Raw genomic sequence first — 144179 nt, forward strand, 5'->3', positions numbered from 1 at the left:
AAAATGAATGATTATTATGTGAGTGTTTACATAAATGGGTCTCTCTCTCTTTCTCTCTTTCTCTCTCTCTCTCTCTCTCTCTTTCTCTCTTTCTCTCTCTCTCTCTCTCTCTCACACACACACACACACACACACACACACACACACACACACACACACACACACTAACACAATTGCGCATTCTTTAGCTGTCTTCGAATTTGACAGTTATGACATAAATGAAAAATTGTTGGAGTTATTGTTTGTGCAAATGTAAAAAAAAAAAAAAAAAAGTTCTCAGAAAGACTTCAGACTGTTTTTCTTTGTTAGGTTGTTCTCACATTGAGCACTTACCATGTATAATATTGAGAATGTTGGTACAGTAAGGGGCCACACGGTGGCACAGTGGTCAGCGCTGCTGTCTCACGGTTGCTTCAGATGTTTGAGGTTAATTGACCAATTGCTGATTTCCTTATTCAAATATCTTTTGTGATCTTATATGTTTTAAAGGAGGCTCTATACTTTTTCCTGTATTTCCCTTACAGCAATGCTTGCTCTATTCTTAATGTCTTCAGCCCAATTATTTTTCATGTGAATTGAGTTTTACGCAAAATCTGACCCTAAATATCCAAACTTTTTCAAAGTTTGTCCTCAACATGACTCAAACGGAAACGTGAATCAAATAACACTTTACACACTGCTGAAACCTTGCAATTGATGTGAATTGGCCAAAACACTGGCTACATGACCTCTGACCCCAACACCTTGTGGACATTATTCACCTTGTAGGACACAAGATCAGTTGATCATTTTGTTTTTGCTTTTGCTTCCTCATGTTGGTGTTTCTAACCCCTATTTTACACCAGAAGCATCTGCAGAGCGTGAGCAGAGCGACCGCGTAGACGCTCCGCTTCGCTCCAGCACCCTCTCCCACAGGACGCGTTTTATGAGCAGAGCGTCTCGCGCAGCGGCTCGATCGGTTCACGCGAGGATTGCAAGATCGCGCGACAACCCAGGTAGTTTTTTAAAGAAAACAACAATGCAACAAAACATTGATACTTCGAGACACTGTTGGGACAGTGTCTCGAAGTATCAATGTGTGTAAAAAAAGAAAAATAATAATAAACCGAACTGCTGGCATCATACACAATGCAGGTATTTAAAGTATAGATGCATTTTGTTCATCTTAGTTTGAGATTCAAAGTGAAATCTGTTTTTGTTTGACGGCCGACCTGAACAGCGTTGAAGCCGATGCGTCACGTTGATGTTTCACAGTAAAGTACAGCACATATAAATACAAAATTGACTTTAGTGGCCGCGTTTTACTGCGTCGACGCAGACGCTCTGCAGCCGCTTCTGGTGTAAAATAGGGGTAAGTTGTAGCTGACTAGTATTTCAGCGGGTATGGCCTTTGCATTGTCTCTTTCCATTCAAGCTATTTCAACACCTTCTGACTCACTGATGGAAAACAACCTACGTACAGCACTACAGACCGAAAGTGTATCATGGCCCCGTGGCTCACAAACTCTGCAACACGTTTCTCCTACCAGCCCACACAGCATTCATGACTGCTCACGCACTTCATTACGCGCTGAAGGACCCTTGTCAGATTTGTACTCCACTGGAAGCCGGATGAGGTTCGCCAACGTCCCCAGGAGACATTGAATTTTCCTTGTTTTCTCAAAAGTCTCTCCACAGTCACGTCTAACCAGAGCTTTTACTTACCTTAAAAAAAAATTATCTGTCATTAAGCAGACGCTAACATACTGGGTTATTTGCGTTTATTTCCAATAAACAATGGAAATACTGCATATGGCAGTGCTAACTTGCGCCTGGTAAGATGGTCACCCAGGATATTACAGCACCCCCTGCTGCCAAAGAGAGATAAAACTGCAAATGGATTTTACCGTAGTGTTTAAAGGGATGGCTAACCCTCCTTGCCTCCGCAAGCCTGTCTTGCACATTTCCGTGTAAATGCGACTTCCAGGCCAACTGATGTTGTCAACCTCTTCCAGGCCAACTGACGTTGTCAAGCTCTTCTCAAGCGTTTGCAACATTTATATAACAGTGGCATCATATTTAATGCAATTGAGTCCATTTCCTACAAATCTTTTAATTTGATATATCTATTATCATATCATTCCAGTAAGTCTCCCGCTCTGGGGGGTGGGCTGGGGTGGGTTGCAGGGGGTGGGGGCTGAGCGTGTTGGCACAGTCTGGACAGCTTCAGTCAACCACACGGCTGACCCGTACTAACAGACACCAGCTGCTTGTTTACTGACCAAGCCTAACAGGGTGCAATGATGTGGCGCTGTCATGCTAAGAGAGCTGAGGTGTAAAGAGAAGAAGGGTTAACAATTCCTGTGTGTGGCCCAGTTTCCCTTTTGAAGGGCTTGATAAGGAGGCTATGCGCTTCAAAAATATCCCGTGTCAAACTTTTAAATGGCTTTTTACATTTTTTACATTCAATTGTATATGAACTTTACTGCTGGGGTTTGAAGATGGAAAGCAGAAGGTGTCAGATTACTGATTAAACGTCAACCTCGTACCTCTGGTTTGGTTTGGAGTCCACTTAGGAACAGACGTGTGGGCACTTTCCCCAGGCAATGCCTCACCACAGGCGGCACTGGTTGATGATATGAAGACTGTCATAATGGGCATCCTGGTTGTCCCTAATGTTCTCCCTCATACAACTCATAGAGCTGCTGCAGAGATGTGTCATTGATGAGCTGTTCGGATGGCAAGAAAGCTCAGAGTTTAGATGGCGCTGGTTGGGTGCAACTTTGACACTAGATTTTTGTTGCAGTTATTTTTGAGTCTAGTTTTGTACTTGCACAGTCGTAAATGTGAGGGTATAGTCGGAATCTGAGACGGCGAGCCGGTTTGTTTAAACTGCAGTGACATACTGTCGTCATGCTGTCTCATTTGTTTGCGAGTTGCTGTGTTTTCCACAGCGAGGGGGAGGGGAAGGTCAGAGTTAGTTATGGCTGAGGCGCAAAGAGTCAAGGTTCTTGGGCACCAAATGTTTTCATTTGTTCGGGGTTTCCTTTTCTCCCGTGTGATGAGGTGGCACTCATTTCTGTTTATATGTCACCTGTAGCCCTGGTAATGCAACTTTCACCTTGTGTTTTTCCTTATGTTCAGTTTTACCAAACGTTTCGCGTCCCACCACTGAAAACCATTATTGTTGCCTTTTCATAATCAAAGCATTAAAAATAATGGCATACATTAGTAGTTTCCCAGCCCCCACGGCTGCGTGATTATAGGGAGAGGCTACGAAGAGAAAGACTTAAATGACAACGAACAGAGAAAAATACATTTATCACAACAATAGTGTACAGTCAGTTCCTCTTGTTCCAGCAGGGGTGAGCATCAGCACCACGTCATCCGCAAGCTGAAATCACTGTCTGTGGCCTCCCATCTCCTCCTGCTGCTCGACAAAAGTATCATCCAATCCATCTTAATGTACTGCTCTCCTAATGTACTCCTCTCTTTCTTCACCCTGCTCACTGTAAGCAACACAATTAAACTTCGGAAAATATCACACAGCATCAAAAATAATCAACCTCCCCACCCCCTGTCTGTCACATGCAAATAAACGTGCCACCATACACCTGGCACGAACAATGATAAACAGCCCTGACCATCCCCTCCACCCATTCTTCACACTCCTCCCTTGCCAAAGACACAGGACACTTAACTGGAAAAAAAAAATCCCATTTCAAAAAAAGCTTTGTTCCATCAGCCTTCACAGCACTGAATAACACTATGCTAGATCATCGCATACCTGTCTTTTTGTGTATGTGTGAGTCAAATGTATGGGAAAGGGTTTTTTATATGTTTGGCAGAGGGCTACATGTTTATTGTTATTCGAAACTGAGGTGACTGACATGGGAAAAACGTTTATCCCTATGGGACAATAAAGACCTGACTAACTAACTAACTAACTAATGCACCGTAGCTTCATTTTCTTGACACATTTTAACCAGACTACAACTGTAACAAAGAAGCAATCAATGTTTACAATTATCATAAAAAAATATAGGGAACCCAAAGTAACAGAGCATATTTGTGCGACTATAACACAACATCCAGCCAAGCCCAGCGCTCCCACATGCTGACTGTCCGTGCAGCTACTGTGTCCATTCGGCTCGGGAGCGTGAAACCTGATGCATGAAAAAAAAAAACTGCGGGTGGATGAAGAAGGAGAGCAGGGCGATGGAATGGAATGTGGGCTGCAGCTGTGACCCACAACCGCTTCATGGGACTTTTTAATAATGCAGCACACTGAGAAGACAGATGTTTCATGGTGGACGCATGGCAGGGAACTGACTGTATGTTTGACACCATTAGCAGGGCTGAGGTCCACAGCAGAGTTCATGCAACTTTGATGATGCGACACCAGACCATCGAGCAGCGTCACTTCCCTTCACATGTACATGTTGGTTTTTTTTATTTCTGTAGATTTGGTCAGAGTATAACAGCGTGCTAAAACCCTAGTGGCTAAGGTTTCCAACTCCAACTGGCTCTTCCAGTCGTTCGCCCTCCACTGACCCACATCAGCAACGCCCCATGTCACAGGAGCCTGGGGTCGGCGGAGCCGGCTTCTCTCAGCACCACCTTTTTCTTTTAATCCCCAGAAATTCTTGACCTTTTTTTTCTCTTGACTCAAGGTCCTGATGCATGAAGTTTTAGACAAACAGGGACAGAGCCGACGAGAACAGGAGCCTGTTTTACACGCTGAGCTTTGGGAAGCTCTGTTGCTCCCTCTAAAGGTCCATTTTGTAAAATTTGGCCTGATTTATGACTATTACAATGGTAAAAGCTTAATATACTGCCTGTAAATATATTAATAAATATTTATAGCTACTCACTGTACAATAAAAGTAATATGCTTTTCCTACCGATACATGGGTTCTTATTTATAAATTGGAATATACATTAGTTGCCATATTTCTAAGGAAGCCTTGAGGACAATCCAGCTGTCTGACAGCGCATTTCGTATTTAGGGTGAACGCTTGTGTCCTCAAATAAACCAGCAAGGAAGAGGGTAGACGAGGTCTCCAGGTTTCTGTGTGTGGGCCACAGTAGTTCACTAGCAAGCTTGGGAGAGGGAGGGTGAGCGAATGAGCGTTGCAAATCTAAAATCTGACCACTAGATGGCAGAATTTTACAAACTGTACCTTCAAATACGTGGTACAAAAGATAAACATAGGAAAACATATAACTCTCACTAAAGACAAAAAAATTATAATCTGACTAGATTGTCGGTATTACTAAAAAAGCCTTGCAAATTGTGATTTTTTATTTTATTTTTTTATTTTTTGTTCAATGCTCTCAATCAAACTAAACCGCAACGTTAGCTTCCAGAATTTTAGTTTTTTATTGGCAAATTCACTTTCTAAATGCAGCGATGCAATTGAAATTCACCCACCAAACTGCAACAACTCTCTCAGCTCCGCCTGGCCTCACTGAGTGGGTCGGTACCAGGCACAGATGGTGTGATGAGAGGCCTCCTTTGTAAACCGGGTTCCATTGCCTCAAACACAGCAAATACAGGCCTTTTTTCTGAGTAAATTGATTACACACTGCCACATTATGGAGTGTCAACAATTTTTCTTTCATGGGCCGTGATTTGTTGATGTTAAATGACTGGCCAGCCCCAATAATAAACGCCACAAGAATTTGTGATAAATTTGTTGGACTTATCCCATGACTGTCTGATCAAGAGCTCATAGAAAATCCAGAGGAGCGAAATGTAGAAATCTTCGATCTGTCACATTTGAGTTAACTAATCAGATTTTTTAAATTAAATTTTTACTGCCCGTTAAAGCAGGTATCAACAGCTCAAGGCTTCATATTTGCTGCAGCTACTGCTGTAATACCCGTGCTTATCTCTTTAGCATCAGCTAGGCAAGCAGCCACCTCCTCCTTGTCTTCTTCCACGATTCTTGAGGTAAATTCAGCTGTTGCTGCTGCTCCTGCTGCTGCTGCTGCTGCTTCCTGATTTGCTGATGACTAAAACATAAAGCTGATTGACACACAGAAAAACGTTCCCGACTGGATCCTGGCTGGATGGATGCAGAAAACCTCCGTAATGAAATCTCTGTGATCCGGCTGCCCTCTTGAGGTCAAGGTCTGTCTCCCCTCCGAGCCTGTGACTGGTTGACATCCCCGGCCGTTGTCACCGTTATAAACCAGGGCAGCAAAAAGCCCCTAAAGTTCAGATCCCTGGATCCTGTTTATAAACCGGTTATTTTCGCCATAAATCAGATTGGGGGGGATTTAATCTGCGAGTCTGGTGCTTTCAGGGAGGCAGAAGGCACGTTATCTCTTAAAAAAAAAAACACACACACACACACACTTCTACAGATGTCCCTCAGCCTTTCTTGGCTGTATTAGGTGGTCGGGGGGAGAAAATTAAAAAAGGGCTTAGGGGAAAAACTGCCGGCCGCTACTTGCACAGCATCCGTCAAGGCAGTCGCAGCAGCAGCAGGTTCGAGAGGCTCCTCTGTGGTGAAGGATGGGTGTAGAGGGGGCACTGAGGGAAGGGCGAGACTCTAAACAGGAGGGTGCCGAGGAGAAGACAACGTCCACCCTCCCCTGGACCACCCCCCTTCACTGCCGTAGGAGGGAGGGAGGGAGAAATTGGGGGAGCTGTCAGCCAAACGAGGGTAATGTAATGAGCCGGGTCCCGACGCAGCTCCGGCACGTCTCCCCTGCCTCACCGGTCATCAGCACATCCCACCGAGAGGCCAGAGTGTTTACTTTTATCTGCGCCGGCCTCCCCCGCTCCCATCATCCTCCTCACCCAGGCCGTCGCCATGACAACAGCGGAGCTCCACCCAGGAAATAGATGTGTATGTGCTTGTAGAAAGAGGATTATTGGGGTCAGCGGTCCTTTGCGTGCCTGTCTCTCTCTCTCTCTCTCTCTCTCTCTCTCTCTCTCTCTCTCCCTCACTCGCTCTCTCTCACGGGCGCATCGCCCAGTGTCGTGGTTTTCTCACGACACATGATTATGCAGGGAAAACACGACAATACAGTAGCTGATGTGTGTCAGCATGAATGGATGATCAGAGGCGATGGTGTTTCTGCTGCTGTATTGTTTTCACAAACATATTTTTTGTTCCCACACATTTGGAGGATTTGCATAAAAAAAGGACAGCTACTGACTTTTTTTTTTTTTTTCAAAGAAAGTATCCTGACATTCTGTGGATGAAAATTTATCATGCTACAATTTATCAGTTTTAGTACTTGTCTCATCCTCAGACCTTGTCCTGTTCCTGGACAAGTTAGTTGCCTGAACCATTGGAACTTTTGTAGGGGCGTGTACCACACGGTACACCACACTTCACTACACACTACACGAGTATGTGCGCGTACACACACACACACACACACACACACACACATACACACCTGTATTTACTGACGCATTATTTCCTTTTTTGCCAACTTGATCAGCAACTGCAGGCATCATCAGATTCTCCTCCAAAGCGTAGCTGGCAGCCTGATAAAAGCTGCCGTTGTTTTGACAGTCGGTCAACAGTCAAGAGGCCGTAGAGTCGTCAAAGCTCGAGTTAGTTGTTGGTGTGTCATGCTGGCACGTTGGCCAGAGAGACGGACGTGTTGTGTCTGTACGGTGAGGGGGGCAGCGGGTTGGGAGCCATCAGGCAAACCGAGGGACAGTTATGAGGAAGTTGTGGACAGCTGATGAACTGCTGATTGGGGCCTCCAGCAGGTCGGGAGGTTCATCGATAACACACCAGAGTGGCTTTAACAAGAGTTCATTGTCACTGTGGGTGTGTCTAATGTTACCCTGGGAACCAAAAAAAAGCCTTGTCTGGCATTTCCCAAATATTTTCCAAATCCCAAATTCCCTAATTTCTTTACTCTTTACCAGGTAGACATGAAGTAACCGAAGAATTGGGGAAATGTTTAATTTGGTAACCGTAACCACTTCATTTATTTATGTAACACAGAACATCATCCAGTTTAGGTCGATTCTGTGAACAGTCCATTGATTTCTTTTTAGAAAAAAACCTTTGGAAAACTGTTTTTCTGTTTAAGCGGCACACAAGATATATCACAAAGTAATCAGACAAAGTGAGACGGACTTCCTAAACTCGGAGTGACTCAGCATTGTTAGCAGAGAAGCGCCGGCGCGCGCTCATTGTCCGCCTAATGATTGTTGCTCGCTCTGAATGAGCACTGTCAGTTCAGCAGCGAGCGCAGCCTGCTGTTCTCCACACGACATGGAGACGTGGGATTTATCTCGACATTCCTCTGCTGAGAGACTCGCTTGACTGAGAAACATCGGCTCACTAAATGCAACGTGACAAAAAAACAAACAATAAAAACAACAGCAACAACAGCGTGTCTTTATGGAGGCTAAATGTTTGAAAGGGCACACTCGGAGCTGTGTTGGGCATGGGGGTAAATGTCAGCAGTTGAGAATATTAGCCAGAGGAGATTCCAGTTTGCCCTCTCCCTCAGTAAGGAGAACCCGCTCGGAGAAAACAGACGGAAGCTCGGCGGTGAATTGATTGTGGTATTGCCAAAGTTGAAGAAAACAAAAAGCCGGTTTAAACATAAAATAATCAACAACTTTGTCCAACACACCAGGCTGCATTGTTTCATGTTTTATGTGTTTTATGTGAAATACATATAAATAGAAAATGTTGTTAGCAAAAACTGCCTCGTGGTGCCGTGCATCATAATAGTGTAAACAGTTACACTATAGTTACACTATAACTGAACTCATGGTAAAGCCAGCCAGAAGCAAAACTTTGTTTTGTTTTGTTTTTTTAACTGTAAGCCTTCTGTGTTGCTCTTTGTTCTTTTTGGTTCTTCTTCTCTTTGTTAATATGAAAAAAACCACCCCCTAGTGGGGAAAGTGCCACCACCGCAGCTTCCACGCTGTCACTCACTTTTTATTTGGTTTTAATTGGTAGTGTTGGTGGTAGTTGGTGTTCTTGTCACAACTAAAAGGAAGTTGACTGGATACGTGAGACAAAGGCCAGCTGACGCTGCTCCTTCCTGGGACCTTTGAAAGATGGATTAAGTTGACCGTTTGATTGAGTGTGTTGACAGAACAGTGCACTGCGGTTGATGAAATCCGTATCATCCCAACGTCAAACACTTTTCTAAGTGCTAAGCGCATGTACTTGTATGAACTTATTTGCTAGCCAAGCTTTTGCACAGGTACTGAGAGCTGATTTTAGTTGTTCTCGCACAGACCAAAGCAACAACTCCTCAGTCGATTATGCTTATTGACAAGAACCTCATGTGACCCTACTTCAAAAATATTCCCCTCTGGGCCTGACGGGACAGCAGCGGTGTCCAACCGTCGCAGAGCTGTGCTATGGTGACACACAGAGCTTCCTCTCTAACACACACTCGTACGCTTTAATTCCATGCAGACGTGTTTAAACAAGGTACTCACGAACAACCTCCCTCCGCTGTTGGTGTTTCGCTCTGTTTGATTTGACACGACTCGTCAGGTGATTTTGACGTGGGACGCATTTCTGTGCCAGAGTCACAGTGTGATGGTAGGACGGAACTCTAACATCATGAGGTACGTTGGTGGCATTCAGGGCAGACAACAAACAGTGAGTTTGTGTTTACATGCAGCGACTCGTCCAGGTTTTCAGGGCGACTGTTCCATGAAGTGTCTGATCTGTATTTTGTGATCACAACCAGAAGACAAGAAGTGCTGAAGAGTGTAGCGCTGCACTCGCCTTGGTGAATTGTCATCTACAGCCACCTTGTGGTGGTACCCCAGCATTACAGGCCTTCCCCCCGTCGGGGCCTTAATGAGCAAAAGTCACGAAGCAGAACGCCTCCGTATCCATGAGAGCCGCGTTCCTGCTTCCCTAACATGAATAATGCATCATTTGGTATAAACCGTTCTTTTCTGATTTGGAAAGAAAACACACACACACACACACACACACACACACACACACACACACACCTGGTGCCGTTCACCATTAATTGGATCCATCAAGCGTGAGATTAGGCAGGGTGAGCGTTTTGAAAAGTGCTGTGATCAACAAGCGCAGCAGGAGACTGGAGACTTTTCTCCAGGAATGAAGCCTCTGTCTCTGGTCCGCCCGAGAGAGAAGCTCCGCTCCTGGAAACCTTCTTTCATCAGCGATCAGGTTGCTCAGGTGATCGACGAGCTCAGAGACGAGCAGCGCCGTCTGACCTTCTTCCACGTCTGAAGTGATGCGGCGCTTGTGGCTCGCCACACTAATTAGAAAAAAAGAAAAAAAACGTGGGGTAAATGAATGTTGACAGTGTGAGCTTTGAGCTCGCTCACACTCTCTAATGAGGCCTTATAAAGGGTTTATATAACAACAAGTTGTGTGTTTTGGTGTGTGAATCATCCTTAGAAAGTTTGCGGAGGCAAGTAAACTGGGCTAACTAGGCTGTGAAAAAACAAATTGACTCTTTTTTTTAAACCCTCAGCTTCAACAGTAGCAGGAACAGGTTAAAATGTAGCACCAATTATTTAAAATGTACAAGACAAAAGCAAGTGATTAGAAAAGTGTGAAACTGATGGTCATATAGAGTGTATCAATGTACTTCAGATTTACTTACAATATGTGACATGACACTGCTATAAAGTGGAACCCTCGGACTCTAACGTCATGGATGTCGTGTCTTGTGAGACCCATGGAGCTGATCTCTTGCTCGGCGAGAGAGAGAGAAAGCCTAACCACGCAGTTTTTCACTCCGACTCGGGGCGCAAGGCCAAACAGTTTCAACACTCATGAAAATTCATCACTGCCAGGGGTGAGTTTTTACTGAGGCCAGATCTGTCAGGTTCAATTTGGAGGATGTGAGCGCAGCAATAGAAGAAGAAAACTGGAGTATTTGGATTTGGATTATGACTACTTGTGAGGCCTGCGTCATGGAAGAAGAAGAAGAAGAAGAAGAAGAAGAAGAAGAAGAAGAAGAAGAAGAAGAAGAAATAAAAAACTTCAATAACTGCAGGGAACCAAAGGAAAAGTGTTAAAAACCATACTGCGCAGCCAAATTTTTTTCCCTCTAAAGTTGAAAATGTTGCTTATGAGGTCAATGACCTCTGGGTTGCTGGCACCGGGCTGACAGCTTGACACCAACCTGTTACTGGCCGCCGATGGCTCGACAGTTAGCTGCAGCACTCTGCCGACCCGTCACAGAACTGGATGGACAGTGAACTTTGACACCCACAATCCTCGGCCGTCACTTCTGGGAAGCCTACTGCAGTCGCAGCACATCTCTGCTGAGTCTCTAATGGTGACGTGTCCTGTCATATTGTCTGCTGGGGAGCGGCGGGGCTCTCGCAGCCAAGTCCAACTAGTCAACAAGGCACAAGATCCATAGCAGCAACACTGTTTGTTTTTTAAAGGGTATTTAAGCTCATTAACTGATAAAACACTAGGACATCCCTACGTCACTGTTACGCGCAGCCCGACCACTCCTTCCCTGTTCGCTCCTCCCCAGTCCCAGTGAGCACCAGCGTGCAATTGATGCTCAGGACGGAACTATAAAAGGAGCGAGAGCAGGGCGGGCTCGCTCTCTCTTGCGCTCCCATTCAGGAACGCATCTCATCATTCGGTCGGGCGCACGCCGCGACCATCGGAGACGTCCAGGTCGCACGTATTTTGTTCTGTTAATTTAATCCTTTTCCCCTCTTCTCCCCACCGACAGGTGATCACACACTTGGGTTAATGGGACCCATGTGTTCTTTTTTGTGTTAGTTTGGGTTGTGGCTGACCGGTAGTCCTGTTTTCGGATTTTGTTTAACTTTGTTGCAGGTTTTGAGATTCTTCAGGTTAAACTGAATAGTCGGGACTCGGACGTGGTCCTACGGCCCTGTGTGGGCTGGCCTTGTCCGTTTTCCCTCTTTTGTTTCGTTTGGCCGGCGCCCACAGCCCTTTTTGGGTTTCTGAGTTGACACTTTTCACTTGTCCAGGGGGTTGGGGGTTTTAAATAAAAATTAAATACTTTGCGTAAACAAATTGCGGTCTGGTCTGTCTCCTTATATGCAACGGGTCCCCCCAAGCTATTTCTTGGGGCCCGTAACAGTCACGTTGATGTGAGTCATTCTTCTGCATTGCCTTGTCCGGCATCCAATGGATTAACAGAATAAAGTAAAAGTAAAATGTAATAAAAATGTTGTCAATTATTCACACACAGAAAAAATACTGAATGTGGAAAAGAAGACAAGTGCTGGAGTCACACAATAATATTGGCCTGCTAGCTAACATTAGTATGAGAAAACATTTTAATGATATACATTATTTATTATTTAATTATATATATATATATTTATAGTGATAAACCTCAGTTACTGATGACTTGACATTATAGTCAGTCTGAGGTTATAATTTTAAATCAAGACTAACTGATAATCAACCAGGCTTGTAATGAGTGTTTGCTGCAGTTATCAAACAAAATTCAGACACTTGTCAAGGTGGTATTATTTGTGATGCATTCACAGGTCATCCAACATGTATTCTTTGCACCAAACCCTTTGCAAAAGCTAGTTTTTGTTCCTTTCAAAATGTTGAAAACTGTGAAATAAGAGACTGCAGACAGATGCTTTATTTTTTAGGAATAATTTATTGCCTGTAGGAAAGCGTGAGCTTGTGGCAGTATTCAATAAAAACCTTAACAAGACCGTAGCATTGCTCACACACACAGACACCTGAAAAAGTCACGTGTCCATGGATAACTCTGCACTATAAATATACTGGGTCCCATTTTCTCGGTGGAAAAATAAAGAGGTTCCAAAGGCAAAATTTACAAACAAAGAAATAATAATAAAAAAAAACAAACAAGAATATGCAGTCGTTCATTGAAGACCCTTTTTTGAAATGAGCAGGAGACGAGTACACTGTGTCGGGAAAAAGCCACGCTCTTTTCTCTTTTCTTCTCTTTTTCTTAGACGTTACTTAGTGAATGTAAGCACAGTAAGGCTGATAATGTCACACCATTTAATTCTTTTTTTTATAATTGAAAATAAAAGCTCACAATATCTACAAAACCTAGTAAACTTTGAAATCAAAACTGTACATTTAAATTTACAAGGAAAATGAGCACTTGTATAAAAAAAACACGTTGCTTGCTTTTTTTTTTTCTCGACAGAAACAAAGACAATGTGACGATGATAAGTCTTCTCTCTTTTTTGTTTGTCATGATTCTTTTCCTGTTGTTACATCCAATAATGATCCTCCAGCTGGTCCACACACAGTGAATGATGGCGGTCACTGACGACGATGAAGGGGCCGGACTGAGCTGGATGAACCGCAGTCTGTCGTAGCGTCATGAGATCTCCTTTCTCAACCCCACGACTGTTGAGACTCCATTTATCGTGCATGTAGTGTGTGTGTGTGTGTGTGTGTGTATGTCAGAGAGAGTGTGTGTGTGTGTGTGTGAGAGTGCGAGTGTGTGTGCAGTGTTGCCAAATGAGTTTTGACGTGTTCAAAATCCACCCACAGTGATAAAAAAATTTGTATTTTACCGTTAAAGTCAATCCATAAATAGTAGCAACAATACTTTTAAATGACAAAAAAAAAAAAAAAAAATCAAGTGTTTATAAGTCAGTTAGAGAGTTATTTGAACTTCAAAAATCTGTTATTTTTTCCGTGTCTGCTTTGAGGGAACATAAAATAAAAATGTTGACATTTGCCAGAATTTCAATTACAGGTTTGCACAAATGAGGTGGCTGCTAGTAACGTGTGTACAGGTGTGTGGTCCTGACGGCAACGCAGATCGCTCAGCAGACTGAACAGAAAGAAAAAATGATCTCATATCAAAATATTGCTGAGTGAGTGACTGCATGTGTTTGCATAAGGACTCATTTTTCATACTGTAACCTTGATTATTAAGCAGCTCAAAAAACCAGCTGAATGCAAAAACCAAAGTTCAAACCCCCCCACTGCCCCCCCTCCCCCCTTCCGAATCTGACAACACTGTGTGTGTGTGCGCGCGCGCGCATGTGTGTTGTGTAGTGTAGTGTAGTGTAGTGTATCGTGTGGTGCGAAGGACTAAAATCAGGTGTGTTTTTTTTTCAGGCACTTTTGTTTGGATCCAGTGTCAGACTTCAGTGTGCTGTTGGGAGTCCAGGCCGGGGATGACCAGGCGCTCGAAGACGCCCTCGTCACCGCTCTCGTAGTCGCTGATCATCACCTCGGACTCCTCGCAGCACGCCGACATGTCCGAGCACGAGGCTGTGGACGCGTACAGAGACATGGACATGCTGTCCAGGGCGGCCGACGAGTCAAAGTCCCGGCTGCGGCCCAGGGCGAAGCCCCCCCTGTAGGTGGAGGCCGGGGTGGCGGCGGCGGCGGCGGCTGAGGAGGAAGATGGGGAGGGGGAGGAGGCGCCGTGGCTCTCGCCGTCGCCCGCCTCGCTGCCGTATGAGTGCTGCGGCAGGTACTGGTTGAGGCTGTAGAGCTGCGGCAGCGCCGGCCGCTGGCGGATGCTGCCGGGTGAGCTGGCGCCGCTGGCGGCGGCGTGGCGGGCGGGCCGCAGCGTGTCGGCGTAGTCGGGCACCGGCGGTGGCAGCGGTGGCAGGTCGTCGCCAGGCGGGAAGTCGTCGGGCGGTGGCGGGAAGTCGCTCTCGATGTCGAAGCCGCCGGGGTAGTAGTCGGTGTCGATGGCGCTCTGGTCAGCGTAGAGCGGAGCGGGCGACTCCACAACCTCGTACTGAGGGAACTCCTGGATTCCAGGGAGTTGATCACTCGGCATCCAATCAGATGTGTCCCAGTGGTATCCTGTGAGGGGGGGGTCGGTTGGGGAGGGGGATCAAAGGCAGAAATGAATACACACACACACACACACACACACACACACGGTTTTTACCAGCTTCCTCCGAGCGCAGTCGTGTTAACAACCCACACCATGCAGCGACACACAACACAACACAACACGAGACGCCGAGTTGGCCGTTAATCGCCGAAGCAATCTGTGACGTTTCAACACACTGACCATTCAAAGGCACATATATAAATATATATATATATATAGAAAGGAATACATTTTCCAAAACAAAAATGTATTTCTGTGTACCCCCGAGCACTAAACAGGACACCTTGTGTTGAGCAGCTGTAATGACCTCGCTATTTCTCTGTGTTTTGGTAGATGGAGGGTATTTATTGGGTAATATATATTTCATAAATCCTTCCAACTGCAAAGCACCATGTGTAAATCAGGAAGAGCAGTCTGACGTCCTTCAATGGCTTCAACTGATGTGACATCATGACCAGGGCTGTGATGTAATTCATGGGAAGGTCACAATATGATTTCATACCATATTAAATATGACACACTGCGCCTTTAAAGCCACCAGGTGAATCATCGGCCAGACATGGGCTGTTTCTCAGCGCTCTACGAAGATAGTGATGTTATAATATAAGAAAATATAGGTCATCACTCGAACCTCTCTTTCTTTTTTCCTATGGGGTACACACGTTTTGATGCAAGAGCCACAAACAGACAAACACAAAAGTCTGACCACTCGGTAAGAACTCCAGTTAGTCACTGAGCACAACCTCATTGTGTGACGCTCAGATTATTAGAGTTTCTCAAACGCCGTTGCAGCGGCGAAGCCATGCAAGGGGGGCGGGGACTGTTTTTTATTTGGGGGTTTATGAATAATCTGAGAGAGGCCGGCCGAACGCTTCGGGAGCCCAGCGATGCAGAAAGCGTTCGACGGAGGAGCTTTCAGCGCCTCCACCACCAAGCTCTGGGGTTAGTGGTTAAGAGGGGGGGGGGGGCAGAGTGAACGCCAGGCGAGCAAAGGATGTAGGAAAAAAGTGAAGTCACCTCTTGGGTTCTTGAGATCATGAGCCAAAAAAGACTCTTTTGAACGAAGCGAGAAGGAGGAGAGAAAAAGAGAGAGACAGAGAACAAGTTAACAACCTGGGGAGGAAAAGCACAATCGGCCCGACGGTGGGTGGGGGGAGCAGAGGGGCGGGGGGGCGGAGGGGCAATGAAACACTGGGAACGACGATGAAGAAGACGAGTGTGGCAGGTTCATTAAACGGACACCAAGAGTGCCATTCTCTTAAACTGACTCTGTGCAAAGCTTTGGGGAGGTGGGGAGTGGGGAGTGGCAGGGGGGGTGATTTGGGAGGCGTCGCCCGCCGAGACTTCGAGGCAGCAGTGGCTCTGCAGCACTTTTGAGAACTTTGGCACGAGTGCTGCTTTTCAATTAGCCGCCGGGTGTTTAAGTCGGTGTGAGATAATGGCAGCTCCACAACCTACAATTCACTTCCCAACACTGAGGACGTGGACGGGTGGGGGGTGGGGGCTGGGGGCGGGGGTGGCTGGGGATTGGAGGGGTAGAACCACTGGCAGATGGAAGCAACAAACGAGTACCTTCTCCCTCCACCGTGTCAACAGCAGCGTTGACAAGGTGGACTGCTGTCGCTACGGAGGCTTGTGAAGGAGGGGGGTTGGGTGGGTGGGTGGGTGGGGGCGAGAGAGATCCAGCATTAGAACAAGTCAAGTACTCGTCTGCGCCGAGAGAGAGCAGCAGAGACACAAACACAGCAGAGACGTATGGAGCTGGACGGCGGTGGGCGAGACGAGTGACACTTCCTCCGTGGCGGTGGGGTCGTGGGAGTCGGGTGGTCGAGGGGGAAGGGAGGGGGGTCGTGGCAGGGACAAGGCAACGGCGCAGGCCGACACGGTACGGAGGTGGCGTGTGTGTGGGGAGGAGGATGAGGAGGGAGACGGAGGTGGAGAGGGAGCAGGGGACGTCTGGATTTGTATGCGCGAGATGAAACACGACGACACACTGAGATGCTAGCGGGTGCCGCGAACAGTACAGATGGAAGGATCGGTGCAATTCCCCCGAGATAGTGGCGCAACTTCCTAGGCCGACGCAGAGAGGAGGCTTAGTGTTACAGGGTGTGTGTGTGAGTGTGTGAGTGTGTGAGTGTGTGAGTGTGTTTTGACAAAGTGGGGGGAAAGAAAAAACTTTGCCGCGTTTTGCCAATTTGTAATTGGAGTTTGTGATCCGACAGGATTTGGGAGGTGGCGGGTGAAGGGCCTTTGATGACTTATGCAGAGCATGATTCCAAAAGTTTGAATGTGCAGTGATAAATATGAGATGTGGAACAGAGGTGGAGAAAATAAAATATGCACATATACCCCTGTGATGCAATCCTCGATGTTTGGGCTAAACATCCATTTGTAGCTATATTTTGCGGGAGAAAAAAAACAAAACAAAACAATACGAAACAAAGAGAGACAAACAAAGAGGGAAAAAAGAAAAAAAACACAAAAGCATGCTTGTAAATAAAAAGAACAAAACAAAAATTATGCCGACATCTGTTAATGCCCATGACCTGGTGATTGATTTAAATGGGACATAAGTCATCAAACTCCTTTTTGAAGGCAGGTGAACAAAGAGCCGACACAGAGACAAAAAGGACCAGGGTGATTTTGCTCTTTTTTTGTTTTTTGTTTGAAGTGAGCGCAATCCCGGGAGAATTACACGGCACCACTTGTGGTGATTGCTTCCGTCTGTACCGGCACTGATTGAGGACTTACAGGCTGGACCCCCTATTTAAAACCTTGTTCTGGATCTGTGGACTGATTTGATCCATATGGGAGCTGAGGCCCCCGCAGCAATTTAAAAAAAAAAGGGAGAAGAAGAAGAAGAAGAGGAAAAAAACAACAAAAGAAGAAAGAAAGAAAGAGAAGAAGAAGAACATTTGACCCCAGAGTCACCATTCAGGTCATACAATCTGAACATGCACAGTTAGCAGAACTGTAGTCTACACTGGTGAGACAAACAACAACTACCTTTCAAAGTAACAATCAAAGGTGCAAAATGACATTTTGGATCACTGCAAATCGATTCATTTAGTTAGTTCTTCCTGCAAAAAGCGTTGAGAAGTGCGAGGCGGTTGTGTGACTGTGAGCGTACCGTTGTCATCGCAGGACTCGGACTGGAAGGAGCTGAGAGAATGCACCTCAGACATGCTGCCCCGCGTGTTGTAAGGGTGACAGGCACTCTCCTCTACGGGCTTCTTGGTCAGGCACGAGTCCAAATCCACGACTTTAGCTGGGGGAGAAGCGGGGAGGGGGGTGACAACATCTAATTTTAGCATTTTGCCAACGACAACAACAGCGACGGAGCTCTTCCCACACAGGCTAAAGCCACAGTTTCTCTTGGAAGCGCGGCGCAAAAACAACACCGTAACGGCATCTCAGTTGAGGCTTTGTTGAGGTGGCAATTTTCTAGTGGATTTTTTTTTTTTTTTTTTATGGGTACAAAAGAGAAGAAACTGAATTTAGTCCAGCCTCTGAGCTGGTCATCGTGAGCAGAACAAAGACGCCTATTATGTTTCATGATTTGCTTTCAGAAGCAGTGTTTTGTGTGTGTTGGACGGGCTGCTCGCAAGGAGAAACATGTGGTCCGCAGACTGATTAGCCGGTACAATTTCAACAGACAAGCTCCCTGATTTAGCAGCGCCTCTGTTTTCCCTCATAATCGCCATTAAATAAAACATGGGAAACAGCTTCGTCTGCTGTTCTGGTGCTTGTTTTGGTGCCCCGCGCCGGGCGATTCCGGTCAACTTACTATCGTAGTCGTAATCCCAGTTGGGCTTCTGGATGGAGTCGCTGTCGGACACGGAGTTGGAGGGCGGCGGCGGGGGCAGGTTGGGCGCCACGCTGCACACGGCCACCGTCTTGCGGTGTCCGTGCACCGAGTCCGGGTTGAAGGTGCTGAACTCCGGGTGCTCGGGGATGGCCGAGCCCTCGAAGGAGTTCCGGTCCAGGTTGTTCCTGGAGTCGCTGGGGATGCTGGGCGTGTAGGAGATGGGCCTGACGGGGACCTGCGGTGGGATGTCCGAGTAGATGTTCTTGTTGAGCTTGGCGTCAAAGTACGGCCTCTGGAGGAAGGAGTGCGGCACGCCGGGGGAGCCGCCCAGCCGCTTGTCCTCGTCGTCGTCGCTGGAGGAGGAGCGGGACCGGCGGCAGGCCCTCTTGCGGATGACGACGAAGAACAGCACCAGGATTAGGATGCAGGCCACGAAGACCACGATGCCGACGGCCTCCTCGGGGCCGATGTTCCAGGCAGTGGAGACCAGCTCGTTGGGGGCGGTCACGCGGAGCTCGCACAGCTCCCCGCCGTAGCCCGTCGAGCAGCTGCAGTTGAAGGAGCCTAGCGTGTTCTGACACTCGCCGCCTTTGCCACAGGGTTTCTTGGCACACTCGTCCACGTCGATCTGGCACCTGGACACAAAACGGCGGCGGAGTTCGCCCGACGTCAACCTCAAGGAGCCTCGAGCTCAAGCTGAGATATCTTAGACTTTTCAGGGTTTTTTTTGTTTTTTTTTTTAACTAAGGGCACAGTGGCTTTTAGCTTAAAATGTCAGGGGTGCACTCTACATGGACCCGCAAAGTAAATATTCACAATTCATCTGATATATACTTACTAACAATAAATACAGAAAGCGCTCCCATTTAATCTAAGCCTACACTCGACCAGTGTAACATAGTGAATGTCCTCTGGGGTCATTAGTGTGTTATTACTGTTATGATCACGACTTGGCGTACCTGTCTCCCAGGAAGCCTGTCTCACACTCACACACTGGACCGTCCAGGGCGGGGATACAAGTTCCTCTGTTCTTACAGGGGTTGTCTTGACAGTACGGTCCCACCTGGCACCTGAATGACAGAAACATGGAATAGAGGGACTGTGGGAATAAAGGCCATTCACACTCAACACTTGAAAGCGAGAATGGTGCAGTACAGTTGCTAAGGCTTGAGTAAATGAGTATGTCACAGGGTGATGGTCTGGCTCTCGTGTGGTGGCCATACCCCTGACAAATGTGAAAACAATACCTTTGTCCTGAGTACTGCCCTCTGCACTGGCAGTAGAAGTCGTCCGCACGAGGTACACACGTCCCGCCGTACAGGCAGGGGTTGGAGGCGCAGGGGCTCAGAACCACCTCGCAGTGGGAGCCCATGAAAGAGGCAGGACACTTGCAGAAGTAGCCTGTGGGACCCGGGTGGAACGATTGTAAAGGGGAAAAAAGAGATTCAAAAGGGTTAAAGTCATCCGCGAGTCAGAAGGCCAATAAAACCAATTTTCTGTAATACTTTTCCAGCGATGGCGAGGAATTAAGTTGAAGCAATATATTTTTTTTCTGAAAAAAAAGACCCCGACAGCTGATCTCTAAATGAAAAACCTCACCTCTTCACCTCAATAAAATATATTCACATTTGTATTTAACATCAGAGAGGGAATTCTAAAGCATTCATGATCTCCTCAGATCTCCTCAGATCTCCTCAGACCAGTGAAAGAAACGCGGCGTACCTCCGTTGGGCAGTGAGGTGCAGGTCCCTCCGTTGGTGCACGGGTTGCTCGAGCAACTGTCCACGGGCGCGAGCGCGCAGCCCGGGGACACGTCCACCATGTCCTCCAGCACGGCGTGGCCGCGGCGGGCCCCGGTGCTGAGTGGCAGCTCCTGGCCGTTCAGCACGATGGCCTCCATGCAGCCGCGGAGGCCGCTGGCGACGGGCAGGCTGCGGCCGTGGCGGGCCGTGGCGTGCTGGCGCACGTGGCCGCCAAAGTAAATGCTGTTGTCCAGGTTGAGCGTGCGCAGGGTGCCGGGGGCCGTGCCCGAGGCGGCGTGCACACGATCCAGCACCAGCTTGGCGTAGTTGCCGTCCACCTCCAGCGAGACGGTGTGCCACTCGCCGTCGCTCACCTGGGCGCTGTGCACGGACACCAGGCCGGGGCCGCTGCCGCAGTCGAACTTGTACTGCAGCCGGCCGTTCACGATCTGTCGGTCAGGTGACGGAGAGGCAGGACGATGAGAACGCTCGCAACGGTAAACAACAGGAGGCTCTTTATCTCGTCGCTTCTGCCGCTGTTTCCCCTCCTAATCAAAACCCCATTAGATTCAAAGTTGGGCCGAGCAATCTTAATAAAACTGATGGAGCCGCACTTATTAATGAAGGCCTGGCACCATAATGAAGTCATTAACAAATACAGAGCCGCACTGATTTATTTCCACTCAGGAAAATTCATTTATCTTGAAAACAGATATACGCTTATCGTGTTGCACTGGTTGGATGAACGGAATCCTTTAGTTTATTGCACGAGAAACATGCAAGAGTTTTGGTTCAAGGTTCCGTGTTGGGTCAGAAAACAAGAGCTGTTGAGACGGCCAGGTTGTTTGTTCCTGCAGCCTGGCGAGCAAACTGCCTTGCCAGACAGACTATGTTAGGAATGAGTGGAAAACTACTTTCTGTGTCCCTCCCAGCACCAAAATAACTCCAGAATGAGTTTTGTTTTTTAAACCGCTGCCACATTCCCAGAGTCCCTCATGTGAAACTGCCTTTAAAAATGGATTTTTGAACCCGTCAGCAGGGTTGGTGCTCGCTGCTGGAAGCTCTCAAGAGAGGGAGGAAGGGGATTTTTTTTTTTGTTTTGGTTTTGATGCTGCTCTGATATGGAAATATAACAAGCCAGCCACATAAATTTTGAGTGGCCAGATAAATGAGGCTGAGACGCACCTCCAGGATGCTGTAGTCCGTCCCTTTGGCATACATGACGGTGGCGTGAGTGGAGAAGGTCCTTAGCTTCAGCGACAGCCTCATCAGCTCCTTGTTCTCGTTCTCCATCAGGTGGTACTTCACGTAGCCGCTGCCGCTGAAGGTCAGCGAGTGGCCGTCTGGCAAGGGAGCAAAGGACGTTTTCAGAGCGAGACAGAAACAAAAATAAAACTGAAAGAAAATAAAAAAGATGAATCAAAAAGCAGAAGTAGAAGACGGGATGGATGCGGTTAAAATAGATTATAGCTGCTGTGACATAAGAAAAATATAAAAATCTAGTGTGAAAAGGAAACACTGATCACATGATGTAGGTACAAAGTCCTTTTCTTCTGTGGTAATCAGTTCTGGATTCTTTCTTACTGACAAGTTTTAGACGGTGTTTGTAGTGTTGTTGTGCAATGAGCTGTTGTTGTTTTTTTTGTGAATGAGGCCAAGGAACATTTTTCTCTCCTCATCCGTCCTGACGGATCTGCTAACGGCTACGTTTCCCTGCCTGTTACGCAGAAACTGGGGAGAGGCAAACAGCACAGCGCAGCGCAGCTTTTTTGTTTTCTTCAGCTCTGACTCGAAAAAGACAAACAACACCTCAAGCAGCCATACGACTCGGTTGCTAATTACAGGACGTTGTTTGAAATGGTGCTTTTTCTATAGAATGTGTGATGGGAATTTCGTTTTAACGCGCTTCAAAAGGTTTTAACGGAAACTTCAGTCGAGTGGGAGAGGACTGCTGCAACGGCCGAGGGTCCAGGAGGGTTTGAGGCCAGCGCTGCACTTACCGGAACATTTCCCGGCTTTACCCTCAGGACACACGCAGCTGTAGATGGTATCTCTGATATCGGCCACACACTCCATCCCCTCTGGACAGGGGTTGGTTTCGCACACGTTGTTCAGCTCGGGACATCTGTCACCTAGAGAAAAAAAAAGCAAAAAAACAAGTGTTACATCACAGCCTTCGACACGTGCGAGCGCACGTGCGCGCCAGGCGTGACGGTACCTTCACACTGGCAGCTGGCCGTCCTCAGGTGCCTGGGTGTGACGAAGCTGAGGCGGGCGGAGCTGTAGGTGGACATGGCGGCTTTGTCCAGCGAGATGACCTCGTCGCAGAAGTGCAGCGGGCAGTCCAGGCCGGCGCACAACTTCTGCACCACGCGCACGATGCGCACGCCCGTCATCTCCTCGATCACGGCCGCCGAGGAGTTGAGCTTCCGGAAGACGACCTGGCCGGGGTTGGGTGGAGGGAGAAGAACGGATCAGAGGAGAAGCAGGAAGCTGGGATGTTGTTCAATTGCGAAGATTCCCGAGTGTTGTGTCAAAAGCGCCAACTTCACACTTGGTTTGATATCTTTGGCACATCGTAGTGTCATAAAACGGCACCTGTGACTTTCCTCATTTATCAACACCGGATACTTGATAGTAACCACCGTCTCAGTTCATCACCATCCGTTTGCTTCTGTCCATGAAAAAAACCCTTTTCCTGCCAAAACCCTTTTCAGGCAGAATCAATGGTGTTGGTCCTGTGAAAACTCCTCAATCTCCTGTTCTTCCTTGGTGTGCAAAATGTCAGTGAGTCTAACTGAGCGCTCTTAAACATTTTATGTTTTGCTCAAAACTGTACGTCAGTGAGATAATAAACTTACAGATCAATAATAATGTCATAGATTAGTTTCCAGAAACAGATTTTTGGCAAATTAAACCATTTCCTTTGTGGTAAACTTTACACATTTTTGTCTAATTTACTCACAAATGTGATTTCTACCCTGGAACTAAATATTTAAGTGCAAATGCATTCAAGGCATTTTTGGATGTGGGCCATACCTCCTGAGACTGGTAAGGGCTGCCAGATTTCTCCAGCGCCAGCAGCACGTCCAGGTCTCCTTGCTCCGATGGCTGCAGGCTCACCAGCTGCACCTCGCTCCTCCGGACGCCGGCGATGTTCCTCAGCGCGCGCTGGAAGTTGCGCCAGTAGTCCCCGATGAACTCCTCGGGGGCGATGTTGGCGAAGCGCACCGCGATGGAGTTCTCCAGCGCCTGGCGGGCCGCCTGCCGGACGTGCACGTTGACGTCGGCGGCGGCGGTGAAGCGGCCGTCCGTCACCGTCACGTTGAGCGGGTAGTGGCCCACGTCCAGCGGCTTCAGCGCGATGACCTTCCCGTCGGAGGGCGAGACGGAGAACAGAGCGGCGCCCTCGTCCGAGGAAGAGGAGGAGGAGGACGGGGCGAGGCTGTAGGACAGCGTGTCGTAGACGTCCTGGTCGGTGGCGTGGATCTTGCCCAGCACGCCGCCGGGGTACTCGTCGCCGGCGGTTGTCACGTAGACGTCCAGCGGGAGGATGGCGGGCGGGTAGACGCTCTCCTCGATGATGCGCACGCTGACGAAGGCGGTGGAGAAGAGCTGCGGTTTGCCGGAGTCGGACACCTGGATTTGGACAAAGCGGGAGGGGAGGGAGTCAACTTCTATCCCCGTGCGTTATTCTTTCCAACAGCAGAGGGCGATCACGGCCCTCGCTGAGCGCTCTGTCTTCACATGGCAGAGTTGGGGCCAATTTAAAAAAAAAATCCACGGGAATGACATGCATTCACACCTCACCGTGAGTAAAGAAAGAAAGAAAACAAAACAAAAACGGCACAAACTAAACTGAGTGAGTGCACATCATCGCACGACTGTTCACACCCACTCCTTTCCTCCTCTCCACCCCCCGAGGTGACACGGCGTCACGCCGGCCCGAGGCTCGCTGCAGTTCGCTCCCTCGCACGCACCGATTCAAGCGGCGGAAAAAGCAGAGGCAGAGTGAGCGTGGAGTGAAGAGGCAGCGAGTGTGACAGAGTGGGTACCCGGGGGGGAACAGAGGAGGGGATGGTGGGAGGAGGGAGGTGGGAGACAAATAAATCATCTGGCTCCGGGCTGGACGGCTGGATCGATACGACCTCTCAACTCCGCTTTTTTGCACGGCTCACCTGTGCTTGGAGCAGGTAGTGCTCCCTGCTCTTCCTGTCCAGCGCCGCCGCGGCCACCAGCGCTCCCTGCTGATTGATGCGGAAAGCGTCGCCCTCGTTGCCGTCCACGATGGCGAAGGTGAAAGGCGGGCCGTTGTGAGACGCGTCGCGGTCGGTCACGGTGAGCTGGAGAACGCTCGTGCCCGCCGGTCGGTTCTCCTGCAGGGGGCGGAAGCAGAGGGGAGAGTTTTAATGGTGCGAGATCTTCGCTGGTGTGATGTTATAAGAGGCTTCTATCTTTCTTTTTTTCCTTTTATTACGAATGTTGACTTGACAGAAGAAGAAACATCCAAACCTTTATGTTGAGAAGCTGTTTATTGATTATTTCTCGCTTAATTTAGTTATTGTCCACTTTCAGGCAACAAGTTTGTATTATATCGCCTTAAGCCCTTATAAAAGGCACTCATTGAAGTCAACTGAAATGTGTGCACAGACACAACAATGAACAAGATTTTTTTTTGTGGGCTAAATCAGACAAAGGAGTGATTTAGCTCATTTTGAGTTCATTTATGATTTATTTATATAAGTTTTTGATCTACTTTATACATATATGCATCTAATAAAATGTCTGTGTAGTAACTCCTACTCCTAGTTTGGTTGTTGAGGGGGGGATTTTTTTTTTTTCAGAGCTTTCTTGGCAAAAAAGAAAAGAAAAAATGCAGATTACGGCTCAATATGAATTTGAGGGTGTGGGAGTGAGCTGTCACCAGAAAGATTAGAAGCAGAAGCCTGAAATAATGAGCTGAGACATTGCTGATAATTGTCAGAGTTCCTCTGAACGAGTGACACCCACACAGCCGACGGCAGCTGACTTCTTCTTCTACTGTTGCTGCATGCTTGTAATTATTACTGGTTGTTCTTTTCCTTAAACTTGGGTTTTAGCCCGCAGTGTTCTCTTCACATTCCTGGAACTTCATTCTTTTTTCTTGAGTTGACCTTTTATTGTTGGCACTTTTAAGATAATTTCATCTCCACTGTAGTTGCATCAAAGTGTATTTTTTTCATATTTCATAATCCTATTTTTTCCCCCACATATCTGATCTTTTAACACAACGGCGGCTCAAACTTGAGCCGCGTCAACGGAACCTCCCACAGATCTTCTTAGTGGACGGAATCACAAAATGAATTCTTTAGTGCCTTTTTTGATCTCCTGAACTAAAATGCATGAGCACCTCTTCGTGCTCTCTCCCATTTTTTTCTCTCTCACTCCAGTCAACCTTCCTCCAATCAGCTCAGGGCCTTGTGTATTCCCACTCTTCATCAATTCTGCCTTTTATTTCCTCCCGTCTGCCCCTCATCCCTGCGTTCTGTACTTGAGATGCAGCGTCTGCCTCGCGATTTCCTTACGCCCACCTTTTCTCTTCATCTCCGTCCTTACCTCTGTTCTTGCCTCATCCTCCAACCGGCTCCTTGACATTCTAGTCGCACGCGCTCCCATTATTTCCTCGCTGTTAATCCCTCTCTCCGTGTCCGCTGCAATTTCCCCCCCAACGCACCTCCCGCCCGACCATCCACTCGCTTCTGGTCCCCTTTCACAATCAGCCGTCTCCACCGATCTCCGGCCCTCCCTCTCACCTGGATGATGAGGCTGTAGTTGGCCTGAGAGAAAAGTGGCGGGTTGTCGTTGACGTCGGAGATGTCAATGTTGATCACGGCGTTGCTGGAGAGAGCGGGGACGCCGTTGTCTGATGCCACGACCGTCAGAGTGTAGCCCGAAGTCTGAAAAACGAGGAGAGGCAGAATTAGCATAGTGAGACAATGCTGCTTGGGTAAGCAATAATGAAGTGGAGATCGGTAAACAAGCTCCCCCGATGGGAATGACACGACTCTTATTGGATTCAGCAGAGGGTGCGAGCAGTTGCTCGATAGATTAAACTGCATTTGTACACGCAAGCGTCGTATCCGCCTGGGTTCTTACTCTCTCTCTGTCCAGCTGGCGGGCCACTCTCAGCTCTCCTCGGGCCGCATCGATGGTGAAGGGGTTGCCTTGGTTCCCGTCCACGATGGTGTAGCGCACGTGATTGTGGGAGGGTCCGTCAATATCCTCAGCAATCACCTTTGGAATGGAAAAATAAAAATGAAATCAAAAGAGTGAAACGAGCACATGATACACAAGTTCTTGAAAGCAGAGAAAATGATGTTCCCCATTGTTCTACTGGAGGAGTGCGACTGGAACTGGACTCAGGCAACTTCTAAACTCCAGCAGATTTAAAACAGTGCAGCCGAGGGGTTATTTTGACTGTTGAATGTTGCGCAGAATCGTGAACAATGTAATAAAAACCGGAGAAGAAACAAGACTTGGAAAACATAGATTTTTCTCAGTCACAAATCCTCACTAGCCAAATGAAATTAAACTGTTTTTTTGTTGGTCCAGTATTTATAGTTACCCAGACATTGTGTGACACACCAAAACAAACACACACTTTTAATCAGAGCGAGGCACAATTGATTATTTATGCACCTTTGAAATATTTTATAAAAATGCAAAAATATTTTTCGCCCCTTCTCAGACTCATACGGTGTCGGCCTTTCTCTGCTATGACATCACCTTGAAATTTTACTGGGTTCATTGTTATTATTGGTTACTGGTTAGATAAAGTCTCACGATCAAATAGAATGCACCTGAGCTTATTTTTCTCCAATGTGTTAGTGTCTCGAAACACACACACACTCACACCAACACACATGCGCAGTCTTTAAACCAGCCACCCGTCACGCACCGAGGGGCACCCCCAGGGAAATCACCCGTCAGAGAAGATTTACAAGTCAGACACAATGGCAGGTATTAAAATCTAATTTTGTGACAGACGATTTACACGCAGGTGCCTCAGACACTCCGATTAACGGCCATAAGCAGAAGTGCTTGATGGGGTTAGGAGCGGGAGGAGCGCAGACAGAAATAGACCCAGTGTAATGTAATATGCAGACGGGGGTGGAAAAGGCCTTATCTGGTTTTGCCGGCGCTTAATGAGTCAAATGCCTTTCAATTAAACAGTTTGAGCATGTGACCACGGATCACTGTGGAGGAGAAGAGGAGCTCTGAGGACGAAGAGCCCTGCTCCCGATTTAGCTGAGTCAAGGACTGAGTCAAGTTTGGAAAAAACAATGAAAAAAAAAGATGCACCAATACCGATACCAGTATCAGGTATCTACTTATACTGGGGTTGAGCACTCTACTCGTACTGGTGCCAATTCTGCGACACCAATATCAGTTGTGTACGTATGTATACAACAGTTTTGTACTGTTCAGCATGCTGAGGAACGTTGTTCAAACAACAAAAAATCTGTGGAAAAATAAAACAAAATCAAAGTAATTCTATATGGTGTATTAACCTTAATAAGTACTCATTACCACTTTTGGTGAGTACTGAAATGCAAGTACTTGTACTCTACTCGTTCTGTAAAAAAGGTTCTATCAGTGCATCCCTCCTGTTTAGTTTAGTTCTTTTCTAACGCAGACTGCACACGAACGCCTCCTCCACCGCGGGACTAAAGACGCTCACCGTGATCACAGCTTTGCCCAGCTCAGCGTCTTCGCTGACGACGGCCGTGTACACGTCCTGGCTGAAGGCTGGTCTGTTGTCGTTGACATCCGTCAGGTTGATGTTCACGGTGGCCATGTCACTGAGTGGGGGCGAGCCGCCGTCCGTAGCCTCCACGGTGATGTAGTATTCATGGGAGACCTCGTAGTCCAACGGCGCAATCACAAAGATGTCACCTGGTGGTGGAGGAGGAGGAGGAAAAGTTGAGAGAGGCAGAGTCGAGCTGGGAGAGGGCTTTCTGAAAACACTGCCCAAAATATCTGGCAGTAATAGTGTAATGAGTGGCACTAATGAAGCTGACCCAGCGGTGTAGTGGTCCCTGAAGAAGCGGGTATTCTCTCAATTCATGCTCCCTTTTCTAAGCAACCCATTCAGCCAAGGATTAATGCCCTGATGCACATCAGAGGGGATTGAGAAGTGGGTATACCCAATGCTGACTCTGTATACCTGCTTGGTAGTGCAAAAGGTCTCACGGAGCCTGTAGTCTCCGAACCACATGGCAGTGTTAAAGGTCCAGTGTGTAAAATTTTTAAGAAAGTCCGTCTGACTGTGCGTTTTGTATTTAGGTCACTGTCAGGTGGGCTTCCTGAAAAAATGGCGGCGCAAGATAGCAGCTAACTAGTAGCAAGACCATTATTATATCACTACTGTTACTGTACTGCGGGGATACACGTTTATTCATTTATTAATGGGCTGTATATGGAGTTTCAATCAACATCAAAGTCATAAATCAAGACAAAGTTTCCACACTGGACCTTTAAAGTTCTGAATTCAATAACTAACCTCCTTCACGAAGTTTTTCCACCTACCAGTGCGCGGGTCCACTCTGAACCTGCTGTGCTCGTTCCCGCTGACGATGTTGTAGGAAATCTCGCCGCTGGCCTCGGCGTCACGGCTGGCCGCGTGCACCCGAAGCAGCGGCTTCCCCACCGCCGCGTCCTCCGACACGTTGGCGGCGTACTCGCGCTGCTCGAACACCGGCGGGTTGTCGTTGATGTCCAGCACGGAGACGACGAGCGGGCAGACGACAGAGTGGCGCGGTGAGCCAAGGTCGCTGGCGGCGGCCCTCAGCTGGTACGCCGACTGCACCTCGCGGTCCAGTGCCCGCTCCAGGCTGATGACACCCGTGTGCTCGTCGATGGAGAAGAAGCCGTCGGCCGAGTCAGGCAGCGAGTAGACGATGCCGCCGTTGACGCCTGGAAGGAGGAACAGAATTTTGATTTTGTTGTTTTGCTGAAATTTTGAGGCAACCGGACTAATTTTGGTTTCCAAAGACGCTAAGATGATACGCAATATTGCGATCAAATCAATCATCTTATTTGGACAGCACTAAATCACAACCAAAGGCGTCTCAAAGCACTTTGTACTATCAGAGGAAAACCAAATTGGCCCCCAAAGCAAGCAAGGTGCGACAGTAGCAAGGAAAAACTCCCCAGTGGGAATAAACCTGGAGCAGATCCAGACTCCAGAGAGCCGTCATCTGCTTTGACCAGTTGGGTGAAAAGGAAATACAAACAATGTGGAGAGAGAGAGGGAAAGAGAGAGAGAGAGAGACAGAGAGAGAGGGAGAGAGAGACAGAGAGAGAGAGAGAGACAGAGAGAGAGGGAGAGAGAGAGAGAGAGACAGAGAGGGAGAGAGAGAGCGAGAGAGAGACAGACAGACAGAGAGAGAGACAGAGAGAGAGAGAGAGAGAGAGAGACAGACAGAGAGAGAGCGAGAGAGAGAGAGAGAGAGAGAGAGAGAGAGAGAGCGAGACAGAGCTTAAGTGTATGACGTATATAAATATAAACATGGAGTTTGGAGATGCATATATAGATCAATGTATAACTACACAATAACATTTAATTGTTACAAATTGCTGCTTTAGCTGCTGTCCTCACAGAACGTGTATGTCCGTGTTTGGGAGGGCAAGAGTTGGTGACGGCACGTGATGCGACGCCTTTCAGTCGTCCGTCCAGCGACACGCGACACTGCGATCAAGCTGGCGAATAAACTGTCGTCACCACCAGCGAGACTGACGGCCGCCGGCGAAGAAACACCCTTTAAAGTTGGAGAAGGCGAGCGTCCTTTCCATTGACGCATCGATTCCTCGGGAGATTTAAGACGACGCCTTCTATTCCAATTCCGCGGCATACGTCTTTCACACATCCTGTGACAAACCGGGCCTGTTAACGTCGGGATCATCGCCGTTGCCGTCGTAACTTACGGCCTCCCCGCCGGCAACGAGACAGAGACAGATCGCCGCCATAATAATCACGTCGCCTCACTGCAGGTGGCTACTATTTGGAAGAAGCTATTATGTTGGGCTTTTTACTTTCTTTCTTTCTTTTTTTTTTTTTTTTTCAGGTGCGGGCCTCTGTCCTCTGTGGAGCTCATTATTGTGCTGCGCGGAAGCCCTGCCTATAGGGCTTCGCTTCACCTTAATCCGCTCTGATCAGCCTTGAGACCACTGCTTCACAATGAGGAAATCAATTGTAGCTACGCCACAAAAAAAACAAAACAAATCACACACACACACACACACACACACACACACACACACACACACACACACACACACACACACACACAAACGCAGTGATCTCCTAAACACGATGCCGGGGCCCCATTTGTTCCCGCTGTGGTGGAAGAGGGCTATTTGTCCAAACACCCCTACGAGTAATACGAGTGTGGGGTGTAAATGTGACAATTTTCCTGCTCGGATCTGGGTTTGCAAATATTAAATACGATTAATATCTACAGTCACCACACTGGGTTTCCTTTAAAGAAGGTCTCACAGAGCTGGATGGATGTTCCATACACTTCACAAATGCTAAAGCGCCTTCGTGGTCGTCTTGGCTAGCGTCTCACTCACATTTGTTTGGTTTAAAATAACAAAATAATGTATGTTTGCTGCGTTTCGCCAGCACTGGCTACATGGAACTCTGCTCTTTGCCAAAGGTGAAACAATACACCTGGAAGTCTAATGTCTGCAGCTATGGCACTACCAATAGGATAATGCACACGGTCACATGAGCTGAACGTTCACTGAGCCAACCTGTTTTCAAAAAAACATTTTGTTTCTTCTTCTGATTGGAAAAAACCAAAACCACCTCAAGCGAGTGTAAAAACGTTATCGGAAGTTGTTACAAATTGTGCCGTTTCCATTAAATTTCTACTGCGATATATGAAAAATGCTGTCCATGTTTCTGATATCGATCAGTACAAAGATTAAGAACGCCCCAGGAGAAACGCTTACTGGAAAAAAATCAGTTTGGGTCTCCGTTGGTTTTCCTGATTGGCGGACACACGGTGATGATGAGAGCTGCTTCCCGGTGTCTTTATCAGCCAGCTGAACCGAGAGGCAGCAGTCTGGGCCAATCAGCCAGACAGGCATGCAGATGGCATAGAGGCTGTGACACACAGCAGGCACTGCCGAAATCAAGTGGCGGCCGCGATACGCAGTCAAGTATGTGTGGAGGATGAGACGAGGCGACTCTTTTATTTATTTATTTTTGAAGAGGGTTACCCTGGGTTCAGTAGTTGGTGGTTGGGAAAAACGCTGCATTGCTTAGTGGTTTTTTAATGTAGCCTCGGCCTTGCGAGCCTCGAGTGTCGGCCTTCACCTCGATCAAATGACAAAATGGGTACAAAACGCTTCGGTGTGATACCAACACACAGCAGAGCTCGACAAATCAAGGGGCCCCATCGGCTTCCACACTGTGTAAGTCCAAGTAATTATTGCTGCAGGCTAAACCGCAGGAAGCCACTTCCCTCCTCCGACTCTCCTTCAACTGTCTGTCCCCTTTCCTTGATACTTTGGAAACTTAGTGACAGCTAAGCCTCGGGGAACAAATGCTTTATTACCACACCCCCGACCTTTTAGTACCTTATTTAACATAATCCTCTGAAGGAGCCAGTTGTCCAATCTAATGCATTCTCATAATCTATCCTTCCAGCCAAAGCAACGGACAAGAAACAGAAAAAAAGGGGGATTTGCTGATGGTAAAACAGGTTGCAATGCTCCTTTAAGGCCCACTGCTCCTCAGACGAGTGTTGCAGAACAAATTTCACTGTGCAACACAAACGAAGATCAGTGTGGAACTGAAGGGCATCCCGCGAGTCAGCGAAGGCCTTAATGACGGTGCCGCTGCGGGGTCAACTTCTCCATTTCACCCTCACGCCGTCTCCCCTTGGTTTGTGATTTTTTTTTTTTTTTTGCTAAAAGCCGAAGAGGGCTCGGGTAAATACGCATTCCCGTGGCTCCGCACCAGGCAAATGGAAAATCGCGACGAGCCCCTTTGAGGATCGAGCTCGAGGAGGAGAGCAATTTCATTAGAGTGTAATGGAGCTTTTCATTTTCGGAGGCTGATCATTTGTGAAATCCCTCATTTGTTCTCCTTCTTTGGCAGATTAGCATAATGCAGTGGCATGAAGATAACAACCTGTGTATTGATTCAGCATTTAGCCAAGGCGCATACGCATACGCGTAATAAATAGTAGGACGGGCCCGTTTTTGAAGGTTGTGTTTTTTTCCTCTATGATTATCATTATTATTATTATCATTGTTCATTATTATGTTAATGTTTATCTGTGATTTTTTTAAAATATTATTTATCATTTATTCACCGCAGAAATATTAAAACCCTTTGCTCCTGTTTTATAAAGTATAAAAGAAACAAGACGTTCACCAGGGATTCAACCTTCTGGCTGCATTTTGATGGTTTGCCTGCGGTTCCACTGCGGTAGGGTGTTACATTTTTCAAGGACCCTTGCATACTATTCTGACTTCTGATCTGATTGTTAACTTTAATCTCAGGTCATAGAGTTGACTTTTATCACGCCAGCAATTCATTACTTCATAATTCCCCGATGTTCTGACGGGAATCATGGAGATTAATTACATTAATATGACCAAACAATGTGAATCCTCTTTTTTTACTGAATAGTCACAAATGCTCTCTTAACTTTTAACATGTAGCTTTAATAGCCTGAGCATGAAATCAGCGTGGCTGGAGTGTTCCTCGAAAAATTTCCAAACCAAATATTTTAAAACACGTCAACTTAAGAGGCTACTGACGCTGCGCCAGACACATTCCAACTGATGCGTTTCCCACTGAGTGCCGACTTCAAACGGGTCTGCTGAAAACCTTCCATTCACAATTAGCAATTACATGCAATTTTTTTTTTTTGTCGAGAGCTGTTACCCCACCACAACCGAAGAAATGGAAAACTAAATAAGTGCACCTAATTTAATTGTTATTTTAGTGACAGGTTGTTTTCACAATGTAATTACTGCAAGTGCGGAACAAGGGATTACTTTTTTTTCCACAGGCACACTTAACACACAATAATTAACGTTTATTACCGGGCATCCACACGGGTGCATTCACAGCCAAAACTCACCTGTGTCAGCATCTGTTGCGAGCAGTTTGCCCACGTAGGTGCCGATCTCTGTGTTCTCAAAGACGGTGATGGTGTAGGACTCGGAGGAGAAGTGCGGACTGTTGTCGTTCAGGTCCTCCACGGTGATGTGAATGTCGGCCTCGCAGTATCGCCCACCGCCGTCAATGGCACGCACTTTGAAGCTATGCTCGTCCTTTTCCTCTCGGTCCGGGGGCTCCAAAACTTTCAGCTCTCCTGAACACGGGGAGAAAGAATCATTTTGTGAGGAGACAAACGCACATTTTGTTTACGGCTCCCAGTGTGTTAGTGCAGAGGTTTTCTTTTGGAAAACAAAGTGCATCTGCCAGTCTGCTGACCCGTTGTCATAAGATTCCAAATAGCAAGTAATTATCCTTAAAGAGAGAGAGCGCAATCCCATGAAGTGGCAGCTGAAGCGGAGGGGGGAGGTTGAAGGTGGAAGAGACGATGGAACCTGAGTTGGCAACTGAAAACTGAAGGTTTGCTGGGATGTGACGCAGCCAGTGATACCACAACTGTCTGCGACTGTCTTGGCCACCCTCATCTGCAATAATTCCACTTGTCTGGACTGAAAATAGATAAAATCGTTCCCTCTTCACAACAGTCACGCTGCTGCTGGATAACTTTATATTAAGAGCTGCCAACAGACAGCAGGCTAAAACCGATTTAGTGTCAGTGTCGCGGACCTTTCACCCTGAAATGTATGAATTTCAGGGAATTGTCCTTTCATGCCTTTACATCACATCACATTGCAATGATTTATTTTATCATCTCCATCCAATGGTAGTGATTAAACACTGGCCTCACTGGTTTGGTATTTCTTTTTCATCTTCCAAGTAGCCACGTGGAACAAAACACTGTTGATTTTTCAAGGGCTGTCCAGGGAAAAATTAGAGTCAGGCCAAACATGCAGCAGCCATAAATTAATTTTAAGGGCGAGATTCTCTCTTTTTCTGAGCGCGTGGGTCTGTCAGTTGCTCTGCAGGGAGGCGTTCAAGACTCTTTCTTTAAAAATTAAGTACATAATAACCAGGCATTTAGAGACGCACTTCCTCCACTTATCATGACTGAGAATCATTCACATGCGCACAAACACACATAGCCGTACACAGAGACAAGCAGAGGGAGAATATTATGAGGATGTGTGTTATTTGAGTGCCGCGAGTGTCGTGTCACATAACGACGGCCCAGTAGGTATTCTGCAACAATGCCTCAGTGATCCTGCACACGACTGCTAGTAAAATATACTAATATTTTTTACACTGGGCATAAAATGTTAGTGGGTTTTCTTTCATTAATGTGCTATACATAGGCAGTAAATCTGGAAAGATCAACACTTGTATTTACACACCACACACACACTGATGCATACCTGTACTAGCGTCAATAAGGAATAATTCAGATCCAGGGCCTTGGAGCTCGTAAGAGATATGGGCGTTGGAGCGGATGTCTGCATCCGTGGCAGACACCTGCAAGATGAGCCTTCCGGGCTGAGAGTTCTCTGGCACACTCTCACTGTACAGAGACTGTGGAGTGGATGGGTCAAGAGGAGAATTAATTACAACGTCCGCAAAGAAGTAATAAAATGAAATGCTTAAATTCCGTCGGGGGGGGGGGACAGAGGAAATTGCTTTACCTTTTCGCACACAGGGCTGTTGTCGTTGGCGTCCAAAACCTTGACTTCCACAACGGCCTTTGCAGTGAAGATACCGTCACTGGCAGTTATGTTAAGAAGATAATTGTCTTTCTCTTCACGGTCCAGTGGCTTTCTGACAGAGACCTTCCATTCGTTTTGAATGTGCTCGATTGCAAATTGTCCGAGAGGGTCCCCTCCTTGAAAAGGAAATGCATGAAATGGTTATAGGGTGATCAACTCTATTGCAAAAATAAAGGGAAAAGAAATTTGGGTTGTTACAAACAATGTTTTCAAATATGGCTAAAGACATGAGTTCAAGATGTTCAGGGGCTATTGATGAATAAAAATCTGGACTTGTCTTTCTTCCCAATTTGGAGCTCAACAAAAACATTTCTCAATTCTGACAAACTAATGACTGAACAAATATGTGCCTTGAGCTTTGGCAATTTTGGTGACATTGGTAAACGATAAGGTGGTTGTGTAAAGTTTCCAATAGGAGAAAAAAAATAATCTCCCCGAGGCACTGTTGATACAAACTCACACAATGGAGTAGGCAGTAAACTATCCTACCAACTATTTTTCACCAAGTAACAAGTAACTGAAGCCCACCTGTGATAAAGTAGTTGACTTGTTTATTGATGGCTTCAGAATCCTCGTCTGTGGTGCTCAGGATGGCGATAACGCCGCTGGGCGGAGGGTCGTCTTCGCTCACTGTGCCTTTGTAGATCTCTGCGGTGAAGCGGGGCGGGTTGTCGTTGACGTCGGCGACTGTCACCTCCACTCTTGTGGCTGTAGCGTGTTGGACTCCGTCCCCTTGGTCCGTGGCCAGAACCGCTACAGTGTATTTCTCCGTCCTCTCCCGGTCCAGCTCCTTCAAGGTGGTCACCCATCCCGTTTCACCGTTTATGCCAAACAGCTCAGAGATCTCCGGCGAGCTCTGTTCGTGGTGGAGGCTGTACACAACACGGCCATTGGACCCGGAGTCCTTGTCGGTGGCTCTGACTTGGACCACTCGAGTCCCACCTGGAAGATTCTCCACCACTACGGCTTCATAAGGGTCTGACTCAAAGACGGGCTTGTTGTCATTGGTGTCTTTCACCTGGATGTTCACAGTCACGGACCCCAAAATGTCGTAGTCCTCATGCCTGCTCTGGGCAAGCAACGTGAGTTGGTACCATTTGGTCGTCTCGTGGTCGAGGCTTTTCTGAAGCTTTAAGGCGCCACTGTCTCTGTCCACCACAAACGCCTCATTCTCATTGCTCTCAGGGGTGCTGCCTTTAACAAGGCTGTACACAACTGGCTGTTCACTCTGGGCCTGAATCACATCGATCTCTGTGCCAATGGGAAGGTCCTCAGCGATTGTGAAACGGTAATATGGTTCAGTGAATTTGGGAATTGGGGTCTCTGGTGCAACAATCCTGATGTAAACCTGGACAACAGAGTGCTTTGGTGGATTGCCAGTGTCCTTTGCCCGCACAAAGAATGCATAGAGTTCGTTTTCAAGTCCAATGAGACTCTCTTTGGTCACAATGACCCCAGAGGTTGTGTGGATTTCAAAGTTTTCCAGCACATTTTCTACATCGGCCTCAATAGAGTACTCAATGTCTGCATTGCTCCCCTCATCCATGTCTGAAGCAGCAATTTTAACCACAGAGGTTCCTTTTGGTACATCTGACGCAATAGTGGCTTTGTACTCAGTTGCTCTAAATTGTGGGGCATTGTCATTGACGTCCGTGAGAATGACATTGACAACACAAAAGCCCACTTTTCCGCCACCGTCTTTGGCAACGAGCGATATCAGAATAACCTTCTCAACAATATTCTCACGATCGAGGCTTTCCAATGTGCGAATCTCTCCATTTTCATTGACAGAGAACTTATCTTTTGCGATGTCATTGACAATCTGGTATGTGATGTGTCCATAAATGCCTTTGTCATTATCTGTGGCTTTTACCTCGGCTATGAGATGGCCGACTGGGGCGTTTTCACTTAGCTCAACCACATACTCCTCCTGAGCAAAGGTGGGGTTGTGAAAGTTAGCACCCGTAACTGTAACAACGACGAGTGCTGAGCTCCTGAATACACCATCTGAAACTGACACATTGAGGTTGTAAAGAGGCTGCATGTGTGGCCTTCGGTGGTTGGAGACCATAATGGCACCAGTGTGTTTGTCAATGGAGAAGTTGAGATCCTCATTGCCGGACATGAAAGCAAACTCCAGGTTTTTCGAGTCAGTGCTATCAGCATCGGCTGCCTGGACTTGAGTGATGAAATGTCCACGTGGAGCTAATTCGCTTACGGAAGCTGTGTAAGTGTGCTCGGTAAATAATGGAGCGTTGTCATTAAGGTCGGTGACGTCCACTGTCACTATGACATCACTGGAGAGGGCTGGAACTCCTCCATCCACAGCAAAAACCCTCAATTTGTGCTGCTTGATCTCCTCATAATCGAGGGCCTTCGCTGTTGAGATGACTCCCGTGTCTCGATCGATAGTGAAAAACTCAGAGGCTGCTCCCTTTTCTTCCACCAACTGAAAAAACACTTCCTGGTTGTTGTCGGAGTCCAAATCTTTTGCGTGAACTTGCAAAATGGATGTGCCAATCACAGAGGCCTCTGATATATTTGCATAGTAGGTTTTCGACAGGAACACGGGGGCATTGTCGTTTACATCTTGCAGTATGATGTCGACAAAGACTCCAGAATGCGCTCCAGTCAGAGAATCTGTTGCTCTAACGTTCAATTTGTAGGCGGGGTGGCTCTCAAAGTCCAGGGGCTGAATTACATGGATTACGCCTGTGTTGAAATCAATTGAGAACTGTTTGAAAGGATCACCCTCGGAGATTGTGTACACAATACGGGGGCCTTCAGAACCGTTGGCCTGTACATGAAGCACAGGTGTGTGCAGCTGAATGTTCTCGGCGATTTCAATGCTGTAAAAGGCCTTCTCAAATACAGGCGTTGCTTTGTTCACCACAGTCACCGGCACTTCAACTTCTGCTGAGAGTGCTGGCTGTCCATTGTCCTGTGCCACAACAGTGATGATAAACTCGGTGTTTAGCAACTCCTTCTCAAATTTCTTTTTCAATGAGATTTCTCCAGATGGGTTTATTTGGAAATGTTCCTGCGGTTCCTTCAGGTGGTAATGAATATCTGCGTTCTGGCCAATGTCTTTGTCCACCGCTGTAACTTGTCGAATAACCTGACCCTCTTCTGCGTCCATCTGGACGAGAGCGTGATAAGGAAGGTTCAAAAACTTGGGTTTGTTGTCGTTTACGTCGTCCACTGTTACTGTTAGCAAAACGTGAGCCACGTCTTCTGAGCTGTCGTCCCTAGTGACCTCTACAACTATATCAAATGTGTCCCGCACTTCACGATCAAATGGTGTCCCAGTGGTTGACACGACCCCAGATGTCCGGCTGATTTCAAATTTACTGTCGGGGTTCAGAATTCTGTAAAACAAGGGCTCGTTCACCTGGTTTCCAACAGCAGCAATAATTGCAAGTGTTTTCTTCTCGGAGGAGTTTTCTTCAACTGAGGCTTTGTACATCTCCTTGGTGAACCTAAACTTGCTCTCCTTGTTTTCTTTCACATTAATTTTAACTGCAGCAACAGTGGCAAATCTACCGTCGGAGACCCTAACCTTTAGTTCGTACCTGCTCCTGAGCTGTGTGACATTCTGAACAGAGATTATGCCTGTATTTGGGTCCATTCTAAATTTATCACCAATATTTCCCTCAGAGATGGAGAAAAGAAGTTTGGAGTTGGGCCCAGAGTCTGAATCTGTGGCGTTGATCTTAATAACTTCCACCCCCTTGTACGTTGGCACTATCACAGTGGTCTCGTACATGTTTTGGCTAAAAACTGGAGAACAGTCATTGACATCAATTACTTCAATGGTCACATTGGCAGCCGTCTCTGCAAACAGGCGTGGCATTCCCAGATCGTGGACTTGGACTGTGAAGTGGTAAACACTCCTCTGCTCATAATCCATGGATGAGGTTATTCTGATGGCTCCTGTGCTTGAGTCAATAGCAAAATAGTTGTAGGCAAAAGGCTCCACAATTTGATAGACGAGCATTGCATTCTGGTCACAATCGGCGTCTGAGGCGCGGATGACCAACGGGGTGTTTTCACGGGTCAGGACAACACTGTTGAGGGGAGCAGATTCACTGATGACACCTTTGAATTCCTTGCGGATAAACACGGGCGCGTTGTCATTTTCATCCTTCAGATGGATCACAAGCGACGTGTTGCGGGAGAGCCCGGCCATATTGGTGCCCTGTATAATCAGCTTGTAGTGTGGGACGGTCTCATAGTCTAGAGATTTCTGGGTCACGACCACTCCTGAGTTTGGATTAATGTCAAACACGTTGTTGATGTTTCCCCCACGAATTTGATAGAACACTGAGGACTGGCTCTCGGCCGTGACCATGCTGACAAAACTTCCCGGATGGGCCGACTCGCTGACTTCTGCTGAGAACTCCTTTTCTGTGAACCTGGGCGCTGCGTTGTCAGACACGGTGACCGAAATCTGGACAGTAGCTGTGGCTGACAGCGGCAACGCTCCTTTATCTGATGCCTTGACAGCGAGCTCAAACAGGTTTTTGCTGTTACGATCGAGCTCTTTGGCAACTGTGATTGTACCCAGAACGGGGTCAATGGCAAAGGAGTTTGCAAAATTTCCTGGAAGACAAACAGAACAAAATAATTCATTTGATAAGAAACACACTTGTGGAGAGAAAGCAAACCAGAGGATGTAACAGTGCAATCTTCCTCGCAAGAAGAATTAGTCAGATTTGTGAAGTATAATGGCCTCTTTTAATCCAGGCACTCACAGACTCATCGCAGTTATTTCATACATGCGACTATTTAAAAAGATAACAGCGGGGGAAAAAAACATTGTGGGAAATTCTGACGATGAGACAGCCTATCTTCCACAAATTAGGGCGTCCTCAACACAGGCCCATATTCTCCTACTCCTCACAAAGTATTCCATTCATGATCAAGATCTGGTGGGCAGCACGGCCCAAGATGACTCATGCATTTTTTAGAGGCTGACTTAATTTGCATTATTTAGCAATGAAATCTTTCTGCAAAGAGAGAAAAAAAGAAACAAGTGGCTGAGCAGAGTGACGGCAATTTTGTATTTACCTGATTCAATGCTGTACACAATCTCTGCATTGTGGCCCTTGTCTTTGTCCAGAGCTGTGACCTGAAGAACAGCCGAGCCGAGGGCGGCGGATTCAAAGACACGGCCAGTGTACGGTGTGCCTATGAACCAGGGTGCGTTATCGTTGGTGTCGTCCACATTGACGATAACACGCACAAGATTCCGCTTCACTGGGATGTCCTGGTCTCGAACCTGCAAACATAAAAAGAATAATAATGATAATAATTTCAACAAAAAACATAGACAGACAAAAATAAGAGAACCTTTGCAACATAATTGCTCCTAAGCTGTAATATAAAATAAGCAGAGTAAAAATTATACTCTAAAATTAACACTGAAAAAAATAGCTTTAATTAAATTTAATTTCACGGCAGCATCGTTTGGCAGCAAAGAAAACAATTCCAAAACAATCTTTAAAAGCTGTGTGGAAACCTCTCATGAACCTAAATTAAACTCCCCAGTGTTCATTCATACCATGATGGTGAGGATGTGGCGATGCATGGTCTCATGGTCCAGACTCTCAGCGGTGTACAAAGTCCCTGTTCCCGGGTCTAGCCGAAACTTCCGGAGGCTGAACGGATCGGTGCTGCTCAGCAGAGTAAAGGTCAGTTTGTTCTTTTCGTCTCTGTCAGAAGCGTTGATCTGCAAGACTTCCGTCCCGGGCGGTTTGTCTTCAGAGATGTTCACCTCGTACCACTTTTCAGAGAACTGGGGTCTGTGATTGTTGGTGTCAATGACACGGATCAGCACCTGTGAATACAAATAGAGAGCGAGCGTGTTTATTTGACTGCTTCACTTTGCTTGTGAAGAGGTGCAAACACAAACAGAACATTGCCCCCAAAACTATCAGTCACAATTAAATGCAAATTCACATGTTTGTTAAACACAAATTAACAAATTATACCTTTCAAATTCCAATGAACAAACATTGCCAAAAGATGTACAAACATCAATTTTATTTAAATTACAGTCTGCCGTCTCCTGCCCGCATCCGCTAACACACCCACATTAGAACTTTGGGGAAAAAAAGCGCCTTCGACGACACTTTACACTAATAAGCAGTCTCAGGGCGGATCAATACATATAATGGCAAAGGGAATATTTTAACTGAGTATCGCTTACATTATAAACACGAATTTGATGCTGAATAACCGCAATGCATCAAAATGAAATACGAGCAGTGTCTGTAAAACCATTAGGCAGAAGATGTCGACCACATAAGTGATAGGCGCCTGCCTGTTCAGGGGCACGATTAGGCGGCCCAAAATTAAAATAATTGTTCTTTATTTATTTGTTTATTTCAAAATGTACAGATTAGCAATATTTGTTCAGTATAACTTGGCGCCGAACTCCACGAGGCAACTTCCCTTTGTGCGCTCCCGGCGCGTTCTGCTTTGGACAGCAAAACTCTGCATTACCCCACCGTGCACACAACAAAGACAACATCCTCAAACTGTAAAATTCCACCGGGAGCAAGCTTTTATCAACACCAGCCACTCGTCTACTGGACTTCCGACAGAGGATTACGGAGAGCTTGCTGGAATGCCATCTCCGCGTCCCAGACCAGAGAGAGGAGCTTCGCCCGTTGCCAAACACGGGGAACAAAAGGATCAGCGCAGATTAGACACCTGCATACCAAACACAAGGGGGTGATGTCCCATAAGGGAACAGACGAAGCCTGATTCTTTGGTGCGGGAACAGAGAAAGACGCGCCGCTCCCGAAAGCCACGGCCAGCCGACAGCTTACTGGGCCCGGCCAGGAATTCTCAGATCTGTGGTCAACAAGGCGGCCCGCTGTTGGGTTTTTCAGCATTACACTGTTTGTTGAGCAGCGGCAAGCCTATATCAGAGACAAATATAGACTCAACCTGACAGCCACGATAACATTTACAATCTGCTCTGTGCTGGGATGTTGGCAGCGGCTGCTCGGGCCCACAGATGTCATCTTCCGGGGGGGTTGGGCGGAGGGGGGAGGGGCCACTGGGCCGCATGCCGCCGCTCGGCCCCGCAGGCCCAGGCTGTTTGCCACAGGTCATGTGACGCCGAATCACGCGGCTAATCGGGATGTTCGACAGCTCCATAAAACAAACAAAAAAAAAAACTACAAACAAAACAAAAAAAAAAGTTTGCGAGGCTGTGCTTCTCGACGAGCCCTCAGCGGACTTGATTATCTGTCTCATTCCGAGCGTGTCTCGTCGTGTCGTGCCAGACGTTGGATGCCAACACAACCCCCACGTCCCCATCCCCGACGTCTCACAAGCCACCTCTGATACGCATGCACGTGCCTAGGGGGCCATGCAAACAAACACGCAGGCGTGTAAAAGACATTGTCCAACACGTCCCACTGCGCATCTCGCCTCAGATCGCACGTCGGCTGAACGCCAGAGAAAAAAAGCGGAAAGAGCAGATAGGATGGCGACGAGCAGCGAGAAAATCCTGGCCGGCTTGTCATATCCATATCCATCTGCAATGCAATATTTTTTTTATGGCTGCAAGCGTGCACAAAAAGGCTATTCAGCACGGCTGCCGCCTCCCCGCTCCCCACACCCCCCACCCTCCGTGTATGCAGACAAACTCGCCTTTCCCTTTTCATGAAGCCTTTGTAGCACTTCAAAGGAACTTTGGCCCCCAAACATCACGAAACGGCACGTCGCAGCAGAAGTGAACAAGTGGAAGAGAGAGAGAGAAAGAAGGGGGGGGGGGGACGCCGCAGTCTTCCGCAGAGCCTCCACCGGGAGTGCAGGGGAGGAGGAACAAGATCGGGACGCAGATGTTGACAGATGGCGATACTAAAGAAAATAGGAGATGTGAGGGGCGAGACAGGCGGGGAGGGAGAGACGGCGTCATAAAAAGAAAAAAAAACAGAAAAACAGGCATCAAAAGGAAGCGCTGGAGATTCTGATACGCAGGTAGCGGGCGGCGGCGGCTTCGAGAGAAATACACAAACAAAAAAAGAGAGAGAGGATAGCGCGCGTGCACACAAAAAGTTACGGATAAAAGACGCACTGGATGCAAGTGTCAGCTTTTACAAAGCGAGAGGCGAGAAGGAGGAACAGGAGGGAATGAGAGGAACCTTTGAGAGCGCCATAAAGAACCTCTTTGTAATGCAGACCCAGATAGCTCGACAAACAGGAGGAGCAGGAACAGATTGGGAGCAGAACAGCTTGAGGTGCTTCTGCACGGCCAAGGGAGGATGTCATATAGCTGGAGGTTGGAGGGAGGGAGTGGGGGAGGGAGGCTGGGCTGCGTGCCTCGTTGGCCCGGCTCCTCGCCATGAAGGGCCCGGGCTGTAATGCGGCAGCCCTTGTCGACATCAGCTGATCCTTCTGAGGCGCCTTTTTTTCCCTCGCAAATTCTGGGTTTTCAAACGGAGAGTACGAGACGCGCCGGTGCTCCGAAGACAAACCCGAAGACCACAAGCTTGGCTGTGCTTCTCTGACGTGAAGGAGACTCTGTGATCTGCTGTGTACAAACACCATTCCACTGTTTCATCCTGCACAGGACACAGACGAGTCCAAAGTCGGCCTGTTGTCCTTCAGCACGACCCCCCGCCCCCACCCGCCACCAGGTGGCAGGTTCTGGGCAAAGGCAGGGCACTGGCAGTGGCCACCGCAACCTGTTCCCAAAACAGGATTAACATAGCCCACCACCCCACTGGTGCACGCATGAGCTCAACTGGCCACGGGCAGACTCGTCATCGCCCCCTAACCTGGCCAGTGAAAAAAGTGAGGAAAGATGAAAAAGAAGCAAAAAGGAAATAAATCATAAAGGTAGACAGAGTGAGGGGGAGCCAGAGAGAAAGAGGGAAGGAGTCGGGAACAAAAAAGGGAAAAGGAAAACATTCCACGGAGAGAGAAAATAGGCCAGGCTGTCTGGCAGCACAGCCTCCACATGACTTTGATTTGAGGAACAGATAAGTCGAACTCGGAGCGTTCACGAGGTGCGCCGCACGTGTGTGATCGGGGGACTGGGGTATGGGGAAGGGGGGGGGGGGGGGGACGTCAGATCTGCAGTGATTCACGGCGGCTGATTCGCAGGCTTCACAGTGGAGCGTCTCCGGGAAAACGCATTAAATGTTCATATTAGAGAAGTTAGGGGGAAAAAAAACCCAAACAAAACACTGTTTTAGGTTAATTTTAGGCAGCAGATGGAAAGTTCATTATTCAACATCTGTCTTTTGCCTGATGATCAACAGATTATTCATTTTGTTCTAAATCTGCTGGAAAATACTCATGTGGTTCTGATTATCGTCCGCCGGCGATAACACAAGGTAAACCTCCCTAAAATAGCAGATGAATGCATTTCTTTGCAGGGTGAACTTTATATAGCGTTGGCTACTGGCACTGCTGTTTGTGGAATTATAAAGGAAAAAAACAATGGAACAAAATCAATGGACATTAACTAGCACTTATTAACTCAGTGTAGTTTGGGGGGGTGAAAGCACCTTTTCTGAAAACCAAGATGGATGCGGCCTCCTTTTCACAGCATGATGCAACCACAAGCGCTGGTGCAGAAGTGGCGTTTCCATCTGTCTCCAGTCAAGGAGCAACAGGACACTGTTCAGTGTCAGCGGTGGATCTGGGAGACACTGACACACTGTAGTCAGCATGTCATGCCTGTCCTTCACACTGCGGTTGTGATGCGGAATTTGACACATCAGGGAAGGTGGGGAGGAGGGGGGGCTTGAAAAATAATATGCTTCAGTGTTGCTCTCAAATGTGAAGTGATGATTCCAGCAATCCACTGTGACTGGGTGTCTTTGTCAGTAAACTGGAGCTGCTGCTGCTGCTGCTGCTGCTGCTGCTGCTGCTGCTTCAGTAAACCCTCTACAACTGTCCGGGGGAGATTTTGATCTTGGACAGAAACCAACGATGTACAGATAGAAAAAACACATTGTCAAGTCTCCACGAACAAGGAAAAAGTTTCAGACCCCCATATAATGCTAACATTACGTTACCAATAACATGTAGCCAGCCAGTGAAGTCCCTGATATGATAAGACTTCAGACTTTCATTTGCTCTGCTTATCTTATACTAAAGCATACGTTTCTGGAAGCTGACCCTTTGTGATGTCACAAATGGCTGATTACACTTCACCAATACCTCTCCGTGGGATTAGCGACAACATGTCCGGCCAACTGTTTGTTCCACCTTCTGACACAACCTTGCGTGACAGAGGTCTTTAAGTGATTCTCGGTGCGACCGCAAAGTCCAGGATGAAAAATGAAGATCCCAAAATTGGGCATCATTTAGGAATTTTAAGCCTGAAATGAAACTTCAAGGTAATGGATGTCCTCAGAAGCAATTAAGTAAAGTTCTTTGTTCCGTGAGTAAAATTGTTCTGTGCGTTTCACAACATTGCCATCGACACGACGACTCGCTGCGGCGCTCAGTAAGCCCGCAAACGCATCCCAGCTTATGCAAGCGAGTCAACGTCTGCACAATGTTTTGGTATAAATAACATTTTGCAACATTCTCAGTTGCGTCAAAAGGCACTAATTCATTCATTTTAGTCCGTGCTGAGTCACAGCGCTTACACATGAGCGCCAGCTTACGCTGTTTGTTACCCAATGAAAGACCTTCCCAATAGGTCACCAACGGACTGTGAAAAAGACTTTTAAAAGTGCCACAGCAAGAGAAAATCGTAGATGAGAAAGAAAAAAAAAGGCTCCAGCAGCATTTTGGGATTTTTTTTCAACATTCTGCACCAAACTGAGGGACGTACAGCCTCCTCGGACGGGGCTGCGAGGCGCCAGCGAGGGCGGCGTTTCATCCGGGGCTCACTCCAGCACAGCGGCCAGATGATGAAAGGCTTTATTCATGCGGACTGACAACAAATAGATTCTTTTGCGGCTACAGTGCTCTGAAGCTCCCCCTTTGACGACAAAGGACAAAACATTTTTGAATGCCACCGTGCCGTATGACCCAAAACTATCATGTAAGGAAAAAAAAAACTTAAAAATCTCATGGACAAGGCATGACCGCTGGAACAAAAAAGCAGAAAGGACAACGTGGACGGCCGGATGCTTTTTATGGTGGCGGCGGCGGCAGCGGCGGTAGCTGCTGGGCTTTCGGCTCCGTCAGCCGAGGAGTTTGGATAAAATCATCATTAACACAGCAGTTTAAAACCCAGAGTGGGAGCTTTTTGGGAAACACTTTCTGGTTTTGCTTTTTTTTTTTTTTCCAGCCCAGCGTGAATCACACTGTTTTAGTTTCTTTTCTCATCTCCTCTTAGAGGCGTCGGACTCGCCAGGGTTTCCCCCAGACTGCCTCCAGAGCGCAACTCCATGTGTCACGTCGCTTATTTAGACTAGAGACAAGAAGGCAGGGGTGATCTGCTCCTCTGAGAGGGAAAGGTAAAAGAAGGGTCGCAGATGCGGAGAGGAGGAGGAGTGGCGGGGGCTGAGGAATGTACACAGAGCTCCCCCCCCCCTTCCCTCCCGCCCTCGCTGCCATCGCAGCCGCCTGCTTCAGGAGTGAGACAATGGAAGATTCCTCGTGCTCAACCCTCGGCTGAGATGGTGGAGAACAGAGGAGGAAGAACAATGACTGCTCTAAAAAAAATAGAGAGAGAGAGAAATAGTCCTCAAGTCTAAAACAGCATTTTTTTTTCCATTTGTGCATTTCTTTCACGAGCGGAAAAGTCGGAGAGCTGCTGGCGATGTCCATATTAGGATGGGATTCTCGGACAACTGATACAACTTCTTAGTGTGCATGAGTCAAAAGATGGAAAAAAGGAAGTTATGCCAAAAGTGCAAACATTTGAGACCAAGAGTGCCAAAACATCAAGAAATGCAACAGTAATAATCTGCAGTTTGTAAGTATAGTTTCAAAAACACCAACAGCTCTGAGTCACAATGAGCTCATAAAAAAAAAACACAATTATATCATTGATCACTGGGTGTAATTATTAGCAATATCTACTTTTCAGGGACCTCCAAACAGCTCCAAGTCGAATCCAACGAGTATTAAACACACCCGAGGCGAAAGAGTTTAAAGCCACATTAACCTGACAGAGGAACAAAAGAAAACAAAACACAAGCCAACAAAGAGGACTCGGCTTCTCCCTTTATTGCCCGTCGCTTCTTTCACTGGCAAGACAAACAGCACCATGACAACGGCCTCATCAGCTCTCAAATCATTTCATTAGTGTTTCAATTACCTGGGTGCTGACAGTTCGCGTCCCATCTGTGGCCTCCACCGTCAGGTTGTAATTTGATTTCTGCTCGTCGTCCAGTGGCCGCGCAACAATCAAGGTTCCGCTGGCCTTGCCCACGTCGAAGCGGCTGTCGTAATTACCACCTGTGGAATCATTTTTTGTGTTTTTTTTTAAGGCCGGACAAAAGAAAAAAGGACAAAAGATTAGTGAGAAATGGTTGTTGAGCTGCGCTTGAGTAACACAAACACTGAATGTGGGGCACTGAGGTGAGTGACAGACACTGTCTGCTGGACAGATGGGTCGCGGGTCATGATGAAGGGATACACTGATGCAACACTAAAACTGCTTTTACATGCATCAGTTGGCTAAATACAAAGTGGTAAAAGTGGTAAATATCCAAAGATGAAACAATGATGCTTAATTTTAAAGGGAATATTTCTAAGAAGTAGATGGGGATGGGGGGCGTGGTAGGGGGAGGGGGGTTTTTCCAGTTTCCCTCGGGACTCTGGGCGGTCACAGAATCAGGTCAGAGGTAGAAAAAACTGGAAATGTGACACGACATCCATCCAGAGACACAAAACACACCAACCACAGCCAACAGGCGGCACCAACACAGAGTGATCTCTTAACAACAACAACAACAACAACAGCCTGTTAAGAGATCCCAGCAGCTACCTTCTGCTGTACAGTTGTGGTCACAAGTCATCTGCAGGATGTAAAACATCTCAGTATCCTCTATCCCGTCTTGCAAAAATCCAACCAAACAGAACATTCCAGAGAAAAGAGGAGAGCGGAAGCAGAGCACAGAGAAAGAAAGAAAGAAAGAAACAAAGTTAAAGAGTCGGTCAGACATCAGTTAGAACAGGGACAGTGTCGGGAAGACGACAAACTAGAGGCAAGATTCGTTTTTTTTTTTTTTTTTCGGGAAAGCATTCAAATCAGGCGCTCTCATGCGTTTAGTGAATCAAGCTGCGAGTTGTTCAGAGAAGCACAGGCCAGGAACTAAAATTACACTGACACAGAAAAACTAACAGTGATGTTACTGTTTAGCTGTGAAAAAATAATTCCTGATGATATTCTGTTGCACTGAGTAAGTAGTTCAGACCTCCACAGTTTAAAAAAAAAAATTAAAAATTGGAAGCACATGTGTAAGTAATGAGCTTTGATATTTCAATCACTGATGAGTTTCTGCGATCACTGACAAAAAATTGTACAACAATCCACAATCTGGACCGCAAGTTGGACTTGTGGCCAAGGTAAGATACAAACAAAAAGATTGCGATAAAAACAGGCTACAACTAGTTAGACAGTCGATGAATCTATTACACAGTGATAAATGAACTCACTGGATCATAAACTGCACTATTCTTCTAGGGCTATTATTCAGCTGTTGGCTTAGGAATTTGGAGATTATGCGAGTCACAATAAAAACTATTAACACAAGTGCTTCATGAATTAATTATGTCTTCCGAGAAACTTTTCTGCTAATTACACTTGTACTAATACAAAATATCATTATTTTTTTTACCTAAATAGTTCTCTAGCTTGCAGTGCCGTGGCTTCATCGGCAGCGAGAGATAAAAACTGAAGCGGCCGCTCCGTCAAAACCAGCTAAAGAACCAGCTGATTTTCGTATCTGAGTTGCTTTGTCATTCAGAAGTGCATCATGCCGCCGCTTCTGATGTCCAACCATGCGGATGTGCAGCCGCCTTGCAAATTGTCTGTTTCCTCGTGTTTGCTCACGTGTGACTGTCTGACAGTGGAAAGGAAGAGAAGTGACTCACTCCTCCCTCTCCAGGAGCAGCGACAAGTTCAGCTGCACGGCGTGAAAAAGTTGCGACAACCAACTAATAATCCACTCTTAAATTAATTTGCAGCTCATTTTGGCATCGATTTGCATGAAGAAACAGTTGCAACACCTAAAACAAGAAATAAATTGTACAACTGAAGGCTTCAACCACAGCAAAGAACATCTGCAAAGCAGATTTAGAAACTGAATTTAGTCAATTTTAAGAGATTTTTCAACCTCCCTAAGCATCTTCATCCACGTGCATGCACAAGCGCATTCTGAAGCAGCGGAAAGAAAAAATCGGGCGCACTCAGGATGGGTGAGGCCTTACCTGTGATTTCAAACCACACGGGGACATCGGAGGCCTCGGTGGCAATGACGCCCACCATGTGGGCCACCGGGTCACTCTCCATGACGGAGAAGCTGAAGGGCGCCTCCTCGAAGAGCAGCGGCGCCGCGTCGGTCGGCAGCTCCGGTTTGGGGATCCACTCAATGTGCAGGCGGCAGGTGGAGGATTTCTGAGGACGCCCGTTGTCGACGGCTTTGATCTGGTGAAAAGAGGCACACGGTGAGAAGAGACGGCGCCGCACGACGTCAGGCTGCGTCGCGCGCAGCAGCCTCCCAGTGAATCCCGGGAGCGCTGAGACAGTCCAGAAGGAAATAGAGTGGAACGTTTTACTTTTCTATTATCTACCTTCAGAGCGCCGCCAGATAAGGTGTTACAGTAAATGTGATACTTTAAGCAACGTGCTAATGTCCCTGTAGTGGTGGTGGTGGTGCGTAGTGAAGGATGGGTTATTGTGAAAAAGGCTCTTCGGTGCCCACTGATATCCAAACGGCAGATCTACCTCATACACTGAATGACAAAACACCTATTGTGTGCGATTTTCATTGTGATTGGAGCCTTTTGTGGGGACTTCGATTACTGGAGACGGCGGATCGCTGCACATTGCTGCAGTGGAAAAACACAACTTTTGTGTGTGTGAGGAAGGGGGGCGCGAAACCAAAATCCAATGAAACAGAAATAGAGACGACACCACGCTAGCTGTGGCGGCCAACTGCAGCGAGAGGACGGACGACACCCGATTTCACACAAGCCTGTAACACGTTTTTCTTTTTTTTTTTTAACACAGCTGCAAAACAATCAGCTACTACGATTTGTGTAAAATAGTGCTGCACCATGCATGTAGAGTGAATTATCACTGCGTCATCAACATGCACAGCGATACATCGCAAAAATAATGCTTGAACTGCTACGAGCTACGTATCAATCCACCATCTGTTCACATTTTGGACGGTGAAAGTAAATGTTTGATCGTTCTCTTGGTCCTCTGAGTATATTTTCTTTAAGTCACACCAGCTTCGAAACTCTTTACTCATTCACGGCTCGTTCAGGCGTTTCCTCCAGTTTCTCTGAGCGCTCAAGAAGAAGACACTCACTGTGAGGATGTCGTACTCTCCGGCCGAGGAGAACTTCTTGGAGGACACCAGGCCCGTCTTGGGCTCGATGAAGAACTTCCCGTTCTCGTCGCCCTCCTCGATGCTGTAGGAGATCTCTGCGTTGGGCCCCTCGTCGCGATCCGAGGCGATCACCCGGTACACCGGGTCCCTCCTGGTGGCTCGTTCTCTCTCCGGCCTCTCCCGCTCAGGCAGCTTGATCTTGTAGATCTTCTCCAGGAACAGCGGCCGGTTGTCGTTCTCGTCGAGCACCTGGACGATGACTCGCACGGTGGTGGACTTGGCAGGGATGCCGTGGTCGGTCACGGTAATCTGAGGGCAGACGAGACACAGTTTAAGACCCGGATCAACGTAAACATGGAGTTTGACACCAGCTTCGCTTTGTCTGAACATTTTAAATAATAAGATTAGAGACTAAATTAATTGACTCAAACTTTCACAAATTTAATGTTTGTCTCTTTATTTTGCAGCTGCTAAATGTTGGTTCCATTTGGGAAATTTTAGACCTTAAAGATGTGGTTCTTATTTCTATATAGATACGTTTTATATATTCTTTCAATTTAAAGCTTTTTGTGGAAGTTGTTTCAACTGGTTCTGGAATAAAGGATAAGATGTTAATATTAGACTTCAAATAATTTAACCAAATCAAAACATATAAAATAATCAATGGATTTCTAGCTCATTTCCTGAGGTTACAAATGTAACAAGCAACAGAATCGATAGAATAATCAATAACAAAAACAATCGATATCTGCAGATCTGCTTGAAATATCACGTGAAGTCACAATGCACTTTGTTCTCCGCTGATCGACGACAGAAGCAGCGAAGGCGCGAATCCCTTCTGGAGTTCCTCTGCGCGTGACACTGAGTAAACTTTAACGACGCGAAACGACGTCACTTCGCCAGCCGTGATCATGATTAAAGCAGCTTGTGTGACTCATACATGCAAAATCCAGCAGACCCCCCCCGCCCCCCACACACACACACACACACCGCCCCCCGCCTCACTTTTAATTAACTGCACCTCTTCGTACTGAAGCGACCAGCTGCGCTGCTGCCGGTGCTGTGCGTCAAACAAGCAAACAAAGATTTTGCGCCGTTAATTATCACTGGGACGGACTGCGCTGGCACCGGAGGCCGAGGGACTTTTTTTTCTTTAAACATCAGAATCATCTGCTATTAAAGTCAACGCTGCCCCGCTGAATCATTAATGACTCCTTTCGCTGAACGCCGTGACACCAGATGTTACTGGAGACATGAAAGCAATATGAAACTCGCGCCACAACCGAGTGCATCTAGACCACTGATTCCCAACTGTTGGGGTCTCAGAACCCACATAGTTTCCTCATCACGACCCAAATTTATTCCACAATCATGTTCTATCATGTTTAGTAAATAAAGTATTGAAAACAGTGAATTGAATTGGGTGTCCTGCAAAATAAATTGCCAGCATTTTCTCTGTAAATATCTATATTTTAAAATCTCTCTTAAAAAACTGCCCACTAAGCCGCGACCCAGTTCAGAAACACTGATCTAAACATTTCAGAACACGTTTGAGAGATTAAATTAAAAGAGGAGAGACGATGTAATAACGCATTTATTTTAATTGGAGTGACGTGCTACTGGTTGGGCACGTTGGCATGCCGTTGGAGATGTGAGCTCACTTGGGTTCGAGATGTGACAAACTGCATCAGGGCAGGAAAAACAAACAGTCACAGTTGTTTAGAACCAGCTGCTTAAGTGAGCCACAAAAAAGCAAAAAAAACAAACAAAAAAAGTGGTCGGGAGTCCGATGCGAGTTGCACACCATTTGGTAGCGTAGCTTCAATTGCCGTAGTTAAGTGCCTTTGTTTCCCCTCACAGTGTGCGTGCAGCTGTCAATGCCAGTGAGAGTAGAATCAGTTAAACGGCTGTGACGAGTGTGAATTTCTCTCTGGAGGGAGAGCTGGCGCCCACTCAGCGCTGTGTAATGAACCTTTTATCGCTACCATCACACAAGTTTTTGGACAACCAAAAAAACTTGGTTGCGCAACCTGCAACAGTTGATAAGAGACACAACCAGGTAACTTAAAGGTCCAGTGTGAAAAATGTGGCTTGATTTATGATTTTTTTATATTGTTAAAAGCTTGACATACTGCCCATAAATACATGAATAAAAGTGTACACTCACAGTACAATAAAAGCAATTTGGTTTTCCTATCCTTAGAACGGTTCTCATATATATCAGAATATACGTAAAGCAATAAGGGTCTTGCTGCTGGTTAGCTGCCATATTTAGTGCCCTCAATGCGAAGCGCTCTGTTAGGCCGGCTGCCTTAAAAAGTTGACGCACTGGACCTTTAAGTCAGTGCAACCTGGGCAAACTGCGCAAACGTCCGCCGTACGTCAGCAGTTGTCCGCCACAGCGCGTCTCCCTGGCGGACTGTTTTCACCGTGAGCGTAGCGAAGCTACAAAAGACGGCGGCCCCACTGGAGGGACTTTGTCTCATTTCATTAGCGGAGCACCGCTCAAAAGCCGAGCGGCCTGTGTGAACTCATTATGTTCCGACGGACTGTTGCGAAACTTTCTTTCCCCCCCGTTTAATCTGAGCAGCCGTACGAACTGGTTCTTTGCCGTTTTCAGAGCAACGGCGTGCAAATTATGACGGGGATAAGGATAAGCTGCCGTTGCTGAGGTTGACTGTAATCAGAGCCTGTGTAACTTCACTTGAAGACTTTGCTGATTCCACAACTGTTTTTTTTTTTGTTCTTTTTTTTAAAGCTAAGCAGGCACTGGGCTGGTTGCTGGTGGTAATAATTGTTTTTAAAAACGAAAACATTTCATTGTTACAAGGCTGATGGTTCCTATACTGCAGGGTTCTTCCGAGGGAGGTGAGGTATGCCTGAGGATTAAATCCAACACATTTCCACCGGATCAAACAGGCCTTTTTCTGTTCCCGCAGTAAAAAAGGTTTCCACTCTGCCAGTATAATTTCCAAAGGGAGTGGGATCCTAAAGACAGTGTTCGGCCTCTTGGCTTCAAGCTACCTGGAACCGCTTTAAAGGGACTTAGGGTGGCTTTTAAAGCCTAATCCAAAATATCATTTTGTCTTAACAGCGTTAGCGCTGCCAGAGAGCAGCACATTATTAGATACTGTCTCTTGCTTCTCTACGTAATCGATAAGAAATAAGAGTATCGCATGACAAGAACTACCACAGTCACTAATTGAATCCAATCCAAAATGGAAAATTATCACAGACTGAATTTGTTTTATTTCTCTGGTTTTCATCAGATGATGAAACGCAGACAGGCCAGATTTAAAGTTGGACAGAATATCATGGTCCAAAATACCAGATTAGATTTGTCTGGCTTTAGTCTGTGTCCCAACCCCACACTGCATGCTGGGAAATCTTCAGACAACAGATGTGAACAGCTCATTCACCTCTGCCTTCCCATTATAATGTGCTCTCCACAGTCTCTGGCCTGAATGTTAAGCATGTCCCGGCATGCCCCACTTTAGCTATTTGCCCCCCCGCCACCTCCCGCCGCCAACACCCCCACCCCTCACCCCCCTTCCTGAGACACAGGCCTCTCATCCTGCCGCTGGAGCCGGTGCGCACGCACACACACACACACACGCACACACACACACACACACACACGCACACACACACACACACACACACACACACACACACACACACACACACACAGCTTCTCAAATTCCCCCGCTGCCTCTGTCTACGTTTAGCTCTCCCTCTCTCTGTTTCTCACACAGGCACACGACTGCTGCTACCCCCCCCCCCCCCCCCCACCCGCCCAACACCACCACCACCATCCATCTCATAGTGAAAGAGCTGACCCCCCTCCTTCCCCCCGCGCCCAACCCCCACCCCCTTGGCATTTGCAGCAAACAATGCTGACGCAGCCCCCCACCTCTAATTGCTCCACATGTTCCACATGGCCCCACATGTTTCGTTTCTTCTCCTATAGCTAAAGCTCAAACAAGACAAAACAAAACAAAAAAGTTCAGCCAGCGCTACAGCAGAGGAGTTTTCATTTGATTTTGCACCAGCAGCACCCGGCTCCAGCGCAGAAGGCATGTGTGCACGCATGCTTTCTTCTGAGTCATGATAACCCTGGATTAGCTGCCCCGAGGATAAACTGAAGCAGCGTGTGTTTGTGCGAGTTTGTGTGTGTGTGTGTGTGTGTGTGTGTGTGTGTGTGTGTGTGTGTGCGTCAGTGTGAGTAGGATGAATTGTAAGATTTAAGGGTCTGCTCTGCTCTATAAATGTTTAGCAGCATGAAGAGCTTCCTGCTGGAGCCGCGGTGACCTACAAACTCCTTCCTTCACAATGGCAACACAGCCTTCCCATGGGTGGTCACTCAGACGCTCTTTACTCACTGTGTCTTTGTAATTTGCACATAAAGGCGGCTTCCAATTTTCCTTCCAACTCGTGTTTAAAACCCAAGCAAAATTTCCAAATTAAACTTTGGTTGGTGTTTTTTTTTTGTGTGCAATGGGATTATAGCAGCAGGTATTCTGCACGATCCTCACATATGATTACAAGAAAGAAGAGAAAAGGGCAGATGCCAGTTTTAAATGATTGCTATTTTGAGCTAAAAGATTATATTGTATCCATTGCAAAGTAATGCATTTTTAATGATTTTTTTTGGCTTTATCTTTTCCCTAAAAAGTGCTTTTTTTCAATGCTTTCGTTTTTTAACAAAGCACTTTAGCTTCGGCACTTGTTGCTCATTCAATAATGTCACGCATACTTTTTAATCTCAGTCCTGAGGTACAAATAGCTGCAACAGCGTGATGAAAAATATTCAACACTGCTCTGGTTCCCCTTGCGACGGCACCGACTGTGACCCGGGCTACACAAAATTATGTAACTCCTCGAAAAAAAAATGATTAAAGTGTTGCAGGTTTTATCAGGTTGGGAGTGTGTGCAGTGAGAGACGGGGCACTGGAAGCGAACACAGCCCTCCTCAATTAGAAGCCACAAGTTTAGACACCGGCCTGCTGGAGTTGACGACGGTTTCCTGTTCCAGCTTGCTCCATCCATGAGACGGAACAGTGGGAAAGAACAAAGGAAACAGTCACTAGGATCTCCCACATGCCTCCCACCTCTGCTACCCCCAACCCTCCACCCTCCCACCCCATCCGGAAATCAGAACAGGGAGAAATTTCTTCAAAGGGGTTTTTTTCCTTTCTTGCATGTGCTTGACTCGCCGGCAACCAGTGGCTCTCAGCCAGACTTAGCGAGAAATGCCAAAGCACGTCCTGTCTTTCCTTTCCTCATTGCAGTTTCAAGGCGCCACTGTCGACGTTGATATAATGCGCTGGAGAGTTTTTTTTCCTTTGCTCGTGAGTTGGAAAGGACAAGTGCCTTCACCTTTTCTCTGTGTTGAGTAAGTGTCGAGGAGAAGCTCTTACCTCCAGAATATGTTCGTCCTGCTGCTCCCGGTCCAATTTTCTTGATGTGGTTGTTACCAGACCTGTTAGGAGACAGATAAAGAGCAAGTCGATTACACAAGTGCAGAACTGTTACACTCCATTCTTGCCATAAAAGACCAACAAGAAAAATTGAAACCGCTGACATCTTTTGAAGAGCAGACAAGAGAAAAAAGGAACAGGGAGTTTTATCTGATAATGTTAGCTCACCAATAAGCAAATGCAGTTATTATTATCATTCAATAATTAAAAATGTTTTTTTATGATTCTAAAAGACAAAGTTCTTCAAGATTAAGCATCACATTACATCATATTCAACAATGATTAATTTAATCCTTGTGTTGTCAGTGCCAAACCAGGATCCATGTTGTTGGTTCCTGTAGATAGTTGGTGGCACAATATGGCCGCCTCCTCACAAGTGGACTCTAAATCAAACAGAAATGCTAAAGCTAAAGCTACATTCAATGCCCACTTCAGCCAATTAGAAACTCTGGGGAACATTCAAATGTGACAGGGAAGGAAAAGTCAAACTAACGGAGCCTCCACGCTCACTGTTGGGTGACATAATCTGTGCCCTGACTGTGTTCTCATCAGTCACCCATGAGTTTGAATCTGAGGGGAAGTGAGGGGGCTTGGATGTCCCAGTGGGGCGCCCTTGTTGTTGGGCAAACTGGCCTCCAGACGTCCCACCACGGCGCTTTAGACATGCAAAATATCACAAGGGTCCGCGAAGCGGCGGCCAAACAGCGGCACCGCCCTGACACCCGGATTTTAATTCCCCCGCAAGCTGAATAAATAAGACGGACGGGGGGGCTGGACATCGACCCCCAGTTCTCGGGGGGACTTTAGAAAGCTCCCGCTGCTGGCGGAACAGTTTCAGCTGTCTCTCAAAGCCCTTTCGTTCACTTCCAAGACGGAGAATTCACATCGAGGGACATCAATCACACAGAGGGGACTCGGCCGAGTCGGGGCGCCCGGGCAAGAGTTAAAATAAAGATGGCCCGGAGCCTCGCGTTCGCTCCTCGAATCGAAAACGCTGCATCGAATTACCAAACAAAGAGGGCGAGAGGAAGGAGTGGGAAAAAGGTTACGGCTGCGCGGCCTGCGTTATAAGCGGCCGTTCTGTTCTCGGCACCGGCGTAATTGCAACTTTGCAGAGACGCTGAGTGCAGAGGAGACGTGCCAGCCTCGACCGCACCAGCGCCGTGCGCCCGCCAACTGGGCCTGATTAGCATATAGGAAAGGATTTCCGAAACCCAAAGCCCATCAATGGCGCATGAGCCTGCAATGAGAATAGCAGGGCCACAACTTAGGGCTCCTGAAATATGGCTCCGCTCTCTCTTGCACTCTGTCTCTCTGTCTCTCTCTCTCTCTCTCTCTCTCTCTCTCAGCACTGCAATTGAGGCGTACGTGAGAGGCGCTTCGCTCCCACTTTTATCCGCTCCCTCTTTGGATTTACTTAATCTCCACAGTGAAGAGCACAGATATACCGCCTTCCTCCCCAAAAAAGAAAAAAGAAAGAAAAAAATCTCAGCTGCAAAGTACTACCTGTGCTTTTCAACCCCTCTGTTGCACCAGGCTTATCTAAACATTTTGACAGGCAACACATTTGAATATCACTTTCTCATTAACATTCCATAGGACCCACAGCAGGAGCTAAAAAAAACCTCACACACAGGCGCGCAGCAAAGGAGGGGAGGCGTTTCATAAATGATGAGACAAATGAGGTTTGCTACGTATGCGACTTGACGGGATTACTTCTCGCGGCAGGCTGGCGGATTATTAGCGTTGAAGCTAACAGTTCTGCTGCTCCACGTCAAAAACTTTGCGCGCGCGCGGCCTAATTATTCATGCGCCAGAGCGGGGCGGAATCTGATGGGTGATGATGTTTTAAGCTCCCACTGCATTGCAGTGTTAGGTAACCCTTCTTACAGTTAGGTAACGCCCAGTCGGCATCCTTAATTAACGTTCCAAATCAGTCGCCTGGCTAGCAGACAGTTTGTTCCCATACAGACTAGCGTCTTTGCGAGAAAACATCAAATTTAGCAAAAACACCAGTAAAAAACAGCAGCTAACGAGAAAGAATCAGAAAAAAACAATTTCCGCCTCCATGTTGTAGCAGCACGCAGACAACAAGATGAGGCAAAGACAACCCCAAAGATAGGTAACAAAAAAAAGAAAAAAAGGGTAAAAATAGCTGTGAGGGAGCATCTCAGATTTCATGAGCGCTTCCCTTCCAATTCAACACAAAAGAAAAGGTGCCATAAAGATCAGGTACATTTGGTAAATATGGGACTCGCTCCACAAACTGCTTTTGCCTTTGGCGGCAGCACCATGCTGACCCCCTTACAACATGGACGCAGCGTTTTTGGCAGCGAGTTGTGTATCCTTGATGCAAAATTCAAGCCTTAACAGGCAATGCTGTTGCGCGGCAACCGACCACCTGTGTGTTGAAAATCACATCAAGTGTGTTCCAAAGATGCAACGCCGTGTTAACGTTCAGTTTAAATGAGTGAAAAACTGATTACTCGATGTATGAAATGAATTGTCAAACAAATCCATGATAGTCAAAACCTTAACGGGATGAACTGAATTTAAACTCTGTCACTCTGGAACCACGTCCATCGGACAAACTAACAAATGCTAGCGTCTAAAATGCGAAGCACCTAAATTAGATTCATTCCACTTCAGCGGCAGGCTCAGTTGTGGGGCACGACCTCTGCAGAGGGTTTTGAACACTGGGTGTAACTTAAATGCTCTCTTACATCTTGTCCATTGGGTGTATTTCAGAGTTCTGACAGCACATGAGAAATAGAAGAAACACGCAGCCACTTCAGGATCGAGATGTTTGGGTGGAGAATCAGATCTGACGTGCGAGAGATATATTGCATCCACTGTGGATGAGGGGAGTTATTTGTGTTGTGGCTCAAAACTGGATTTGTTTGCTTCTGTTCCAAATGTTCTCTGACGCGCTGCCAGATCTCAGCCAAACCACAGAGGCTGGAGACCACTCTAATGCACAAGTGCTGATTTTACTTTTTCGGAGAAGTAATTCACAACAGCTTGTTTCTGGAAAAAAAAAAAAAGAAGAAAGAAAACAAAACAGTCACCCTTCAAATATACTTTTGAACCTGCACATTCGGTAACTGCTGCGTGCTTGCCAGGAAGTTTTAATGGAGGATTCTGCTGATACTCGGGGCCCCAGCCAATAAAGGTGCATACCTCTCTATCTGGAACTAAACTTTACAGAATTGTAAAATGATTGGTTGGTTAGCCGGCGCTCGCCAGAGAAGTCTACACATCAAACCCACAGCCTTTGTAACAACACACGCACACACGCACACACACACACTGCATGCGTGCGTGCGTGCGTGCACGAAAGCCATCCTCGGGCGTGGGCTGAGCTGGGCCGACAGTAATTATAGCCATGCTGTTTTGAGAGAGAGAGAAAAACAACAGCAAAGCAGCAGTGGCACTTTCAACCATGTCCTTGAGCGCTGCAACCGCGGCTCCAAAATGGAGGCCTGCAGGGAATTAAGAAGGCCAAGGCACCGGTGGGCCTGTTAGCCAGGTTTTGAGGACTGTGATTACGAGTCCCCAAGGTAACGCGCATGTGTCACATGACGCAACTCTTGTTTGGTCAAGTGACAAGTTTAACCCCTGAAATTTTTCATCCATTTTCATCCATTTTCATCCATTTTCATCCACCACTTTCAGAACTGGTGACATTTTCTAATCCATAAAGCCCTCCTGAACGTTCTGAAGGGAGCGAATTCCCCCCTCGGATCTGCCACAATGGAACGGCTTAACGCAGGGAAAACACGACATGCCAACATGCTGCTCTGCGTGGCGTCATCCAAGTGTGCAGAAGAGTCTGCATTCCCGTCTGGCTTGAGAAAATAACCAGCGAAGCCTTAAAACCAGAGTCTCACCAGCATGTAAAAGCTACCAGGGAAACTCATGGGTCTCTCTGGGTGGCAACAGTGTCGTCTACAAGTCCTTGGGTAACAACAGCAGTACAGCAACACATATTGTGTTTCATTATGCTTTTTTTACTTTGGAGTTGTTGGCCGCAACCGGCTTCCACTGGGTGGAATGATTTACCTCGGAGAAATTTGAGAAATCTCCCCCAGAGACTCCAAGGAGACTGGGATGACGAGTGGGATTTAGTCTTTTAGATGTCGATTACGGTGTCGATGCACTGACACTATTCCGTGCAAAGCAATCGTCTGGACCAGTGTTCTTCTCCAATGCTTAAGGGGGTAAAATTACACAGGCTGCAACATTCCAAACTTGACAAAGTTGTGTGCGAGATTAGCGACGACCGCTCACAGCTCAACCAGCAGCAGCGAGTGTGTTGTCTGTGCTAATGATGCCTCGTTTACTTGCAAATAATAACTGCGAGGGGGGGAATACAACAAAAATCAAATGGGGTTTCAGACTCTAAGACGGCGACGGGACACACAGTCCAAGCTCTTTGATGCCTTCTTCATAACAAATTCCTCAAAAGGCGTTAGATGGGACGGGCTGCAAAGAGAAGCGACACTCCGAGCGCCAATTAAAAAACAGCAGGTGACGGTCACCGCCGTCGCCGATGTTCAAAACGCACCGACTTCAACAAACACAACAGGAAGGAGCCATTTAGGAGAATCACAACACACCCGACGCCGACGTCTTCAAGGAAAATGACTGAAAGGCATTTAGCTGGGAAGCCTCGTTTACTTTAGGATTAAGATATCTCGGCACGCCACAGCTGCAAGGCTTATTTGTTATATGAAAAGGCGGCCGCGCATTGGAAGACTCGGAGCTTATGGGAATTCAAGTTGCAGAGTGAGAGTGAGTGCTGCCGGGGGGGTTGTGTAAATGGACTGGATGCTCGGGAGCAGTCAGGCGGCGCTGGGATGGCGAGACAGATTGTAAAAGCGTTAAGAGTGTGTCACTTGTCTGCACAAGTGTTGAGGTAGCGACAGATTCATTGACTTTAATATAAGTTGCCTGGTATCCGCAAACCGCCTTGTGACTTCCCTCTTATTGGTTGCTTTTAAAATACGTGCAATCCAAACAACCGAAGATACCCAGAGAGAGTCATTAGCGCAGAAAAGATGCAGCAAAAAAAGAGTGATACAGTGTCGAATGTGGTTTCACTGGGGCGGCAGTGATAGACTGGTGTTTAATCGGTCATTTTGCCCACAACTGTAGTTATGTAGAAATTGAGCTCATACTCATTAGCTAGTAATTAATATTTCTGGGAGGTAAAATGTGAATTTCACTGTAGACAAAGGAAATCATCCACAATGATGCTCAAGAGGACTTCTGAATAACTAAAAGTAAAAACATTCAAGGGTTTTTATTGTTTTGACATGGTTCTAACAACCCATTACTACATTGATTTATGCCCTTTAAAGAGTAAATGCAAACTGGTGGTTGAATTTGTTTGACTCTCACGCAGCCAGAACAATCCGCGCATTGGTCAACCTCTTTTTTTGGCTTAGTCTTAAAACAAAGTGACACTGAAAGCAGTCCGTCAATGGCTGCAGTCCAGGCGGTTCAGTAAAGTCAGTGCTTCCTGCCGTCTGTGAATTTCTTAATTTTCCTTTTCCATACAATTAAGTCAGTAAATTTGTTCTTTGTGGACATAACATTGGAGATTAAGTCCACATGACAATAAGGTAAAGTTTTAATAAAATAAATTAAGTAGAATTAACAGCATTTAGCAACGAAGCCGCAAAATAACAGCCATCACGGCACAAAGGTTCAGGTTGGATTTGTTCTTCAAACATTGTGTTTAAACTGATCGTCAGCCAGCTGAGCCACCGTGACCTCCCTTTGAAGGCTGGAGAGGAAAATGTGCCGTTTCTCATTTCCACCCTTTCTCTTTCGCAATCCCCTTCAAAAAAGCGTGACAATGGTTTGGCCTCCAAATCACCCACACTATCAGGAAGTTGTTGGAAATATCCACTTCCTATCTCACTTCCCCTGATAGCTGTTAGCTCTTTAGCAAAGCGCTGATCACTGTTGGTGTGTGTGTGTGTGTGTGTGTGTGTGTGTGTGTGTGTGTGTCTGCGTGTGTGTGTGTGTGTGTGTGTGTGTGTGCCTGTCTGTCTTTTGTTTTGATAGCGCCCTCGGAATGAGAAGGACGGCGAGACTGAGCAAAGCCCAAAGTGGCTGTTGGGCCGCTGCAGTCTCGTATCATCAGATAAAAAGTTTGGAATCTGGACTGATGACTGTAAAAATATGGCTGCAGGCATTGAAAAAAAAAAAAAAGGATGGGTCCCGACCGTTTAATGCAACCTGCCTGAAGAATTCACCTGGGCCTAACGGATGTGATGACAGCTGCCATTAAAGGGCTGACGTGATCAGACACAGACAGCTCTAGCCCTTTAAAGGTGCAGCTCGGTAGACCAATGACTTGTCTGGTGTCTGGTGATGAATAAGTAGGTGCCCTCACAATAGGGTGGAGCTTTGCACAAGGTTGAGGTGCTTATCATAAAAGCTCTTGTGTCACATTTTCCATTGCCTGCTGGCAGAACGAGATGATGCTATTTTGTGGCAATGCTGCGTTTAAAAAGAAAAGAAAATCCAAGTTAATGAAGTCATAGGTCATTATTGTTTCATTAAGTTTGTTGTCTTCTCTGCCTACTTGGGTTGCGGGTGTTGCAACTATCTAGCCTCTAAACCAGGGTTTCTCAACTGGCGGGTCATGACCCAAAAGTAGGTCGCAGAGCTGTTTTGATTGGGTCGCGACTCTGTGGGCAAGTTCCATTTTTTAAGAAAAAAAAATGTATCTTGAAAAAATCTATTTAGAGAAAATGTCTGGCATTTATTTTGCAGGACACACAATTTAATTCAATCATTTCAATAATTTATTCACTTGACATGATAGAAAGTGGGCTAGCCTTTTTGTTTTTGTGGAATAAATATGGATGCCGACTTCATTATGAGGAAAAAAAAATGTGGGTCCTGAGACTCCACCAGTGGAGAACCACTGCTCTAAACGGTTGGCCTTTTCCCCCGGCACGTGCAGGCTCTTGCAGAAACGCTCCGCTCGGGGCCCACCCTGTCACAGCACAGCGGCGGCGTTTTTCTAAGGAGGGAGAAGAAAGTGACTCCTCAGGTAATGAACGCCGCTCACTCTCCTGCAGACGAGGTGGGCAACAAACGCCGACAGCGTCAGACGAAGCAGCTGCGGCTGCGGCGCCTCCTTCTAAAGAGCGAATAAAAGTGCAGTCTGTGGGCTGGCTGCCTTTAGAGGACTGTGCACCGTGTTGTGCGGAGACTGTTTTAATGCGTGGCCGTCTGCCTTCTGCATACCTCGGAAGTCTTTGTCTGGGATTCATTCCTTTTTTTTCACCCCTTTCACATTAAGACTCAGAAGTCTGGAAGAACTGCAGCCATGTGTGTGTGCCAGGAGAAAAACTGTGCCACCCAGGCGACTGAGCACTGCTCATCTTTAGAAATTTCACATCCAAACAGCATTATTCAAATTTCACTTATCTCTTACTGATTTAGAAAGTATAATTCACATCCAGCTGACTGGTGCAACTTTTGCCCATAGAGCTCTGCCTCTTTCTTTTTTTTCACTCTCCCTCTCGCACATTCCCATAAAAAGAAGCACAGCCGTATCAAAATGCACTAAAGCCCTCAGACATCTCAGTTGTGTTTGCTGGAGAGAAGAAGAGCTGGCCTCGCGCTTTAATGTCTCCAAACTCAAAAGTCAGAAAATAACCCAAAAAGCATAACTTGTTTACTTGGCAGAAATAAAGGGAGGCCTGAGTCTTTCATCGTGAACTTAACTCAACCAATATGGGTCTGTCCTGAGGAAAAGGGCAGGCAACACCACCCAGGGCGTCAATTGAGGCCCTCGTATGTGTTTGATGCCTAACAGGCTGCTCGGAAAATGTGCGGGGCCGTAGCTCATGCGAAAGAGCTAGCTAGTTAGCTCAAAGCATATGCTTACCGAGTTCCAGAAGCCACAAACAAAACATAGGCTTTAACGTCTTTTCCTCCTTCCCACCCCTTTTGCGGAGCTTTGTAGATGTGCCAAGACTCGGTCTATGCTTCCAATGCATTTTTAGAACGTGTAATTACAGAGACTTACATGATGTAAATTTAAACATTTTCAAAAACCTGTAATATGCGGCGGGAGCACCATATTGAGTTGATAATGTGGACAGATATCAGGTCGGCGTCGCTCCCTCTTCTTCCCAAAGGGAGGAAATACAAAGAGAGAAAAGGTTAAGTATCGTTCCTCAAGAGGTTTAATCCACTTCTGAACAAAAAAATGTTCTGAGATGCTGCCGCTTTTGTTTTAACTGGCACTCTGGCGGGGTGCTCTCTTTCCTACAAGTCAGCCACATTTGGCTTCTTGTCTTCTTCCCTTCTCGTTTACTTGATCAACTGAATTCTCTCTCCGTTCTCTGCGGAACTCGTCAAAAAACAAATAAGGAAAGTTCAAGCAGCAGCAAAATTTTAATGAAGCTCCTTTTGAACCTGACACAAGGGGCTCCGTTGTCACAGCGATAAAAGTTTTAACATGCTTTGATATGCATGAATGGGCTCTATCCTTCTGCTTCAGAGAGTCTCCATTAAAACAGCTTTTTTTTTTAAATCACGCGCTTCGAACATTTGCAAATATAAAATTATACAGAGCAGAGGATCCTGCTCACCGCCAGATAATAATGGCTGCGTATCTGAGTAAGACGACGAGTTTGAAAATAAATCGCCAGATGTGAGATGAAATGATTCAGGACTGGCCGACACATTTCTCTTCAGCTGCGGCACCAGAGGTGAAAATACACAAGAGTATAACTTGAAGACACAGAAAAGCGAATGCATGTTTGTCACAGCTGCTGTTGTCGCAGCCTTCACACTGAAGCGGCTAACCACGTCTTCAAGCAGCGAACCACACGAGCGACCTGAAGCCACAAAATGAGTCCTGTCACCTCCCCACGGTGTGAGACCCAACCCCCTTTACGACCACCACACAACCTCGCCGGCTTACATCGCAGCGACAGTTTTGTGTGAACGCAGCCCATCCTGGAGGTTTGTTTTTTTTTTTTTTTGAGAAAAGCCTCGGACTCAGTTGTCCTCCCACGTCTGAGACTAACAATCCAACAAAACTTGTTTTAAAAAAACAAACTTGTGGCTTATGGAAAAAAAAAAACAGGATGGGAGGGACACAAAGAGGATCGTCATCATTGTCCACCGCTGAATAGCGGTCAGTAATGATTGGCAGCTGATCGATCTGAGGAACCTCTATAAGCAGCATAATGTATGACCACAGTGCAGGGAGATAAATGTTCGATTTCACTTTTTCATTTCTCTGCCGACTGGCCCTCTTATCAGCGTGCGCACAAGCTGATCTTGCAAGCAGACAAAGAGGCAACCGCTGTTGCCCACATACCAAATTTTTCCTCTTTTCTTTATCATCTATTTTTTTTTTTTTTTAGCTTCCTCATCCCTCTACGTGGAGCGGTGCCCAGCCTGAGCGTGCGGCCTGGTTTTGCGAGAGGCGCGCCTCATGATCAATCCTTATTTGGTCAGAAAAATTCACATTGCCACTTCCAACAAAAATAACTCCAGTTTGTTGATGCGACAGCCCTGGGGACATGGGACCACACACACACACACACACACACACACACACACACACACACACACACACACACGTGAGTGAAGACAAAGTGAAGCAACTGCTCCACTAAGCATTCCTCATCCCGGTTTAATGAGCACTTGCGTTCTCGGCAGCAAGGCACCTGTGTGTACAGTGGGAATAACAAATTTGGTAATCCAGACCCTCACTGAGAGAGAGTTTAACCCTTTCCCTTTTTACTGCTGGGATTAAAGGGTGACATTATTTGTAAGCTGTCTGATTTAAACCCGGTGTATCCATGCCGGTGTGCCCACACTGGCACAATCTTTCTTTCTGCCTCAATTTTTAACTTGAATTTGCAGCGTTTGTAGCATAGCGAGAAATAAATCTGTACAGCTGTGTCCCGACACAGAGATTCACTTTGCCCCCACTACTGGTATTTTCTCCCCTATTCAACTAAACATAGCCTGCTCCTGCAACATTAAAGGAACCTGATGAAATATTAATGGCCACACCATTTCCAGGGTACCGTATGAGAACACACTTTAGAGTGTGAGAGTGGAAAACCCCCTGTAAGCTCCTCCCACTCCTGCCGGGGTTGAAATGCTGCGTTCACACTGCTCCCCGGAGAAAAAGGGGGGAAACAGGAGGCTCACCAGCCTATCAGCCATGTATGGTCTTCAGATAAGACACATGCCTCTGACATATGAGGTCATTTTTTTTTTTTTTTTACATTTTTAGGTTCCAGTGTGTAATATTTGGCTTAATTTATTATTTTTATATTGGGAAAAGCTTAATAGAATGCCCATAAACACATTAGTAAAAGCATACAAAGGCTGGAAAATAAAAGTTATTTGCTTTTCCTACCCATATAATGGTTCTTATTAATATAAGAATATACATATAATTAGCTGCCATCTTGCACCGCCATATTTCTAAGGAGGCCAGTCTGGACAATCCAGCTGCCTGACCACATGTTTTCTATTTAGGGTGACTACTCGCATCTTCAAATCAATCTGCGAAGAAGAAGGTGGAAGAGGTATGCATGTTTGAGTGTGCAGGCCACAGTAGTTTACCGGCAGGCTCAGGAGGGGGAAGGGGAGTGAAAGACGCTTTAATTTAAAATGTAGCCACTAAATGTTGCTGTTTATTCTTTAAAATATCCAAATATTACACACTTAACCTTTAAACGGCACTCTTACCTGTCCTGGCGTTAATGGCGAAGAACCCCTGGGGATTGCCGCTGGTGATCCTGTAGGACAGCCTGTCGCTGGCCCTGGCGTCCGGATCAACGGCATTGATCTGGATGATTGACACGTCTTTGGGGGAGTTCTCCACAACCGAGGGGTAGTAGACGGGCTCCGAGGTCTGCGGCGCATTGTCATTGACGTCCTGCACCTCGATGAAGACCTCCACAAAGGAGGAGAGAGGCACCACGCCGCGGTCCATGGCGTAGACCGTGAGCCAGTAGTGGGGCGTTGTCTCATGATCCAGCAGCTCCTGTGTCTGGATGACACCTGGGAGACGAGAGAGACGGGAGCGTTAGATTTTCCTTTGCTATCATTGATGGCTGTGTTTATACTCAAGGGCGCGCTGCGAGAGAACACAAAACATCAAGAGCAGATGCCCCCAAGGTTGGCGACGGCTGGAGGCGCGACCAGTGAAACATGTCAAGGTGGAATATTAACAGCAGGCCCTCTGCATGCTCCTGTTTACATTCGCTGGCTAGGACGTTGTGTTTTTTTTTTTTCCCGTTCACTGTCAAATGGGGGCTGCAGCCTTCAGCTGAGCAAACAGAGCTTTCAGGGGCCATTAAGCTGAATAGGTGGACAATGGTTAAATGGAAGCGTGGGAGGTTGGGTTGGCTTGGAACTGAGAAAATCATACACGCCAAGACTATGAAACCCCAAATTGAATATCCAGCAAAATCCGTATTGAAATAATGTTTTGATTCAGAATGCTGGAAGGCTTATTTAATAAATAAATAATGATCGGCAAAACCTTGTGTCAGTTCGGTACATTTTTGGATCATAGAGCTGTAATCCAAAACAATCTAGTTTTGCCAGAGAACAGTCTATATACTATATGAATGGTGTATAAACATAGATTTTCTGTGTCTTTTAAGTCTGAAATTGGCCAACGGTCAGAATGCCTGAAAGAACGTAAGTGGGAAAATGTACAGGGGTAAAAGAGCGAAGAAAATACGCCAGCTCTTCTCATGTCGACCTGACCCCACTTACAGGCACTCAACAGGTGCTCAGTTGGTGCTTTCAGACTAAATATAAAAAGGAGCAGGTTTGTATGTGTGTATGTGCGAGTATGTGAGGTTGCAATCAATGTGGTGATGCCCACATAAAAAGGGTGCTTCTTCAGATTGCTGCCAATGGGTGCATGAGATGTTTCATGGCATCATTTGCAAGAGGTGAATTAGTCACCTACAAACAGATATGATATCACATGGCTCCCACTGTTTCCTTGTTCTTTAATGGCTTTAAGTTAATTATCAAAGCTGCTTTATGAGGTCTAAATTCAAAGTCACATGTTTTGGATTGCCCTTTTAAAACCTGCTGGTGCCATCTGTGTTTATTGTCTACAAAGGTCATCAATCACTTTGCCAATAATATATATTATTTTTTCTTTTTTTTTTCAAAATAAGCATAAGAGCCCATGCACTGATGTTGTTTCAGGATGAAAAGAACTGTCCCTTACATTATTATTTGATACACTGGTTGTGTTCAGTACAAAACACAAAGGTTCTTCTGTTTAAACAGCAAATACAGGACGTTTATAGGAATTTAATTGATGTGAATTTATGCGGTTGTCATAGGACCTTTTAACAGGAAACAGGTCATGAAGAGAACGCAAACAAGCATATTAATGCGGCTTGAGTACAATATGGGTATACTATCTCTTTGTTGCCCTGCCAGAAAAAACAAACCGATATCTATGAAGGACAATAGTAAAAACCAGATAAGAGCGACTGATAACGAAACAATGGCCAATTATTTGAACAACCTGCGCATGCTAAGCCCCTAATATTTCGACGAGCACAAGATAAAAGGCAGCGACCAGCAACATAAACATTCATATTTCCCTGCCAATGGAACTGCCATAGTGTGCCTGCTATTTGTGATTCCTGCAGAACTTCGATAAGGGCGATGGAGGGTTACACCTCTGTTTGTCTCTACTGCCATCTGAAACTTTAAAAAGTCACTGAAAGCAGAGGCAGACCGCACAATGCCCCTTGTCTTCAATAACAGCAACTGGTGGCCCAGTTATGGAAGCCGGCATAAAGTCGTACACACACAGAGGGACACGTTTCAATGGTCGAAGTGGCTCGCGTAAACCATCTCTGCTGCTGCTGCAGCCGCTGGCTTTGTTCAACCACAGTAACCCGATGAGCTGCTATACAGAAGTGTAACCGAGAGCAGCCCAAGAGCTCGCCTTGGGTTAGACGGAATTCTGAGGACGAGAGCTTGCAGCATTCCAAAGACTTGTCCCAGAATTCTTTAATTTAACGCGGCAAGGGAGTTTGGTGGGGGCATAGCTCTTTATCTCTGCACTCTGCTTTACTTAAGCATCACCCGGAATTTTGGGCCTTCCTTGTTCTCTTGTCATTATTCATCATTATGCCTCTCTCATCCAAGCCAGAGGCATGTAATAAGAAGAGTTGTCAGTCTGGGGGAATAAAGATATTTTTTTCTTTAGTTTCTGGAAGCCCAGGACCATATGGAAAGAACTCTCCCCACAAAAACAAATTAGATGACACCTTTGTGTAATTCGAACAAAGAGCTGAGATGTGATTCTTCATACCCAGAGACAATTAAGAGAAGTAAAAAATAAAAAAATATATAAAAACTGAAGGAGCCCATATTACCATATCCTACCTCATTTAGAAACAAAAATATCTCAGTCCAAAATAATAATTAATGGCAGTGCAGAGGCGGGAACAGCACAGGGGATAATAGAGAAAAATACATAGAGGAGATTGTAGATGCTTGCATCAGCTTTTTAGTAGTCCTTTGAAAAGCAGGGAGAGACAAACATTCCAGACACCTGCGGGAAGGGACTTAGTGGAAAAGGCCAAGCTAAATCTTGAATAAATATCAAATAGAAAGGAGAAGCAGCATTATCATGACAAGGTGTAAGATTTCCAAGGGTAACACAATAATCATCTCTCAAAGTTCCCCTCTCTGTCCAGCAGTTTCCACACTTTGTTCTATTTTTGTGAGATGCAATACACACAAAAACCTTGTAGATCTGTGATAAAGTTGCAAAACAACAACATTACTGTGGATGCAGACCCCTCCAGGCACTCACAGATTATGGGCTGATTAATGAGAAGCCAAAGTGGTTAGAGGAGAAGTGATTAAAGAAGAGTGGAGTGGAGAAGAGTTTGTTAAAAAAAAAAAAGAAGAAGAAGAAGAAGAAGAAGAAGAAGAAGAAGAAGAAGAAGAAGAAGAAGAAGGGGGTGGGTGGGTAATTGTAAAATCTCAGACATCTTTTGTTTTTTTGTTTTTTCTGAGTTGAGTCAGTGTCTCAACATGCCTGAGTGCTCCTCAGTTTGAGTGGCGGACACCAGCATAGCACGATTGTACTCTTCCACAAGGTCATGAGTTGCTTTGTGTCCAATGGCTGACAAGATAATAATGTCATTTTTCACACTCAGAACGCTTCGGACACAACTGCAGCTGCAAAAAGAGTGCCGATTCCGGCACTCCTGCCACTTGGAGCTAAATGCCATGTGCCAAAGTCTGCTGCCTTCACATCTGCCCCTCAAGGGAGTCAAAACATACTCATTTTAGAAAAATGTGGAATACACAGGCTACTGCGTACGCCATTGAAGTTGTATCAACAGAGCTGCCCGAAAGAAATGTGAATAGGAGGAATTCGGTAGCCACACCCACCTCATATACCTGACCTACCCAGTAACGCAGGAGCAAACCCTGCCCTTAGGCCACGGGAAAATAAGCCAACCATGCACTCGCCTCTGCCAGATTTGCCTTCCATCACCCCCTCCACTCCCCTCCTGCTCTTTTCTTTTCCCTCTGGCTTTGTTGTTCAAAGTTAGCTGAGCACTGAGGCAGCGCCACAGACTCCTCGGAGAGTCTGAGGATTTCAAATTATCAGGACACGTCATTTTATGTACGAGTGCACTCACGCCCTGTGCAGGGAAACAATAAAGTACTTCTTTACCAACCTTTGGTCATGTGGTGGGCAGGGTGTTGAGCTAACATATCAAATAAATGTTCCACATTGCGTGACTTTATCCGTGCTGATTTTTTTTTTTCCATTCATACAGCCAAACTCAACAAATCAAGACCAACAATGATGTGATTATGAACGGCCAGGATCTCATTGCCTGTTCTGAAGTTGAAACAATGGGCCTTGCTTTAAGCTACCTCTGTAAATTCTAGTCACCCCTTCCTCACATTCCTCAGCCTTCACAGGCCTCTACCTCACATGCTTACATAAACTCTTTCAGTGCTCTCTCTACCTCTCTCTCTCTACCTCTCTTTTCACAGCCCTGGTAAAATGCTTGAAATTCCACCACCACGTTGTAGGGTCTATTGTAACACAGGGACCCTTAAACTCAGCTTTCTGTTACCCCGCAACATATCACATCATTTAACTATTACCACCACTATATATCTGCATTGGTGTTTGCAAAACCCTCAGCATGTTAGTTTTGTACAAGTCTCTGAAGCATCCGAAAATAACCACAGGTAAAAAAAAATAAATTGAAAATCCTAAAAAATAAATAAATAAAATAGTTATGAGGTCCTGATTCACGAAAAAAATCAGACAGTGATATTATTAGCAATAAGATAATTACTGTTTTTCTAAGAAGATTATGCTGAGCTTATCTATGTACATTATTCTAACAATGCACAGGCTGGGTTTCTTTTTTGTTGGTTTTCTTTACATGATTTCATAGCCCATAGACTATTTCCTGTATAATCACTCTAACTCACTTTAAATCGTCCCATGCTTTGGCATGAGACTCAACAGTCTATTGCTGCAGTTGTTACATTAATGATGCATGACTGAATTATGGGCTTTTCTTTCTTTGTTTAATAACATTTCAATATTTCATATTAATTCCAGTTGAGATAGCTTTTGTGACTTAGCTGACCATACAAAGCTGCTTTTGTTATGAGGAACAGTGTTGTTGCAAAAGCCTTTGTCAAGGCCCTTGAGTGGGATTCCTTGATTCTATATAAGTATTAGTAGCTATGCTCTCCACTGCCTGTGACTCCGATCACAGTATGTCGAGGTCTTGAATCATTTCTATTACACTGGCCCTATAAATATTTTTCTAAAGTGCTTTCCAACAGCAGCTCTCTCTCTATTCAACTGTACACCGTGACTGGTCAGAAGGGCATATTGACTTTGAGCTGACGGCAAACAATTTCCAAAAGACAGCATAATATAACGTTCTGTCTCCTCACCAGTCTGGAGACCTAGACTACAGCAAGGTCATCTCCTCCACGAAACAATCAAATGTTTGTTATGAATGACTGCAAAACTATATTTTTTTTAAGAGGAAAAAACAGCAAACATCGCTAATATATTGTTTAAAAACATGAACAAAATATTGGCTAGTGGTATTAATTCAAAGTTCTTCTTTTAAACACAGCATTGACAGAAACCACTCAGGAAAATCAAATGAATGAGAGCGAAGAAAAGGCTAGAAATATGAGGCTTTCTTGCACAATTATACTCTCAAATTCTACAAAAAGATTTAATGGACAGAAGGGACAGCAAACTTTTAAATCGGAAAATTGTGTTTTTCGTTTAGTAACCTACAATCAACTTCAGCCTGCTGTACATTCCTGATCCTGTCTCCACAGTGACGGCGCTCAAGCAAACACCATTTGGAATCGTGTGCCACTCTGCAGCCCCACTTGGGCATTAAATGGAAAAAAAGGGAAACCGTTTCTTGTTCTCAAAAAGCCAAAATGATATGTTCAAATACCAACCATCAACAACAATAAGTCCACTTCATTATATATCTACATACAATTTCTGGCAGCTTAAATCTATTTATTTTTACCTAAGATGAGTGTGAAAAAATTAAAGAAACAAACTTTTTGCAGGAAATGAAAAAAAGTCTGTGTTCAAAACTGAAGCGTTTGCAGCAGTGGTTGCAAACAACTTTAAGTGAAAGGGCAATGCATATATTATTGAACAAGAAAGGGCATTGCATATATTATACAATGAACATCTGCATCTGCACACACTCTGCTCCGTTCACCTGGTATACAAGAGGATTCCTCTTTAAACCAAGACAGTTGTATGCTTTGAACAGATTTTCAAAGAAACCTCTGCTTCTCTATATATCACCACTTCCAATGCAATGTGGCTTTTCTTTTCAAAAGGCAAATAGCATGTGCTGGGAAGTGAGTAAGCCTTATGAACTCAAGGATCGGGTGATACAGCGTAAATCTGTCATCTTATCTCATTGAAATCAGATGGACATATAGGTCCTTTCACATCACACAAAGAGGTAATAGTTTGGGAAGTGAAATGGGATACTAAAATAGGTTTTCAAGAACATTTAGGGAAGCATGTGTTTTTCCCATTACCTACTAAGATTATGGCTGCCCTTCATAGTCTTGCAATAACAATAAAGATCTTGTTATGCCTTTTCTCAGTCTGTGTCAACTGGCCCCCTGCTCTTATCTTAGGTAGTCACACTCCCTCACGCACAATCAATCACACAACAAACACAAAGGGATGGACCTTGTTGCTCACCTGAGCTCTGACACACACTGCTTCTTATCATAGAGGGGGTCAAAGTTTAAAATTCAAACACAGGGGTGGAGCTTAACGCTACACCTGTTGCGAAAAAAGCATGAAGTGTACCACTAGTCCTCAGGTGAACTTGTGGCGTATACTATGTCATCAAATTACTAAGATTAAACTACAGTGTGCTGCCTTGTGCTGTGCGTGTTACTGCTCTTCCACCAAGCACATCTGTTCCCTTTTTATGTCCTGAAGCTACTTGGATTACTGTGTTCTATGTCTTGTGCTGACAAAAGTCAGAACAAAATAACTGACAAACGAATAAACTCAACAAAAAAAAGACAGGCGCTACACAAACATCTGTGCCTGTCACCTGTACTCCTGTACTTTTGTTTGGAGTCCCTACGTATTCCTAACCAGGCTCCTGAAAACTATGCAACACATTTGTTCCTGGCGCTCTGGATCTAATTAAGTATCAGTAGGCCACAGACACTTTTGACTGCAAATTCTGGGCTGGTGAAGGTGTTTCGTCCCAGAAAAGAGGCACAGACCTCAAAAGGTGAATTATTGTATTGTAACACTAAAAGTCATGCAATGATTTGTTCAAAGGGTAAGTCACCTCGTTAAGACTCCACTTCCTTTTCCATACCCCCTAATAAATAATTATCAGTTGGGCTTGGCTCTCTGCTTCAACTTTAGTCATCTCACACAAGAGGAGATAATGTGATAGTTTCACATTTATAATCAAATAAAACCGCTCCCTTGGTTAAGATGCATCAAACTGTGACTGACCCAGGAGTACTTTGGGGAGTGGAGGTTTGTCTGGGTTTGTCTGACTTGGTTTCTTCTTGCCCATCTGTCTCAACTGGTGCTAGAAGAGCACAGATCAGTTCAGCTTAGCTGACCTAGTGAAGGTGAACATCTTTGGTTATATTTAAATTGAAGGCTCTGAATAAGAAGTTATAATCCTCACAACTTCACTCACAGCTGACCCACATTCAGTGTTCTTTTGGATTACTCTCAGTCACACTGTCAGCTGAGAGTCCAGCCATGGTCTGCTGACATATTTAAAAATGCTAACCTTTTTTTTTAACATCCTCTGCAAACTACTGTCGGAGAACAGAATTAACAGATTTTTTTTATCTAAAATTTGCGAGGTTTAATTCTTAATGGGGCGACACAGTGGAGCAGTGGTTAGCGCTGCCGCCTCACAGCAAGAAGGTTGTGGGTTCGATTCCGGGCCTGGGACCTTTCTGTGTGGAGTTTGCATGTTCTCCCTGTGTCTGCGTGGGTTCTCTCCGGGTTCTCTGGCTTCCTCCCACACTCCAAAAACATGCATGTCAATTGAACACTCTAAATTGTCCGTAGGTGTGCATGTGAGTGTGAATGGTTGTCTGTTTCTATGTGGCCCTGCGGTGAACTGGCGACTTGTCCAGGGTGTCCCCTGCCTTCGCCCTAAGACAGCTGGGATAGGCTCCAGCAGACCCCCGTGACCCTGAGCTCGGGACTAAGCGGGTATGGAAAATGAATGAATGAATGATAATTCTTAATGAATACCATGCCCTTGAAAATCCATCTAAATTGCCTCGTGTGTCGACTTAGCTATTTATGGCTTTCAAGCTCAAGCAACAAATGTGCACTTCCTCCCATGTACAAAATTGTGGAAAAATAAATTACAAAGGTGTTTGGTGTTTGTGCCGATAAAACAGTAAACAATGTCATTAGTACTTACTTCAATATGAAAAAAGAAATGCTAGCTTTTAGCTTTCACAGTTAACAAGTTCTAGTAGATGTAGGTTCAGTATGGTTGCTTGTGAGATGGCTTTCTAATTTAAAGATCTTTCAACAATGTTTTGTTAATAACCAAGGAATGATGAATTCGGTCTACAGCTTGAGAAGGATCCCAGAAAAGAAAGGTCTTGATAAGCGGAAGTTTAAATTAAGATGGCTCCAAGCCAGTGACCAGAGAGCTTTTAATAACATAGAGAATGTCTGGGCAAACAGTTGCCATGGACTCCCTGAGCAGTCTGACAAAAAGGAAACCTTATTCAGAGACTACACGGCTAGTGAAGCAAGGAATGACTTGAAATTGGTGTGAATAGGAGCTGGTTTGATTTTGATCACACACACCAAGAAATAGCAGAGGAAATGTGAAAAAAAAAAAAGTTGCAAGTAAGCTTTTGACTATAAATATGGTTCCCAAACAAAATTGCTGCCTTGGTTGTGTGGCTATAAATGCCAACACAAGATTATTCTCATTCTAGCAACCGTTAGAGTAAGTAAAAAACAAATATTAAATTTATTTTTCAGATGACTTCTTGCCAAAGAAGAAATTCACTGGAACAGCAAAATATTTAAAAGTTGTTTTTTTGGGGTTTTGTTTTTTTTTACTTAATCCCACAAATTTAATTACTGAAGGTATGTGGCTTCTGGCATTTCTGTAGCTGTTTAATTTGTTTTCTAACCTTAAACCATTTTTAACATTATGGTTAGTCTTCACAACATGCAGCTGCAACACAGAATATATAGTGGGGTGTGAACCCATGCTTATGTTTTCCTTTTAAAAGGGGAACCTATTCTAAATGCATATGGTAACACAAATCCACACCCTTCATCTAGTGAAATCATAGGAGGAGCATTACCACCTTGGCTGTTTTGAGTTGTCTACTGACCTTACATGTAATCCATAATAACAGTGCCCAGCCCAGGACAATCCTATCATTGCACCTCCTGATAATCACTTAATATAGGGCTCTGAGATTAAGTAGATCAGACCGAGTCTGAACCCTACGCAGGATTTTAAGATACAAATGCGACTGACTTCTGGCCCACATAAGGCTCTCACAAGAATATTATGATCCTTGTTTTAAATGAGCACAGTTATTTCCATGTTTACAATCCCATTACTGTGTTTTAGCATGAAGAATGTGGATGGCAATAATGCCATTCTTAATGAAACCACACAGAGTTGTTATGATATGCTTGAAATAAAAAACAGTATGTCCATTCAACATTCAACACTTAGTGTTAATAGTTGAATATACAACCACTACCACAGCCACCACATTTACAAACACGGCACAGCTGACACACAGCCCTTGAGGACAGACACTTCATAAAGAATTATCTCATCAAGTTGAATTCACCAAGAAATTGTATTTCCCAACAGGTTTGCTGAGGAAACCTTCTGTCATCTTCCTAAATAACCTGATTTCTTGAACGATATCCAACTAACGATATGAACCACCTTTCGAGCAGCAGGCAGCTAAATTCCATCTAAATTCCCTTCCATCTTTTTTATGTAGATATGAAATGTTGAGTTTACATCTGCCAAGAGAAATCCATGTATTATGCATTACGTTTCAGTTCCTCATTTAGACATTAAATATGTATAGCGCCAAGTGAAATGTAATTTCCAGTGGGGAGAAAAGTCACATTAAGCTTCCTGAAAACGTGGTTTACTAAGATGAAAAAGAAGGGCATCAAGCCAAGTCCAAAAGCGCCAAATCAGGTGATTGCTAAGTTTTGGACAGGAACTTCAGGAATTTCAAGACCGCTTATTTTGAGCTAATTTGAGTCAGCTGTTAAAGTCCTTCTGGGTAACTGAGCAAGTATTAACATATTTTGTTAAAAAAAAAAAAAAATTAGAAACCCACAAAGAAATCCTGCCAGCAAATGAACATTCAAAATGTTAATTTATTAAAACATTTACAGATAAATAACCCTTACCATTCTAATAATAAAAGCTACTTTGGCATAAGTATATTGTGATGGCAGGTCTATAGACTCAGAGATGGAATCACTTTAAATCTTCTTAGTAAAGCAGCAACTACTGAGGAATGTCCACATAGTTCAGAGAGACAGCTGGTCCATCTGTGCCTGTCATAAATTCTCCCTAAGAAGAAAAATGACTGGAATCTTCAAAGACTGCTTTCAATTTATTATTCCACAACATGATATAAAGACCTGAACTGAAAAAAAAACTGAGATGAAACACTAAGATGTAGAATTAGTTCAAACTAATGCATGCCTGTTTCAGAAAATGTTACACTATAGTAGGGCTGAGAGAGGAGACTCACCAGTTTCTTCGTCGATGGTAAATATCCCCAGGCCGGACCCGTCTCGAATGGAGTATTGAATCTCTCCATCTCGTCCTCTGTCCTCATCTTCAGCTGTTACAGTCATGACGGACGTGCCGACAAGTGCATCTTCTTTGATAAATCCTCTTTCCACAAATGATCGGAATAAAGGCCGGAAAAGATTCTCATTCACGTCCACCACATCCACCTCGATGAAGCAGGTTGATGACAGGGACATGGGCTTGCCTTTGTCCTTGGCCTTGGCTGTGAGGTTGTACACCTGTTTAGTCTCATAATCTAGATTTTTCACGATCCGCAGCGCACCGCTGAGTTTGTCCACTTCAAAATTTCCGTCGCCGTTGTCAATAAGGCTGTAGCGTACCTGGCTGGAGGGTCCTACATCAGGATCATGTGCCTCGAGCCACATGATCACAGTACCAATAGGAACATCTTCCCTGACCTTTACGCGATAATTAGGAGGGACAAATCTGGGAGGGTTGTCGTTCACATCTTCAAGGGTTATTTTAAGGGGCACTGTTGAAACCAACTGAGGCTCATTGACGGCCTGATCGCGTGCCGCAATCTTCAAGGTATAAAACGGGTGACGCTCCCGATCCAGCGGCTTAGTCACAGTCACCACACCTGTCTGCTCATTGATCATGAAATTATCTGTGCCTCCCAGAATTGAATACTTCACAACTCCGTTATCGTCTTGATCTCTGTCTGATGAGTCCACTTGGATTATTTCTGTGCCAACAGGGGTGCTCTCACTTATGTGAACTGAATACGATTCTTGCAGAAATTGAGGGCTGTTGTCATTAGCGTCCAGGATCTTAACGCCCAAGAGGCGAGATGAGGATTTTTGCGGGATGCCAAGATCATAGACCGTGATGTTGAGGGTGTAATAGTCTGTTGTCTCCCTGTCAAGGGGAGAATAAACAAGAAGCCAACCTGTGTCCATATCTACGATAAAGCGGCTTTCATTGTTTCCTCCTGAAATGACATACACAAGTTTTCCGTTGAAGCCGCTATCCGAGTCCATGGCACTTAGATGGACAATTCTAGCACCCACTGGGAGGTCCTCTTTGACTTCAATGACATTGGGAAAAGAATCCGCAAACTCAGGAGGATACCGGTTGACTGAGTGAAGGTCCATTAAGTTGTCATCCGGCTCTGTTTGTGTGTGGATTCTGCTGCCTTGAAGTAGCTTTTCAGCCAACATGGTGGCAACGCCAGTTTCAACGCACTTTAACTGGACAGGCTTGCGTGCAGTGATGACAGTTATGTTCATGATCATGGGCTGAGTGTTGTGTTCGCCGTCCGTTGCAATGATTTGTAAGCTATGCAGGGACACTTTAGCTGCCTCTCCCTCACTCAGCGTGTGCCTCAAAGACAGCACACCAGAGTTTGGGTTCAGTTCAAACAGATCAAGATCGTTTCCAGCTTTAATACTGTACCGTACTAGCTGCAGTTCATCAGCGTCTATGGCCGACACCGTGGTTATCTGCTCTCCCACGCCGTGATCTCTCGGCACCGTCACTTCACAGTCTACATTTTCAAACAAGGGCTTATTGTCATTCAGGTTGTTCAACGTTATGGTGACTGATGCTTCCACCTCCCTCCGGAAAGGGGCACCCCAATCTGATGCCCTAACTTTAAGGCTGTAAATTCTTGGCATTAACTCATAATCTAGGACCTCCGAGGTACTGATGACACCAGTGAAGTAGTCAATGACAAATGGTTGAGGGCTCATGTTGGTAATGCTGTAGGTCACGTAGCCATTCTCACCGCTGTCATGGTCAGTGGCTTTAACAGTGACCACACCGGTCCCTATGGGTACATTCTCATCAACGCTGGCCTTGTAAGATGTTTGCTGAAACTCTGGTGCATTGTTGTTTACATCCACCACATCAACAATCACTTTTGTTGCCGCTTTTTTGTCCATCGTAATGACTTCTAGTTCAAATCGAGGGGCAATGTCAGCATTGACTGGACCAGCAGTGCTGATTAACCCAGTATCTGGATTGATAACAAACCTGTTTCTTTCGATCTGGTGTTTAAAAGCATATTTAATGTGTGGATACTTTGGCACAGCTGTTACCATAGTGACGGGTGTATGAAGGGGGGCAAATTCACTCAGATTCACTCTGTAAATGGCTTTTTCAAAGACAGGAGGGCCCACTTTAAACTGTGCAGAAGTGACATGCACCAATTTAACAGATGAAAATTGAGGGGGGCTGCCTTTATCCTTCGCCTGTAAAGTGAGGTTATATCCAAAGGGTTGGCTATCCCAGTCGACATCCTTGACAGCTTTTATTTTGTACTCCTTGCTCCCTGGGCTGGTTCTCACAGCCTTGAACTGCTGAAGAGGGTCACCCGCCACAATACTCAATGATGCTATCTCTCCGTTTGGTCCATTGTCATTATCTTCCACTGTCACTATGGCATAAGTGGGGTCACGGTCTGTGTCCGACGGGGCCAGAGTTACAGCTGTGATTACAGGTGCATGCTCATTGGCCTGCTCCACCCTCACTGTGAGTTTGGCCATGCTACTGAAGCCACTGCTGCCGTAGAGCTTCATGCCCCTATCCACAGCAAGGATCTCTAATTCATACAGCTTCGTCTCAGAGAAGTCAAGTTTGCCAGTCAGTGTCACCACGCCACTCGTTGGATGAACAGCAAACATGTCGGTCCACTCCCTGAAACTATAGTAGTATTCTCCATTTGTACCGATATCAGCATCCGTTGCTGTGACTTTGGCCACACTGGTGCGTATGGCTGTGTTCTCTGGCAGGGAGATGCTGTAGGATGTTGGTGAGAAGAGAGGCCTCAAGTCATTTGTGTCCAGTACCTTCACCTTAACTGTAGTGCGACACTCCATATTAGTGCCCCTCTCTGAAGCTTTGACTGTCAGCATGTAGTTATCCTTAACCTCCCGGTTCAGAATGGCAGTGCTGCCTCCTTTGGTCCTTATTCGCAGAAAAGTGAAATCTCCCAACAGGTAGTCCTCGGCTTTGAACAAGTTCTCGTTGTCTCCAGAGATAATTTTGTACCGTATCTCCCAAGTTGGATCTGAGATATAGATCCCCATCTTGGCCTGACTCTCTAAGTAAGTCTTAGCAGCAGAGTTCTCATATATAGTGGCATTGTAAACTGGCTGGGTGAACTGCATGGAGACAGCCCTCGGAATCCTTTGTTTCTCTGCACCAGAGCCACAGAGGAGCTGCAGAAGCAGCACAAGCACTGGAACCAAGTGCTTCCCCATTATCGTACCGTGATCTTCACAGAATCACCTGGAAATAGTTAAAATGTCACAGTTAGAAATGCATGAATCAACATATATCAACATATACATTTTACTTTAACAACACTACATAAAACAACAGATCAGCCATATGGAGGCGTCATTTTGTTTCATTCCATGTGAAAACGCAAGTCGCGTAAATTCCAGACTGCTTTAAATGTCATTCCCAGGAATGACCTGGCTGATAAAAGGCTTAATAGGTTGCATGTGGAAATAAGATCTAGCAGAGCAGTCGCTCAGGTGATTAGACCTAAGGCTGTACTGCTCCCATGTCTAGTATTGTTCATTTTTCCACTACTTTGGTACAGCACACTTACAGACGGATGTGGCAATAAAAATGTGTATATCTGTTATTTATTTGCAGATGTAGAAAATAAAAACAAAAAACATATGTATTACACATTTTGACTCTTTGTTTGTGGCATTTCATCTCTGGCCGCATGGAAAATAAATGTCTTATTCTTATTCACACAATAGGGTCACAAGTTTGTTTTATTTAAATTTAATGGTGGTATGGTAAAGGCAAAAGCAAAAGCCTGATTGCTCTTTTCTACAGCTCACCGCCGAGCTGAGAAATCACCGATAGAAACACGGACACCGTGAGTCAGAAAAAAAAAGCTTTAAACTGCAGATTCACTCGGTTACAGCCGCTCCACAACGCCTCGGGCTGCGTGGGAGTCCTCACCAAGACAAATAAAAGGCAAGACGCTGGTATGTCTACGCAGGAGTGCGCTCCACAAAGAGTGGAGAGGAAGGGGGAAAACTAGAATATTTACTGTTGGCGTGCAGAAATGACCCGAGACTGGTTTAGTTATTAATGCGTAATGCGGGGTTAATCAGTGACAGGCTCGGAGCTAAAGTCATCTCAAAAACCGAAGCTATCACCTGCAGGTAGCCGACAAAAGGACCATCTGCTTCTGGGCGACGATTGTGAAGAGGGAGAAGAAAAAAAAATCAAAGTAGCCTCAAACTTCAACTTGTGCTCTATAAAAGCGCAATAGCAGCCTTTATTGAATAAGCAAGCCTCTGTTCTCTACTCCACCGCACCTACAAATCGAAAAAGTATCGTGTTTAAAAGGGAAGAATGCGAAAACTTCCGAGAAAAGAAGTTTGTAGCCTCCAGACTATTCCAGCTCTTCCCCCATCCCCCAACTAAAGCCATTCACTTCGCACAGCCCGATAGCAGCCGAGCGCTTAGCGGAGAAAAGTGCTCCATAAAACAGCCCGCACTTTACCAACAAGCTAAAAAACAACTCTCCGAACGACTAAACAACTTGACACTGTGTAGACGCTTGAAAACACGACGGGCAACGGACCGCTTTTTTTTTTTTTTTTTTTTTAGCGAAGCGGCGGCACAGCAGCTCGCTTTTCCACGGGCTCACAATAGTCGTCCGGAGCACGACTCAACTTTTTCCAACGGCCAAAAAGATGCTGATTTTCCGCCGCCGCCACGTCCAACTGTCCGCCTCGTGCACCGGCGGCGCTTCACGTACCTTGTAAAGTATCACTGTCGTATATTCGGAGGTTTAGCATGTGGTTTGTGTAGTCCAAATCTCGGCATGGTAATACGTGGACTCCCGACTCCTCTCCGTTACTCCATGGAGCAGTGAGCACCAGCGGGCAAGCTGCCTCTTCTACACCTCCTCCCCCCACAACCACACTCTCCACTCTGCCTCCTCGCTCTCTCTCTCTCTCTCTCTCTCTCTCTCTCTCTCTCTCTCTCTCCACACTCGCTGGAGCTGCTCCGTATCTCTCCGCGTTGCGCACGTCCGGATCTACTTTACCGGCTAGAGGCAGCGGGAGGTGCAGATAATAATAATTTATTTAAAAAAAAAAAAAAAAAAAAACTCCGCTCCAGAGTCCCGGCTGGCACTAGTGTGACAAGCTCTTACATTTGTCAAGAACAGTGACAATGTAAAAAGCAAATTTGGACTTTTCAAGAGATCTCACAAGCTTTTGTTTTGTCCATACGTGGGTCATTGGCTATCATGTCTTAACAAAGGTTGTGCACTGGAATAGTGTTTGTTCGTTCCCATCAATTAGTCTTTTTTTTGTTGTTGTTGTTGCTGGGATTTGTGCTTTCATTAACACCACATTCTTTCGTGTTTCTGTACGTTTCTGGGTTTTTTTCCACTAAGCATAAATAACAATAAAACAGTAATAGCCTTACCCGAAAACAAAACCGAAGAAAATGCCTAAAATCACATCATACTCCAAAATGGTGCTCAGTTGACGCGCAGGTCAGGCTAAGTCATGTAACCTTCCAGAGGTTACACGAAACCTTGCCTCTGTCCAAATGAGACTAGCCTTAATCCAATATTCACCACTTCGGCAGCAGCCCCAACACTTTTATGCCAGCGACGAGGTGGCTCAGGGACAGAACAACACGAAAGGATGCAAAGACAGGTTAATAAACAGCCTGTTAATCATTTTTAAATAGAGCATCGTTTAGTATGCTGACCTTTGACCACTGAAAGGTGGATAGATATCTTTTTACTTTCACAATGAAGCATGTTTAAAAGAGTTTTGCTGCTGCGTGTTTATAATAAATTGCTTCATGAAACAATATGGTCAACCCCCGCTATATCCTGTATTTTAGTAGCCTAGGGGTCAAGCTGGCTGTGCACTCCGACTGCAGGGTGACTGATGGCGAAGGTACAGTTGCCATAAAGGCGCTCTCCCCCCTACTACCAAGCCCCATCCGGAGCTCGACGCGTTCCTCGGTCCCAGGCTGCAACTCCCTCCCTCGCAGGACCTAGCTACCGTGCGACTGATGGCGCTGTCTCGCTGTTCTTGCCCGGGCAGCAGCGACCCCGCAGCAGAAAAGCCCGTGTGTAGCTCAAAAGAGCGGTCCGTTCGTATTATTCCACTGTGTGTGTGTGTGTGTGTGTGTGTGTGTGTGTGTGTGTGTGTGTGTGTGTGTGTGTGTGTGTGCGTGCGTTTTTCTGTGAGCTTGGGACTCGTATGCGTAAAAGTCAGTCCCAGCGGTGCGCATTTACGCGTCAGGCTGATGTGCACGGCGGCAGAAACGCGCGCCTTTGCTCGTCACCCAGTCAAAGGACGCTTCGAGCCGAGCCTCAAAAGTTTTTACAGAGCCATTTTTCAGAAACAAAAAAAACAATGAGCGCTAAATTGTACTCTGAGCTACTCACCACAGCAGCTGAGTGACCACCGGCTCCAAACTTCACTTCACATAAATCCAGGCAGTTTTTGCAAAATGTCTTTTGTTCGGGCATCTCTCAGACGAGTGTTGCCGCTCTTCCGCGAGACTCAGTCACCTTCCTTTTCTTTGTCTTTCCCCACCCCGCTACCTTCAGCCTCCTGTTCCGATCCGCTTAGCGTCCTCGCCACACTCGCTGCCCTGAGTTGTTGAGCCGAGCCGCGGGCGATGCTTCGCCTCGCTCCTCTCCTCCAACGACTGCTGCCGCTCAGGTGGAGTCGCTCGCCGCTGCTGCCTTCAGGTGATGTCGGAAATATCGCGGCAGAGAGGCAAGGAGAGGCGCGCGCGACCAAAGGTGCGGGAATAAATTCATTAAGAGGAGGGCAAAGTCGTGATTTTCGAGCCTGCCTGCCTTGGTGTCGATCGGGAGTCACTAATGGGGGCGGAGTGAGATGGAGAAACAGCCACTGACTGATGGGGATTTCTCAAGGTTTGCATTTACCCCGTATCCTTCATTAATAGACTAATAAAATAACCAGATGGAATTTAAGGTCCGTTCAACGTCCAGGTGTAAATGTGTCTACAATAAATTCGGAGCCATTTAAACGTGCTGTCTTTCACGGAGGTCAGTCCTGTTTGTATTCTATCCCTAATTCTCTGACAACGTCATTTTTCAACGGACACGTTTCTCCACAGCCGTATCGGATCTCCGGGGAGGCAGCCGGGATCTGACACCTTCTGCTTGAGGAACGTCTCTGACGTCACAGATTCCTCTCTCATACCAGGCATGCCCAGCTCAGTGTGACGCCCGTGTTAGTTCTCTTCGACATCAAACCAAGCACCTGAAAGAATCCTCCTTTTTCCATTATCATGCAATCATGCAATCCTTCTTTTATGAACCGTGCTCCTTTCGAGAAGGAATCGCCCACATGATCAATGGGCGCACGTGCAAATTTGAGAGCCAAACGTCTTCATTCAGCTCTCCCTGATGTGTGGTTTGCAGACTCTGAAGTGGCTGCCAAAAAAAAAAAAAAAGCCAAAGCACGGAGGCCGTTGAAGGCGGCAGAACAGCGTGAGAATCTCTGCCTAATGTCCATTCAGCACGGGCTCATTAAAGTCACATTTGCCTGCAGGCTGAGTAAACGGACCAGACCTATGGCTTCGGTGTGCGACTGAGTTTGTGTGCGTGTGTCTTCTCCGTTTGGCTCCTCACTATCTCGCTCCCCAGTTTTGTTTGAGACAATGTTTGGGATCTGAAACTGTTCTCCCCCCCACATTCTCTCTGTCTCTGAGTCTTTCCCTCTGATCTCCCTGTAAAGCTTTAATTGAATTCAGGTCAGGTGATGCCCAGGGCAGCTTCCACTCCTTTGATCCAGCCGAGGCTTTTGCGGTCCTGGTCTGCTGTGGGTCAAGCCTCTGTGCCTTATAGACCTTCTGGATTTACAGTGTTTGCATTAGGAACTCCTCTTGGCCCTTCATAACCTGTTATATCATCATCCACACTCAGACAGCAATCACCTCGGAGCCTGTCAATTGTGTCGCGCAAGGACTTCACTGAAAGGAAAAGAAGTTGAAAGTTCTTCTCTGTAAATTCTTAAGTCAATGTCCTCTGCCTTCAGTGTGATCTTTGATTGTTACATACCGTACATATTGATTAATGAAAGGAAGTCATCTTTTTTAGTGAGTATTCACACTCTTTTAATGAGTTTCGCGGTTGAAAATTCAAGAGCTCGTGGGACACACTCGCTGGTCCTCTGGGATGGTTCCATGTGACAAATGTCAGGCCAGATCAGTTAACTTTAGTTAATCATGACAAATGTTTGCAGCGTTTACAGCATTGAAATGAAGGAGCACACAGATCACAGAAAACATAAGCTGACACGGCACAGATGTTGACTTTGAGTGCAAGAGAGGAAAATCAGAGTTAACGTAATCACGACAACCACTCACGTCCCACTTCAGCCTCCGCTCTCAGACGTGTAGGCATCACCTTTCACCCAGAAACAAACATGCACGCTAAGCAGGTGTGAGATCCACAGCACCTTGCGAACTGAGATGAGAGGGACGGTATAGATAAGACAAGCGAGGGGGAGTTAAATAAACGTTGTGCATCATCACTGTGCCCCACTGCGGCTGTTATCACTTATTTACACCCAGTTTGTCCAAAGGCGACATGGCTTGGCAGCAGGTGTCCTGCAGAGTGCAAATAACACGAGCTGTTGTGCGATGTCATGTTGTGGAGTACAAGGTTACAACACAGCAACAGTTCAACTGTAAACATGCTGCTGGCAGCATCAGAGGTGATGCTGCCAGTGATAATACAGTATCAGACCCCCCCCCTCCCACACACACACACACACACAATGGAATTATCCCCCATGATTGGCAGAATGTGATTTTTCAGTGAGTATACAGTGGGTGTTTTTTTAGTGTATGTATGCATGTGTTGGTGGGTTTCATGCTGGATGCGCAGTGGTTGAGATCTGTGGACTTCAGAGCTTCCGTCCCAAGTCCAGAGCAAACTGGGTTTGGTTTCTTAAAACACAGCAGGCAGGTTACACTAAATATCGTCAGTGCGTGACGGTCTTTGGTCCTCGGCCCCTGTGCCTGCAACATCATCGCTCCACATTCAGCATAGCCGCATTCCCTCCCATGACATATTGCTTAATTTACGGTACACGTCGCAGCTCGAACTCCTCTGAACGTGACGCGCTAATCCGTTGCAGATTGTCCTCAGATTGCCGAGAGATGTTACCGGCTCTGACTCGGCGCGCCATGTGAGTTACATCTGCTCCATCCCTTGACTAATGTGGAAAGCCCAACGACTTGAAAGTGGCTACAGATCAGTGAAAGATACAGTTGATTTTCTAACGGGCCGGCAGCAACAGAGCATCCCAGTACCGCTCCCCCCTGCCCCCACGCCCCAATCCCACCACCACCCAATCTGTGTAGAATCTGAATCCCGAGGCGAGGTGGGGCTTAACTATAAAAGAGATTAGAATAATTCAATATCCACCCTGCTGTGGTGTCCTCAAGTCAAGACACCAACCCTCCCGGAGCGGAGGCTTCTGTTCTCAAGATGACCCTCTGTGCAAAGAGGAATACATTACCGTCCGCTGCGCCGCTACCTAAGGAAGTGATACCGTGAAGGTGCAGAATTGGGCTTTGTTTTTCTCCCACATTGTACCTGACACGCGTTGCGTTCAGGGAGTTGTTTCTATTTCAGAAAACAACATAAGAAATTTATGGAAAATGGTAATAAAACAACAGGCATTTTGCCCGCAGCCGGAGACAAAATGCTGCGCTCCAAAAATATCGCCTTCTGCTGCCTCAAGCAGGAGATTATCTTAGTAAAGCCCCTCGGTTGTAGGAGCTTCTGTAATTACCTTAAAAAAAAATGACACAAGAATGTGCTGCCATATCTGGAGCGACCTGTTTGGAGGTTTAACGCGCCATCATCTAGTTGGTGTTGTTGCTTTCAGAGACGTGAGCGTGAGGGGCGGAATGACATGTGTGAAATAGATTGTCGCACCCCTCTTTGCATGCATGGCCTTTTGTGAAAACCCGTGTCGTGCCCTTGGGAAAATCAATATCCCTTCTTTTGGCAAACTAATAAAACCCCACATTTGATGTGGGCTGGCGATGCATTACAGAGCTCTTTGTTATGCACTGACTTGTAATCCAAACTGGATTGCTGTCCCCAGAGAAGTCCTCAGGTACATTTCATGTGCATTGCAAGTCCAGGCAGTTCCCTTTTTTTTTTTTTTTTTACCTCGCCCTAAGTGACATTATTAGTGAGAGAAATTATGCCTTTTGTCCTTTAATATTTTCAATTTTATGGCTTTCTACTGATTTCATTGCGGTGCAATAGCTGCATTTTAAATAGTGGTGACTGACTGTGCATTTTTTTGTTTAGCAGTTTTTTTGACAAATGTACCTGCTTACATGAAAGGGAAAAAAACACACCCCTGGATAAAAGAGCAGACATTTAATGACAACAGAAATATATCAAACAAAACATAAAAAGGAAGAGCTCGAGTGGAGGTGGCCCCTCCGTAGAGGAGGCAGGATGTGAGGGCTGACCAAAGCAGCTTATACATCACTCCCCGTGTGAGATTTTCCAACTGAATTCATGGAGGGGAGCTGAGCCAGCAGTGGATGTGGGCTGTTTTTTAGATCATTGGGCTTAAATGAGATTGGGAGTGAGACCGACTTCCAGGAACAAGCAGAACTAACAAAATGCTTTTGACGGCTTGCAAACCTATTCTGAAAAATGGGTCGAATTTGCATTAAATGGGTAAATTGGGAATGTTTTCACGCTTGAGGCGCCTGCGAGGGCGGGGACCTAAGCACACTTGACCGCAAGGTCCAGTTTCATTTGACAGGTGGTCCCAGACACAGTTCATGTGTGACTGAGCGTGGCCGCTTGCATATGGCTCTGCAAAAAACAGGTGCTGCAGACTGTTAACCTAAGGGAGTGTGCTGCTGTGTCGTGCCAATTAAAAGCATGGCAGCACAACAACATGCAATTAGCGTCGGTTTGCCGATGCAGTCCAAAAATCAAGCACTGGTGGTGATGTCAAACTATATAATCTGTAGAAACTTCACTCATTAACCCAGGTTTCATAGGCAATTTGGGCAAAATGTTGTCAATTCCTTGTCTTGGCTCTTAAGCAGTGCTTCAATGTGGCTGTGAGAAAAGTCAGAAATACCATCGAACAGTGTGACTGCTGCTGTGCAAAAAAAGAAAAAAAGTCAAATCACGTATATATAAGTTCAGTAGATCTGTGCTGTTTGAAGTAGTTGTCTGTGAACTTGGAAAAAGTTCAAACTGTGTTGTAGCTGGCTGACACCAACCAGCTGTTCATTGAATTCAGTCTCGCACTGGACTCAGACTCATAACACAAACAGTCCACAGAAAATAAATGGTTATTGGTCAATCTCAATCACAGGCAACACCAAAACACACATAACCTTTTCCTCCCTCACTGAATGACCTTTCCTCGTCTGTTCCGTGGATGCTGTCTGCCAGAGGAGGCTCAGGAGATGACGTCTTTGAAGACTGTCTTCTAAAAAGTATTGTGACTGCAGCACTGTGCCATTGCAGACAAAATCATTATTGGGATAGTAATCTGTTTTAACTCACTCTTGTCTCGAAGAATATGAGTTAGCACACAGGGGCGAGAGATATAAAGTTCTTTTTTCCCACCCTTGAACTCGCTTCTCTGGAGCTGTCAGCTCTTTGATGTGATGTCACACACGCAGGAAGTGGTGAAAAAAAAACACTGACAACCTAAAAATACAATAACGGCAAACAAGCAAATAACAGAAAATAACACAACGCCGACTTTCATGTTAGATGTGCTGTTTTCCAATAGTCATTTTTTTCTCCCCCTTCAGTAAATCCTAATCCCACGGAAATTGTGTCGGGATTATACACAAAAGGCGCATTTTGGACATGGATTTGCATGGATGGATTAGTAAAGCCTTGTAATGGAGGCTCGTGTTTGTGGAGAAACCTCCGTCTCCTTGCTGCCGCACATTAAAGCGATGCTGCTCTCCACGTCTCTCGCCCAGGGAGCACAGATGGAAAATAAAAAAATCTCTGCAAAGGTTGTGAATTTGTACATATATATGTGTGTGTATATAATATATATATATATATATATATATATATATATATATATATATATATATATATATACATATATATATATACATATATATATATATATATATATACATATATACATATACATATATATATATATATATATATGTATATATATATATATATATATATATATATATATATATATATATATGTATATATATATATATATATATATATGTATATATATACATATATAGCCAGAAACAGACGCTCAAGTCAGAGACATATTTGCTTTACAAGGATGTTTCCGCATGTCAACAACCCCCTCCCCGTAACAATGCCCCAGTGCTGTGTGTTCAGTTTCAGCTCTGGGCTTTAAGGGGGGTGGGGGATGGACGGGGGAAGGGTGGGAGGGATCGGGAGCGCTTTGAACCCTCGATGATGTCTCAGCCTTTCGCAGCCACCCAGCCCACATTCCCTTTCAGCGAGAGAAAACAAGAAAAATTGGGAATAAAACAAAACCATTAAGCATCTCGCAGTGTGTTCATTAATGTCTCGGCACGCCGCCGCCGCTCCTCCGTCGCATTCTTTTGTACGAAACAAGCCAATCGCCCCAGTCAGGCAGCCATGTATTATGTATTTACAGACACTATTTTGCTTATCTAATGGGAGCCGTATCGCTGCCGAGATTGAGACAGCTCGGGGGATTGCCCCGAGGCTCTTACGCTGCCTCCTAATCCTCAGATCTGGAGGATGTCATTTCACCCCTGTGAGTGAATCAAAGTAGCACAAGTTTTCTCTCCTCTTATCTTGTTTAGCCCCGCAAAATAGAGAAAACAACTATGTGGCTATATACTGAAATAATGCCCGAATGCGTCCTTGGCAAAGGGTGGATGGATGCCTGCGGAGCAGATTTTAAGTAATCCCATTAATAGACAGCAAACAGACTTCCCAGCATGTTATGTTTTGTGTATATCCTTTGTTACTGTGCAAATTGGTATCCGTGTTACTGCCGGTGTCACGTTGCTGCAATCAGAGAATCACCATCTCTGGTCACGGCTAATCCATGTCTGCCAATCATCTTTATGGGTATTCAACCCCTGACCCCCCGCTGGCTGAAAGAATACCCATCTTTTGACACTAGGTGACCGGCCTGTTGGGATTCAGGGTTTGGAAAACCAAAAGGAGAAGTAAAAGGCAGGAAGTGCAGTGAAGGTGTTTACACTGACTGAGATCTTCCTCTTTTTTTTGTTTGTGTGAGCAAACATCACGTCCTGATATCAGGATTCAAGATAAGCTTCTGTCCTGGTCTTAAGAAACCCCCGTTTTGCAAACTACTGTAATTTTCTTAGACACACACACACACACACACACACAAACAAACACACAAACCTCCTCCACACAATTGCCACTATTCACTATTTCAATACCACAGGAACCGCCACAAATAAGATGCATTCAGCAGAAGCAGATCCTACACATCATGCACATGATTAATATAGTGGTTTCTAGGATAATCTGAATACAATCACAACTGTAAAAAGGCTCATGACCAGGATACTATGGTCACTAAACTGCTATTAAAAAAAGACTGAAACATTGAATCCATGTTATTGTTCTAAACCTTTTCATCCAAGTGTATCACCATCATCATATTTGTATTCTTGACTCCAAACAAGTGAAAACAGTCTGATCAACATGTAGTTGTTATGTCAATGACCACAATAACATTGAAATTCCATATTTTTAAGTCTATAGCTGTATTTATGCCTTCATTTTCAAGTGTGATTTGCATTCTGACTCACTTTCTGTCACAGTCCACCTTCTTCTTCTGTGATGTTTTCCAAAAGGGTAGGCCATAATAAAAACAAGAAGACAATCTAAGGTAGAATCTTAATATGTAGTCATGTCATTGTGAAAAAGAAAATGCTCCGTCACACATAGCTTGGATCTGTGCCGATGACTTGCAATGCATCCTGGGAATTGTTTAATAGAACTGGATCACTAAAAAAACACCAAAATAACACCAAGTTCTGTTGACTCTGAAAATATACTTGGGCAGAATGTGAGCGTTCGGAGGCATGTTAGTCTATCGATTGGCTGTCATGCTGTCGGGGAGAAATATCCTCCTCTCCCAGCCTTGTTGTTCCCTGCTGATACCAACATTCATGGCACATTAAATGAGGAATTTTCATGGTGAGTTACGCGCAAGACCCAGTCAGCCTGACACGGACACAGGCCTCTTTTTCTCTTCCCCACCTCACAACGAAAACTAGCAAAGAGCTGCAGAGGCAAATAATCTGCCCTCAGGACGTCGTCATTCAGCACCGCTCTGGTGGCTTCAACGGCACTGACAGCCTAATACAGCAATTTGTTCCCACTTCTCACTGTGTGTGCCCGTGTGTTTCATAACAGCCAACATCCGAGTTGATGTGATGACTTTGACTTCAAACGATGCGCATTGGCATATTGAAGTCCCCGCTGTAAGACCCAGGGCCGGAAATCAATGCCAGGGCAGAGATGCAAATCAGGAGAGACGCAGCTGTAAAGTGGCGTTTAGCAACGTTTGATGGGATTCATTTCTTCTCTTCGGCACTTTGGCAAAACCAGGACAACTCGGCAAGATGAAGGAAGAGAGGGCAGGGTAGTGTGGCCGGACCTCGGCACACCGTGTCATTTTTTTGCCTATGAGATGTCCAGCTAATTTGAGGCGAACTTTTGAAAATGTGCTTGTGCCATTGCTGTGATTTGATGCTAGTTTGTAAGGGAATGTAAAGTGTAACGTGTCATTGGCTTGCGCAATGTGGCCACCAGGAGATGCAAACTTGCAAACAGATGAAGAGACAATCTGTCAAGAACGTCTGCTGTATTTTCATCGTGAATGAGGCAGAGGAATACTTTGCTCTTCTCATCCATCCAGACCAATCTGCTATTGCTAACAGTAGCTGACGCTAGCACGCCTCACAGGTCACGTTAAATTAAAGTTTGCTATTGTCAGAGTTAATTCAGTTTCCTGTTTCTGTATTTACAAACTTTATTGCGACTTAGGGAAGTTTCTTTGAAAGCTGCCCTTTCCAAAAATTTTCAACTCAACATTCTTTATAATGTGCATTAATGGTGTTTTATGCAAATCCACTGTCGTGTCAAATTTTGTCCAAGTTAATAAACAGCATATAAACATTTCAGAAAATAATTAAAAATGGCCTAATTTAATAACTCTTCCATTGTTCTCTTCAACCGAACTCCTGTGTCAGCGGGAGCTCGCCAACAGCTCCATGAGTGAAAGGCCTTTCTTCACTTTTGTCATTCAATTAAATGTACTGGAGCAAATTGTGGCTTTCTGCGGAGCTCAGGGTTATTTTTTATACATCACTTTCCAGGCTTAGTAACAGCGACACACATACAATGCACGCTGACATTTTGATGCTCGTTGCCGGGCTGAACTGAACAGTCTCGTCACCAGTGGATCAGAGCCACACAATAATCCAGAAGTGAAATTTTGGAAATCTTAAGAACTGCAGAATTAATGGTGGAGTGAATGTTTAGCTGTGCCCTCCTTTAAAAGGTGTATGCAAGTGTGCATGGCTTTTTTTTTTTTTTTTTAAAGAGTTTGCGTCTTTGTTTTTCAGACACACAATACAGTTGATCCATGTTGTCTGGTGTCAGACTTCACTCTTTTATACCAGCTGTAATGGAAAAGGAATGTTCTGAGCTTCTGTAGAAAGGTGGTAGCAGGACAGGACCACCTCTTGACAATTTTAGCCATATTAACGCATCATTAGCATGCAGCATAAATATCAGCTAACAGAAACATGAAATTTCTTTAAGGGACTTAATCACACTAAAAACTTACTACATTTTTTATAATATGTTTTCTTACCATTAGATGCTACTAAATACACACTGGGCCTTTAAATAAAGATTAAGGGTTTCTACACTAATCTTGATTTTATTTTTTTTATTGAAATGCAGTTACAATAACACACCACATTTCTCGTCACACATGAAGAAGAATATTACATCTGCGATGCCACATGTGTCCTCTGGGCAGACGTTATTGAAGCCGCAATGCAAATTTAATGCACTTGCTGTCATGTTGGCGGTGGATGGCTGCGAAACCTCAGACTGGGAAAGTGGGACACGGCGGCTGCAGCCAGTCGGGGGAGTGGAAGGCTGGAAAACATCTGTCAATCAAGGCCAGCGCGGCCCTAAAAATGATGCGACTGAAGTCGAGGGGCTGTCTGAACGAACGTAGCCCAGATCGTCGTGGCTGAAAAATCGATTGAATCCAAATTGCACACAAGTCAGACTTTTTTTTTTTTTAATGTGTTGTTGTATGGACAGGGCAGCTGCTGAGGAGACACGAGGAAGTACCTGCTGGGGAATATATGCCCCCTTGCAAAGAGTGAGAGTGGAATTCAAAAAGACAATTCCTTAGAAAAGAAAGAAAAGGAGGGGGCAAGCAGACAAAGCGCGATCCAACCGGACCATTAATAAAAAATCAAAGCCACACTGGTGACCTGATTGCCAAAAAGGACATCAAAGCTTGCGAGGCCTTAACTTGCATCTGTCCCTGTTCTTGGCTGCTCTCCCTCAGACTGCACTTATTGGCTATTTAACAGACATTAGACTGGCCCCTCGTTAGTCAGTGACCTGCCACAAACAACAAGCGCTGATTCAGCACAGACGTCCCCCCGCCGAGGCCCGGCGAACACTCGTCTCCCATAACCCAGAATTTGGTGCTGTGAATTACGCTAACGCAATCAAGCGTCGCTCTCGGCATCAAAACGTATTAACGTTGGCTCTGTTGTGTTTTGTTTTTTTCACCCTTCCTCTCTCTGTGTCATCCACCTCTCGAGTGCGTGACCTTTTTTTCCCCGAACGGGGGATCAATAGCGCTCGCCGTGATGCCGCAAACAAACCACTGTTTACTTTACCTTAGCGTATCTTTCACTCATTTAAAAAGGTCAACAGACTCCGCCGCACTGATAGCGAGGGAAACCTGCCCTTTCCCTCTTGGACAGATCTGCTGAAAAATGGACTGCGCTCATGCGGGCCATCCGTCTTGCCTCGGCCGCCGTCTTTGCATGTGTTTATGTTCACGCGTGCGTGTCGGAGAGAGTGTGTTTTTTTCTTTCTTTCTTTCTTTCTTGAGCATGCACGTGTGCTCAGGCCCTTGCGCCACTGTACTGTCACAGTCTTCAAAGCGAGAGGCCAGCGCGGTGTTTTATCATCAAGCGGGCTACGGCTCGCCCCCTTTGAAGGTCTAACGAATGACTCTTGCCCTCTCCGGGTTTGTGTGCAAAACATGACACAGGCGGTTGTTGGCGAGGGGAAGTGGCAACAGCGGCAGCCATTGAGGTTTGGGAAGAATGAAGGCTGAGGATTAGGGTGTTCAAACATCAACTGTCCTGCGTAAGCCTTGATATGACTGCACCTGGGAACAGGCTGTTCAGTTTCCTCCGTCAGCAGAGCAAGGAAGGAATGAGCGAGCGGATGAAGACTCTGAAATGTAAAACCTCGTCCTTAGGAAGAGTATAAAACCCATTACCAGGAAGTCCTTCATATTTTTGAGGCGTGATAGGTGTTATGGTACCTTTTAATATCTTCCCGAGGTGTGACAGAGTTTACAAAGAAATGCTGACATGACCATTCAACTGGCTGATCTCTGTAACTTATGTCCAACAACATTGTGACATAATTGACTTGTTGCTACTGCTCCTCTAGATGAAAGTGTTAAAAAAGACAAATATGATAAACATAGGCATAGACATTTTAATTCTGTCCCAGCTGTCATTGGCCGAAGGTGGAGTTACACCACGGACAAGTGGCTAGTTTATGGCAGGCCAGACAAGACACTGTTTTACACATAAACCAAACACACACTGCACTGTTGATGCTGGAATAAAATGTGTTGGAAATGTGTTTGCTAGTTAGCAGATTAATGTTAGCTAGCTTGCTAGAGCTGTTTTGATGGCTCTTTGCAGACTTGACAGTGCGAACACACTTTGTGCATTAACACATATAAAAGATATTACATTTAGTACACTTGGAACAGCAGATTAGGGGGGGAAAAGGCAGCAAAGTTGATTTTTCGAAGTTTGAAAAATGTTAATTTGAAAGTGTCCTGCTAATAAGCTAGCTAACTGCCAGGACTGTATGCTGACGTTAAGATTACACAGTTAAGTGAATGCTAATGATGTTGCTGAATTATAAACAAGTTTACACTGAGTAAAAAATAACTGTCAGCATTGAGTTTCCTGACAAACTTTCTTAATTCTTACAGGAAAACTTCACAAACTGTTAAAAGCATAAAAACCTCATTAGAGAAGAAGATGCATTCTGGCTGAGGAAAGAGAGAATGACAGCGCAAGATTCTAATTTGGAATCGCATCAAACTCAAAATTGTCATGAGGGACCGTATATTCCTATCTGTTACGATCAAGGGGAGCTCCAACCAAGAGTGAAATGATAAGGTAACATAAGTACAATTGACAGACTGCTGAGACTAATCCGCCAGGAATGCTTTCATCCGCTATTTTTAAACTTGCTGCATATTTGAGGTGAATAAACGCATGAGGGGGAACATTTGGCTATTTTCGTACCATCCATATCTCAAAGTCCCCCCAAAAAAGAAAAAGGAGGTCGAAGCTGTCCGCTTGCCATCATTCACCGCCATGCGTGCGGCCTCGAACAGCTGAATTTCCCTTTGGAGTTTTTTAATTTTTTTATGTAAGTGAGCACAATGTATGTGCAATATTATTATGGGCGAGCTGAGCAGGCAAGCGTTCCCACGAGAGTCGGCGAGCCGGCGTGTTTAGCTTCAGTGCATAATTGATGAACTTGCTGTTGCGTTTTTGATCCGGCAGTTTGATATGGAATGCCGCCCGCACCGAAGCTAACGCGACACTGGATCTTCGCGCCGAGAGAGGCCGCCGAGGTCTTATTTTGTCTGTCTAGGCGACACAACAGCGGGTTTTTTGTTTTTCTTTCCTCGCTGACTGCAGTATTCCATCCCTGTTTCTCTCCCGGCCGACTCCTTGCGGAGCGGTGAAATGCCAATAGGAGAATATTGAACCGGATAACAGACTCTGACAGTGTTGCTTTAGCGAGGTGCCGCTGACATTACAGGGGGATTGCTCCTGAAAGTGGAAAATCCAATCAGGCTGTGACTCTCCCCGAAGGCTGACGGTCCTCAGACTGCGGAATGATTCATTCAAATTTTCTTTGATCAGGCCGAGTTATGTTGCGCCTCCCCCTTGGGAAGTGGAGACAAACCGAGGAGATCGAGCCGTGCAGAGGAGGGAGACACGGCGCCGGAGTAATGCAGCGCAGATAAAACAGCGTCACAATCGCCATATGGGATTCATGTCATTCATGTGGTCATTAGTGCACAATGCAGCAGACTCATGTACTAATGCATGAAGAAGCACGCGACTCATGAAACCCATGCATATTGATAAAGGGAGTTTTATTGTAAGTGGGGAGAAAGTGATGAAAATTTGAAGTGCCTTTGCAGGGATATTGGACCGGAGTGAATATTTTATTCTCTGCTCTGTTCGCCGGCTGATAATATGCAACAGGAAGCTCGTGCCGGCGCCCAGGGATCCGTTGGACACGGGCCGATACTGGAGAGTCAAAAAAAAAAAAAAAATACATTCGTCCAGACTGAAATAATTCACAGAACCGCAGAGGTGACCCAGAATGTTATTATCATCGTCATTGATTTAGCCCCACCGTGAAATTGCCTTTGGCCAGTGAGACATTCAGTCTTGCCTTTCAAAATCAGAGGCTTTTTCATTGTTATTTTCTTTTTATTTATTTATCTCGTGTTGTTCAGCCGCGTGGCCGGTCGGGGCGCAGACGCCCAGGGTTGCGTTGGTCAGCGGGGAGAGAGAGAGAAGGAGCACATGACCTCGACTTTTGGCTTTGTACTAGGACAAATGACAAATTGTGTATACATTTATTCCATTAACAGATGTTGAGGGAAGGACACTGGCTCTGCAGTGCGCTACTCCAGGCCATATGTTTCCTAAAGCCGCGCTTTTTGATCACTTCTTTCAAAAAAAAGAAGTGTACCTAAAGTCGGCCCAGAGTTCTGGTGCAGAGTCTCTCTCAGCTCGCTTTGGAACCACACAGGTTACTAACATGTTTTGCAGGTGTTGGGGTGCAGCGTATAAATCAAAAGTGAAGAAAGACTGCAATCCTTTTTTTTTTTGTTTTGTTTTAATACACATGTTCACAGTTCATGGAGTGTGTGTAATGCATTATTATGGTGCAGACAACAGAAAAAAATGGGCCCTTCTCTGACCTGTCTGAAACCTCCATTCTTGCCAAATAAATAACCAAGTAACCAAGTTTTTTTTTTTACCATCTTCACTATGTCTATCTCATTGCAGGGTCTCCCAGGCTGTTCCAGCTGGCTGAGGGTGAAGGTGGGTTAAACCTTGGACAAGTCACCGGTTCATTGCATGGCCACCAACAGCCAGTCACAGTCACACTCACACCTACAGACAATTTAGAGTTGCCAACAGGCCCAGTGTGCATGTCTCTGGGTGGTGGGAGGAAGCCTGGGTAGAAGCCAGTAGGAACATCCGAAGAACACACAGGAAGGCCTGAGATGGACTCAAACGCACAACCTCCTCACTGGGAGACCATGATGCGACCCACTAGACCACCACTGTTTAGCTTTTTTTTTTTTTTTTTTTAAACACTGAACACGTAAAAAAAAAAAAAAAAATCATAATAAAAGCATCCATTTCAAATTCATCTCTAATCCACGACGTTTTCATGAAGTCAATTATGAATATAACACTTTTGCTGCATATTAGTCTTTTTAGCACGTCATAAAAATGATGGCCAATTATAAAGCCACTATAGCCCACAGGAAGGTTATTACAGTGTAATTACACTTTTATGACGCCTCCTAAATTATGCAAATGTACCACCCTTATACTCCTGCTAGAATACAGCAGGACTCCATCCTGGATTGGTGTTTCTGTGCATCAAAAGTCCTGACAGTCTTCCCTGATGGGACGCCGCCAGCTTGTGTCTCCATAATGAATAGAAGCAGCGACAGAGCTTCATCCCGCTCTAAACAAACAGCAGCGCTGAGTGTTGTGCTTTACAAACAGTTTATCTCCAAAGCTGGATTTTCCTGTCAAGACTTATCAAGATTACATCAGCTAAAATGGTGTCTAGGCTTTATCTGGACGTTTTTTTTTTTCAGTCTTGTTAAATTAACCAATTACAGTGTCCAGTTCAGCCACGATAAGAATCTGAATTACCACATCCTATTTCCACTGAGACAAAGAGGGGGAGAAAAAAATAGCGGTGTTGGCTGGCAGCAGGAAATTGCCGCAATACAATTATCGTGTCGCCGACAACAACTTATATGTTTTCCCGTTTACGGAGCGCAGTGGGCGAGCGGAGATGCGGCCTGCTGCTTCTCCTTTTCCTCTCTCGCTCATTTATTCTTAACATGGTGCTTCCACCGTAAATCTTTGTCAGGCTTTTTATTCTCTATTGATCAATGAAGTGGTACAGCGGCACATCAGTGTTTGGGCCGCTCAAAAGGTGGAGGGAGACAAATTAAGCAATTTTTTTTTTTTTTTTTTGGGGTGGGTTCTCTGGGGGATCACAATTTGGCATTTAGATAACTTCCCGGACGATGACCTTATTGTCTATGCCAGGGGTGGGCAAACTTTTTGACTGGTGGGCCACAATGGGTTGTAAAATGTGACAGAGGGGCCGGAGCAGGAGCAGTTTTGGTGACCCACCTCATAGGAGGAAAATATATATATATATATAAAAAAAACAAGAAAACATGTGCTTTAATGTCTATTGAAAATTAACAAAAATGTTACAACCTAATCTGTGTCTTTGGAGCCCCGCAGTATAGCTCCTTACTGAAATGACTCTTAAAACAATGAAAAAATGGATGAATTACAGCTATTTTATGACTAACCTAATATTAATATAAATTATATATAAATTCCAATGCCCATGCCAAGCCTGGTCTATGTTCATCTCCACCCCACCTTTTTTTAAAGCAGCGTGAAGAATTCACAATGTCAGTCACTACAGCTAATGGAAGGACGGCATACATTTATATATTTTTTGGTATTGTATTAAGTTTTGAAGGTCTACCGTTCCCCAATGTGCTACTCAGCTGGGCTGAACAGTCCATTTATCAAACCTTGAAAGCTTGTTTGCCAGGCAGGGGGAAATAAGTTTCCCGCAGCTGCTGGAAATAAGTTTAATGGGAACACAGAGACCAAAAAAAGTCACATCATCTTCATTGTGAGTCAAGATCCATCTTAAACCTAGTGATTAATTCAGGTCTAGATGTAAACAGTCATTTGTTAAGCTGCGCCATGTGACCGTTGTCCTGCGCACTCGCACTGTGTTTACGCTGAGATGGGCCCTTTTTTTCCCCTTCCTCTGCCTGTTGCGTTCAGTTCATTAAGCCTCCACAGCAGCTAAATTAAATTGCCCTTAAGCCCAAGCAGCGGACCACCCAACCTGGCCCCTGGTGAATTTATGACAGCACCACCAACAACCCCCACTACCGCAACCTCACCGGACCTTCCTGCCAGTTGTATCCTGAGGTGACAGGCACGCCACCATTATTTACTCTCGTGCCACCACCCGCAGAATCAGCAACTGGCTCAAAGGTCGGCGGCCCGTGCCTGTGCGCGCCTCCGCCACCAGACGCTCATTCTTTTCTCAGCACCCGGGGGGTCAGGGGGCCACAGATCCCCCCACCGCTGGCTGAGACTAACAGAAATCAACAAGAGCCCTTTCCGTGGAAGTCGCAGCTCGACATGCATTGCAGCGCCGAGAAATAGAGCTAATTAATTAGCGATTCAGTCCAGTGTGATCTCTGGCCTCTGGGTCCCCTGATCGGTTGCTTTAATCGAGCCTGCGGGGAGAAAAACTTTGACAGCAGCTCTCCCAGCTTGTTAGCTAACAACTGAAAGCATGCTCGCTGTTAACTCTGTGAATCCAGAGGGGCCATGCAAAATTTCGGCGTGAGTTCTGTTTAATTCCCAAACATGTTTATGGGGCAGTACAAGGTATTTCATTTCATTTATCACTTCTTGCCTGTATTCCTCAGTAATGCAAACTCACTCGCTCACCGGCTGCTTTATTAGGTATAATGTTCAACTTCCTGCACGTTAACAAAAAGTGTTAATCAGCCAATCACATGGCCACAACTCAAAGTATTTAGACATGTAGACGTGGTGAAGACGACCTGCTGGAGTTCAGAACGAGGACAAGGAGGAGAATGAAGCAACTTTGACCGTGGTGGGCATGGTTGTTGGTTCCAGACGGGCGGCAGGTCGGAGTGTTTCTCAACCTGCTGCTGATCTTTTCTCATTGGCACTACCAGGGTTTACAGAGAATAGTCCTAAAAAGAGAGAAAATCCAGTAAGTCCTCTGTAGTTTTTCTTACTATGTTACTTTGATTTAGGTTGCTTACTGTGTCAGCCACCCATGTTGGTCTCTCAGGACACGGTAATGTAATAGAGTCAACACTGGACCGTTACAATGTGCAGCCGTCCTCTGTGCCCTTCACAGTAACCCTTCTCTTCTCATTCCGTTGCAATGTCGCTGCTCATTTTATGCACCGAGATGCACATTGGTGCAAGATGAGCTGGTTCTCTGTAAAAGCCGTCATCTATTGTACGTTTTGATCCAATGGGATACTGAATACAGGCAATTCCAGTATAATGGCCTGAGAGATTGTTACCACAACTGCTCTTGGCAGTGGCCATCTCTTGTGTGAATGAGTGGTTTCGAGGAAGGTTATTGTTTGGTCAAAACTAAAGACCAGGAGAAGTTCACAAAGAAATGCAGAGATACGGTTCAAAGGCACTGCCTACTCTTACAAAGCCTTAATGTCCCTCAAGTGCTCCTGGGCAAAAATGTAATTAGTCGGACCTGCCGAATGGTTTAAATTAATCACTGACTCGTTCGGTCCTGACTGCAGGAGTGAAGTAAGGAACTGATAATGTTTTTTTTTTTTTTCCCCTGATGCTGCAAAACTAGAAATCAGCAAAGTCTTTGTGAAAAACTCATTTTTGATGCTTCCACATGTCCTTCTCAGGCAGTAATTATGGCTGTACTCATATTGTCCATGTCGTACTTCTTCAATCATATCACAAACATACGCTCAATAAAATTATTCTGAAAGGTGTTCCTGTTACTTGATTCGCTGATTAAGGATGTGTAGTATGTTCTTTTAGCTTTAGACTATACACCAATGCATCACTGCTCTCAATGTTTCTGTCTCATTTTGTTAGGGATGATGTGATAACAAATACAAATGACAGACTTTGTGTTTTTTGTGTTTTCATACACTGTTAGTTTCTGATTTTGTCCTCTTTCCAAATCAAATGTTGTGTCGGTCCAGTCAGCCCTTTATCAGTTTTTCAGGGTCCACTGATTGATGAAATTAAACTCTGAAAGTGACTGACAGACCCAACCACCAACTTTCCAACTTTCCGTCTGAATGATGTTCCGCAGATCGACAGACACTCGGCCATCATTAATCTTTCAAAGGAACATTTGGAGTCTCCTAAGTCAAGCTGCTGGTGCCCATGTCACGGAATATCTCATGAATTAATTTTCCTTCAGACAGAGTTCATCTGTGTGGCATAAGGTTTCATTTTATCCCCCTTGCTTATGGAAATGAGAACTCTTGGCGAAATTGGGTTCAGGAGATGAAAGGACGGCGGAGGGTCGATCACAGATTACTTGTTCAGACAGACACATTGGCACGGGGCTTCTCACAAACCTCCTGAAAACGTGAGAAATTGTATCGATACTGATTTCTCAAAAATTGTCCTCAGTATCACCGTGGCACCAGCATCACATTCAACATTCAGACCTGAAAGATTTTTGTAACGCTGCCAGAAGTGTCAGCAAAGCCCTCATCTAGAAAAATGTTCAGTGTTTACAGCTAAATCAGGTTACATCCTGCTCACATCCGTCATGTGCCAGTGGGAGTGTGAAACCATAGGACAGCTGTTCGCCATGCATGTGCTAGGTCCCGCTGCATACGTGCACGTGCGTGTATTACTGATACTGTGCATGGCGACATAAACCTTAGCTCGGTCACATTGTGGGGTCCAAATTTTGTGGACAATGAACTCCACATAAATCTCAGCCTGCAGCCAATGGTTAGGCTTAGGGAGTAAGGACGTTGGGATTTGGCAAACACAGGTAATGGTATGGGAAAAGTCCCCAGGAAATGAATGAGTCTGTGCAATGTTCCTCAAAGGGATGAAAGCAGGATTCTGTGTGCACGTGTGTTTTTCAGAGGCTTGTCACCGATTGGTGCGGAGTCTTTAGGGGGCTGTGAGAGGGAAAGAGGCAGTAGCCATTGGAATGTCCAACATAAAAAAACGTATTACACGAATTGTAGAAAGTGCACTGATGTTACGCACCATTTGTCCTGACTACAGTTTGAATAACACGCATGTGTGTACTGCACGTGTAGCAGTGGCCGTTTATTGCCGTCCATATCCAAGTGAGTCCTAGATAGTAGTGACCGATCCCAGCCCGAGTCTCTGACAGTCATTCTGCTTTTCGTGTCCATATCTGAACCATGACGGAAGTGCTAAGTTTCTGTTTGTGTCGTTGTTACCATGACTTCAACCTGTTTATGGCTGTCACATATGTGGTGTTCACTGTACCTTGTAAATGACCATCAAAAGGCTCCCAATAAGTCAGAGGTTGCTGCAGTTAGGAAAGTTTGTCTGTGTTTTGGTTCTCAATTCATTCATTTGATGTTAATAGGCCTTTATCCCAAAGTTAAGATTCCACAATCAACTGTATACTAAGTTGATTTAATGCATGTTTTACATGTAAGGCCTAAGAAAATTGAGATACACTTTATCACTTCTTGAATGCCTAATGCACACTTGCTATGCTCTTGTGTCGTTGAGATATTTTCCCTTTATTGCATCAGTAACATTTCATGGTTTAACTGTGTTATTTTTATTCACAGAGTGGTAGGAGTGTGAGTGTTCAAAAGATTTCAGTATTGACGTCCCTGCCAAACTTAGTTAATTTTCCACAGGAAAGTGTCAAGCTGTCAAACCATCAAAGGGCATTGCTTTATGTAGACTGTGCAGAGAGAATAATGGACACGAGAAGGAATTATTTTACATTTTCACTGTGAACAGAATGATTCTTAACCCTAACATAATTTCAAAATATTTCATTCAAAGCCAGTCCAGCCTGTCAGGTATTACAACCACAGTAATCTCACAGTAGTGTTAGCAACACAGTTTGCTGACTTTTCATTTGTTATACTTGTGGATTTCGCTGTGGATCATCATTTTACAATGTGGTATAACAGGGCTGAAGTTCAAGCGCCACGCAGACAGACAGACAGACAGACAGACAAACACACACACACACACACACGCACACACACACACACACACACACACACACACACACACACACACAGACACACACACACACACACACACACACACACACACAATGGGCCATTGGTCTGTATGCCTAATGTCAAGTTTGGCAGTTGATGGCAAAGGGTGACTGTATTGTGGAATGGAACACAGACGTTAAAACTGGGGGAGCTAAAGCCACATTTCACTGCCAAAAGCACAGTCGGGACAATGGTATCATTGAAAACTTCACAGTAAATCACGTCAGCCTGGAGTGAATTCAAATGTGTATCTAAGTTCGATTTGACTGTAATATGCAATTCTCGCTGGAAATGTGCATCTGATCAAGATTTGCACTCCAGCAATGTGCCTTAGCTCCGCAGGAGCCAAAGCAAACACGGCTACAGTCAGAAATAGTGTCAACAATTGTTTGAGGAAGTCTGTGGGTGACTCTTTTCGGTTTTGGATGACACAAACCGGTAATTATGAACGGGATCAGGTTGTTATATATGGCACCAAGTCAAAATAAACTATAGTGTCCATTTTCACTGCAATTATGGAAAAGTCACCCAGTCGATGCTGTGGTCCATTGATGTGGTTCCAAGATTTTAGGCAAGAGTGGAGATGTGGAGCACTGAAGGGAATACTCCAAGAAGCTTTGAAAATATACATAGTGTATTTTAACTAATTTCAGTTGTTTACCAGCGTTATTCTGACAAGATTTTTTTTCACCCAGTAATTAAAATACTATATGATAGTTCATTTATCTTCCTAAACCTCTTAAAGAGACATCTCACGATAAATCTTGGCATTCAGATCTAGACCAGGAAAGCTCAAATATTTCACTAAGCTGACTTTATTATAGGTTTCTGAAAAGAAGAAATATGTTTGAGTCTGCAAACACGTCTTTCTTCCTTCTTTTGAGTTTCTTTGCTTCTACTAAAAGAAAGCAAACATGCCAAATAGTTAAGAAAACAATTGCGAAGTCAAAGTTCACTAAATACCTTTGGAGGTATTTGGCTTTGCATGTTCTAGGAGTAAATATGTAGTGGAGTGCTGTGCCAGTGGAGCCATGCGGCATATACAGTCCCCGCTGTAAGGCACATCAAAGGAGACCCTGACATTAAAGCTGATGTTGACAGTATGGAGATACTCCAGTGTGTCTTCAACTGAATCCCAAACCTGGAAAGCTACGTCTAGAGTTTTAAAAATCACCAGCACTGTGTTTATAGCTTCAAATGTTGAAAACAACTAATTGTGGCAAGGATTAGACTAGATTAAATAACTAGTGTTTGCATTTGTCTTTTGCCACACAGCATTTACATTTTGAGCAGTAACTCCATTATGTTGTGAGTTCCATTTGTGCATAGCCTTTCTTGTCAATGCATTTATTATCATTAGTTTTTTTCATTTTTTATGTCATAGATGACACTTCAGTCATCCCATATGGATAAATGCCGATATTGCAGTGGCAAGTGTAATGGAACCAAGATAAAAACACGTAAGAAAGCCATATCCAGGTTTTTAAGAAACAACATCCGTGTCAAATCAAAAACACAGAAGCCATAAATAAAACCTCTATAAATCCAAAGTGGTGATGGGTTATATTAAGCATAAGACGTTAATATTAGTAAGTGGAAGAAAAATGTATAAGACGTTGATGTTCAAGTGACCAATGGTCATCCTTTTCAGTGCTGACTGCTGTTAGGCTGATTGCGGAGGGCAAAGATCTACAGTGTAACAGTGCAAGCTGATGCTGTAGGAGCCATGTGTGTCCTCATTTGGGGCGTGAAAGTAACTGTCCACTCACCAGAACTGATTATCAGTTTATTATAGTTTCTCAGTTCACTTCTTAGAATACGTCTGGGGTCACAACCGCAACATAAAAATACTCTGAAGGTGGTCCTTGTGTACCTTAATCTCCTCAATATGTTTAACTGAATCTAGCCCTTTATGCAGCATGTTTACGTACATGCGACACAATCTAAAATCAAATGATACCTGCTTAGATTTCTGGTGCATACACAGTGCTGTTAGAATAAGCAGAAAATGCTCCCAAATGATTAGATCAAAGAAGCCTATGTGGCTTTTTTCATGCTAGCTGGTGGAGTGATTTACTGTATGGAAAGCCCGTTCACAGTCATGTTGTGTATAATTTAGCCGAGACCACAAAGCACTGGTTTGTGTGGGGAGACTCCTCTTCACCCGGGGTGACTAGCTCTAAATTGCTTGTTTACAGGCTGAATAACAATGCTACTTATTGGCCAACCTACACACACGTACACATGGCAATTTTATTTTGGAGATCAAAAAATAAGTCTGTGCAGCTTTGCATTTGACCTTTGCTTCACTTAGCCTGGCGTCCCTCCATTCAGGCATTGCCTGTCTTTTCAAATATAACTATGATGAACACATCGTTATCAGTCTGTTTTCATTCTTTGCCTGGAAACGTTGTTGCAGTCTCCTTAAAAATATTTTAGAAGTACCAATCAGTGTTCCCTTTATAGAGGTTTACCATGTTGTTATTGCTTTCCTGTACAGTATGTTTGTTGAAAATCTATTTTCCCAAACTATTCATGGAAAACTTTCCCTTCACTCTGAACTATGCATTTATTAGCTTGACATATTTATTAGAATACTAGCCAGTCACAAGGCACTCAGTGCGTTTAGTGTAGTAGACATGACCATGCTGACCTGCTGGAGTCAAGCGGAACTTCCTGAGTGCAGGAAGGAGCAGGTAATGAAAATGGATGAATGGATGGGCGTGGCAAACAAGGGTGTTGGTTTCAGACCTGCTGGTCTGAGCACAATCGCTGATCTACTGGGATTCTCAGGCACAACCATCTCTATGGTTTACAGAGAATGATCTGAAAAAGGCAAGATACCCATTGAGTGGCAAATCCCTTGGTCTAAATGCCTTTTTGGGGCCAGAGGTCAGAGGAGAATTGGACAGACTGATTCCAGAAGACAGAGAGGCGGCAGTGCCTCAAATAACCACTTGTTACAACTGAGGTATGCAGAGAACCATTTTTGAATGGCCAACATGTTGGACCTTGAAGCAGCAGAGGACCACACTGGGTGTCATTCCTGTCAGCTGCGAGTGGAAAACTGTGGCTACAATTAGCACAAGCTCACCAAAATTAGACAATAGAAGGCTGGAAAACCACTGGCTGGTCTGTTGAGTCTCGGCTGTGGCGTTCAGTTGCTCGGAATTTTGGTGTAAACAACACGAACACGTGGATTCATCCTGCCAGTATGTGTGGTTCAGGTTGGTATAATTATGTGGAAGATATTTTCTTGGCACCCTTTGGACCTTTAGTACCAGCAGTGTGTAGACACCACAGCCTAGCCAGGGACCTCTCTGTCCACAGTGCACCATGTTGTCTGATGGCTACTTCCAGTTGGATAACATAGCATGTCACAAAGCTCCTGTTGTCTGAAACTGGTTTCTTACGGGCCTCCATACCCAAACAGTGTCCACAATCACCACATCACAATTCTACAGATTGTGGCGAAGCAAGACATTGACATCAGGGGTGTTCAGTCTACAAATCTGCAGCAACTCCTTGACGCTGTCATACTAACATGAACCAAAATGTCTTGAGACATCTTTTCACCACCCTGTTGAATGTGTGACAATAAGAATTAAGGGAGTTCTTAAGGCAATAACATAGTGTAACCAATCACTGGCAACGTATGCTCATGTTGGAATGGTAATGTGATACCTTGAGTATTCTGAATGTGTTTTGTAAAGTTGTAGAAAGCTCACAATCAAGCCACCCCAGGTGTCTAGTGTAGGGCACTGCTGAGATGTTGATTTTAAAACTCTCCTCCCCCTGTAAAACTGCAGTGTAAGCCATGTAAATGATCTCTGCATGAGATTGTACATGATCCCAGTGGGCGTTGGCCTCAACCAAAACTGACCAACATGTACAGTCATGCTCGGCACATCCACATAGGATCTCAGGGTGCAGCTGCATCGAGGAGTCTGTTCAGTGTGTAACCCCATATCGCACCCTGGCTTTTGCAGATGACATGGTTGTGTTGGTTTCTTCACCCAGCACGCACTGGGGGCTGTTTGCAGCTGGGTGTGAAGCAGCTGGGATAAGACACTGAGGCCAGAGCTTAAAAAAAAAACAACAACTCTGGAGTGCACCCGCCAGTTTGGGAGGGTGTGTGTGTGTGTGTGGGGGGCATCTCTGAAGGATTTTGAAATAGATGGGCCTAGACTTAGACCAAAACAAAGACTAAACCTAATGAGCAAATACAACAACAACAACAACAACAACAACAACAACAACTATCTCAATAAAGTGAGATAGTTGATTTAGTTCACTCCTCATCAAATTCAGATCCAAAACTGTAATGTACAACTACATTGAATGGAGTATGGAGGTTTATCTTGTGGGAGCAGTCTGTTCCAATGCCTCCCAAAACCAATTGTCCCATGAGCTCACCTTCCTTAGAAAGCTGCTGCCGAGATCCCACTCAAGATTACGGCACATGACGTCTCCAACTCCACCTTTGTGTCTTGTCTTTCAGTCTGTTAGAGGTTTGGGACAGAGCACTTCTTTGACTGTCAAGTACATCATATGACTGCTATATTAACGGTTCTCCAGAGTACAAAGAAGACCCAAATAGACGAGTTCCCATTCAGCAATAGTCAGTCAATGTCATATTTTACTTTTTCATGAATTAAAAATTCTGTTTTGGTTTTGTTTTTTTAATTTTTTAACTTTAGGTTGTTCTCTGACTGTCACTCAATGTATTCTGAATTAGTGTTCATTAATTTAAGCTTGTATGTGTAGTTTGTTTTTCAAAAGAAACATTTCTTGGCTTCAGCCTGAAGTTTGGAAAGTCCTCCTAAATCCAAACTGCAACATTCTGAGCTTTCATTTTTTAGTTTTACACAATGCATTTTTTTAATGAACTGACATCACTTGATCACAGTGTTATGATAAACTTGCCTCACCTTGCCAGGTCATGCTGACATGGAAATCTGATTTGTTTGTTTTTTCACCTCCTGTTTCCTTCACAGGTGTTGGACTGTATCCCAACAGCCCTAAAGTTGGACGTCAAAAACTTTGACCTGAAGAATGAGACAGAATCTGGATTCTTTCTCAGTTATCTGATGGAGTGATGTGTTAATCTAGTGAAACAATAATGACCTGTCCTTGTTTTACATTGTACCTCGATTCTGCTCTGCTCTAACAACTCACTGTGGCGAGGAGGATTAGAAAACAATCAGATATTAATTAGCTGCTGTAGAGCCAAAGTCAGCAAGATTTTTTGTAATCTTATTTCATCTAATAATAACATTCAGTCTCAAAGATATGCTTGTAATTATCAAAATAATCTTAGAAAGAATGTGTCTTCTGTACATAAGTCCATCCCATATTTGTTTTTCCCCTCTGTTTTGCTGCAGATCAGCGAGAGAATCTCTGTGGTTGTAATGAGATACGGGATCCGTGTTCGCAGGCTCGCGGTTGCCAGTATACCTATAATAACTGAGGAGAATCCATTGCCTTGCTCTTTTCTTGCTTGAATGGACAAATTTGTGTCTGAGCGCCATGCTGCTCCACCTGCTCAGGGACTTCCTGCCATACAGCAGATAGACGGGGGAAATGGAGAAAGCCCAACACAATCCCTGCAGCACCGGAATGTGTTTTAAACTAACAGCGCAGCATCGGCTGGAGAATTGTTAATGTCTCCTGGTACGGGCTTCGTGTATTCCTTCCCTCTCCCTCTAGTGGGACAGAAACACACAGCGATACTTCAGGCACTCTCTGATCACATAGACAGTATAATAAGCTGTCACTGAGAGATCACATGGTGCAACCTGAGTTAAATTACGGCTGTAAATAGGCTGCTAGCCCTCTGCTATATAGGCTCAGAATTGGCTGAGATTGCCCTCTAAACAAAGGCTTGTTTCTTCTTGTATAATGAAGCCCCCATCTGCTGAGAAGGTGTGTGTGTGTGTGTGTGTGTGTTTACCGTGTGCACGGCCCAGCTGCTGACTTATGTAAGAGGGAGGCATTAGTGTAAACGCATTTCCATGGTCAGAGAGGTGTCAATCCGTCTCTTTTCTTGCCTCACCTTCACAGCTCATTTACCCAAACGCGGGAATCGAATAACAGTTCAAGTCAGCCGGAGAAACGAGTCCAAGTTTCCCCTCTTCCTCCCCCGATAAGAATCAGGCCTCACCTTTTGGGCAGCAACGTTTGCAGAAGGTGAGGCAATTACTCAGCGGGGGTGAAATTCTTTTTATCGGCTGCAAAAGCCGCGCCTTGGTTACGTTTCGGCTCGCCTTGGTCGCGGCATATCCATAAATTGCCGCTTTTGTTAGAAAAAACAGTCAGCGCTGTTATGGGTAACACCTATTTAGTATGTCAAGCCATGTTAATGCGGGTTCTGAATCCAGGCCTGCTAGAACTATTCTCTAACAGCCCAGGAAGTGTGTTTATGGCGAATGATATACGATACCGCTACTGCAGGTTTCACTTGATTAATGACTGAACGTGTTTTGTTTGTACAGCAGTGACCACAGCTGTTTCTACACCCGGGGAGGGGTTGAAAAGCTTTGCTTGGCTTGTCTTCAGGGAGGCTACAAGTGCTCAAATTGCATTAGCATACACAGCCAAGTGGAGCCAAGCTACAGTAAAAGTTGCCTGATGGTTTAAAGGCGTATGTCAAAATTACATGTATAATCCAGAATGCTTAAAATAAACCGTGTCTTGTTTTCATGTCGGGAGCTTCACCCAGTTGTGTGTAATTTGTTTGTTTCTGTCATGAAAAGTTGGCACTCGTTGCTTTTTTGTGTGGGTTGATATCCAGTGGGAGTTCTGATGGTGATAGGAGCTGAAGTGTCACCATGAAAGAGCCTCTTCTAATAAAAGCTGATTGCTGATTAGTGTGTGTTTGTTTTGCACTTTTCTTCTAAATGCTGCTCTTTCCACTTTTCAAACGGTGCACTACAACACACAGGTTGTAGCCCGATGTGATCTCATAAAGGATATTGATACATCCCCAAAGGTCAGAGTTCATTCTGGCTTCCAATCCGAGAGATGAGCTGGAGGCTGATGCAGGGCGGGTTATAAACAAAGGGCTAATCATGTGGTTTAATCAAGATGTATAGAATATATATAGAATAAAGTTTTTCATGTTAATTACGAGTGTGAGGATGCTCGGCTGTGATCTGAGATTAAAGAAAGGACTGACAGTGGGCACCACATCGGCCTTTGTGGGATTATAAAGCTGTAGCGCTGACAGTTTAGGAAGAAAAAAACCCCTGCAAAACAAAGTGAATATCGTTAATGTTAATGTTGCTTTTATGTACGCACAGTGCACTGCAAAGGGTCATGGCAGCTTCAGTAACCCCTGCAGACGAATTTTTAAGTACAAGTGGATTCAGCGCATTGTTTCAGAATGAGTGTTTACACCGATGAGGCCGGAGAGACGTGAGCGTGGAGGACCCTGCATCGGAGGTGGGCTAGTTTGAGATGAAACGCATTTAGAATGACTCCCCTGAACGAAGGCTTTATCTGGCACACGAGAGCCCGAGTGCCTTTGATCATCCCTCAACTGTGAAATGTTTACCGCTATTTTCCTGCTGTAACAACACTGAATGACTCTATTAGATGCCATAAAAAAAAGGTGCTCCATCACCGGTAGGAGCTCTTGACTTGTTCTGACGCCGTTTTCCAAACCGGCCAATTATGAATGCGAGCCTTAAAGCACTTCACCGGACTCAAATCTCCGCTGGTGCGGCCGCGCGTGGATTGTTTTCGGGATGCTTCACAAGCCAGTTGAGACGTTCAGAACTCCAGCGCCTCCCCGGGAACCGGACCGCTGCGCTCGCTCACTCCGTCTGTCACACACTCGGCACGCTGATTTATCTCTGACAAATAAATTGGAAACTGGGATGATGGACTTTGACTTAGCCGTGACTTGTAGCCTGCCTTCTCCACTCATCGCCCACCAATTGGCCTATCTGTCAATCAACTTGAGCCGCGATATTCATGCGCCTCAGATTATCTATCGTTTATCATCTCGGCTCCCACCCTCCCCCATCCTCCACCACCCTCTCCACTCCCCCCATGGCAGCTGTCTGTTTGCAGTAATCACGGCTGCCCCTCCCCCCTCCTCAGAACTTTGCCCGTCTCGCTCCCCCTCAGATCATTTTTTCCTCCGCCCGTCACAAGCAAACTATTGAAGTCTCCCCCGTCCACTTTCTCCCCCGTTTTCTTCATCTTCTCTCCCCCATGCCGACTGACCTGGATTTAAACCCTAATGAGGTTTCTTTGCATTTCCCTTCCGCCTCCAGTGACATCCAGGGCTGTCCCTCCTCTCTCTCTCTCGCTCCCCCCCCCCCCCCTCCTTCAACATTGACGAACATCAATGGTGCGTCTTAAGATGGGCAGCGGTGCACTTTCCCGTGACTCGACCGGGGACAAAGTCATCCTCGTGTGTGGATGGTAAATCCCATATTGCAAAGGCCCCACAGAAGGTCTTTTTGAAAATACTTCACCTGCACAAAGAGGAAAACGCTTCTTTTCTTACAAGCGGTGTGTGAAGCTGCCAGAAGGCTGATAACAAGTCATCATAATTCAGCCCAGGTTTCGCTTAAAAACAGGGAAATAAAACAACCGTTTCTCCCTCTAAAGTGACTCCTTGACCTGCGTCTGACCAAGCCAACCATGAATGATTGCGTTGCCTGTCAGTAGCGGCGCCCGCTGACCCGTGACGGAGATCCACCTTGAGACCGGGACCCGTGCGTGGCGTGTCGAACAGGTCACGGTGCACCAACAGGAAACCAGACGTGAAGTGGCTGATTTACACAGCCCATTACAAACGAGGCGAGGCTCAGGAAATAGACCAAAGTAATTACAGGATAAAACGCAAGCTATCCTCCGTCGACTTCAGATGGGCTGATGTTGAATTAGGGTTGACCTGCGGGCACATTGTCACGATGAAAACAACCCATGGCGCTGAAACCCTACTGCATACAGATATGTGATACAGCTCAGTATATGACCAAGCCCAACGTGTGTGTGACAAGATTAGAATTGTATTTACCAGCCTTTTCCACGACCTTCACTTGAGTTCTATTTAATGAAAGCTATAACGGGCTTTAAAAGTACAAACCTCAGCTGTAATCAGTTCAGACTTACCCAACTCAGGCTTATAGCAAAAGCTGATTTTCTTATATAAACCATCTTCACCTTCCAGAAAATATATGTCTGGCATTGCTTGAAATACACCTGTTTAGATAGTGGTGGGTTTTTTGTTTGTTTTGAAAATCTTAATTTGTTTTGGGGGCCGTTGGCTTGGGCGTTGAAGTTTGATCTTGCTGTATAAGTTGGTTTGTAACTGCAAAACCTAAGCGACTTAATGACAGTGGATGGTTGGTTTCACAAAGCAGTGAAATGTTCAGGTCAGATTTCACCTATCATCTGTTTTTAACACTTGGTTTTCACTCTTTCCTTATAACTAAAACAAACAAACAAACAAACAGACTAGAGTTAGTTCTGAATTTCTCATCATCACCTTATTCATCAGAAATGTTGTTTTTGTAATTCACAGGCAAAAATGGGCTTACAGCTCATTGCACTTTTTTGTGCAAGTATTGTTGTGACCAAGGTTTCTTTTATACACAGACACTGAATCTTCTTCCAGATAAATGCACCATCACTCAGGCATCCCCCAAACCTCTCCCTTTTCTTTTTCTAATTATTTTTTTCTTATCTAATCAGAATGGCTTTTGGTAATGTTCTCATGTAATTTCAAGATTTCTGTTATTTTCTTTTCTTTTCTTTCTTTTTTCTTTTTTTTTTTTTTTTTTTTTTTTTGTGCCTGGGCACTTTGGCCAACTTTACTCTTGGTAAAGTTCCGTGAAAATAAATACTGCTTATTTGAGTGATAACCGCTGTCAAATGATGCTGATTGGTCCGTCAATATTCCAAAGAGCTGAAAAGATTTTCAAGCTGTTAAGACTAAAAGCCACAACGCTGAAGCTGTCAGCGAAGTCGGACGTGACTGGAACAGCATTTACCAGCTAAAAGATAATTAACGTGCTTGTAAAAAATATCTTGAAGTTGCTGCTGCTGCTGTTGCTTGATACCAGTTAATTAATAAATAGACCAGATCCAGTTTACATTTGGTGACATGCCAGTTAGAGCAACGTTGTCTTTGAATTCTCAGCTAAACGGCTTCACGTGGAAATATGAGACGGATGAGTTGAATGTTTCCAAATCATACACAGATCAGCCAATGTCGCCACTCTAACCCTCAGAAATTTCTCAGTATCAGACGGCTGCCATAATGGGGCCGCTGTCTTGAGGCCTGATGACTAAATCACCGGGGAGCGCCAGTCTGACACCGGCCTGCTCTCAGGAAAAATTTCCTCGCCGACTGCCACCGAGCAGTCAGATCAAGTGGAGATGGAGCAGGCTGATATTAGCGGTGAGGGGGCGAGTAAGAGCCTCTTATGTGTGATCTTGTATCTCATCACTGATAGATGAAAAGGAGGAAGTTGGTGTGTAGGTGTGAGTGAATACAAATGGCCTGGGGTTGGGCGTTGGGGCAGGTGAGCAGATTGAAGTGAAGGGTTTCAAGGCAAAGGTTAGGATGATATTTTAATAGAAAGTTAAGGGGAAAAAAAAAAAAAGATCTAGAAATACGCCCTTAGCTGAAGACGGGTGAAGTGCAGTTAGTCTGGACTTGATGTAATAAACTATAAAGGCAGAAGCTCTGCTTGTCTCTACCTCATGTTGTGTGACCACACTCCACCAATCCAGCAGCCAAACCACAGAGATTTGATGTGTTCTGCCTGGCAATAGGTGCCAAAAGATGGCTTGCCAATACAGGAAGGACTTGTCACTTAATGTTGGCTGTTTGCTGACTGACAGAGATGAGACCCTGTTGATCTGCAGGTGAGCTGCTCCATTTGTCACTGATAATATTTCAGGAACAAAACAGCTTTTTATACAACCCCGCATACTTAGATTTCACTTGGTACTCATCCTGATGCCATTGTTACATGTTCTCATCGTTTTCTCATCTCATTGCTTTGGAATATCACACAAAAATTCAAAAATTCCTTCCCATGCACTGACACCCTGTTCGCAGCCAGAGAATCCACTGTGTCCTCCCTGACAGGAACCACTTTAGTTTACACGCTGGATATTTCCATATTTGCACGACCTCAGTGAACGTGTCGCTCTCATCCCAGAGGCCACAGCGGATATTTTGACTGAAAACGTGCCGTTTATGTCACTAATTTCAGTCACATCGGGGGTGACAGAAGATGCAGAGCACCAAGACGCGTTCTGCTTTTCATCTGTGTTCATTATTTTGGCTGGAGGAAAATGTCACCACTCCATCTATTGACATAGATGTCAGCAGCAAATTGGGGGACATTTCAGTTTTCAGTAAAAGCCATTAAATGTCACAAACACAGCAGCAGACGGAGGACCAGCACAGAGCAGGAACTTCAATCACGGCTCAAACTACCCCTCCTTCTCTTTCATACGCAACCACGACTGAACGGGGGTGAGAAACGTCCAGACACCCGAGACTTCAGCACGTGCAACAAAATATGAGTGCCCTTGGGTGTCTTTCCTTGCCTTGCCGCCGCAGTCATTTCAGCTGGATCCAATAACCGCGGCAGAGTGATTGGACGCAGCACCAAAGACTTAATGTAACCTTTCACTCAGAAGACAAAAGCCAGAAGTCAGCGAGCGTTGATGTTTGTTTCCCCGTGGCGATGGAGGGAGCTCGCCATCATCGCGTTTCACGCAGATTCACCTCTGCGGCCCCTCCGAAAGGCATATTTCTATTTTTATGAAATTTTTTTTTTTTTCTTTCGTTAGATCTTTACTGTGATCATTACCAGTGAAAAGTTTGACAGTTGGAGTCGATGGCTGCGGCTCAAATCCATAGTTACTGCAGCCGAGAGAGGCTGCGATGTGTTTGGACCTCCAAATCAATTTCAATTTCATCATACGACGCTCTGCAAAAAAGGGCCAAAAAAAAAAAAAAATGTGCTGCAGACTGAGATTTAAGAATGTCTGTGAAAATATAAACCTTCCAGGGTTTCCAGCTGGGATTATTTGCAGTGTCAGATTACTGCGCTGCAGCGCTGCGGGTCCTTGACCGCAGCGAGGTGAGCTATTATCTGGCCCTGCTGTTTACTGTACCTCCCCTCTTTGTTCTTCTTCCTCATTTATTTCTTCCTGTCGTCCCTACCTCCCACTTCCTGCGCTATTTTTCACCCCGGCTTCCCTTTCGTGAAAAAAAAGGAAAAAAGGAAAGGAGAAAAAAAAAGTCCTTCCTTGTTAGAAAGCAGACGCTGCTCTGACTCCCGGCCTCTCCCTCCTCCCCCGCAGGGCGTCATTCGGGCTAAACTGACCCTTAAATGTGAACTTTTACCTGCAGTCTTTGTTCCTGGCACTTGATGTAATGCTGTCCATGTCTGCAGCGTGGTTACGATAGACGTACTTTGCAAGGGCTTCTTTTCCGATCACTTGCTCTCACATTTTAAAGACCTATTTTCCTCGTTTACATGCAACAAAACTTAAAAACTTTCAGATCAAATTCTTGACATGTGTTTTCCATCTTTTAATGTTTTGACTCTCTCGTTGATCTTGTCTCTCGCTGACTCTATAAAGGGAAGCTGCTGTCTTGATGTTTTCATAGGAAAACTGGTTTCTTTAAATTCTTGATTTAAAATGCCCGGCAAACCGCATGTTGGTTTCCTAGTTAATCTCTGTTTTCTTCTCCCTCTTACAAGTATGTTGGCCAGATGCATTTTAAGATTTAGGTTTTAGTTATTTCCGTAGTTTAAACAAAGAAGGAACATTTGTCGGAAGACCTTTTCCCCTCCCTATTTGTAAAATGTAGGAAAACGTCCCACCACTTAGTGTGTTTCTGCGTCAGTAATCAAGTTATGGTCAACTTTCCCCCAAAAGCTAATTTGGCAAATGAAGTGAAACCAAGGAACCTGGCTCCTGTAATCTGGGTTGGGGCTTTGGGGAACCTCATTTGTCTGAGAGAAATTACTTTATATTACCTTGGCTGATGTAAGTCATTTAGCGCTGATTAACTGCGTTCTCGGGAAATTTTAAAAAGGCCCTCGGAGCAGCGCGGGCGGCACTGGAAAGCTGTTCTCGATACATGTCCTGGCCCGCAGTCTATCTAATGAGGTGCCTGCATGACATACAGCCAGCCAGGTTGCTCCCTTTTACCACAGCGAGAACCGTCCCTCACGTTGTGATGCTGAAGTCACAACCCAGCCATTTGTTCACAAGCTTGTGCGAGACGAGTGTGAAGAGAGACTTTGTTTTAGAGACAAGTCTGGAACTCAAAATATGACTCGTAACACCGGAAACAACCTTTCAACTACAGACTTCTGACGCAAGGCACTTTAATAGAACTGCTGTGCATAAAAAAGCACAACATAATTACTTAATTATACTCATGTCGAGGTGGCTTGAAAGCATTTTCAAAGCTGCAAAGGGTGATTATGATTGAAATGTGTCACTGTAAAGGCAGACAAGTTTGAAAGACACATTGACACATTAATTATTAGGAGAAAGAAACACAAGTTCAGAGATGTGGGCATGAATTAGGATCCGCCAACAAACAGTACGTGTTCTTTATGTCGCTTAGAAATAGCACGTCATACATTCCATTGTCATTCAAATATATTGAAATTCACATACAAAAGGGGGAGATAATATTATTCGCCCGCTATCTGTTATCACTTGAGAACAGCCCATGCCTTTGAGTAAGGATACAATAGCGAGCAGTGAATCACTGGCTGATTTTCCCTTCGAACAAGTGATTGGTTCTGGTGGATTGGCTATTGTGTGGAAGTTCTGCTTTTTTTCTTTGAAAAAAAAAAAAAAAAAAAAATGAAAACATGAATTTAATTACAAATTGGATGGCGCAGTATACCTGAATAGCTTGCGCTAAGTGTTGACAATGGCAGTGGCGAAAGGCCATTGAGGCAGGTTTCAGTTGAGAATATAGGAGACGGAGATACGAACGACTTCAAAAACAGCCGCACTGTGGCACTGCCAAGGTTTGGTCAGCACACACCGTGGCTGTGGGAACTTTGGACAGCTGCCTAAATATTAGTCAGCCAGCGAGGTCACCACTTCTGGTAGGAGAGCACCGGCATCTTTACAGATTAGCTCCCACTTTGGCTAAGCTCACCACCCACGGTCGAGGAGCTGGGGCCTGTTTAAAACCAAGAAGCAAAGTGGCTCTATCGAAAAAACCTTTTGCTGCATTTTGACACACCGCAGAGGGCCTGCATGCTGACATCCTATTTGAATTGTCCAACACAGTTAAAATACAAGTACAAGGAAATCTTATTTTCAATGTAAATCATCAAAATAAAGGCAGATTTTCAAACGAATTAACCACAAAACACCACATTTTATTCCTCAATGGTTGTAGCCTAAACTTACAGAGGAGAAGGGTGTAAATGGGCCCACTGGGATTTGACTACTGGCTTCCATAATGGCCCTGTGTGGCCGGCGTTCCTGTGTTTGTTTCATGAAGGATTACACTTGGAGCTTGGTGGGCCCCAACTGGGAAACATGAGCCACGGTGGCCTCACGTTTGGGCTTGATGGATACAACAAAAGGGGAGCCCACTTTTCAAAATTTGTATTTTCCAATTGCTGTTTCCATGAAAACTACCAACATAGTATTAATATATAGTTTTAAGAATCATCTAGAATCATTGTCTCTGTCATGTCAGTGAAGTCCTGAGACATCAATCCATCCTTTACTTTGCAAAATGTTGTTCTGGTAAAAAAAGACAAACGACAAAAGAACCCTCCGGGATATCATAATAGGGACTAATACCCCTCCCAGGTTAGTGAGCTAAAACCGGACATTTTTGTGGTAGGCCATAAACAGAGGGATAAATGTACTCTTCTCATGAAGTCATATGCAGGATTTTTTTTTTCTGTATCATTAATCATCTAAGGCAGCTCCACTGGAGACGAGAGATGAAAACATTCTATTCTGATTTGTCCTGTGACACTTTTCTACGCAGCGTAGCGGCTACCGCAGCGTGTTGTTTGTGTTCCGACACAGCGGTCAACATTGAGACATCGTGCGCGGCTGCTCCGCCATCGCTGGCTGTCGGTCGGGGCTGCCGGTCGGGGCTGCGAGGCTTCTTTCACTCAGCATAAGCCGAGTCCTTATCAGCTTCCTGCTCGGAGCCGAGAGTTGACCTTCAGACATTATCTCTCCTCACTCTGCCTCCCATCAAAGTGGGGGTTGAGGGGGGAGGGGTGGATAAGTACTGACTGTGCGGTGATACAAACCTTCCGTGGCGTTGGCTCTTCCTCCCTCGCCTCTCGCAGACGGCTCGGCTCTGCGCTGGGCAGATTTACGGCAGCGAGGGTGGTTGGGGGGGCGTCGTCGTGGGAGTACGGACAGAAGATGGGAGGCCGCAACAGAAGATAAAAAAAAAAACAGATGGAACTTCCAGGTGAAACGTACAAAGGAAGCAGACGGTTCGGACTGTTCCTTACTGGCAGAGACAGAGAGTTCAACTCCCCCCGCCTACATATTTATGAAGGGGGGGGGGACACACACTAAAATAAAAATTCAAATGAACACTACCACGACACCTTTTGTTCCCAAACGCCTTTTTGTCTGAGCGGCTTTACTTCAGGACTTGGCATCCTGTCAAGCTCCAACAACTCTGGATACAAAGAAACGTGAAGAACAAGGAGAAAAAGACGGCGGTTGGCTGTGGAATTTTTTTTTTCCCGCTGTGATTCCGCACCACTCGCACACCTTCCCGCTCGCAACACCTGGTGCTGCGACGTTCTGTGTGAGTGGGATGCAATTAACGTGACCTACAAAGGCGAGTTTTGTTCGCTCTCATTGGCTGGCCCCGCTGCTGCTGCTGCTGCTGCTGATGGCAGCCGACCGTTCCGAGGGTGGCAGTCAGGGGAGATGGTTCTCGCTTCATGTGTTAATTAACCTGGAGGTGAGCATACAAAGAGGGCATTTTTTGGCTGCTCTCCTCTGTGGAGGTTTTTTTTTGCGCAATTCAAAGGGATTCATCGCATAAATGAGTTTTTCTGTTAACTTTTGCAGTGGAAAGAACTGTTTGTAAAAAAGAAATCTGTTTCTCCAGCTTGTCAGTGGACTCACTTTTCATGGGGCATAATTCAGTAATGTTGATTTAATTAACTGCTGCGTAAATAAAGTGGAACTGAGGGAGAAAATGAATGCAGGTTGTGATGGAATGTGATTCGAACACAGTTTCTGTGTTGGGCAGATAATGCAGGAGGCCACGGACGCAGCATATTTTGTTTCCACCAGAATTTACGAGGCATTTGACCGCATTTTTAAAGTAATAGCGACCTCAAGAATTTAATTTTAGATTTTTTTCTCCCTATTTGCAACATAAAACGACAGAACATTGTGCCCTCAAGACTTCTCCCACAGGGGCCATCTATGGTTGATAAACAGACATCACTTTCCATTCACAATCTCTCTCATCCATCTTGACGGTGTGCAACAGGCAGCACTTTTAAGCTCTTCTGTGAATTCTTCAAATATTCCACTTCCTTTGTTGATGAAAGTGAGGTACAAGGACATATGGTGACCGTGAAGACCAGTTAGAAGCAACTAGGAGTTGTTAAAACTGAGCTTGGCTGCTGCAGCAGTAGCAATTCTCAATTTTCAAATGTATATCAACTTAATCATTAAGGAAGAACTTTCACAGTTCCCTCAGTCTGTGCAGAGTTGGGAGAATGGCATTTTCTTACTCTACCCCCTCAACTTGGAACTCATAGCAGCAGAGTTTTGAAGCTATCCAACTTGATTCCCCTTGGGGAACTCAAACTTTTTCTAAAGGGCCTGGAAAGATCATCTATTGGGACTTGTTCCTGTTCTATTCCTGGCACTTCTCCACGTACAATTTTATGTTTGATTTTTTTATGATGTAACTCTGTCTTAGCCTTGTAATGTTTGTCCAGGAAATGTATCTCAGTGTGTCTGTCTGAAAATATTGTTATATCACTGTGCTACCTTGGGACAGGTGTCTCATGAAAGTCCTCGAGTCTCAGTGAGAGTACCTGTATGACTAAAGGTCACATCGCTTTGGCGAGAGTTACGCTAACCACCGACGCTAATGTAGCTCCAACATCATCACCACCATAACAAATCTGATCAATGTGATATGAAGATGGTTTAACGAGTCGCCTTTAAAGGGTGATTTTCCAAATACTTTCTGTGGGCACTTCCGCAGATGAATATTTGGATTTAATAATAAATGCTATTTGCCCCAACAGAAAAGATCATATAATTGTCAGTTTACCAGAATGTTACAACAGTTCAATGGCTGACGTACGAGTGAGACGGGGTAATTTTCCACCTTGATCTGCCTGCCGGAGCCCGACACACTGCAATGGTGGTGTGTGTCGGGGGGGTGATGCTGCGTGTCACACTCATTTACACCCTTTTGTGTTTTAAAGAACCCCGCGCTGCTCTTGACACCCATGACCTGCGTCCCACTGTTGTTTACATGCAACGCCATGAGAGCCCTTTGCAGAGCAGCGCTGTATGCAGCGGTGCTTCGGGGTAAATAGAATTCAGAAGAGGTTCATCCCGTGCAAGTGGACTGAAAGCACCGTGGAACAATATTATGCTGCACATCTGAAAAATAGTTTGGCTTTGTGTTGATTTTCAATTTACAAAGCTACTCTGTTCCCTCTCCGTCCACAGTTTTTTTTTTCACATTTTGTCCGTCATCTCCTTCAGACACTATGTAATAATCCTCTCTTATCAGTGGCAACATAAACATCAGCAGCTTCACTGGAACGACCAAAGCAAAGGGAAAAGAGAACGGCTGCTTTGTAAAAAACCAGAGGGCTGGAAATTCTGCACTGCTGCACGGCTAATTGAGACAGCAGCCCTTTGTGAGGTGAGATAATTATTAATGCATTAGTGTCGGGCTTTGCATGCTCTGAATACATTAAGAAGATGTTTCCATTTAAAGCACACATATTATTCTTTTTTTTCTTTTTTTGCCGAGGACAATTACTTTGTAAAAAGGCACCTCCAAACAAGCCATGCAGTATTCATCGTGTTCTTCTGGCTGAGAGCCTTCTGAGAATGCAGACTGTGTTTCTGCGCATGGGGACAAGAAATGATGAAACCAGGACACCTGGAACAGGTTCATGTCCGGCGTTACTTAGGGGTTGCACATTGTCTAGCGTAGTCCAGAGTGTCCCTTAGCTTCTGCCGAAGAACTTTTTCCAAATTAGTCTTGTAAACTCAGAGGTAAGGTCATTGACGCGGCGGCAAGGACTGGCCTTTCACCGCCAGACGATGCAGCCCTGAGCTGTGGGTATGTTGTGACAAACTGGCTCCCTGCACATCCTCACTGGCCTCCAGCGTGTCAAGCGCCGAACATCCTCTGAGTTAATGGGACTCGTCTAATACCAGATGCTAGCGGCCATCTGCGTCTTGTGGACGACATCGGGTTTCGAATAAAAGACATAATATTGCAAATCAGATCGATCAGTCAATCCTCTTTGTGTTTCTTCTGTACTGAGAGCATCCCGTATTATAGTGAGAACTCTATTATATTGAGAAAACAACTATTAAGTTGCATGCTGCGTGCATGCATAACATACACAACAATTTTCTTTTATAACACCTGAATCATTATAGGAACATTGATTGTGTTCTTATCTTGATTCAAATTGTCTGTTGTTTCTGTTTGTTTGCTTCACGGCCAACATGCGCTGCAATATTGTGTCAGGGTTAAAGTAAAAACAAAGAAGTATGAAACAATGTAATGATAAAATAACTTTTTTTACCACTCATAAAACTTGGAAATGCAACATTTGGAAAAACATTAACTTGCTACGGTTCACCAAGATTACTTCGCCCTTCTTGTGATTACTTACATTATGTTAACACCCACGGTGCAGTGATATTTTTTCATCACGTATAGCAACATAAATCTCAGCCTCCTCGTACAAGGATGTTCTGTTATTTCTCTGTAGTCATTGCCAGTAGCTGCCAAAAATTCCGCGAGACTCTTCAAATGGCACGGTTTGGTTTTAGACCAGGTAATTAAGAGATTGGGATTGTTTCCCCCCCTCAGAATAGCTTGTTGGATAATAAAAAAAAAATCTCAAGGGTAGATAAAATGTTCATCTTCGGAAACAGATTAGCGCCAGCGCAGTCCGTCTATATTAAAGGTGCAGACAACATACTATCATCATCATTTCTAATTAAGGCCCTCGGTGTGAACGTAATAAAGAAAAGATTAATTTTTCTCCGCGGAGACAAACAAACATTGACTGCAGACCAGTTGGTTGGTGATGAATGAACGGCGGCGGTGAGGACTCTGCAGCCCTTCTGAAGGTAGATAGTACAGCAGAACCTCTTGATTCTTTATCAGGATGACATGTTCAGGTCACAGAGTGCCCAGCAGGTTCCGACCCCTCCCCCCTCCCAACCTGCACTGCTATTAGATCACTATCATGGCTCACTGACTGCAGGCGCTCTCATCCCGCACACAACCTAGCAGCAGCAGGTGGACCCGACTTGTTCTGGGAGTTTTAAAGATGTTCAGAGAAACTCTTGGCTAAGCAGCGATAAAACCCCCCTGACATATTAAACACTTCCTGCTCAGTGAGATGCTAACACTACACATCCAATGTATCACAGCTACTAAATACATCGTGCTAATACTTTGGACTAGTGGTCACATTGGCGTTTTTGCTTTCAAGATGGGAATTTCTGTTATATTGTTGTAATTCCATACTTTGGCCACTATACCAAATTAGCCTCTCATGGATGCTGTTAAAAGCGCTCATCCAACGGGAAATAATGGGCACAATTTGTCCACAAAAGTCAGGCACAGGTACAACCACAGGGACAAACCACTTCCTCAAGGTGAAATATGTATCGTTCATGAAAAAGTACACCATATGTACATATTTAATGCACACCTGCTTATTGTAGGTTAAGAAAACGTTGCTACATAAGTGACCATAACCTGTTGTTTGCTGCAAACCTAGAAAATGAAACATGATGCTGCATACTTCTTTGAAATCAAATGTGTTTACATAGTGAATGCAATTTAAGACTGATGCCTGTTAAAGTGGGGGTGCCACCACAAACTTTCAAATGTTTGTGTTGATGTCGAAAGTGTTTTTTTGTTAGATTATTTATTGAACTATTTAAATAAAATACATGTTTATTTTTTCGTTTCCTGTCAAAATACATGCCCCGCTCCATTGGTTAGTGGCCCTAATGTTCCCAAAACATTTATGACCCTGTAATCAGGAGTTTATTCTAACATTCAAACATTTTATTCCACAGTTTATTTTATTCTTATTGTGGTTATTTTTGTGCCCTTATTGCACTTTTGCTGTGTCCTGTCTTGCTTCTATGCTTCATGTTGTTTATTGTGTTTTGATTGCGCTGACTGAACAGAAAGCACTTCAGTCAGCTCTGTTATTCTCAATGTGGCCCACAGACACATTTGGATTGTGTTGAATTGGATTATTTGGGCTGTTGCCCCACTGTTCATTAACCGCGCTGACCTTGTCAGTCGGCGCAAAAATTTGATTGGGACGACTTATTTACGAATGAGTGCTCTTTACTTTTTTCACTATGTGTTATTCATAAATCAACTTTGTTGTGACTTCAAATTGCTTCAGTGGAAGAACTGCAAAAGCATCATCCTATTTTTCTATTGCCATTGTCAAAGTAAGTCTCAGTTTTTTTCCTGAATCAGTCCAGAGTACTTGCATGTTTTACTACAAGGTCACAGCGCTACTGGGCTTTCAACACCGATGAGTGACAATTTAGGCGGGCTGTATAATGACAATGGCTTCAAAGTATATGTTGAATCTCAATTTTTGCACTTCAATTCAGCACAGTCGTCAGCACACGTCCTTTCACCAATTTGTTTTCTCCAAACAACGGAAGATAAAGAATTGTTTGTGTTTGCCAAATTAGCCAACAGGTGGATGATTTATTTGAGAACACACGGCTGAGAAACACACATAGATGCACTTTCTGTCCTCCCAAAAACCTCCATCTAGTTATTTTTCTCTCCCTTTTTCTTTATTTGAGCTCTCACTCATGCCTGACAGCGGGGAGAAAAGCACAGCACCCATCCGTGGAACAGGCCCAGAGCGGCTCGCTGGAGGAGGTGGGATGGACAACAATGCCGCCTTTCTCTCTCCAGGAGCACCAGCATCACAATTTTGGCTCCACATCCATTTGGCTTCGGCCCTCCATCGGCTCCTGAGCGCACAGCCCTCGCCCAGCCAGTGTGCTATGGTTCAATATAGAGCCGCTCCGGAAGGAGTTAAGCTTCCTGCCAGGGCGAACAAATGAAACGACAATTTCCACATAATCAACTCCAGCCACGGTTTACGCTCGATAAGTAGCCACACGCTGTTTATTTTTGACACACTTGGCCGCTTTTTATCTATGCACACCCACACATGCAAAACCAAACACATTTACTCTCAGATGCATTTAATTATGTGAGTTTATCTTTTCAAAATAAAAAAAACAAAAAACAAAAGAGACGATTCCATCCCTGCATCCATTTCTGCTGATCCCATCTGTCTTTGGATGAGGGGGGACAGCAAACAGCCGTGTGTGACAGATGTGTAACAATACACCAGAGTCACACTTCGCTTCATGCATCAATTTTGCAGCCATTCTTCAGTTCACACCTTGAGTTTGGAGCCGTGCTTTGTGCACGCCTCGATTTCAAAGGATGGACAAAACATTCCCAAACGACAGAAGGGTCTGTGTGCATGACGGAGCTGTGCAGTGGCTGGAAGGTTGTGGGTTTGATTCCCAGTCCTGAGACCTCACTCTGGCCTCTGCCTCCCGGCGCCCAAAAAACAGGAAACAACAGCTTAGGCTTCAAAGCGTTACATTGTCTATATGTGTGAAAGTGAGTGTGGATGTTTGGTTGTTTTGTCAGTGTTGACCTTTGTTGTCACCCAGCGACAACTCCTGACTTGTCCAGGCTGTAACCTTGACTTAAACAGCTGAGACAAACTCCACAATCCTGAGTGCAGGACCAACAGATGGACGGAGGTCCTGCAATTTCTGGAATTGTGTCACTATCCATCGTGGCAGAATTGACCAGCAGCAAACTTCTGGAAATGAAAGGAAGTCACATGACATGAGATACATTCCGGGGGGAAACTTTTTTGTTTTTACTGCAGAATAAAAGATAAAATAATATTTTGTCATTTCTGTGCAACTGATGACGTCCACTAAGAACCAAACAGGATTTTATTTCGACGAGAGCACAAGGTTCCTGTATTCTCAGATGGGTAAATTCGAGCGCATGCAGGACGGGGAGAGCATCCAACCTCCCTGAACATATGATTCAATTATCTTTTTCTGGGAGCTTATTATTATTTACCATGCCACAAAAATATAATTCATGTTTCCCTTTGGTTCCTTTTGACAATCCAATCAAAACAAGCCAGCGAGCTTTGTAACTCATCAGCATGCGTGTGGCGACGCCGTCCAATGAGACGTGCTCAGCCGAGACTCCAATAAAAAGGAGGATTTGCCCGTGGGAGGTGAACCAGACACCCTTCCTCTCTGCCCCCGCTGATGGGATGACCTCACACAACCCCAGGCACGGGTTGTTAACTTGCGCGCTCTTCTCAGGTTAGACATTGATCCATTCGTGTGTGTGTGACATTGAATGCAGAGTCAGTTTGCTGAATGATAAGTGACAGATTGGCTTTCAGAAACAAATTCTGTCCTTGATTTTGCCGAGCCAGCTAATGAGACGGACATAAGAAGAGAGAGCCACGACTTTGGTCTTCACACCCAGTGAGAATCATTAATTAGAATATTTTGCCTTTATCTTTGTACCTTGAGGCCAAAGTGTCCAAAGTCTATTTTTGAACAGTGCAATTCCAATGTGAAGCTGTAATATTGCATTTAAAGAGTTATTATTTGTCTATGATAAAGCAACTGCTTGATGAAAACACAAACTGAGTAAACATTAACACACAAATCTTTGCTTAAAATTGTCTGAACATTTTAAGGAAATGCATGTTTGAATTATTTCAATCCCAGAATCCCTAGTTTCAAGCTAAATAAAATGCAACCTAACCTATCTATAAAATATATAGCTTATATATGATTTATAGTACACCCACTATATGTCTCAGGGCAGCTGAGCTCCTCTTAGCTGCCAGGTAATTGGAGCTCTTGTCTCTTGGTTGTACGTTTTTGAGTTGTTGAATCCTGAGGTGAAAGTCAGCTGCGAAGGGCAGCTGAGGTCTTTTATTTACACGGGAAAATGTTTTGAAGATCCTGTTTGGGAACGTCCTTTGTGCTTCACATGTCACCAGCGCTTAGCCAAAGGATCAAACATTTTGTTTTTGCACCTGTTTCTACAAGTGTTTTTAACGAGGGCAGCAGACTAATTTGAAAAACTGGGTAACAAGTTTTTAAATGATGAATGTACCAGGAGCCGCCAGTGTATGTTCTGTGACCTTCACTCTACTAAACATGGAGCCATTCATGTTTGTCTGACATTCACTATTTTATCTCAGAGGAATGTAAGTGGTGGAAATTGTTCAAGGCGTCGCAAGCCTTTTTGTGTTCCCCCGGCCGCCCGCAAAGTGAGCCACACATCCTGCGTCACTGAAGGCCGCAATGCCCGGAGGGATTCAGGAAAGAGACGGCTGAGTGATGTCGACGTCAGACAGGCGGCTTTTATTCTCACTGAAGGACGGACTGTCACACAGTCAATTCTGCCATTACGGCTGTCCTCAATCCAATGTTTCTCACTTTTTCTTCCTTCACACTCGAGGTGTTTTGTTATTCCGCTTTGAAACGACACTTCAAAAAAAAAAAAAAAAAGCCCTGCTGACATTCCCGCAGCCTGGAACGTTCTTGGCCGCACACTGCCCGACAGAAGAGTGTAAAGCTGTCTGATTGGAAATCAAAAGGGATGATGTGCGTCTCTCCCCACCTCCCCCAAAACAACTCCCTCCAGAAAAAAAGTACAGGAAAGCATTAAACAAGAATTTGCCTTTTCCAGGCAGTGCGAAAAGGAACCATCACAGCCCCCCAGCCTCCTCCCGCAAACTGTCTGTGAGACACTGTAAGCTAATAGGAACTTTGCCTTCAGCAGTGAAAACATTTTACGGCAGCATCCCGTCAAACATCCTAGACGTCCTGACAACTCGGAGCCTCCTGGGCGGGCGGCTGCTTTCTGAGAGGGAAGAAAAGAGTCACCTCCGTCCCGCCGCGCCATCCGCGGCCGTATTAGCGGTGATTGATTTTCGTCTTCCGCCTCTTTTGTTTGACCTGGATTATGTTCTGTCTGCAGGCGCGCAAGGCAGAGCTCGTCAGCAGTCAGAGATCTGAGGCGGTAACTCGACTCAGGAACAGACGGCTTCTGTGTGCGGATGCGTCTCTGGCAGCGGCTTCCGTTCCCACGAGGGCGCAAAGGTATTGTTGTCGGAGAAGGAGCAAAAAATTGCCTTATTTGGAATGAAACCCCTTATATACTCTCGCTATAGGACTGGGGTACACAGGTTGAATTTGAATGAGCAAAAGGTGGATTTTACCATAATGTAAGTTCAGAAAAATCACATTTAAAACCAAACTAACCCCAAGAACAGCAAGACAACATGATGATTGGACAAACACCAAAGAATACCTTAAAACCCTATTTTATTTTTCATTCATTCATTCATTCATTTTCCATACCCGCTTAGTCCCGAGCTCAGGGTCACGGGGGTCTGCTGGAGCCTATCCCAGCTGTCTTAGGGCGAAGGCAGGGTGACACCCTGGACAAGTCGCCAGTTCATCGCAGGGCCACATCGAGACAGACAACCATTCACACTCACATGCACACCTACAGACAATTTAGATTGTTCAATTGACCTCACATGCATGTTTTTGGAGTGTGGGAGGAAGCCGGAGAACCCGGAGAAAACCCACGCAGACACAGGGAGAACATGCAAACTCCACACAGAAAGGTCCCAGGCTCGGGCCCCGGAATCAAACCCACGACCTTCTTGCTGTGAGGCGGCAGCACTAACCACTGCGCCACTGTGTCGCCCTGCCCTATTTTATTTTATTTATTTATTTTTTACCTCCATCATATATGGTTTTCGTCACTACAGAGTGGACCAGATTGTGTTTTAAGTCTTTAAATTACAAGTCTGCCGGGCGAAGGCAAGACGTCGGCCGCGATCCTCAGGAGAGCGGCTAAACACCACTTCAAACGAAGGACGCCGCGCAACTTGAGGGAGCTCCTGTCCTTGAGCGTGTTGACATCTGAAGGATTTATTCAGCGAGGATGAATATGCCGTCGCAAACATCTGCCTCTCGATGTGACACGGTGGTCTAAGGAGGAGGCAAGCGAGACCCAGGAGGGGATGGTGTTCTTAAAGGTCAGCGTTTGGCCCCAATTAAATGTTCCCAGGAGTAAAAGCCCTGACAGCACTCGTTGTTTATCTTTTTTTTCCTTACCTTGGACTTTAACACAAAATAGCTTGCGGTACGCCGTCTCTTTCTGGTCACCCATGTCTGCCTGGTGAACATTTAGACGGCCGAACCTCTTCAACTGCTGAAGTGTGACGGGAGGCCATCCTCAACCAGACCTTTTCCTCGCCTTACATGACAACCATACACACACCCAATCTCGTCTGACAAAGTCATTGATTTTCTCTGCACGCCTGATGACACAATGACACGACAAGCAAAATGCTCAGCATCAAGATCGTGGATAATGAGCTTCAGTTTGCACCAGTAGAAAGTTGTCGCAAAGTTAAATCGTGCATTGGCCCAGTAGTCTAGGTCCTATGAGGGACTAGGGAAGGGGGGGAGGTTGATTGTACAGGTGAACTGACTCCTGCAACTCAAAAAGCTTCCTTCAGTGCAATAAATAGTTACTATTTTTCATATATTTTCCCATTCTGATGTTGGCTTCGGCAAGTCGCCTTCACCGCAGCTACATGCCTTAATGCATTGATCGACTACAGTGTAATTGGCTGATTAGTTGTTTCTGTTAACAAAGAATTGAACATTGTACTTGAGCAAGTAACCAGTGAGTGCAGTTTGGGTTTCATAGCTTTCATAAACTGTTCCCAGTCTTTTACATTCACATTTATCGCAAAAAAAAAAAAAAAACATGAGTTTGCACAGCTGATTTTTCTTCATTCTGTCAATGTGAAACTGCTTGTTCCATTTTGTCGATAGTAAAACAATGCAATGAAATCATCTGCCATTTAAAAGAGTTGAAGAGTCCCACACAAAAGTCTCAGAACATTAGACCCTAGTATTGGAACTAATGCTGTGCTCAAAACGTACCATGTTGACTCTATCAGCAAAACAGACAATTTTTTTTCCCGCTCAATGGCAAAAAAGAATCTGTGGTCAAGACTTTTCATCAGAAACAACACTTACCAGAAAGTGTTTTGTTGCTTGTCATGCAAACACACACACACACACACACACACACACACACACACACACACACACACACACACACGCAATCTTAGGCGGTCCATTAGGCATATACTGCTTCCCTGTGTGGAAAATGAAGCTGAGGGAAGTGGGCCGACGGAGAGCTGGCTCGCTGTGCAGAGGAGGCGGCGGCAGGATAGCGGGGCCATATACCACACCACTGCCCACAGCACTAAAACACAGAGAGAGGCACGAGCCATCTACATAGTCCATCTGCGGAGGAGACAAATGAACTGCAGTTTTATGGTCTATCCTGCTGAGTCGGAGCGGGGCGACCGCGCTGGAGGTTTATAGAGAAGCAATTGGTAGGAAAAAATGGTGCTGACTCGCAGGCAACCGAAAGCTACCAAACTACGCTGAACGGAGCTGGGAATGGCTGTTTAAGAAAGAAGAGAGCTTGTCACTGGAGGAGCACCGCAAGTGACATCTTGTTTGAAATCCCCCTTTTATCTCACAGGGATGATAATGTGGATGATACAGACACTAATGATCCTCTTCCCCCCTCTGATAGACCGTGGAAGGCAGGCGGCACATGTGAAGCTATTTTGAGCGGTTGGGAGTTTCTCCAGATCTGGCCCTCCCGTCTCTGGCTGCCTTTCCCTCCTGCTGCCGCCATATACTTTGTTCCTGGCATCAGTCACATCACTGCAGGATGGTGACAAATGCAACGCAAAGGACATGAAACGCAGCAGAAATGAGTTGGCAACAGCTGTTCACTGGTCGGCCGTCCGGGATTGATTGCGGGATGATGGCGCTCGCTATAATAAAAAGGGATGACAAGGTTCTGTATGATGTTTTTGGGATGGTGTGCAGCCCCAAATCCTATAAGAATGTAACATTTAAAACATCTAAACCAGAAAGGTGACAGAAGGTCAGGAGGCAGGTATACATTCAGTTCACAGGAAGAAGACAATGTGGCCAAAGCACTTTCTCTTCTGAGCTAATGCTAAGTGCTAATCCTAACACTGACAAAACCTTGATTCCCAAACTGTATGTGGCAATGTGGCTTTAGCGCCACAAAAAAATTTTGTTTGCACTCATTCACATAGATTTGGCCAACCATTGACCTTCTCAACCTTGTTTCAAGCCAAGTTAAAGCATTTAAAGGCACAGGAAGAGAAAACAGGCACAAGGAGATTCATCAATATAGCAATGGAGTTGACGTGTTTCTAATAATAGCATGACTTCCTCCGTCCCTGTTTGGCTGTTTTTGTTGTCAGAGCTCAGACAGATTTCCCTCCACTTTCACGCAATTAGTGTCCACAGTTCAAAAATTACCAAAAAAGGCAACTGTTTGAATCATCCATCTGACTAATCAGTTTTATTTGTCAATTCTAATCATCTTCATTCTGATTAAAATGTTGAATTTTACTTAATATTACCAAATATTAAAATGCTGAAACATGCGTCATTCAGTCAGCAACGGGATTCCCATTCTGTCGGCCCAAGATGTTTAAAAACAGAGCACTTCAACCCTCAATGGAATTCCATCTTGACAAACTTTAGAAATCATTTGTGTGACACTGTGTGTGTGTGTGTGCGTGCGCGTGCGCGTGCGTGTGCGTGTGTGTGTGTGTGTCCAAGGCTCCTCCTGGCACGATAAGGCCGGATGAGCGCTGAGAGTAAATCTTTGTGGAGTTGCTTGGCTCACCTCCTTGGTGCAAACTGCACACCTGCAGAGCATAGATTAGAGCCGTATTATCAGAGAAGTGAGTTTCTGCCGCCACCTCCCCCTCCTTAATCTGGGCTTTCATCTCTGGCTTGTTAAAAGCTGTTTTCCTCCGTCTAAAACGAACGGCGATAGGACTCCATGTCTGACTGAACAACTCGACCGCGAGTGCAGAAGCAAGTTAACTTTGGGGGAAACTGTCACTGCTGTGTATTTTTTGGGACACTTACTTTGGTATGGAGCCGCGGATGTTCTCCCTTTGTCAGTAAAGCCTCTTCTCTTCTAAAATTAGAGTGTTGTCACTATGTTTTTTGAACGCAGGACGTCGCGCAATCGATCGGCATTTAGTCCCTTCTCTACGGACCAAAACCAGCGGGGTGTCACCCCCGCCGGCAAGCTGCACCCCCTCTGCTTTCACCGCTGCGTGTCTGCTCACGTCAGCGCGCTGATATCGCGTAGATGAAGTTCTACAGAATTCAGGAGTCCGGCGGTGGCCAGTGTTCTTAGTTGTTGGGCACTTTTGGCTGTAGAATTGTTACGCAATTGGCGGCGGAACGATGGTGTCGTTCACGCCAGACTTGAAGCGGCGCCCACCTCCGCGGCCGGTTCGCGGCGTGCAGCGATCGTTTCGGCGTCTGGTCCATTTTGTGCGCGAGCCGCGAGCGAAAAGGAGGCTCTTTTGCAACTTTGTTGACTGACTGACATGATCTCTGTGTTATGGGGTGGGCTCACAGATGACATGTGGAAGACATCAAAAATGATTGACACAGGTTGAAATGACTTTACTCTCAAGATGATATCAGCTCATTACGGCTCATTACATTTAAGACAACAAACGTTAAAAGCTAGAATCAGAATGAGGAAGACTGGGGGACTGAAGGGACTCCATAGTGTCTCACAACCTGCTGCTGATCTACTGGGATTTTTACATCACAACCAAGGTTTCACCCAACGGTCCCCAAAAAGAGAAAATATCCAGTTAGCGGCAGCTGTTTGGAGGAAAATGCCTCGTTGATGCCTGGGGTCAGAGGTCAGACCTGGCAGACTGGTTGAAGACCACAAAAAGGCAACAGGAACTCAAATAAGAGCCCACAACAGCGTCTCTGAACCTTGAAGCTGCAATCAGAGCAGCTGGAGCAAAAGACCACACTGGGTGTCACTGCTGCCAGTGAAGAACAGGAGCCCGGGGCCACAATTCACACGGGCTGAACACAACAGGACGAGAGAATATCCGGTTTAATCTCCATGAATCCATCGTCCCGTGCATCGATGGTTCAGGCTGCTGCAGGTGGTATTATGTGGTCCGGCACATATTTGTTTTGTCGTCACCTCTTGGCACTAACTAAGCTTCATTAAGACACCACAGGCCACATGACCATGTCCAGGCCTTTTTCTGAGCTCAGTGGAACTGCTGCGAGTGGAACAGGAGGTTGGTATTCTCTCAACTTGGGCCAAAATGCACGAGGAATAGTTCTAGCAAGTTGTTAAATTTATGCAGAATTTATTAGAGAATTTACGTAGACTTAAGGCAACTCTGAAGGCAACACAGGGGGTCCAACCCAATACTAGTGTAGTGTAGATGGTGCAACTGTGAAAAGAGGAGCAGAGATGGAGTCAAAGACAGGACCCATCCAGGCATCGGCTCCCGAACTCGCTGCTGGTGTTCGACCAGTGCTGTTCCTCCCTCAGTCCCTCAGTCCCGGTGCTCCCTCGCACACCTGCGCAGCCTGATTGCAATGAACCGAACCATTTACTTTGGCGGGACGAGCTGCAGCGGTTAATTATTTCAAAGCTGCGCGCCGTGTCATGGACAAGATTTCTTGCGGCGAGGGGAGAAGTCGAGTTCGAGACTCGTCTGGTCTCACGGTCAAGACAACATGACGGCAGCAACGACCTCTTCATTTGCAAAAGGGCCTCCTTTTCTTTCTTCTTTGTCAATTAACTATGCATGCGGCGTTTGCATTAATGGCCACAGTTTCAGACAGTTATCACTATTTTTTCTGCACCAGCGACGGTCTGAGCTCTTGATTAATCATTTCAGACCCCTCACACTGGGCGATCCCATTTTCCCTCATTAAAAGCCTACATCTTGTATTGAATATGCAACAAATATAATTTGACTGCCATCTATTATTCACGTTTCAATTTCCATCGGACAGTACGCGGCGATGGGGGAAGACTGACTAAAGAAATGGGGTGATTGTGATGCAGGAGCCATATAGCGTTCAGGTTAATGGGAAGGGGTAACAAATAATAACTTAGCCCTCATTTGCATGTCAATATATGCAGTTAAAAGCAGGAATCTGCAGGGTAGCAGATAACGACCAGACTGCAGGAGGATTGTTTGCTGGCACGCGGCTTTCTACAATTGGGTTCCAGCGGCGATCGCAAGGGGTTCTCTCTATAAACCGTCGCCCCAAAGTCCAACCCAGTTAAAAGGATTTTTCACTTTCAAAATATTATATACTTTTGCTATTTTTTGTGTATACTTGGGCTCATGTGAACACCACATGCAGTTTGCTTTATTATTTAGGTATGAGTGCCCCAGACACACCTATTCAACAATCAAGTCCAACTTCAGCTTATGCATTTTCCCATGCATTTTTTTTTTTTTTTTTCATTAATTTTGTTAATATATTATATTTGGTTACATGTGACTTATATCATTGTGAGTCTTCAGCACTAGCTGGTGGAACCAAACATATCAAATAATGTAAGTTAAGCTTTGATTTTAGAAATTTTGAAACCAGAACCCATAATACTATGTTGACTTGTGTTGAGTCGTTCTTTGTTTGAAATGTAAATAAGCTGACAATGAAAATAAAAACTTATGGAAAAGTGACAGAGCCCTCAGACATTAGAAGGACTTTATTTCTAAATTTTTGATATATAAATAATAAAGAAAGCAATTTAAGACAATTATCACTGGCAGGAAAATGTTCTCTCTCTCTCTCTCTCTCTCTCTCTTGCTCTCTCTCTCTATCTGTGTGTATATGTATATATATATATATATATATATATATATATATATATATATATATATATATATGTATATATATATATATGTATACATATATATATACATACACACACATATTTTAACCACCCATTAATCTTTAATAAATACAACCCTATCAGGAACATTCCCTACCTGCAGTGATCAATAATAAACTGCACTTAAAGGTTTTGCACTAATTCCTTTAACACCTCTTCCCCAACGCAGTGGAATCTTTCTTCTGCTCGGTTTCCTGATCGTCTCCGTGGGACGAGCTTGTTTTCCTCCCAGGCGAAGTCTTGATTGGACAGCTTTAAAAGAAGGGTTGTGACTCTTTGACCACAGTCCATTAGCCAGCAGCTGCACGTCAGCAGAGCAGGACTAACCTGCTTCAACCCAACCAGCGCCTGCAAGATACCACATGAAGACTGTGGGGTCCTGAGAGGCTAAAGCCTTTATTTACCGGCAAAAACATCAGCCACACTGAAAATGTAGTGCTGCTGCCACCCCCACCACCCTCTTTACTGCATGAAACAAACTCATTTAGAGCCCTGTTAACCTTGCTAACCTCACCGATCGCCTTACGTAATGATGCTCTTCTCTGTTTTGTTGTTCGACCTGACTGCCGGCGCATAAATACCTCATTCACTTTGTTTTTCTTTTTTTTTAATGTTTTTGTTGTTTTAAATTTGCTACTGATCATTTGCTCCTTCGTCCTCTGTGCTTTCGAGGTCAGCTGGCAGCAGTTGCTTCCCGGTTTTTGTCACAGCTGAAAAGAAGCCGAGTGGGTTTGAAAGACATAGAGGGGCTGGTAAAGCTTTCAAAAGGACCTTCACGTGACCGATGTAGAATTTCAGACCCGGAAATCTCAGGGTTCCTGCCTCCTCGCTAAGATTGAGGACGGCTGCAGAATGTTTAAACTGCTGTTTGTTCCGATCTTGATCCTCTTCTGTGTTACTGATTATTCAGCCGAGGCAGGGACACTGTGTGTGTGTGTGTGTGTACCGCAGGCTGTCTGCCGCAATTTACTGCCAGTTTTGGAGTGTCTGAGGGTCAGCTGACGACAGGTAATTGGACCCAAAGGAAGACTGCAGACTGGAGGCAGGTGTTGTCAGAAGCAGCTCCAGCGGTTCAAAGTGCAGCCCTCAGGAGGTGCCTGCACTGGGAAGGATTTGTGGTTGTTGGACTAACTTTTGGTTTTATGACTGTTGTACTTCCTGCTGCCATGGCGACCGTAACTCTGCCCTGCGAGCTGTTCTGAAGAAGGTCATGTCTGAGATAAGAGTAAAGGGAGTAACTGTGTGCAAAAGGCAGAACCTGTTAAGTAAATACTCATGTGATACAATTTATAGCAGACAGCAGAGATGCGATCAGATCAAAAGGCATTTTATTATTTAATTTTTGGTTCACATAATTATGCATTTTCTGTGTATGGCACTCCTGGGTTTGCTGTGAAAGAAGAGAAAATGTGACTGATTTAAAAGTTGTATAATACCAATTAATTGGAAAAAGTCCCTAAAAAGTTTCAATGATATTTTTAGCTGGTTTATTTCTGCGTACAAACAAACAGGGATTTGTTTTTATTTTATTTAACTGTGATCCTTCGCTTGACTGCTTTCGCTAAATTGTTTTCACTCTGAATTTTGTGCTTTTCAGCTACCTCCTCAGTCCCTCAGAGTGCCGAGGGCTATATCGTGATGGATCGGAGATTATTAAATTTGCCTGTTGTCTTTTTTGTGGAGCACCATTTTTCAGCCTTTATGATTATATATATTTTATATTTTCACTCAGAGAATCAATGGCTGAGGTGCTCAGTGGGACTCAGGAAATGGATTTAAGGGACAGGACGGGACTGCAGAGCTCAACTGGGCCTGATTAACAAGCAGAGGCAGAAAGTCAGTAGATGACAGCATGCTGCTTATTGATGTTGAAGACCAGTTGGTTGGTAGTGGGGTTTAACTTCAGGTGCTGAGCAGCAAAATTTTTTGCCTGTTTCCGTCAAATATATTGAAATGTTTGAAATAATGTTTTTTTGAAAAGATGATTGCCATGAGTCCATGAATGGGTATGATGAGAATTAACAAGGCCATGCCAAATGTGGTTGCATCACAACAATCACACTGCTGAGTGGTCACATGAGCTGAATATTTCTTTTTCACTATGCCAGGATTGTTCCACTTAAAAAGGAAAGTAACCACTAACTATTTCAAAACCATTAACTACCCACTAAATATTTTGAAAGTAGTGCGTTAATTTTTGAGTGTATACTGAGATTGTTAGCGATTGTTAAAGAGGAATCACTCAGAGTTGGAGTTCCTCTCCATTCCACTGACATCCAGAACTTAGCTTGGCCTCCCATTTTGTTGGGCACTGGCACTGGGAATTCACATTTCCATCCACAATCCCACCTTCAAAGGTCCCACTGGCTCCAATATTCCTTTCCCCCAGTAGGGAAACCCGCAATTGGAGAGCGGAACAAGCTAGGCTGCCTTAATCAAACGGCTTGAATGTACCGCAGCACATAACAACATTAACCCTGGTATTTTATGCCACATGCTCCCCAGTGTGGTGTGAAACACAGGAGGGAAGTGCGGCTCTGGGTGTGAAGCTTTGCAGGGGTTCGTCCCTTAATAGACGCCACATTTAAATACGAAGCCATCTGGTCGCGATGCAGAGCGCCACCTAAACATGCGGCCCGGCACGTAAAAAGTTTGAAGCGAGCGTCTTCGTCGACATGGTGGTGCTGCTGCGAATACCAAGGCGCATGTAAAACCAGCCTCCCCGTGTTTACATGCACGCTGCAGGCAGTCTGGCGCGTGAGACACGGCTCCATTAAAATCTCCAGTCGAGATCGGGTGGACGGACAGCGGGTGGTTAAAGTGAGGCTGCACAGCCGGGCCACGGTGTTGCTCAGCCGAGCGTTTCGAGACACAGTGGGCAGCTGCAGGGCCATAATGTGACATAAAGTGTCTGACAGCCAGCAACAAGTCGTCTGAAACTGCAGGGATGCACATGCAATCGGCAAAAGCTAGAGGAAAATCACCAGACGTCACGGAAGCTGGTGGATCCTGACCAAAAAACAAAAAAAAGAATAATAGATTAAAGTTTATCCATAAATCTATTTTTTGTTTCTTTTAAGTCACAGATTGCTTGCGTGCAAAGTTCCACTTCTGAAAGTCAAAAGTGAACCTGAATCTAATAAAAGCAGGAAGATTTTTTGATGCAGGGTTGTGGTTCACACCCGCAGATTTAACCAATTAGCACCACGCACATGACACAAGAGGTGCACATGACACCTGTCAACACCAAACGCACTGATAAAAGTTATTTTCCGGTTTGCCTTGTAGATTTGGAAAGAAGACCTCAAGCATACCGTTAGCATACTGCTTAATCACTATTGCTAGCAACTAGCGAAAAAAAACAGCTAAAAGAAAGTTTAACGTTTCAAAATAGAAATAATTGGGACTGTTTTGCTGTTAGCTGTGTTTGGGTTTGTGTGAGGTTACTGAATAAGCTGATGGGCAGCGAAATGCACGCTTCAAGTTTGATTCTTCATACAGTAAAAAATAACACCCCTCACCCCCCAAAAAAAACAAACAAACAAAAAAAAACACACACACACACACACACACACACACACAAGGTGCTCATTAAAAGTGGAGATAAAATTCTGCCTTATTGGCCCTTTTTTTTGTAATTAATGATAATAAAAAGGACCAATTCAGCGTTAATTAATTATGGATCAGGACCCAAATCTCTAAAATCATAAAGCCGAAATATTTGATCGATCTGTTGTTTTTCACAGTTTTTACAATGATAGCAGTATTTATTCTTAAACCAAAATAGCTCCTCTCCAGTCTCAGCCATGAAGTTTCTAAAGTCCTGGCAGCCTGTTTGTAATTTGTGCACATCCATTTTTTTTCTCTGTGTGTAGCAAGATAAGAGATAGTTTTCCCACCCAGAGCTCCAGCTGGGCTCCAGCCAGTTTTACTATCTTTAAGTGCATGATGACCACAAAACTTCAGCAACTTCAAGCAGGTCAAATAAGAGATGCAACTCAAAAAACCCCATGGGGCCTATTAATCTGTGGTGCTAGATAACACTTAATTGGGCTATTACAAGTTTGAAAATGTGAAATGAAACGAGGCCGGCTAAATGACTGTGAATATTAGTGGAAACGTAAAACCAAAAAGCCCCAATAAATAAAGAAACGGTGGCACATGTTGCTCTTTTCTGCATAACTAAATTCAGATGAATGATGTTTTTCCAGGTACTTTTTTTTCTCCTCGCCATTCAGCTGGAAAATTGTTTTTTTTTTTTAAAAAAAAAAAGAAAAATCCTGTTCTGATGGAAGTGCAGTCAGTGCAGCACAAATGTGGACCTCTTTAGCAGCAGGAAAGCTAGCAGTTGACTCCCGTGATCCTGCTTCTCCTTCAGACGCAGCTCTCGATTCCTAACTGCCACTGACAAAATGTATTTGGTCATGCACAACAAAACAAGGATGGCGACATGGATGTGTCAGATTTCCGACCTAAAATACTATTAGTTAGTTAACCTGGCTACCTTAGCCGTCAAAAGAACAACTAAAGATACACTGACATGAAAGGCAAGTGGGTGTTGAATAACATTCAAAAGCAAAGAAAAGGTTCAGGTCTGTTTGTTTTTCTTTCAAGTTATAAAGATTTTTTAAGCTGCATACTTTTCATCAATTTTCAATTCAGATCACTGAGGGTCTTTGGTCCGTGATTTTGTCTTTGATAGCAGCCTTTTAGCCTGTAATGGTCGTCTATCAGTGGCTACGGTGGCTGTGATTTCAGCAGCCCGCTGACAAACACATCCAAAGAGAGGAGCTCCTGCCTCCCCCCTGTACTCTGCTTGCTCCTAATTAGAAGGCAGTGGGGTTCAGCTGGATGATGACAAAATGAAACTCCGCCCGGCCGTAGACAAGAGCACCCTTAATGGAGCCTCGCCGCCATGACCATGCAAGAGCTAACGAGCCTCAAAGCTTTTGTTGTCCCCCCCCCCCCCACACACACACACTCTTATCAGCTGCCGTGAACGTCCAACACTCAAAGCTCATGGCAAAGCAGAAGACTAATTATTTTTCTACACTTTGTGATTTCCATGTAAAAAACAAACGAGAAAAAACTAAACACATTCTAATCACACTTTCTCTTGATATGTGACCACATGGGAATATCAACAGCAGTGCAGCACTTTATAAACCTCACGTTTTATGTTACGCCATCTGCTAGCGATGCAGGGCGACACCTAAACATGCGGCCCTGCATGTAAATGTTGGACTCGGTCATCCTCTTCAAGTGTGAGAGGGTCGACCATCAGACTGGGGCTGACGGTCGACCCTCTGGGACGTAACCCCATCAATGGTTACGTGCTTGTGCAGCTGTATTGGCTACATCATGCAAACCATGCTAATCAGTCGTGGTGTCTTTAGACTTCTGATCTCTCTAGTCCATGTTGAAGATGAAACTGGAGTGGACACTTTTACTTTGAATCTGCTCACGTTTGTGTGCAGATAACTAGCGTTGAAAACTTTTGGCATCTGTGGCTTCTGCAGATATTTCAGTGAGCTCCATTGGCGTGCGACCTTTAGCGCACTGGGGTGGTCCCCTCCCATCCCGTAAGCTAAATGTGAAAGGGGAGAGATGAGAGTGGCCCCCTGCAGAGAGCAGTTTTCTGCTGGGATATTGTGGTTTTTGCTGCCTAGATTGAGGATTTCAACCCGTTAGTCGTGGTCAGGACTCATGTCCGCAGAGAAAACTGTGCACCAAAAAGGAGGTTAGCGTCACAGTCCTCACTCTGGGGCTTAATTTTTGAACATATAATGACAACTTTCCTCATTGGAGCGACTACCGATAGATTTGGAGAAAGACAAAGAGAAAGTTTGGATGTGAAAAAGAGAAAATGACTGTTCCTTTGTTCAAAGATGCCTTTTGGTCCACGTGGAGCAGAGAGGAGACCCAGAACCTTCCAGAGGGATTATTTGCCTCATCTGACAAGCGAGTGCATCTGGACCCCCTGCAGGGAGCTGGAAAGCGCTCTGTTAGAGAGATGGACCAAGTGACCCATCTGCTTCATCGTAGAGCCTCTTTCTGTTATTACAGCTTCCATTAACATACAGAAAAATAAAACAAGGAACATTAATTTTTTTTTCCTTGTGACTATGCAGATAATCAAACCTCTTGCTGGCGACCGGCCTACCCTGGAAACTGTGTTCTCTGCTGGTTTGAAAAGTCTCCCACCTCCATCTGGAGAGGCTTCAACAGTCTGCCTTCTTCTGCTGACTGTAATAGCAATAGCTTGATTTATTATTACTCAAGAAAGTGCTGGTCTTATCAGTATGGACCACATATATACTGAAAACAAACATATAAAACCCCATTATGGATTTCGGTGGTTAGCGTGACGTTGTGCGCGCTACATACATTCTGACGATTTTATTGTGTAACTTGAAAACTAACAACTAAAACAAAACCCCAACATATTGGTAATATAAACATAATGGTGACAGTTTACCAAGGCTATCTGGTGCCTGGATACAAAGCTCACTTGCTTTATTCTGCTAGAACCTGCTAATCTGCTTTAAGAAAACGTTATAGAAAATGAAGTACAGGTTGCATTTTGTTAATTCAGAGCCAAGAATGTATGTATGTATGTATGTATGTATGTATGTATGTATGTATGTATGTATGTACGTATGTATGTATAAGGACTTCCTTATGGTATTTCTTCCATTTCTTATACTACTACTGCATACGTACTGTGTATGTATGCAAACATTGAAACCGTTCAGTGAATAACTCTCAGACAATCAGAGAGAAAGCCAACTGATATCACCAAAGCAAGCATGAAGTGACAGTGGGCAGGAAAAACTCCCCAGTGGAGGACACCTCAAGCAGACCTCGACTCTGAAGAGCTGCCATCTGTTTTGACAGATTGGGGTGTAAAGCAAATATAAAAAATGAAGAAGTATACACAGAGATAGACACAGAGTGAGTTGCAGTGGGAATAGAGTTACAAAGCTGTTGGTGCTGGCCAGGCTTGATAGTGTAGTTGTGCAGAGGTTCATGAGTTCAAATCCTGGCAAAGCTACATACAGTAGGTGTGATGGACCAGGACTGAGGTGTATCTGCGTCGAGTAACTCTGTTTAATGACCAAGAATAGATTTGTAGCCAAATGCACATCTGTGTCGTCTGAAGGCTTTGCCAGGTTGTGAGTTCAGACTCTTTGTAGACTTCTCGATCAAAGCCCGAACTCTTTGACAAACTAAAGCAGCTCTGTGTAGCCCAGACAGTTGACAGGCCCACAGAGGGTTGTGATTTATTTATTTTTTAAACACCATTATCCCAAAGATGGAGTCAAAGTTTCGATAAACACGTGAGTGTAAAAAGATGTTTTGTCATTTGTGAGCATCACAGTCACTTCTAAACACTTTTAGACTTCAGTTCAAAGTTCTAAGCCCTGGAAAACAAGATTAAGATGCTGCATGCCAGATCGTTCACTGGGCCAGAGGGCTCATCATGTACACGGAGGTTTTTCAGCTTTGGATCCTTTCCCAGCCTTTTGAAAACATCTCCTGACCTAAACCTGAAGCTCACAAAGCAGCAGCTGCTCATGTAGCTTAAAGGGTAAGAAAACATGACATCTGTACTAACAATTGTAAGCTAAAGTTCTTTGAACGCACCTCGAGCTAAAGGTCAACTGAATATAGTGCAGGCGATTTGGTGGCTTGCCTGGTGTGCAGATGGCTGTGTGTTCAAACCCTAAGAAAATCTTTCAGACTTCACATGACTTGAAGAGTAAGAGTTCAAGTTCATTAGTGTACAGTACAATGTGTAGAATATGCCAAAGTGTGCAACAAATTCAAAATGACCAGCTTCCAGTTGGCAAGAAAAGGCAGGTTTTTTTTAAATTATATTATTATTATTATTATTATTATTTTATACCAAGGGCAACTCAATTTGTTTCACATGAAACTGACATCTCACAATGAGAGCTAAATATAAAAACTACATTAAAAAAGTACAAAAAATTGGAAATAAAACTTTATTAAAACTTGAAGGGCATCTTGCCCACATTCTTGTGTATCTAGATGACACACACATGCATTTACATACATTTGGTTAAATGTGCCCGAATGTAGTCAGGTATAGATGCCTTCCACACAGAGATTCACCTCTAATATTCATATTGGCTAGAAATGTCCCAAATTAATTTGCTAAGAAATCAATTATCCAGCGACTAACAGCGAGACTTGGCCAGTATGGCAGCAGGGACTACAGCAGATTTCATCTATCAGGATCCGACCTGTGCTGAATTGCTGCGTCGTGATCTGGCGTCCAGCAAAAAATAGAAAGCGTGTGTTTCTACTGCGGAGCTCTCCGGGTGGCCGCAGAGCTGTGACAGAACAGGAAGCCACTGGAAGCTGAAAGAATTAAGAGCCATCAGCTGCCAAACTGGAGCAGAGATTGACTGCACACACAGTTGGTGGAATTCAGAGGTCAGGATGCGCACCCTTCCAACTGGGCGTCTTTGCACATTCTTTTCTGATCTTGTTTTCTTCTTCCACTCTTTCATCTCTGTCCATATTGAACACAGTCCTGCCACGTCACGTCGCACTCGAACGCACCGCCTTTCCTTCACTTCAGAATGCAAATCTTTAAGTTGGAGTGAGGCTGTGAAAAAAAACACTGACAATTCTACAGTTACACCAAAGCCAGTGTACTGTCATGACAATTTTTCAGCATAGAATATCACGCATACTACCATACAATTATCTGTGAACAATAACAAGCAAAGCTAAATGCATTTGGCAGAAATATGCAGAGACTGCCCTGGAAGCTCTTTTCTCAAGGCTTTGCAGTCATTCTGAGACATTCA

General features: G+C 45.1%; 1 protein-coding gene across 4 annotated transcripts; it reads right to left on the bottom strand.

The window, feature by feature from the left end:
* Positions 1–13624: 13624 nt before the first annotated feature.
* fat1a (FAT atypical cadherin 1a) lies at positions 13625–84358 on the bottom strand. Of its 4 annotated transcripts, XR_012927711.1 has the most exons (30): positions 82367–82526; positions 77570–80862; positions 66944–67258; positions 56132–56193; positions 50691–51020; positions 49582–49798; positions 47465–47604; positions 40778–41053; positions 40285–40495; positions 35743–39816; positions 35134–35330; positions 34870–35023; positions 33480–33713; positions 28903–29289; positions 28055–28269; positions 26470–26607; positions 26127–26270; positions 24513–24710; positions 23374–23973; positions 22553–22775; positions 22335–22466; positions 21520–21677; positions 20315–20783; positions 19840–19993; positions 19552–19662; positions 18572–19227; positions 17915–18052; positions 17536–17598; positions 15802–15837; positions 14648–14750 (listed from the first exon to the last, which is right to left on the bottom strand). XR_012927711.1 is itself a non-coding variant. In XM_076034071.1 (29 exons), exons 2-29 carry the CDS (start codon positions 80832–80834, stop codon positions 14071–14073), a joined length of 13914 nt encoding a protein of 4637 aa, XP_075890186.1. In that variant the 5' UTR covers positions 80835–80862; positions 84026–84358; the 3' UTR covers positions 13625–14070. The 4 variants fall into 4 exon arrangements, 3 of the variants coding, with proteins under 3 accessions (XP_075890186.1, XP_075890176.1, XP_075890198.1); XM_076034071.1 differs by lacking the exons at positions 17536–17598; positions 82367–82526 and adding an exon at positions 84026–84358 and having other exon boundaries at positions 13625–14750; XM_076034061.1 differs by lacking the exon at positions 17536–17598 and having other exon boundaries at positions 13625–14750; positions 82367–82525.
* Positions 84359–144179: the final 59821 nt, after the last annotated feature.

Source organism: Nelusetta ayraudi, unplaced genomic scaffold, assembly GCF_046127955.1.
Source record: "Nelusetta ayraudi isolate G7.1 ecotype Tasmania unplaced genomic scaffold, CSIRO-AGI_Nayr_v1 ptg000004l, whole genome shotgun sequence".
Classification (NCBI taxonomy): Eukaryota; Metazoa; Chordata; class Actinopteri; order Tetraodontiformes; family Monacanthidae; genus Nelusetta; species Nelusetta ayraudi.

Excerpts from the sequence above, each read along its gene's own strand:
- fat1a (XM_076034071.1), bottom strand. The coding sequence starts at position 80,834 with ATGGGGAAGCACTTGGTTCCAGTGCTTGTGCTGCTTCTGCAGCTCCTC. Across the intron at positions 33,714-34,869 it reads CCTTATTGACGCTAGTACAG|GAGAGCTGAAAGTTTTGGAG; the intron begins GTATGCATCAGT and ends CCCCGTGTTCAG. Across the intron at positions 19,663-19,839 it reads GGGCAGTACTCAGGACAAAG|GTGCCAGGTGGGACCGTACT; the intron begins GTATTGTTTTCA and ends TCTGTCATTCAG.